Here is a 143967-nt window from a genome sequence, read left to right on the forward strand (position 1 = left end):
GCCAAACGCCCAATAACAATCCGCACAGATAACTGTCGTCGACGACGACAGCGTTGAATCGACGATAAACATAATATAGTACGTCATTATATCGAAAAACGAAGAGTAGAATTCCTTTGGTAATAAAAATCTGTAATTATGATAACTTTGTATGACTAAAAATACAGCGACGAATAACGATAGTGCGAACATATTATATAATATGTACAGATGGGTAAATGCACAGCTCGAATTGGAGGGATGCGCAGGGGGACGGCGAGTTACTCAACTATTTTATTTTTTTCATTTGCGTATACCACGACTATTATTTTTGACGAACGGCGTAATATCCACAATAACTGTTCACCAAAAATGGATTTAAATCGTTCCTAATGATACTGCAATTACAATTTGTTGAAAAATGTAATACATTTTATAGTTTTTAATATTTTCAATTTTTTCTGGGGTGTTTCAATTGCGTTATAAATTTATCGTATCAAGTGACAATTAATTGCATTAGCCGAATATTTAGGTGAAAATAAATTCACGTGTTTATTAACATTAATTAGATCTACGCAAAATAGAAATTTATAGTAGGGGAATTTAAAAAATCTAGTAATTATTTGTGGGGGGAGGAGGCGCGCAAAGTCGCGGGTTCGTGTTAAATTATTTTGCATTTGAAACGGAGTTTTCAAACCGTTATTTGGATTGAGGAGCTCCTTTACTTAATATCTCCAAATTCGAGCACTATGCACAATATACAGACCATACGGTTTATATATTTTTTGCAATTTGCACATATATATATATATATATATATTAGTAGGTACACGCCGTAAATGATTACGTATATAACGTGTTATGTAACCGTGTATGTATATGTGCTTATAATAATAAACATATAGGTAACAGTCGCATTGTAAGTGTAACACGGTAAACGCCATTAGGCCGGGTTAACAGCTCTGTGTCGCGTCGTGTCCTACAACAGTTGGGCTCGGCCAGACCGTGGAAATTTCTCGGCACGTCATATAATATTATATGGTCAATGCGATTGGATACCGAACGGTCGACTATACTCAATACGCACACACGACACGGCCTGACGGCGGAATCGTGCCAACGACCAGCTTTGGTCGGCACGTATATAATTCCCGGTATACCTACATGTCGACAATTATCTCGTCGCATACCTGACCACTGTTATTAACCGTATTTTAATAGTTTCTCTCCGGTTTCGGTATACTATATATGACAGGGGTGGCCAAACCGCGGCTCGCGTCATAGTCCTTTGCGGCTCGCAGATTATCGTAACATTTTCACAAAAAAATAAAATATAAATAATAATATGAATTTATGTATATTTATAGTTGTGTATGACCGTTTTTTTTTTTTTCACATTTTGGCTCTTCCACATTTATCAATGTATTCGGTGGCTCGCGAGTCTCTTCTCGCTGGCCAGCCCTACTATATAATATTATGGCCTCGTGCGTGCAACACTGACCGACGGAGGGGAGTGTTTGTGTCGCCGTCGTCTCCGAATCGGTGCGAGCGGGGCCGCTCAAAATATCGGCCGGTTTTGAGTGTTTGGTCGTATTTTCTTCTATGAAAAGTTAGTTCAGATATCGGTAGAAAATAAAATTGATTTGAATCACTTAAACCGTACGGTAACTGTAATCGAACGTTGGAAATTCTAAAAATCGGCCGATATTTTGCCTAGCCGGCCGCTAATATCATTATAATAACGAACAGCGTTTAAAATGCGTTTTGTTTTTAATGCAGTGTAGTGGACGACAATAAGCTAATGGCTAACAACGCGCGCGGCGGTATGTCACACAGTTGTCGTTGTTGTTGTCGTCGTCACTGACGATATTACTTTATGACACGGAACGCGTGCAATGCCGTCGTCGTTAACGGTGTTCGCGCATCGTGTTTACGCTCGTTTAATGCGACTATAACGACACAGATATTGGTGTTGCTGCGCTAGGCGCGCGCGGCACGCGGATAGGAATGCGCGTTGTGCGATCGCGGCATCGTGTGTGTGTGTGTGGGGGGGAGGGGTAAGCGCGGATCGTTTTTCCGAAACCGGTGAAAACAGTCGACGCAGTAGTATTTCGTAGATGGCGGCGGTGCGCGATCATCTACCGCGTGTTGACGACGGCGACGACACCGTACTAAGCACAGGTACGGCGCGTGTACATCGCCGTCACAACCCGTCCGTCGTGGAGCCGATACGACACGTCGAACGCGGTCCGCGGTGACAGCCGTGTGTAATGCATAACAATACGATCAGTGCGGCTACGAGTGCATCGTCGCGCGACGGTGTTGTAGTTTTTTCGAAAACAAAACGGCAATAACCGACCGGCGGATGGTGACGAGCGGTTGTCGGTAGGGTGGGGAGGGGGAGGGAGTGGAGCCCGATCTGAAAACCCGTTGAAAAATAACATTATTTATAACAAGCGCCAAGGTCGTCGGACGCGGCGTCCTGGTCCGCGGGTTATCATCGCGCGCTCGCGCCCGCCCGTCCGCCCAAAGTTCACCGGCTGCGGCAGATAACGAGAAACGGACGCGCGGCCCGACCGTCCGTCATTCGCGAACGAACCGACGTCCGAGCCGAGTGTGTGACTACCGCGCGCCGCTTGAGCAGCAACAGCGCCGACACTGCCTGTACTCATCGTCATCACCATAACCGTCGTGTTTACGCGACCGGCGACACCGACCACATGGGCGTCTTGTACGACGTGCTTTTCAAGCCGATCGGCCGCGGCGACCTCTCGACGGCGATCGCGGCCGACGGTCCGACGGCCGCAGCGGGCGACCACCCGCACACGCCGCCCGAATGGGTGTTGGACAGGCGCGGCAGCGGTCCGCCGGTCTGGCGCCGGTACGACCCGCCGCCGTCTTGCAGCCCGCGGAGGCGCGTCCGGTTCCTGGACGCCGTCCAGGTACGCGTGTTCGAGCGCGACGACTGCGCGGACGAGCGTGACGCCGACCGCGACGACTGCGCCGGCGACGCCGACGACGAGGACGGTCAACTGTGCTGGGCCGACGACTGGTCTTCTTGGGACGACGACGCTCGCGACGGGTCGAAGACAGCGTTCCGCGGACAGGCGGACCGGGACGATTATCCCGTGCTGGTCGCCGTGTCCGTCACCGTGCTGGGACTGTGCATCGGTCTGACGTACCTGTTCGCGCCCGTCAGATGGCTGTTCCACCAGCTGCTCGTCGACTGACCGCCGGGCCGCGGACGTCGGGACGTGCGATCGACGCCGGCGGAACGTTGTTTGCGTCGTGAAAATGTGCAATTCGACGGCGACCGCTCGTCAGACGTCGCCGCAGTGACACCGTAATCGTTGCGTTCAACTGCCCAGTCCGCCGTTCGTACACCGACCGCGTCGAATTTTATTTACACGATTTCTCGTCACTGTACATTATACATAAGTTATTTATTTTAAAACCGATTCGGTGAATCTCTCTTCGCGTCCCCACCTGTCCGAGTGAGGAGGACACGTTATTTTATGTGTTGTATATTACGCGCATTTTACCGTACGCACGTACTTACGGTTTTCCGGACGACGTTCCATTTTTTAGTTCGCTGAAAAAAGCCACCGAGAGCAAACTTTTCGCTTGCTCAAACACGCACACACGCACACGTGCGCGGCCGGTAAAGACATCTTACGCGAACGTAAGACACGCACGCCGACGGAACCGGAGTATGTAGTACTGTGTGACTGTGTGAGAAGTAGCCATCACACGCATAAATACGAGTACGAATTGACAACGGCGTGGAAGTATACGAATGCGAATATTATAAATTATTACAGTTATGGTAAAAGTTTCTCTAATAATACATTGAAACACCGTAGGAACGTGCGTACAATTTTTATTATCGTTTTTTTTTTTTTTTTGTTATTCTTAACGTCCCAAAAAATAATATTATACCTTTACCAACATGTTATGTATATCATTGTGAACCTATGTCTACGTATAATATTAATACTATTACTTATTATTATTGCTATTATTATTATTATTATTATTATTATTATTATTATTATTATTATCGTTGTTGTAGTGAAATAAATTGTTATTGCACTTATATTATATTAATTGAATACCGCCGAGCTATGTATAAGACTGAAAAATATAATATAAAATATAATCATCATGTATGTATATAAAAGCAAAATGTGTCGTTTACGTTTATTGTTATTATTATTATTATTGTTGTTGTTGTTGTTGGTGTTGTTGTTATTCGACTTATCGCCTCGGCGGCGGACCGGAAATTACGAAAACGCAAAACTTATTACGTATACGTCGAGACCGCCCCTAATGGGTATTTTCGCACACGCTGCGCATCGCTATACTATACACACATATAATATACGAGTATATATATACACAGTCGTATACATTGAAAATGGTATTTTTATGTTCAGTACAGTCATATATGCGTGTGTGTGGGTCCGTGTGGTGTTTGTGACTCAAAGACTGACAAAACGATATGTTTTAACGCTTTAAACGCGCTCTTACGTTAAAATTACTACTGACTTTTGTTGGCTGATTCATATAATAATATGTTATAAAATTAATAGTTTACAATTGGTTTTCTGTTGTTTTTTCAAATAGCTTTAGACATTTGAACAAGATGGTATTTTTATGTTCTCTTTTTTTATAGGAATATTTATAGCTTGTACCTCGCGTATTACTGTACACTGTAAAGACCGTACCAGAGTTATTAAAAAATATAATGTTTACAATTTAAACACATTCCGTACGCTACAAATCTTCCACTTTTGTAGCTCGATTCGTACAAAAAAAAAAAAAAAATCTAGGACATAGAAACCTAAACATATTTTTATGTTTGATATAATAATTAAATTTTGAAATTGGCTATCTGATATTTTTAAATAACACTGCCAATAACAATAAAATTCTCAACGTGACGATTAAATCTAATTATTCTGGCCACCGTGTAAATACAGTAATTTAATCAATAAAGAAGTGGACAAGTAGGTAATCGATCTGCAGTCTAACTCGTCATTGAGTAAGTCGCACTGTAATGCAAACTACGTGATGCATTGGCAAAGGTTGTCGGGGTGAAAATGTTGATCCCAATATAAAATATATATAAAAAAAATTATCACATAAAATCTGCTCGCGTGAATTAATTTTATTATAATATACGCTTGTGAGTTGTCACTGGCCGATTACGAAATAATTCTATCTCCGTTATCCATAGATTTAGTTTTTTTTTTATCTATTCCTAGAAAACTCATTGGAAATTTAAAATCATTTCGTATTATTATACATAATATATTGTAATTTTGTAAATGATGATGTAAAAAGGGTAATACTCCTCTGAATACAATAAATAAATAAATAAGCAATTTGTTAACATGTCTAATATGCATGCATAATGCCTATGCAAATTTATGAATTTTATTTTTATTTTAAAAATTAAAATATATCAGATGTAAATAATATATCTTTGCAAGAATGATAGTTTTAGGAAACATAAGGTAGTATTGATCTACGGCAAGTATTCTTACCAATTATTCAGTGGCGTACTTGGTGTGAGCGTTTCCACCTCTCCGGGGAATTTATTATATTTCTATGTAAGTATAGGTATTCTGGTAAACTTATAGGTACAGGAAAAAAATACTAAAATATTCATGTTAAAAATACTTTTTTCTAAAGAAAAACAATATTTGATATCACAATGTCAAATGTAGATAAAGTGTGCTATAAAAATTTAAAATTGTGATACAGGTTTCATAAGCTTTTATTTTCAATCTCATAATACATATAAGGGTAATTTTACCTAGACATTGATCTTTGCTATATATTCCTTATGATCGCGGCAACCATAAATTTATTTTTTATGTTTATAGGTGAGGGCTTTTAAAATTATTCATTATAATAACAAGCGCCTCTCTCGGAAAAAAAAATCATAGTGCGCTGCTTTTTTTAAAAGGAATACCTATAATTAATATAAAAAAATATTGTAAATGTAAATACACGTATATTAGGAATTAGGTCAAGTATGATAAATACACAGTATAACGAACATGTATTGTATCAAAATATATACAAGAAAAACATTGTATTTTTTAAGTGTAATCTTTATGAGATTACAATGAAAATTGGGACATTTTGGCAATTCTGCTGAAATCGAAACAAAATGATTGTCCGATGTATGAGAACGCTTCGAATAAACACCTTCAGGCAAAATAATACTATAGGAATATATTAAAATTAAAATTTTGATACATTCATAGTATATTAATTTAAGATTGGATTTTTTTTCGCTAAATATTACAAAAAAAGTTTACAGTTTTTCGTGAAATGGATTTGCAAATCATACAATACAAAATGTTTTAGTAAATTTGTTAATTTATTAATTGACATATAACAAATAATTTTACCATAATATTTTCGATACCTTAGATCGCATACTAGATAATTTATGTATGTATATATAGTATATTGTGACCTAAAGTCGATAAATATTACTAACGTTTTAGGAGATGCGTGTTAACGATTCTATTAAAATAAATGGGTTTTACATTTGAACTGCGATTGTTGCGCTCACTAATTTATAATAATTATGTATACGATATGGTAATAAACCTGCTCACTATTTTATATTATAATATTTTCACGTTTGCAATGCGTGTTGTGCCATGTAACTTATACTATATTTTGATAATATAGCATACGGTATAATTGGCAGTTACGATTATGAATCTACAATAGATTAAAGCGACATACCAGCTATTGCTATAATATTTCGTTTGTATGGTCTAACAATAATAATGATAAAAGTTACAAAATTAAGAATGCACGACGTACCGAATACCTATTATATAGATGACAGTTAAGTATCTACCTGATGCACAATATAAAACCAGATTGTTACAACGAATATTATTATGTTAAAATTCAAAATTTAAAATATCATATTGTAATTTTGCAATTATCATGATATATATATATATATGTACATAACATTAAATAGGTTGTCCAATGTGCATACTTACATAATTCAATATAATATTATAATATACTACAAATGTGTATATATTACATATATATATGTATATATTAATAGCTATTATATATAATTAATTTATTAAAATATGTTATTTATAATAGTCTACAGTAATTGTGTATTCTCTTTGTATATTATTGTAATATATAATTTAATATTTATACGACTTTAGGCGCACAGATGTAATTAATGATTAATACATCACAATACCTTTAATAATAGGTCACAACCAGGGTAGGTAATACATATTATGCAGAGTCGGCAGTTCATATTTTTATTATTTCGTAGTGCAATACAGTTATTATTACTTATTTCCGTTGCAGGTGCGCGTGCAACAGTATATACATATGCTTATGCGTACCTACCTATGTATAATATATTACACCTGTTTCGTGAAAGGTACATAATATCGATCGACTTTAATCGGAGAAATTGATTTTTGTATAAATAACTTGATACACAATATAGATTTTGCGAACTAAAAAGTTTTTTTTTTTTTTTGTTTTAATACGAACGGCGGCCTGAAACTACGATAAACTGCGATTAAAATAGCCATATATTTATATGATATAACGCAAAACGGTGATTATTACAATAATTACGAGCTTTATTAGTACTTGTGTGTGTAATATTTTAATTTATTATCTAAATAAAACATTTAGGTAGGTACTGTTATATAACAATAATATTTATTAACATCATAAAATATACATAATCACTCATCATTCATTTCGTGCAGGCCTATAAAGCAATAAACACGTATTTTTTTATTTAATATTTTATTATATGCTTACAAATTACAACAAGGACACACGTACACATACTGATACCATATTATGCACTATCGTGTGAATTGGCTTGTACATCGAATCGGATAACCGTCGTAGATAATAGACGACTGTTGTTATTATTATTACTTTGGTTTGATTTTGACTTTGACAAGTAATTATACATTGTGACAGCTTTGTCACACACCAATAATATTATCGAAACAGTTAATAGTTAGCATAGTACATTTTTTGTGACGGATCTCTTGAATGAAGAAAATCTTTTGAGTAAATGGACTGTCATCAGTTCATCTAATGAACATGACGAATAAAGAACAGTATTATCGAAGAAACCTCTTACATATTATCACAATGTAGTGATATACCTTTAGCTATAGTAACTACATAGATTAACACTTGATATAATGATATGTAAGTCAACATGAAATTAATTCTTAAGTGAAATTAAACAGTATAAGTACAGAATTGGTTATATAGAAATGAAAAAATAAAAACTACGACTTAGTAAATAGTAAATAATTTATTAATAGTTAAGTAGGTACTTAAAGTATTTTTATCGAACCATTAGTTTTTACTTCATATTTAATAATAATGATTATTGTCAACATACTCGTTTTTCCAATATTATAATAATATGATGATTTTTCTATGATGACCATCCAAACGGTTTTACGTTTAAAAAATTATCATAAAATATATATTTTTTGTTTATCTTAGTCGACACTCGACAGAATTAATTTATTATTTACGTATTTTTAATGAAAAAAATATATAAGAATTACAGACTTACCACATATTTTTGGTTTAACCGCTTACCCCGGAAGTGTAAAACTGAGGTCATTGTACTATTCCGATTACTGAATAGACTGGTACCAATAGTGGCTATGAACCGTAGTTGATAATAGATATAAATTGTAAGCAGATACTATATTGCAACTAATATCACCGTTGATTATAATTATAACGCTATTATAATCAAATATGCAGTTACCCCACAAAACTGATAATACCAATATATCATTAACTATATATGTATATTGTATATTGGTATATAATATATATCTAGTGTTTTACATATATATAGTATTATTGGAATTACCATGGGATCCTCCTAACTCAGTACTTACCCCTTATAAGAGCCTTTGATCAAACCACAGTGGCGCAGTGTTAATAATTCGAAATTGTTGATTTAACATACCTATATAATATATAGTATGCGATATATTCACGGGGAATTAATTATCAGATAATGAATTACGAATTCCGATTAATAAACAAAATAATACTATTAGCTTTATATTTACGTATTATTCTTATTTACGTTATGTAAAATTTATATTTTTTTATGATTTTATTCGTGGTTACCTATCCTGTATACAAAGAATTGTTGATTGGAAATCGTAATGCTGTATACGAATAGGTTATTTGAAAAATTATATCGAGATAAACGTGATTTGCGTAATTTATCAAAAAGATTTACAAAAGAAAAATTTAAATATGAATCATAATATAACATAAATAAGCAAATTTTACATATTTAAGTAGAATTGTGTATTCATAAGTCATTATTATGCATATTATATTATTAAATGTCACGTGTCGAACAACTAAATTTATTATAATAGAAAACAGATAAATTTACTCAAATTTAGTATCCAATTATTTTCACATCAATATATCCACGCATTTTCATTAGGACAAGTTAGATCTTTATTAGGAATTTATCAAATAGGGTTTTCAATAGGATTCAAAACGCGTGTCAAAATTGAAATAATTTTTTCTTAGGGTAGATTATGTATATTTTATTCTCTAAACATGAAAACATTAATATAATGATTTATCATATACAGCTGCACCACGGAATCTCTTGTTGGTAAAAACTATAAAGTATTTTTCAGCCATGTTAAACGAGAAACGACGGTTAACTAACAGTAAACAATGTTTTTTTTAGTTAAAAATAAAACATTATATTAAGACAATTAAAAATATATTAATAAACAAAATGCTATAGAATAAGTACAAATATTTTTTGGTTTCTAACTCTCCAAGCTATATTTTTAATTTTATAAAACAAAAAAATAAGTAATAATGCGTTTATCGAGGTAACCATGGTTTTCAGTGATTTTGTAATTATTAACATTTTGATTGCATAAAACAAAGGTATAGGCGCAAGTAAATTATAATATAATAGATACGTATACATTTAACGCATATATTTTAAGTATATACGTGTACTAGTAAATATATATATATATATATGCAAATTGCAAGAAATATATAAGTCATATAGTCTGTATTATGCATCATATAAAATATATATTATTAGTATACGTACAGTGATATTCATATACTTTTAGTATTAATCATTTATATTATTGCGGGATATTTAGATATAATTTAAGTACTTAAGTTTTAATGTAAGAAAATAAGTAAGTACATAATGAAAAAAAAATTATAAAAAAAACTTATAAATATAATATATATTACAACATTATTAGTTGCACTGCAATATATTATGTTATCATATTGACATTCATAACAAAATACAGTTAACCTTTATAATACTTCGTTTACAAATTACAACATTATACAATACCTATACACTTATAATTTATATATTATTGTAATAATACATATAAACATTATGTTGAATAGAAAATAGGGACATGAACACAATATGTGTTTAACATGCCTAATTTATAAGCAGGTGCATCGTATAATATTAATATATCACCTATACTCATAACACCATCAAAAAAAAATATTGCCCCCAAGCAACTTTCTCAGTGTATCTAAAAAATAAAATCATTTAAACTTCAACCAACTACAATAAGAAACAAATTAAATTATTAAAACAAAAATTGAAAAGGCAAGAAGTTACTACAAGTAATTTAAAAGGGTTACTAAAAAATTAAAAATTAAGGTATGTTAAATGATGAGTCTGAAGATATATTGCTTGGTAAATTTGAAGGTATGGCAAGTGAAATTATTAAAAACCGAGTAAAGAATTCTGTGCGTGTAGCTAAAGGCCGTCATTATAGTGTAGAAATTAAACAATTATTTGCCTTGACATTGCACTATTACTCACCCAAAGCATATGCTTATTGTTGATAAATTAAATTTGCTTTTATTGCTTCATAGGTATTTATTGCATTAGTGACCTACAACAATATTTTTCTTTTACTGTGGGATATTTAAATACAACAAACAAAAAAAATCATTTATTATTGGTTTTGCCATTGCAACTAAATCTATAATTTCAAGAGCAAGAGCATTATTTTCCGAAACTCCTCATTTTAAGTATGTTTTAAGCACTTTTAACACATACATTTTTACAGGATCACATTGAAGTACTATTTTCAAGATTTCTATAACGATTTAATTCTAATAACAACCCTAACACATTACAGTTTAAAATAGCGTTAAAACAAATTTTAACAAAAAACGTTATAACTTGTAAAACAAATGGAAATTGCAATACTTTTGATAACGATGTGTTTGGATCTTTGTTAGAATTCAAATGGAATAGGGGGAAGATAAGAATTTAGAATCTGTTGAAGGCAATGCAAATATAGATGAAAATATTTTAAATAAAATGGTATTGCTTAACACCACTAATACAATTATGTTAGATTCTAAACAAAACATTTTGTATTATATTTCTGGTTACGCTGTCCGTAAAATAAGTAAATTAATTAGTTGCGATACATGTATTGACTCACTTGTATTTCATAGTACCTACTGATCGTGATTATTGTTATCCACATTTTCATTCTAAATTGGTTCACATGAAAAATCAGGGTGATTGATTTTACCATCAAATAGTGTATTTAAAATCACTACCTAACCACCTTATCAATCACAAATTAACTTTTAAATATATAGCTATATCAATGTTTCTAGTTTAGGTAAAAAAAATAATTATTTATGTAAATAAAATTAATTTGCTTTAGATAAATTAGTATTTTAGATTTTAAGGATTTAAATTGTGTAAATGTAGGACTGTTGGACCGACCTCATGCGTTGATGTAAATAACATTATTAATTGTTAAAAAGCTTTTGAGTGTTCGTTTAAATTCTAAAAGAAAGCGGTTTTCATCCGACTTATTAAATCCTATCAGTAAACGAGTCGACAACATTCGACCAAGTCTATTCTTTTTTATAACCAATAATGCTAATTTGTTAATCATTATATTTTACGATAGATATATTTATAACAAAGCAGCGCGCCCACTACTTCTTAGTGCCCATCACATATCAACTCGTTAACGTTCGATTACTGACGCGCCAACAGTGGCAATCACACACACACAACGCGCTACGTATGATAATATCATCAAAGCGCCGTCGGTTGAACTTCGCCTCGGTACTTGGTACGCTGAACGCGCGTTTGAGACGTTTCTATGAACGTCTCATCCCTACACATTGAATACTAGAAGTGATATTCCGCGATGAGACCCGTGTCTCCGAAACCATCGTCGTCTATCGTAATGATTAACCGGTGCCGCTCGACCGGTCACTGTCCCGAACAATTGCCAGCGACCAGACGGTTGTTGCCTGTTGGATACAATGCGGGCCGCACGGATTTACACGGACCTATTATTTCGGTTACATATTATAATATATTTGTTAATTTATAAAAAAAATGTATAATTTATTTCAAAATCTAAACAGGTAAATCATTAAATGTTAATTTTAATCACTCGTGTTGTACCTACATAAATTGTCGATAAATTATTTAATTTTAATAATGTTTTGTACTAATAAGCATCGTTTTTTGATAGGATTCCTGTCCCTATATTAGTTTTAGTGTCTTACCATTATCTGGGCACACTAACGTTACAGTATTCCATTCGCCTGATGCATATACCCAAACACTTTTTGTAAAACGTTCTTTAAGTTTTTACGTGTCTTCTACGTCACAAAAACTGGTAAATGTTGAGGGTCAATAAATAATTGAATTTCACAAGTAGCATGGGTGTTTCTGATCATAATATTATGTGGATTAAATATTGTTATATCTAATGAGTGCTTACACCTACACATCATATAATCTTGGTGTGTAAAAGTAACAAATTTTTTAGTCTTGACTTATTGCCCGATATTCATTTGATAGTTCAATAAAAATATAATTATTGTTTTTTATGGATACTGAAAAAGGTGTTATGTGATATTTAATATAATTATTGACCTCACACAAAGGAATATAGATATAGTATAAATTAATTACGTATCCATAAAGTTTAAATATTTAATAATTTTAAAAAATCAAGGATATTATTTATTTTTTCTGGATTTTGCAGGATAGAAGTATTTTTTCGATTTTTTTTAGCTAATATATTATTGATTTTGGATTAATTATTGAATAATTTAGTTGTCCATTTTGGCCCTAAATTATTGACTCAATATCCTGATCAAATTCGGTCAATATTATATTTAATGTTGTATTAATGTCTGCGAAATGTCTATCGTTTGTATATGCTATTATTAACATCACATATTAACTGATCTAACGTTGTTTTTAATTTAATAGTATTTTCATTTATTGCTATAGTTACGTTGTTAAAAAAGACTGAAATATTCGTCTATGCTTGTTTGAATGTTAATTAAACCTAATGTAATTTTATTTTGTGCTGTGTGAGCTTTTATTTTTTCGTTAATTTTGGTTTAATCGTCTTCGTTCAATTACCCAAAGGCCCACTTTTCAAAAGCACCTATTTTATTTATTAAGCCTCTTTTGGCTGTTCTATGTGTTTTAAAAGTATTATAAGTGTTAAATATTTTATTTAGTTGTGCAACTGTATTATTTATCAGACCCTAAACTGTTGACAAGTTTCCGAGAAATTTCCTATAGATTTGGCTTTACGAAATGTCATTGTTTTATTATTTATTTCGATTAAATCGTTATATTTAATTTCATAGTTTGTGAATCATTAGTTGGCTTAAAAGGTTATTAACTTAAAAAAGTATCTGTTGTTAACTTAATTTTTGAAATGTACTCGTAGTAAATTCATGAACTTTTTATTTTGTGGTCCGTGTATTTATTATTCCTTATTTCTGCGATGACAACTATTAAGGAAGTAAAAAACATTCTCATAAAGTTGGAAAGTTTATTCTAGACAGTTCTGATACTGCTGGTACTACTGCTGCTGCTTTGATTTACTGTCCGGACAGTAGTTTTTGATAACGCGATGGATTATACCTATAATAGTAATTATAAATTGTACCGAGTTAAAATTTTAAATACCATGGTATATCTATATTTAAAATAAGTAAAAAATATACAAAATAATAAATTGAACATTATTACATCACCATAACTAACCAAATTTTTAAAAGACTGAGCAACAAAAACGTACCCAATTCAATTCTATTATTGAATAGTATACATCTTGTGAATTTGTCCCTTCCTCACTATACGAGCTATGACTTGGCATATTTTTTATGACTTATGCCTTTGGCATTCTGACTTATGACTTTTCTGATATAACATATATAAGTATTATATAACATTATATTATCACATGTCTTTTGTATAAGAACGAGGATATTGTGTATATCATATTTCATTATTATTGATTTTATTTAATGTTTAAAATAAAAATAAAAAATATGACTTATTGACTAATGTCAAACATATTATATTATGTCTGGCAAAAAAAAGGCTTACATGTAAATCACAATAGTACAATTTTATACTTACAACATTGTATTCAATGTAGCTTGACATTTTTCACAGAATTGATGTACTTATCTATAGATATACCAAAAAACCTAAACTTGACTTATTGAGCTTTTCGTATAAACCGTCCAATATTAGAACACAAGATATTACTAAACGTGTATTGTTATACTAACCAGTCAATATTTTGTGTAACACTATGACGTATAATATGTATTTAGTGCATTGTGCTCGATCGCCAATGTAAAACACGAATTATTTTTTAATACATAACCAATGAAACCGTGGTACTCGTCGTGTGCATTTGTAGCCCGTACATAACAATAGGAAGCCTGAAAGAACAAGTAATTTACCCAGATACTCTTCCGAACATGCTGACTAAAAGCATTACCGAACTTGGAGGCGTGCCTGGCCCAAGTCCACCTGTCGCCTTTGGTTTAGAGGAGGACGCGGTTGGGACGCGACTGCCGATTAGAAAGATGTTCTGTCCGGTGGCGAAAAACAAAGGATAGTCTTTGCCAGAATCTTTTACCACAAGTGAGCATTACAGTGCAAATTTTAAATGCGACTTCGTTGGATTATTCAACCCAACTTAATTGCATTTTCAGGCCATCATTTGCCCTTCTGAATGAGTGCACCAGTGCCGCAAACATAGACGTAGAAAGTGTCATATACCTGCAGTCAGCCAAGGACTCCGGCATCACCACACTGCTCACCATCGCCCACAAGCCGTCTCTAGTTTATCATGCTATTAATTTATGTTTAATATAAGTAATATAACTATTAATTATAGATATTATAACTATTATAATTTTATTATTTATAGCTCGACAAAAACATTAATTTACTCGGTTTTTTGTTTCAGGAAACTCCATTCGCACATATTGCACTTTGGCGGTGAAAGCAGATGGAAACTTTCAACGCTAAGACAAAAGATAATATCTTTCTTACTCTGGATGCCAGTAAACACTGTATTGATTATTCCTTGTTGTTGTTTTTAATTTCCAGGAAAAATATACCAGTATATTAGTGATTGAAAGATAAATTAGTCAATGGAGTTTCTTAATGTGAAAATTTTAAACGTTGAAAAAATATCTTGTCAACCTTTAAATTTTAATGAAAACCATGTGATTATTAATTTAACGATTTATAAGATTAATTATTTTTTAAATGTATGTTTATACCTGCGTAGGTACGTGTATTTTCTTCTACAATTCGTATAATTTTAAACTGAAGAACAGAATTATATGTATTTAAATATTATTATGAATAAAATATAAATAAGGACGACGTTTTTATATAATGTGTATTATTTTTCATAGATTTACTGAGTTTCTGAGTGTATATGTATTATGTAAATTGTATAGATGTGAATCAAATATGTTATGTAGATATTATATTATCATCTATACTCTAAATACATGTATCATAACTATTTTACGTTAAATGTGTTTAAGAATAAGATAAAAAATCTTTGAATTATTGTTACGAAATTTTATCGATATTGCAATTAATATTTCTATACGAGGTACTCGTATGTATTTTTATTTAATTAATTTATAACAAATGAAAATCAAATGAATCGCACCAATAAAATGATAAAATAATAAAAAAAATCATTCTTAATATACACGAGTTCAGTGTTTACTGCGGCTAAACTCAAACAAAAATTAAAAATCCACAAACAATACTAAATAATTTTCTTAAATTAGCTTTAAAAGCGAGGTTAGTATTAAAATAAGTAATCAACTATATAGTTCGTACGTAAATAATAAACTCCACAACTAAAAAAATAAATCCTGAATATTACAGTTCTTAGACTTCAAGATTAAAAATCAATTAAACAAATTCCGCTTAAGTACTCAGAACAATTGAAGGAGTTCTCCATTATAAAATTGGAAAAACCTTAAACAGATAACTGAAATCATACCTTCCTCAAAATGTTCTTCAATGCTTTCGCTATCAGTAACAATTTAATTTTGTACACTTAGGTTGGAGGAGGGCCTTACATGTATAGTCATAATATATTTTATTAAATTTTATAATGATTATTTTTTTTTAATTAATTTAAAAAAGAAATATGCACATGCATTGATAGAATAATAAATAAAAAATAAAATATTCAAATATAACGATCTTCAACAAATTAGTATATTTCTATAACTTCCGAGTTAGGTATTTTTTAAATATAATGTCCATCGAAAAACAATGATATCAAGGCATTTAGTTTATGGTTACTGGTCAGTAGACAGTAGTTAATGAGTTACTGCGTGATGGGTCCATATATTTATACGTGTTTTAAAAAACACAAGTCTGCGACTTATACAGCTACACTTAAATCCAAGTTTCCTTGTCATAATACTCGTGTAGAATGTATATAGTTCAACCTATAAGGTGCATGTTACTAAATACTAATTAACTCTACTTATACTTACCAACATTTAAAAAAATATATATTTATTACCATGGTTGATTAATTACTTATCTCATTATATTCAAAAATCCACTTTTATTGATATTTGTATACTAAATAATACCAAGTTAATTAATTTATAAGAAATCTTGATAATCATGCCCTCGAACGATTTTTATAATGTACTGATTAACTTATAACTTCACAAATTACTTTTTTATACTTTATGAATTAATTTCAAGTTTATTCAGATGTAAATATACATGCCTAAATTAAGTACATACTTTTATTATCTAATATATTTTTAAGAGGTAATCGATATTTTCATTTACCTTTAATACACTGATTCCAAAGTTAATGAATAATATTTAAGTTCAGCTACATCAAAAACAAAACTAAACTTACTTTTTTTTCTTATAACAATTTAAGGCTATTATTAATTAATTTTACTACCTATACTTATTAAAGGTAGGTATATTTACAAATATAAAGCACCTATTATTTATAGTGAACCCATAACTAATGGTGTTATATCACTTAATAGTAGGTTTAATTTTCCAAAAGTTAAGGTATTTGTCATAAATTTATAATAAGTTGAATATAAAAATAAAAATTAAATGTGTAAGTATGGAATCATTCCATTGATGAAATCTTACGTGTAGGGAATTTGAGCATAAGGAAGTCAATATTTAAACCACTAAATAAACAAAATAGGCATAGCATATACAACAATATTACATAGGTACCGATATTTCCATGAAAGCCAAATATATTAAAGTCTATATAATATCATAATTTATAGAATTATTTGAGGCAACTAGCAACTATAGACTTCGGATTCTTATGATTACCATTCACTAGTTCTATGACGAGTGGCGTTTGTAGCTCCGCCGTTTTGTGGTCTTTCATGTAGATGAGATGTATCTGTTCAGTCGTTGGTTATAGTATTTTAATTTCCATGTCATCAGTTTCTAATGGCGATGCAGTTCGTAGTTTTCTCTGGTTTAGTCAGTGGATCCTCTTCACGAAACTTGTGATTTGTAAATGGTACGCTTTAATTCCGTCATCTATCGTATATTTTTATGATCTTAGTGTTCCGTTTACTCGTTACTACAACTTTACTACAATACTACACTAGGTTCACGATGGTAAAATAAATACGGCAGGGGCCACGCCGTCGCGGTCTAAGAAAACAAGTCTAAAAAATAAGTTAATAGACTACTTGGAAACGATCAAACGAACAATATGTTCGGCTGTTTCAAGCTTGCCCAATAAACATATACTTGAATTCGGTTGATCTGAGTTCATATTAAAAATTTAAAAATGAACTAAGTATGAAAATAAAAGTTTATGTAACGTCATATTACAACATAATAAAGTAAAACAAAAAAAAGAAGAAAAAATAATTAAATTAAATATAAAAGAAAATATTATTAATATACTTTTTATACTTTGTGAAATTATCAAAATTGGTTAAATTAGTTATGGACTCCTCTAATTATTGGATTAATTCTTATGATCAGTGTCCAATAACATCTAAAAGAATTAATAGACAAATAATGTTTGTCATATAGTAATAGCCTCCTTCCAAAACATTATTAACTACATGAACACGAAGTAAAAATTTTAAATTCTGTCAGTAAAAGACATAAATTAACTAAACTAATCATTTTTATGCGCCGATATATAGTTTTAATTGTTAAAAATTATTTTGTATTATACACACGTATATATATATTTATATATACAGTGAGTTCCGCTTAATATTGTGATCACTGGTTTATAGAATCAACCGTTTATTGGAATCAAAATTGAAAAACCCAAACCAGATCTTATGTTACTAATGTAAAGTAATGTTAAATTTTAAATTAACCTTATATTAGAATCACCAAGTACTGGATAATTGAATCATTAAGAACATTCTTATAGTTTTAATGGTATTTCGAACTTTCACTAAGAAGAACTAAGAATTACTTTGGAAAAGTTAAAAGCAGCTATTCAAAAATATGTCGAAAACGATACTTTTCAGTTGTTCCAAAAGTTATAGATACAATTTACATACATAATTATTTATTTAATTTTAAATAATTAATATATATATATTATCTTACATTAATTGAACAAGGTCATATGGATTTTAATTTCGGGCTAATATGAAAATGAAATTAAGAAGATCCTCAAGTACAATCAAAAATATATAGTTGCTTTAATTTATTTTAAATGTAATTTATTTTAGTTTAATTTGAAATATACATATAAATATAAACTCATCAATAAAAAAAATGTTTTATAGAATCAAAATTATCTGAACCAATGTAATCACATTAAGCGGAACTCTGTATTACCTACAAATATTAATAAATAAATTACACTTGATTGATTGTTTGAATATTTTTATTTTTTTTTATCTATACTTAAATATTAAAAAAATATTTGCTTCATTAAAACTTACTTTGAAAAATGTAAATAAATTAGGAATATAGTATTTCAAAAATAATAAATATATATAAAATTATTGTCTAATTATACCAATAATAATTGGTTTTTAAACTATTGTTTTTTTAAAAATGTATTAGCCAATAGATTTATTTAAACAAATTTTTATAAATGTAATATTTAGTATTTACATGACAAATTGGTACTTTATAAAGTAGATAAGTACTTATTAATAATTCACATAACTGTTGATAAGTCTAAAGTTAATAGTATGAATTTCAGACTTGGTAAGTTATAAAAATCATGAATTTAGAAAGTCAGAAATTCAGAACTAATAATTCATAATATCACAGAAATAATAATAATAATATTATGATAAATTGATAACAATGATAACACAATCAGTGTTGTGAAAATGTAAACATTCACCTCTTAGATAAGAGAATTCGGCCATTTTGTCGGCTTCAAAATTATTTCCAAATCGACTATCTATAGTATTTTTGATATATCTGTGATATCAGTGTGTCACAAAATAGATTATAATTTATTATGCATATTATATTATTCGTATATGAATACCTACCGATTGAAATGTTGACTTGCCAGTTGCCACTAAGATTAGTCTTTGCCAACTGACCAATTATTATAATTTAGAGTTGCAGGTCGCAGCTGCTCTAAAGTGTTGAGTAGAACAATCTGTCGCGACACTTCCGGTTCGGACCACGACTGTGATAATGACGATATTGTACATAATGCCGCGCGGGTCGTTTGCCTCTGTAGTCGCCCGGTCGCCGTCGCACTAGAGTGTTGTCTTCGTCACACGTCTGTCGTCTTGTCGCGTTGAGCCGGTACCGAAGAGGCGGCGAGTTTTTATCATATTTCTCGAAATGGGCAAAGCCGAGATCGCCACCAAGAAATCGAACAACTCGGGTACGTGTTCGCCACTCAACCCTCCTTGAATTGAACAGCCCAGACTTGCGATACTCTTTTGTATTTTGAAACTCGCAGTACTCAACGGTATTTTCTGTCAGTCTCTACAATTTGAGAGCCCTTGTGACATTTTTAAATGCTAGTTACCTAAAATACTAGAAAATTGGAATTACCCATTCCTTCTCCAGTTTTCCTTGATTATTTATTATTGATCATTCTATATATCTATTCAGTTTAAGATTATACTCCTGCACTCAAATTTGAACGAATTAGATAAATTGTGATAATCGTTATTTTTGTTTCTTGTAATACTTGTTTGTAATCGACTGTTGGATATGCAATTACATATATTATAAAACAATTTTAATTTTTCATTGATTAAAAATGTATGTATGTTATTAACTGAACAAGCTTCCGTATAACTGTATGAAAATAAAATAAAAAGATAATCAAATAAACCCCATGGTTAATATATTTAATTAGTTTCTATTATTACTAAAACTGGATTTAATTAATTTTGTTGTTAGTACTTATGTCTTAAAAATGTATCTCAAGTTATAACATCATATATCTAATTAATAACATATAAATTAAGCACCATGTAATATGAATAATAATATGTTTTTTAACAACAATAAAAATATTTTCTTTTTTGCTTTTTGTGTTGTTATATATATAATGTTTCACTTATAAAAATTAGTCAAATTAATTACCTGTTTTTATCTACTATTTCTTAAAAATGAAGATATTAAATCTTTTATATAAATGTTACACCATCTGTGGTGCAAAGAATGGATACCAATATTTTAATATTTTTTATAATATAATACCACCAAGTAAACACAAGGCCCCTGTAGTCACCAAGTGTACTTATTTTATTTTACTTATTTTGCCTTGAGGTTGACTTTTTACTTTTGAACAATAAAAAATTAAATTTTAAATTATTTGTTTTTTTTAGCCTCCTTATGGGATTTTATCCGTATAGAATTTAAACGTGGCTATTCTTTAGAAAATGACGAAAAAGAATTTTCAGACAGAAGAGAAAAAGTGTATACTTTTATGAAAATACCCTTAGAAGTAGAACGATTCATGTTTTATGGCTTTTGTCAGGTAAGCAAACTTTATTTATTGAATAACATATCATATAGCTTACTATAGGTACTCTATAGATTTTACTTAATTAATGTTGTAATTTCAGTGTGCAGATTCATTCCTATTTGTTTATACATTCCTACCATTAAGAGCATTAGTAGCATTGAAATCATTAATTTGTAGTTCCTTATCAAAATTTAAGTAAGTATTTTTCAAACTATCTTAATTATTTTAAATACATTGTACAGTTTTTTTAGGAAGAAACATAAAAACAAACGGTTATCTGCAGCGGAAACATGCGACTTATTGAAGATGGCTGTACTAATATCATGTTCGATGATGTTATTGCCGTGTGATACATCAATGATGTATCATGTAATTAAAAGCCAATCAGTTATTAAGTTATATATATTTTTTAACATGTTAGAGGTAACTATCAAATTGCTTTTAGTTTACTACATAATGTTTGAATACTTATATTTTATAATTTAAGGTCGGAGACAGGTTATTTTCATCATTTGGCCAAGACATTTTAGATGCATTGTTTTGGACTGCTACTGAACCTAAGACTAGTCGGCGTGAACATTTTGGAGTTCTACCACATTTTATCATTGCTGTTTTCTATGTTTGTATCCTTTTAAAAAATAACTCAAATATCATAATGAATGTCTTAAAACATATTTTAAATTCTTCTTAATATTCAATATCAGTTTTACACAGCATACTAGTATTATGCCAAGCTACAACATTGAATGTCGCCATTAATTCTAGTCACAAGGCATTACTAGCAATCATGATGTCCAATAATGTAATGTATATTTTAATATTTTATTGTGAGTGCAATATTATAATTCAAAATTGTTTTGTAATTATAACTAGTTTGTGGAGTTAAAAGGAAGCGTTTTCAAAAAGTTTGATAAAACAAACTTGTTCCAATTATCATGCAGTGATGTTCGTGAACGATTTCATCTATTCATCTTATTATTAATAGTTGTAGTGCAAACAATGAAAGAATATCAATGGACTAGTGGTTAGTATTTAATAATTATTTCACTTTGACAAGAATTAAGTTAATCTAAGAAGAAAAATTAAGAAAAAAATATTAATGTCTAAAATTATCTTTCCAAAAAAATTAAATTTGTTTTGTATGATATTATTATACTATTATATTATCTTAATTTTAGTTTTAACTTATTTTTATGAATTAAATTTATTTTTTATTGTTTTTTTTTTTTTAAATATTTTACTTTATTATGTTGTTTCAGAATCATTTTGGGAGTTAATGCTTGACTGCATTTATGTCATGATATCAGAAATGTTAATTGATTGGACAAAGCACGCATTCATTACTAGGTTTAATGAGATAAACTTGTCAGTATACAGTGACTATATATTGAGCTTTGCTTATGACACTGCGCAATCTCGCCATAAAAAGGTTATTATTCATATTGTACTGATTTGTTGAATTTATTTTTAATTTAACCACTTTGTCTTGCAGGCATTCACTGATCACTCGGATTTGGTTGCAAGACGAATGGGTTTTATCCCGATTCCACTAGGAGTGGTTATGATTAAGGTTCTAACTAGATGCGTGTCCATTGATGGACGACTAGCTTCCATAATTCTACTATTGTTTACATTTACATGTCTAGTCACATTGAAAATTGTAAATCTTGTCTATATACTTGGAAAAGCTTGCAAATTGATAGATCTTCATAAAACGGTTTGTGAAAATGTTAATTTACATCAAAAATTATTAATCCACTCACATTTTTATTAATATTATTTTATTTTTAGTCTCTAATAAAAAATCAACATATTATAAATGGCATAAGCTGTCAAGACATGGCAACTAGTCCAATGAGACCACCAATCCGTAAAAAACAGTCTTGGAGTGACAATAAAGAAAATAAACCTTCACCACTAATTGATGTGCCGCCATTGGGACCTACACCAATGTTTGCAAATAGCAATGTTAGTTTAAAAATAAACTTTAAAAAGCTTATTTTTATTTATTTTTAATATTTCACTATCTAATAAGTTTTAAAAAGAAAAAGAAATCTCAGTTATTTATTTTATTTTTAAATATTCAATAGGTCGATATAAAGGAGGCATGCCTTAATACGCAAATATTAGAAGACATTATGGAATCAGATTTGACGCATAGTGACTCTGATTTAAACTTATCCATGATCCGCGATGCTGATACACTGAGTACTAAATCTGCTTGAACAATCTTTAGAATACATAAACAATTTTTTATTTTCATATTCTGTGTTGAACAAGACTGCGAAAGGGAATATTCTTATTTTTAAATTATTGTTAACTTATTAAGTGATAACATAACAAACCCTAAAAATTGTATTTATTATACCATTGTTATGACGTAGTATCCATAGCAACTTACTATGTTACCATGTACATTTGTGATGACCAATTCCCCCATAATGTTTTACTATATTATGTAAGGTTCATGTACTTTGAATGTTATGTTTGGATTTTTATTGTTTTACTATTGTATTGTTGATTATTTTCTATAAAAATTTAGTTAAAATGTCAAAAATTGCTGATGGTAACTACACTGCGGTTATTTACACATTGGTAAATCCAATAAATAAAACTATAAAAAAAAAAGTTTATTTTTTTTATTAATATTATACAACATAATCACAATTTTTGATTTTTTTATGGTTTAGATCAAAGAAAAACAATATAATGATGTTATTGAAATCATTAATAACATGTCAGATAACAATAGAAATGTAAATTTCTTACAGTGAATTATAATAAAATAATATGTAACATATATTTATAAAAATTTGAATTTGTTAATTTTAAATGCATTCAGACAAGGCCTGGCTTATCTTTATTAGCCTACTGCTACTATTATACAGATGACTTTCAAAATGCATCAACAATATATGAACAACTGGCCGTACTGTGGCCACAGGAAGTAGATTATCAGTTACAACATGCTCAATCACTTTATTCTGCTGGACGATATGAAGATGCTTTAAGAGCAGCAAATGGAATTACTACGAGTGGTTATGAAAACAAAGTATAGTCAATACGAGCAATGATAATACTTATATTTTCACTGTGTTCTGTGTTAGGTTCGAAAACTAACAGCCGCAATTAGATATGGCATGGAAGACATAGCAGGTGCACGGTCTTTGTTGGAAACCAATTCTGGTCTTAATGATGATCCGGACACAGACATAAACTATGGATGCCTACTCTACAAGGCATGTTGATAATTTCAATAAATTGTTAAAGAACTGACCTTTCCAAAATAATCTTTTCAGGAAAGTCGGTATGAAGAAGCATTACAGAAATTTTTAAACGCACAAACAATGCTTGGTTACAGACCCCATTTGTCATACAGTGTTGCATTATGCTATTATAAACTAAAGGATTTCACCTCGTCACTGAAACACATAGGTTGTTTATTAATATTATTAAAATGCATACCATTATTAACAAAATTATTCAAAATTAATCATTACTCGAAGGTGATATTATTGATAGAGGCATAAGAGAACACCCTGAATTAGGGATTGGCATGACAACTGAAGGAATTGAAGTTCGTAGTGTCGGTAACACTCTGACGCTTCATGAATCAGCCCTGGTTGAAGCATTCAATTTGAAAGCTGCAATCCAGTTTGAAAAGAATGACAGTACAAAAAAAAAATATTTATAAATAATCTTAATCTTAGTGTATGATCATAACGGTTTATTTTTAGTTGATAGTGCTAGGGAAGCTATGACCGATATGCCACCAAGATGGGAAGAAGAACTGGACTCTGTCACATTGCACAACCAGGCATTGTGTTCGGTGGATATGTCACCCACACAAGGATTCCATAAATTACAATTTCTCATGCAGCAGTCAACTTATCCACAAGAAACGTTACAAAATCTTTTAATTTTATACTGTAAACACGGATACCATGATTTGGCTTCTGATGTTATATCAACATACTCGCCAGTCAAGGACAAATATCTATCTAATGTAAAAATAATTAAGTAGTGTGAAACGATATATTTAAATTATTATTTATTAATATTATTTTTAGTATATACGAGAATTTGTGGATGCTGTTATTGCACAACAAACTTCACCTGATGAAGCATATCGTAAACTTGACAATATGGCAAATAAATTAGCTGATTCTTTGCGTAAAGCCACACGATCAGTACAAGAGTCGAGGGAAGCCAGAGACGACAAAAGAGCTAAGAGTGCTTTACTTGATTATGAAAACACTCTTGAAAAGTATACATAAATTTCTAAATTACTCATTTGTTTAGAATTTACATTTAAATATTTTGTAGATTTATACCGGTCACAATGGCCCAAGCAAAAATCTATTGGGATCTAGAAAACTATGCTCAAGCAGAAACCATATTTTATAAGTCTGTTGAATTCTGTAATGAAAATGATACATGGCGATTACACGTAGCACATGTTTTATTTATGCAAGAAAAATTCAAAGAAGCTATTGCATTTTATGAACCAATTGTAAAAAAAAATTACAATAATGTAAATATTATTACTTACTAATAAATATTTATCTAATCTTTAAAAAAAATTAAACTGAATATATTATGATTAATATAAATTTTCAGATTCTTTCAGTGAGTGCCATCGTATTGGCCAACCTTTGTGTGTCTCATATAATGACTGCACAGAATGAAGAAGCTGAAGAGTTAATGAGAAAAATTGAAAAGGAAGAAGAGCGACTATATTATCAAGAGCCCGAAAAAAAAGTTTTTCATCTTTGTATAGTTAATCTAGTTATTGGGTAAAATAAATAACTTTTAATAATTTTACTGAGTGTAAAATATTTTTGATTTTTAGAACATTGTACTGTTCAAAAGGAAATTATGAATTTGGGATTTCAAGAGTTATTAAAAGTTTAGAACCTTATAATAAAAAACTGGGAATGGACACATGGTAGATTAAAACTTATAAGTATTTTGCTTACACAAATTTTGTATCCATATTAAAATACTTTAACAGCTTTAATGTTTTCAACTACATTGTTTCAGGTTTTATGCTAAACGATGTATGTTGTCGTTGATTGAAAATATGACAAAACACATAATCGTTATGAGAGATTCGTTTTACAATGAATGCTTAGTGTTTCTAAACCAATGTGAATGTAAGTTGAACAAAATATACTATACAGTATTTAAATAAAATGTATAAAATCAAACAAATTTAAATATATTTATGGTTATGTACTACATTTTTAGTTCATGGCAAAGAAGTGGCGACAATGCCTGAAGAAGAGGAATCGACTGGCAAAAAAGAGTTGAATAATGTGACCTGTGAAGCAAGGCTTTTGAAATCTCTTATACTTCGTCAGTTAGAGTACTAAGACCTAACGGCATAATAATATAATTAATATTAATTTTATGTAATTATGTCTATCGATACAAAATCATACACTTAGTCATTGGTCATATTAATTTTAAATATAATAATATGTACATTTAGTTATAATAATCTTTAGCTCTTATCTATAATCAGTGATATATAATATAAATAGTTATGTTCAGTTTATGGAGATGATTGATTTTTGTCATTATTATAAATTTATGAATTATTTTAAAAAGTTTTTATAACTAATTACATTTTTTATTTGAAATCAATGTTATGTCGATTACAATAATTTACTTTTCAATTTAGTCTGCCCATCATATTATATTATTTGAAAATAGAATTGTATTAGAAATAAGTAATAACTTAATTTTAATACCTAATTATTGTGGTTGCATTTACTTATAAGTTATAAAGAACATATTAATACATTTTTAAAACAATATTGTGCGTTTTATCAAAGAAGTAATTTGATGAAAATAGTAAGCATGACAAAAATTATTATAAACCTTATGGCCAATTTCAACTTTTAAAAAATATTTTAATATTTAATTAATAATAATAATAAATAATAATTTAACTGATGATTTTTAAGTAGTAGGTAGTAGATACAATGATATATTAGTTATTAAAGTATTTTATTTTGTTGTAATCGATACCTACAATTGTTAATCATTATCTATTAAAAAAACATGAATGTTTCATCATTATTCCTGTGTTACAGAAATACACAACACGAGATTATAGAATAAAACCGCAGTAAATTTGAATAGTCCAATCAGAGAACAATGGTCGTGTAGCAATGTACAATATGTTAAATTGTTAATATGGCAATATGCTTCCATGCTCGCATGTCGTATATACATAAGTGTGCCTCAATCTACCTAAATAATTAAATTTGTTCAATTTTAGATAATTTTTTTAAAGCAAATTTATAAAAAATTGAATAATTCATTATGTTTAATTTAAGATTTAAGCAGGATAAATTTGTCTTGGTTGATGTTATGGCATGCATGTTAAATATGTATATAACTCAAAATACTACAAAAATAACATTTTCTAAAATTTCAGAGGAAGATTTATTTACTGGACTGAAACTTTTAAAAAATTGTCAAAATGTTATGCAACTAAATGGTGCTACTAGTGAATTTGTTTATGAATGGATCATTGGTTGAAAAAAACTGGAAATTCCACAGTATATACTTATGTTTTTAAAACTTTGAAAATGCTTACAATCATACCTGTAACTAGCTGTATGTGTGAACACGTTTTTTCAAAATTAACCATAGTAAAAAACAAATTATGCGGTAAATGGGTTATGAACGTTTGGAGTCATTATTATTGCTTTTTACAGAACAAGAAATGGTATATATAAATGCAGTAATATATGAATTCAATAATATGAATGCCACTACCTGTTTTTAAAGTCTGCCTATGCATATATATTACTAATTTATTATAGTTATTTATACTGGTTGGACTGGTCGAAGCGTAGGACCGCAAAACTGTTTTTAAAACAAAATTATTGACCGTTTGTTATTTATAAATATGTATGTAATCATTGATCAATAAAAGTATGAACATATTATACTCATTAGAACAAAGAAAAAAGGCTGAGATCTAAATAAAAGTTAAAAATTATAATTAAAGTAAGAGTAATATAATTATTAATTATACATCTACTCGGACTTCTCGGCTTGTTAGTTGCTAGATACTTAAGTAATATAGAAATTATACATATAATTGTTAGTATAGTTATTAATTGTAGCACAGTTAGTTATTTTATATTTATATATAAAGCCAAAAAGGGGTAAAAACTCTTTAGAAAATGATACAATAATCAATAAGAAATAATTTAGATTAAACATATTATAATATGCATCATATTTAATCTATGGATAATAATAATAATTACATGAAAAAATATTTCACAAATACAAAAATATCTAATAATATAAAATTCATAATTAATACAAATTAGCAAATGAAAAGAGTTTAAAGTTAAAGGACTCTACTAAATAGTCAAAGCTAATAGAATGGTTTAACTTACTACAAATTATTATTTATTTAATTAATAATTTTAGAGATTTATATTGTACATTTTCAACCTGATTAATATAAAAAACTTAGACAAAAATTAAAAATAAATAAAATTGTTTGAAATAAAAACTCTTTTTTTTTTACAGTTTCTTTTCGTTGAGCGTTAGGGATATTTTTTGAAATGGAATTGATTTTAATCATATTTTCAGTTTGGATTTCTAATAATACTGCAATGACTTGATGTACATAAGGGTGTGGTGTGTAAAATTGTTTGTTAAAGTGAGAATGAAATGATTCTGATCCATTTGTGGTTCTGGGATAGTCAAATATTGGTGATGACGCCCACAAATGAGGGGGGAACTCTGAGTTTTCGTCTATGTAGGTGTCCAAAATATAACCGGCAAATTGTACACATTCATTGTCAGCTGGCATAATTGATAACAACTCAGTAAATGCATCTTCTACTTCGGCTGCTATAAAAATGATATAGACCGAAAAAAAATTTGAGCCACAATCCAACTTAAGAATTATTAATTAACTACGTTTTCGATAAGTTTTTATGTTTTATTATTTGCCTATACCAACTTTGGCCTAAATGAAATGTACATGTTATTAACTGACAGTTAGGAAATGTTTGCGTTGTAGCTAAATGTGCAGCTTTTTCAAAATCCGAATGAAAAAAATATGCTTGAAGAATTATGCAAATTAGTTCATTCCGCACGTTTTTTTTTTTTTTGTTTTTAACACGATCCGCACGTTCTTTTATTTATTGAAATACAATAAGAATTGGGTACGTTGTCAAATTTATTTACCATTATTTATTTATTTACGAGTCGTCATTACAAAAATTAAATTTAGTACAATTTCTTTTTATAGAGTTGTCATTATAAAAATTAAACTTAATAGTTAATAAAATTTCTTCCCTTGGTATATACAGCCAATAGTAATTAAATATTTTAATATATTATTATGTATTTTATAATTATTAAAATGATCGACGCTATCTACGCCGGATGCAGCACGCTCTCAACACAAAGTGCTTGACGCTCCGCCACGCCGTGGCAAAACCGCGCGAAGCGCTTTGCGCGGGTGTACCATCCAGGCGAAGCCAACCCACGATCTCGCAATAACTATTTCTAAATTCCGGACCTTTAACCGGCTCCAAGATCACACAGCAGTCCTCCGCGAGTTTCCCGTCGTCTGACGGTCCGTTTTCGTGGACTTGTCGGTGAATTTGTCAGCGGCTTTGTCAGCTTCTATCAAGATGTTTTCGATTTCTGTGATCCGGTCCAGGATGGTTATTGAAACTCCTGGAACACGTAGTCCAAGAACGCTCTGGTTGCGTTGATATCGGTGAATTGAGAAGCCATTATTTTATGAGGAATTGTGCAGCCGTGCAAGTTGTACACGTCTTGAATTTAGATAGACAAAATGAAAAATAAACATGTTAAGAATATCTTCGCTTACCGCCGTGACAGATGATTTCGAAAATGGTCTGGACGACGAGTACAGCGTTGTTTATTACAAACCAGGAAATACCTGTATGTTGATCAATTCTAATCAGTAATCACGGTCGACATTAGGATTTTGCGGGCCCGTTTATTTTTCCGAACACTATTATTTTTATTGATATATTATATTATATAGTAATATATCATACAGATCTCAAAATAGTCAAGAAAGTACAATATAAATAACGGTATACACATTTTTATTTTTATAATATTATATGCTAATGTGAATTATAAGTTTAAACTTTTACATTACTATGAAATGTTATCAAACTGTGACATTATGTATGCCTATAATCAATTTGACCATGAATATGTATTTAATTATCTACGTTGCACTTGTAATGTATTTTAGTCATTTTTCTATGTATAATATATAATATGTCATGTTACAGCGTGTAATAGACTTTTGAATTTCAAACGACTGTAAAAGACAATTGTGCTAAAGGTAATTTTAATATTTAAAAAAAATGGTATAACCTTTTAGACATTTTTCAAAATGTTTTACTTAAATATAAAAAAGTTAAATGTCTTTAAATAGCGAAATTGAGTTTTGAAGATGATAATACAAATATTTCGCGAAAATTTCCAGTCTCTACCGTTATTAATTTATGAATTAAAACAAAAATAACATTAGGCTTTCTCCGCCGTACGCAAAAACATTGAATCATGTATGTACATTGTATACTATATATCATATAATATGTTATTAAAATTATAATTAAATATAATAGTAATTATATTAATCATCGGTTTCTAGGTGTATTTAACGAATATTCCAATCAAAAAAATAATAACAGTTCATGTTGTCTAAATATATCGAATTTAGATGATGTAACGAAATCGGCCAGTTAAAAAATACTGCGCTCGTTATTGTTAATTGTCTCATTTATTTATTTATATTATTATTGCGTACATATTATTTAGTCGTATAGGTATATAGATATTATAAGTACTATTTATTTATATACATTTTAAGCAACACTAGTCGGTGCGTACTAAATCGTCAGAAATTATTGTAGTTTATTATTGTAACACATCTTTTTAAGTTTTCCTATTTGATCGAATAGCAATTTATTTCAATATTTTTTTTAGGTGCCTATCGCCTACGCCAGCTCATCGGTGCGGCAGATTATCACAGTCGCCCATTCCTTCTTCTGCCGTACATGGCCGTGTGAACAGTGCTTTACAAAAAAAGTAATAGTGCTTACTGCTTAATAGTAATAACAGTTTGTTATGTTCGTAATGTCGTTTATATACTAACGCTACTAACGTAAAATAAACTTTAAATAAACACAAACAAAATATAAATTCAACAGTATATCTTTATTAAAACACATAAATTCGTTCTCTGATCACAGTACTTTATACGTACCGTGACTTTCAGAAGAGTCACTTTTTCTCAAATTCCGATACTCTTTAATAGGTATCTAATACATTTTGTTGTCTCAGCTCATTTGCTGAGTATTGTTTAGCATTTATAAACAATCTAATATCTATTATTCAAATAATCGATTAAATAATCGCAAAGCCCTAAACATAATAAAGAGGTAATATATTGAAGTCATTAATCGGGATAAAAACTATTCTAACTTATGATGGAGACAAAATTACAATATGAATCGTTTTTTATTTAACAATGATTTTATTTTATTATCATATGTTTAAGGTTAGTTTTTTGTTAATTGATTGAAATTTTACTATAATTTGAATACACCACTATGATATTGTGATGACTGATATTGACATGATATGTTTGTGCACAGACTGCACTTCAGTGTATAATATATCTATATGTATATTTATTAAAATTTTCTTTTTTTTTTACTCAAAAATGCGATCACAGGCATGTTACATAATTTTTTATCAAGTGAGTGCTGAGTGTCTTATACCTGTTGTCTAAATTATCAGTATCTGATTATAATGTATGAATAATTTAATCTACGTAATATTTTGCAGATGTCAACATCTTGTTTTGTTTTTTATGTTGATATTATTGTAAAATTTCAATCACTTAATTTTTAACCTTGTTTTTTTTTTATAATTTATGAACACTCTTTCTCTTTATAATTAATTATTTGTGTGTATCTCTCGCCCTTTTTTTTTACATAAATATTGTAATAGTAATATACATATATTTTAGATATATTTATCCCTTAGTTCTTATATAAAAATATTTATAATCCTTACGTCAATTATGCTAAAATTATATTGTAATTTGCCTAAACATCCATAGATATAGATAGGCCTATGGCTAGGAATGTCTTATTTGTACTAAATAAATATATATATATATATATACATCTTATAATACTTTGTCCTAATATCTAATATTTATGTTTCGTCACTTGCGGGAGTCCGTTCCATCGTTTGAATAGACTACCCATATATGTATCAACAGTCCTGCAACCTGTGTTAAAACAAGGAAGCCTGTTGTCGTTGTGTTAGAAACCGTCGTGTTCATCTAAACTTATAAATTTTCTCGTTCTTTTTTTTTTTGCTTTACATTTTTTCAAGTCAGATATTGATATTGAGAATTTTTTGAGCTCTTTTTAAGACGTGTTGTAAAATTACAACAGTGTACAGTTAAGATTCATATAAAGTAGGTAGGTTATTTTTTGCAAATAATTGAAATAATCAATATTATTGTTGTAAATGCACTTATCGTAATTTATAATAAATACATCATTTTAATATTAGACATGGAAAAATTAGATGATACAATTAACAATTTATTGTTTGTTAATTGGGATTGGAGTGATGATGAATTAGATTTCAGTGATGTAAAAAATGATCAAGACGAAAGGAATGCTTTTGACTTTGATGATGAAGAAATAGAAAGTTAACATTTATATAGTTATTAAAAATTTTGTTTTTATATTTACACAATTATTCCATTTTGTAATGAACTACATATTATATAAACACACACCTAGGTATTAGGTATATTATCAAATTGATCATTATACATGAAAACGGTAAATTTTTTTTTTATAAATAATTTGTTTAAGTTTGTTTAAATTGATATTTATGTACGCAGTCGGAAGCCGAGATAAATAGGATGCCCATTGAAGAACTTCTCCGTAACCCAGTATGGGTTTCCGTGTACCGTCGGGACTGGAAAGAACGTACAATGGACATTCAAAATTCATCAAGGCAACCAGACGGCGAACTTCTCCTGCATCAAACGCCTGATGCGCTAATAGAGGTAACCATGGCGTCGGGAGAACCATGCACAACTGTACAGGTTCAAAAAATGAAAACGGAGGCGCAGCAGGCGCGAATTCGTAAAAACTTGCAGAAACTAAAGGACAAGAAAAAGGCCAGGAAACAATTGGAAAAAGAGCAACATATGCTTGCCATGGTTCCTGCGCCGATTGCAAATCCGGAAGCCACCAGTTGACCTCCGTCCGAACACTTTTAGTACCCCTTATCGTCTACGCTACCAGCCTTGCCCCCTCTCCCCGCCATCCCAATTTTACAATTACTATGATCTTAAAAAATTTTTATACTTTTCATTCGGGTATAATATATATATGTATGGCTATATGTATAATAAATGTAATGCCTATTATTATGAGAGATGAAAGATTTGTTCTATACCTATTAGTGTATCGGTAAGTCGGCGGCGGCTTGATGGGTGCCGTATATATATATATACATATGTATTATGTATAATATGTATTGCACACGCACCGACGATTTATAACACACTAATTATTACGAGGGCGCAATGCAACGACGTGTCAGTTAGCAACTCACGAAAACGTACAGTCAATGCAACACACTCGTTGTCACAATAAGAGGCGGACGAATTATGAAATATAATTAACTACAGGTGTTCGTTTGGTTCCGTTGATAGAACCATGTGCTGATGTAGACGATTAAGTCACCTGATTGTGGTGGTGGATGATGTGGTGACGGACCACGCACATGCTCAATGACGGGTGTCGGAGCGATGAATGTGGATGCTGAGTAAAACGACACTCACAACAGTTCGAAAAAGGCCGACGGCAAAAGAAATAACGCTCGGGCCGTTGTGCATTAGTACCAACGAGCAGAAAAACACTGTCGACCGGACACAGCACAAAAGCCCAGCTTGTCGCATTTATCGGCATAAGAAAGAGAGTTCGAATGTTCTTGATTATCCACGTTATCGCAAAACCGATTTGGGAAGTTCGATTGCCGAAGGAAGGCTATACCTTTATAATTATTTATAAGACTTTTTGTTTTATTATTATTTAAAATATTAAATTAATATATTAAATTTACAAATTCAATTAACCTCGACATTTTTAATACTCCCAATATTATTCAGAATATATATTATAATACATACAGTTACTTTTGAAACGTTAGAAAAATTATGTGTAGATAAACAAGATATTGTGTATCGCACAGGGACTGGAACCGTACTGAAAAGAACCAGTTTTGGAACCGGAACCTCATCGAAACCCTAATTTAATTTAATTTAAAAACCGGAACCTTACCGAAACCGTTACTTTTTTGTAAAGGTTTTTTACGAATAGTTTCGGTTTTTAATAGAGTAAATAATATACTATAGATATAGTGTGTGATGATAATAACTAAAAGTTGGTGATTTTTTAAAATTTGAAATACCGAATATTGATACAATAAGTGGTAATTAGTAAATAATCCATATATTACATAACAATTAAAGTATAAACTAGGTATAAAAATTAAAAAAAAACAAAAAGGGTTATTTTAAACAAGGTTATGATTAATGTACATAACATTAATAGTGTTGAGTAATTGTTTTACTTTTTAGTCTTTTTCTTTAACCTAAACAATTAGTAGGATAACTGGTTGAAAATTGGTATTGACCTGTCATAATTGATGCCATTTGACACTACTAATATTTTATAATATTTTTAAAAAATCGACACAACCAATTTTTTTTTTTGACAGATGTATAAAACCAAAATAGGAAACGTATTTTTCATTTTTTAGGAACCTAACCGAAACCGGAACCGGAAAAATCATTAAGGTTCCAGTCCCTGGTATCGCATAATCTATAATATACCGTCATTCTTTTCACAAATTTATAATATTTAGGTACTTATAGACAATATATTTTTATAATTACTTGCTATATCAATAGACAAATGTATAACTATTACAATACGCTTACATTTATGTGGTTATTCTAAATATATATATATATATATCTTAAACATAATCATGCTTATTTATATTGCAATTTGTTGTATACAAGGCTGCAAGGCTTCAACTCTAAGCTTTGCTTAACCAAAGTTAATAAGTATAGTTAAACCAAATTGTTTTCAGTATACTTGTACTTTTGTACAAGTATAGTTGAGTGATGATGAATTAGATTTCAGTGGTGTAAAAATGATCAAGACGAAAGGAATGCTTTTGACTTTGATGATGAAGAAATAAAAAGTTAACATTTATATAGTTATTAAAAATTTTGTTTTTATATTTACACAATTACTTCCATTTTGTAATGAACTACATATTATATAAACACACACCTAGGTATTAGGTATATTATCAAATTTATCATTATACATGAAAACGGTAAGTTTTTTTTTTATAAATAATTTGTTTAAGTTTGTTTAAATTGATATTTATGTAAGTGCTTTATATTTGGTACAGCAAGATTAATTCGGCCCTTTCTTCAAATTCACCATTAAAACTGGCCCATAGAACTTTTTTTACTATTGGGTATAAAAATTAAAATTGTATTGGTTATTGGTTTTTCGGATAAAAAGTTGTACAGTAAGGTACTAAGCCACTAAAGGTGTATTTTTCCACAAGACTATAGTTAATATTTATTATTCATAATATGAAAAAAAATCATTTGTGGAAATATAATTTTACCGAGGCCCATTATTTAATATTTTCCAGGCCTGGTAGCTCTAAAGAAAGTCCATGGGCAGTATATGCTGCCTCTGCCGGGGCGGTGCCCACACCTATGGTAATTGGCCGAGAGCAAGCTTTGGCAATTTACAACCATTGTACATGTATTATTCATAATGTTAAAACGTCACTAAATTCAAAAGGTAATTGATTAATATAAATGATATGTATGAATATACAACTATGTTTTTAAAAGTATTAAAATTGATTTACCTATATTAATCATGTATACGGTTATTAGGTACAAAGTAATTTAAGTTTTATACAGTAAAAACTCTATATCAAAATTATTTTGAATTAACTAATTTTTCTCTTATAAAGGATTTGTTATAAAAAGACTTGACTAAAATACTTAGGATATATAGGTTATATGGGTATTGTGAATAAAATTTCTGTCTTATAGGTGCCATTATAAAGAGGTTGTATTCTACTGCTAAAATAATTTTTGATAATTTTATATACCTAATTAAAATGATAAAATAATAATACAAAATTAAACACGTCGTTGCCGTCCGATTTGAGCGACAAAATTCATCGACAAGCTTCTATAGCCGCCGCGCGGTTGTCATTATATTATTACTCGAATATCAATATTATTAAACCTACAGTTTATACGGGAAACCGCTATTTTTATGTGCGATTCAATATGTCGCACAAGCTGCAGCGTTGCATAGGCGTATTATAATCCATTTACCCGTATAATAACATCACGAGTTCATAACGATATTATTATGCAATAACAGTGGCTTAGACATGATGTTTAATAGGGGGGGGGGAATCAAAATCAAGCTAAATGGAAGGAGAAAATTGAAAAATCCCTCGCCCACCCAAAACTTTTTACTTTGGCAGTAAAATATAGGAACAAATGAGGAACAATGAATATAATTTAAATTGATTCAAAAGCCACAATATGGAAGATTATTCACCCCAATACTCCATAAAGTCAAAACTTCTGTATTATAAAATGCTACATCATTAAATGTATAAATAAAATAAAGTTGTTTTTTAACAAAGTTGATTTTTATGTAAAAATAAAAATCTGAATACATGCATAATTTAAGCATAATAATGGGGAGAGCATGCTTAAAAAATCATCTTGTATATAAACTTGCTTATAATCATTAAAAGTTCAAATGTTTACAAAATATATCAAAATCACGAAAATTTGCAAAAAACTTTGAAGTTGAAAATTCGTAAAAGTTTTGTGATTTATACCTAAGATTAAAAAACCCGATACAAGGTTATTAACCATAGTTTTCCTTCAAGTAACTCTAAAAAAAATATTCCAGTATCAATATAGAAAAAATGTTATGAGCGTATGAAATTTACTTTTTTACAAAATTGTGTAAAATAACGATATATTACAATTTAAATATAGGTAATAATATAATATATATTATATATATTTTACTCTCCATCTCTACTATACAGCTGCAGAGCGATACCCACTTGCCTACCTTTATTTATTATAATTTAATCAAATTAATAATTTAACTGATTTTAAAATAATAATATTTTTTGTAACCATGGATTTGATATATTATTTATTATAAACAAATATTTATGTTTCTATATCATATAATCGATATTTGAGTTGAAAATAGCTGGTAAGTCACAAATATATCAAGTTTATTACAAATATTGTTTTTCGACGAATACCTATTATTATCATAACCGATTATTGTAAACGAATTAAAATCATGTTTTGGAATAAAATATATCGAGCCGCCTTCAATAATTACCTACAAATAAAATTATTTAAAAATAAAAATATTCTTGTCTTTTTATTATTATTCTGTCTCTATGTAATATGCACTGTCGTCTGTCGATCGTCGACGTACGCCGATCGCGCAGCTGCGCACTCTAATAATAATTAATAATAGAATATTAACCATTAAATTATTTTACGCTGTGTATAGTTTTATTTTTTGCTTTTCATTTCAATAAACGTGGTCATCACCAAATCTTAAACAAATTATGTGAAATAAAAATAGTTTTTAACTTCTAATATCAAAAATTAAATAAAGGCCCACAAAAAAATTACGCCTACTAAAATTTTACGCCCCGAATCCACCCCACCCCTTAGTTCCACCTCTGCACATTTGATAAAATAAAAGTGGGTATATCATTATTATTACATTTTCATAATTTACCATAGTTGTTCTATTAATTAAATTATTTAATAACAATTAAATTAAATATTCTTAAAATAACTTAACATTATCAACCAGGAACTTGTAATTATCTATTCAAGTCTAATAATTAACAAACTTTAACATAGTATTTAGATTATAATTTAAAAAAAGGAATATTATAGTTGTAGGAACAAGTAGTATGCTTTTACTACTGATTTAAATATATGTATATAGTTATAAAAACATAATTACAATTTAAAATAATAAATCATAAAAATAAAGTAAAAAATTAGAGTAAAATGTTATAACTAGTCATCAGTCTCCCCGGATTGTAGACTTTCATAAAATTCCCAATGGTTTAAATATAATACATAATTCCTGTTTAAAATAATAATTTATAAAAATAAAGCAAAAAATTAGTGTAAAATGTTGATACAATAGTAATAAAATAAATAGATACTTACGAATTTACATCTCTCAGATTCCGTAATGAGTTTTGCTCTTTTTGATCGTAACATTTTAAAATAATAGTTAAATAAATTTCTTTTAATGTTAACAAATAATTTTTATCGTCAACTCCATATTATTAAAACATATTAAATAGAAAAATTTTAGAAAAATTGTTCTATTTATCAAATAAAATGACGACCTAGCATTATTCTAGTATTACCTAGCTCCGGGTTGCTGCTAGTGACATAATAAATTTGGCAAAGACAATGAATAATTTGATAAATATATTTAAGTCATGATACTGATGTATGTTAGTGCCGACGTCCCACGACACTAGTCCCCGTATCGTTATCAAAAGGTTTGAGTTTTAAATAAATAGTAAACCGTTTTAAAGGGGTTGGAGCATAGCCATGTTTTAAGGAGTAATATAATATAGTATTCTATGGTAATATTTAGACAGTTATTTTTACATGCATTTTTGAACGGTGTCATTGTATGAGTAGTTAATGAACATTAGTGTGTGTAATCTATTATCTATGCCATTTCCGCGTTAAACCACCGGCAGCTACCTATCGGCTGCAATCATATTCAAAATAAATATTAACATAATATGTTATTTACATATTTTATCTCAGTGTATTTAATTTACCCGACCGGTACACCGTATAATTATAGATGGCTATAATGACGATTCATTATAATACTATAAGATAAGACCCAGATCAAAAAATATTAGTGTTATTTATTTAACACAAAATTATACTTCAGTAGATAAAAAAACAATAAGAAACAATTTGACTGTTTTAATTGTTTTTAATCGGTCAAATTATTATATTGAAAAAATATGGTCAGATTTCAATAGCAAAATAATACCATAAAGAAATTTGTAGAACTAATGTGATAAAAAAATAAAATTAAAACATATGGTTTTATAACAATAGACCTCATATTTAGGCCACGGAACAAGGCCAAGGTCAAATTTTGTTTGTGCATACCAGAGCTTGAGCTAAGGAAATGTTGAACTGCGAATAGATATGAATAAAATGACTATTTAATAATACGAGTACAAGCAATGTAATGTGCAGGCAACATAATATGTTAATGATCAAAAAATATAGATACCAGATGCCTCCCCTAATCGCGTCTGCCCGGGGTGGGTCTTGCTACGACGGAGGACAGACAGTGAATGTCAATGTTGGTCGTTTCGCCGGGCCTTTTATACGCGATTCATTTGCGATAACACAGGACCGGTATCGTGTTATTCTGTGACGGATAACAAGAAACCGTAGAAACCCCAATAGTGCAATCGCCGATAAACGCACAATTTAAATAAAAGTTAATAATTGTAGAAATTATGGTATTACTACATGCACGTATGCTGTATACAAGAAGGTTTTAGGATTCAAACATCTTGCGAAATGCATTCAAAAAATATATATTTTTCAACATAACTATGTAAAAATAAAATACAATTTTTAATTTGATTTATTAATCATAATATGTATGATCTGACAAATAAAATTAATTTTCAACATAACAAGTTTACAATCTATATACAGTTATACATATATGTACCTAGTTTATATATCTATCCTTGTTGTATCCGTTGGTGTAATATTTACAATTCACTGCATACGTTTTATGTTTACGATGTATCAACTATTTTTGAAATATTATTTAATACGTATTTATAGTATTTTTATCACATACAGTTCCATACATCGACCACGAACATATTCATGTAACTCTATATGTACTAACGAATCTTCTGTTAAGTATAAATGAATATTAAATATTAACGATTTTATTAGTCATTATTTCGATAATTAGGTAAAAAAATTTAAGTATTATATCCTCGACAATATATAAAAAAAAAAATACATTTTTAATTCAAATGAGACATTTTATTAACAATTTTAATAAATGGAAAAAATGTGGCTTACTGACTAACGCAGATAAACACATTTTAAATTTCAAAATAATTATACAGATAAAAAAAAACTGGTTGGCTCAAAGTGGCACAAAATTTAGTATAAAAAATAAAAAAAAAAAATAAAGGCATCAGAAAAAAATTGCTATTATGTAGCTTTAAGAAAATAAAACAATTAATAAGGTGTAGAAAAATAGAAAGTGTAGTTGAAAAAAGTTGCCAAAAGTGGCATATTACAAAAACTGAAAAAAAAAAATATAAATACACGAATCAGAAACACAACAATAAAACAATAAAAAAAACACATCGGACGACAAAACGACACAAAAAAAATCGATGATATGTGATGGGGGGGGGGGGGGTACGAGATGGCGTATTCGGTGCAAAATATCGCGAAATAAAGGCCACTGGTCACCTTTGCACATTCTCGCGACCGGTCCTGCGGGCAAACGACGAGTGTCGCGGGACCGTTTGTTCGGGCGCGCGATGCGTCGACCATTGCGGAGGACGAGGCTCGGCTGCTCAGGCCACGCGGAAGCGACGGTTGACGGCGATTGTGGTGCTAGTGGCGCGATGTCGTGCGCTACGACGTACAGTGGAGACGAATGACGATTCTGGCGACTGCCGGCGGTGACCGGAACACGGGAAGAGCTTATATAAGTCGGCGCTACGGAACCGGCGGCGGGACCCAGCCGGCGGGATCGCTCCGCAGGACGAAAAAGAGTCGGCGGACTGCGCCACGACGCGCGCCGCAGTCCCAATACTCTCCTTAGATTTCCTCCCACAGGATCTCGTCGGCCGCGTCCGGTGATCGCCACCGTCGGAGTCACACGCGCCGCCGAACCCTGAAACCACGAGTTTCCGCGAGTCCGGCGTCGCTGATGTCCGAGTTCCTAACTCCTCTACATATAAACTCACCCCGCCAATCCTGAGTCGCCGCCGCCGCCGCCGCCGCCGCCGTAACGAGTCGTCATCATCACCGCCGCCGTCGTCGTCGGTACCGTCGGGGCGGAATCGTTGCCCACGTCGGTACCATCACTAGCCACCGCGTCGCCGTCTTCCGTCGTTCCGCGCGTCCCGGACGTCCGGGTGCCCGCACAACCACTAGAGGGTCAACCGCATCACGGCGACCGCGAGCGCGCGACCGCCGCGAACCCTTCGCGCCCGCAGGTGACCGCGGAGAATGTGCTCGGGCGACATACCGCCAGCACCGTCCGTGCACTTTCTCGTACCCCCCCCCCCACACACACCACAATTCGTCGTCGTCATCATCTTGCGACCGATGTTTCCGGCCTAGGGGGCCATTTTTCTGGGACGCTATCTACGCCGAATGCAGCACGCTCCCAACACAAAGCGCTTGACGCTTCGCCAAGCCGTGGCAAAACGGCGCGAACGGTGCGGAGCGCTTTGCGCGGGCGTCTCATCCTGGCGAAGGCAACCCACGATCTCGCCGAGACTATTTCCGACTTCCGGTCCTTTGGCCGGCTCCGAGATCACGCACCGGTCCTCCGCGACTTTCCCGTCGTCTGATTGCCCGTTTCCGTCGACTGCGGCAGGCGTTCCTAGTGTGCAGGAGGTATCGATGACGTCCTGCTGCAGCGCGTCATCGGGCGGCGCGTCCCCGCCAGCCGGCGGTCCACATACCGACGACAACAAATGTTCGACGATATCGCGAATCATTAATTCAGCGGACTCGTCGGAAGATTCATCAGCGGGCTTTTCGGCGGAATCGTCGGCAGATTGTCGGCGGACTCGTCGGCAGATTTGTCGGCAGATTCATCAGCGGACTCGTTAGTGGACTTATCAACTTCAATCATGATGTTTTCGATTTCTGAGATACGGTCTTGGATGATTTGAAGCTCATGGAACGCGTAGTCCAAGAACGCGTTGATATAGGTGAATTGAGAAGCCATTTTTTAATGAATAAATGTGCAGTTGTGTATACACGTCTTGCGATAATGATTGACAAATAAACTTGTTTAGAATATCGTCGGTAGCCGCCGTGGCAAAATCACCCTGACGACGAGCACAGCGTTGTTTATTACAAGCCAGCAAATACATGTATGTTCATCAATTCTAATTGCGGTCGACATTAGGAATTTGCGGACCCGTTTATTTTTCCGAACACTATTATTTTTATTCATATATTATATTATCTAGTAATATATCATACAGATCTCAAAATAGTCAAGAAAATACAATATAAAACTATTTAACTGTTTAGACATTTTTCAAAATGTTTACTTAAATACAAAAAAGTTAAATGTCTTTAAATAGCGCATACATTTCCAAATTTCAAATATAAGTTTTAAATTGAGTTATGTAAGATGATACTACCAAAAATTCTTTTTTTTTTCCGTGGTGCCTTTTTTCGAACCCAATTTAGCCACGATGCCCTGCTGTGAATAACACGAAAAACAGAACAAAAAAAAATACTCATTGATAATCAATTTTACGTAGACCACGGTGCCCTTAGATAGTGCTCGCGGAACCTCTAGGGAACCGCGGTGCACAGTTTAGAATCGCTGGTATATAATAATTGGATGTACTACATGTCGTATGTTGTATGTCAATATTGTCAATTGCATCAAAAAGTATCAAGATGAATTCCCAAAAATACATATTTTGTGTACAATATTAATTTCTATTACCATTGATTTTAGAACTTATAGAGTTACAGATAAGTTGTGTTGATCATTTGGTTAGGTTAGCCTAATCATTTGGACTCCGATATCAAACTAACAACGAATTGTAAATTATAATAACTATATTAACCATACTATTTATATAAATTAAAATTATTAAAATTAAATCAACAGACAGTTTTATAATAATATGGTTAAACTGTTATTTTTTTATAGCGTAATTGATGTACATATAATATTATACAGGTAGTGTCCCAAATTCGGCGCAACTAACGAATGCCTAACGTTAGCCAGTATAGGGCACTATTAAGTATAGACAGTATAGTAGAACACTAGATTATAAGTAAAATAATTATATTATTACAGGATTAAAATAAATAATAGATGATACTTGACTATATTGAATACAAGATTCCTCGTAAGTTATCCTTACAGAAATTGAAACATTTTTTTTTTTTAATGAAAAATAACTTTGAACAGTATATTTATTCATGAAACACTTACGATAATAATTAATAACAAACACATATCAATATTATAATACACTGGCTTAACACTATAAGCAGTTTAAATAGTTAAAATTATATTTGGCTGAATGAACGGTTGTCAAGTTCTAATTATTATAATATCGCCCATGACGACAACAACAAACAACATTATTAACGCAATTTATATTTTTATTTCTCATTGTCATTTCATATTTATTTTCAATTCATATTTATTTTCATTTCATGTTTATTTTCATTTCATCTCTATTTTCATTTCGCTAGTACTGAGATCGCAAACGAGTCTGTGCAAAAAAGAACACATCTTTGTCTTCTATACACACAGATTATTTGTAAAGCGGATCCATACTAACGATGAATCGGAATTATCCGAAAGCGATGAACGACACTCCGAAATGGACGTCCATCAAAAACACTAATTTATTAAAAAAACCAAATTATACTACTCGGTCTGGAAAAATGGTAGAAGTGATATACGGCCGTAACCAATGCAGATTTTTTGATAAAAAAATTACTTTGGCGTGCACGTACTTTGTGGCCAATAAAAAGTAAATATTATTAACAAGAATTAAAAAACAATTTTTTGTATTTTATCCAACACGAATGTCGTTTGTTTCGGCCAACAATGAACTTTCTATTTTCCACCAGTACCTTTTTCTGTCAAATTAGAAAATTTTTTCCAGCTCAGATACAAGTTCTGAAAATAAAATAAATGTTTATATTAGATATATTTGTTTTTCTGTTGATATAAATATTAAATTATTACTAATTATTATTTTTGCTAGATAGAAATTATTTTAATGGGGATTTATTTAAAGTTAATAGGTTTGGACCTAGGAAGAGAGTCCCTCAATTACCCTATTTCCCTAGAAATATAAAATTGATTTTTAAATTTTACATACGTTTTTATAGGCATAATAGACGTCCAATTAGAAACAAATCATTAGTTGAAAATAATACCTCTAGTGATAACTTCTATTCGAATAAACACAAATTATGTACCACAGCTATTCGCGATGATGAACAAATTAATCATATTACGTAAGTAATATTAATTTCTTTTGTTTTAATTTAGGTAAACTAAACTATTTCATTGAACTAATTAAATGATTATATATTGTTAAAAATTCATTATATTCGATTTTTTAATTCATTAATATCAAAATAAAAAATATACTAAAATGATCAAACTATAATAAAATAATTAGATTTTTAAATTATTTAATATTTACTGTACAACAAAAAATATTTATGTTGAAAATTGTCACATTAGTATACATATATATATATATATATATATATAATATGAATATTGTTTACTATATTATTGTTATAAATAAGTATGCTACATGGTACAAATCAAAATTGAATAAATTTTTGTTGAATACCTATACTATTTAATTACTTATATTGCACTATTACAGAATAAAAATAAAAATTACAATTTGAAATTCTGTGCAATACATTTTTTAAATAAACCAATATATTAATTTTTTTTTTCGTTACAGGAGATTGGACGATAACTTAAAAAATATTAATTCAGTTCTTGAGGATCTAGGTTTTTTGTCTACTTTTGATGATGCGTATACTCGTACAGTTTATCCATTAAAAATAAAATGTTTTAATGTTAATAAACAGTTTAATACTGCATATGGTTCAAATTCTTATACTTCGACAACGCTACAAGTAAATATACATATTTGCTCGTTAAATAAAATATTTAAGCGACTAATTTTAGATTAAATCACAAGTCTCGAGTTAATTGTAAATAAAATACTTATAGAAAAATTATGAGTGGTGAGTGTTAAGCACATAACCATAATCATTTAGTCTTTTTACATAGTTATATTGTTAGTCTTAAGATTAGGTGTTACATTTCAATAATTTTTTACATTGTAGCAATCTGTATTCTAATGGAAAATTAATAGTTTAGAACAAATTTAATATTTAAAATTATGCAATTATTGTTTATGTTATACTACATTTATAAGTGCAGTATAAAGCTTGCTCAGGCAGGCCGATTACAAGGGATATTATAATACATATATTTATTTATAATATTATTCGCTGTATTAAATTAAAAATAATTATAATAGTTTATGAGATTGACTTAATGTTCGATATTTATTGATATCTTAAATCACAATACAATAATGTATCTTACCAATATTATTATTTCTATATAATTTGTTTTTAAATTTAAACCGTTTTTTAACAATTATTGTGAACGTTATTTTTTTTATTTTTTTTTGTTTTAAAATGGATATAATCAAAACGGAAAGTATCAAAAGCCGATTATCTATGAGAAATTCCTAGAAAAAAACAATAAATATAATGTATATAAAATAAGTTTTTAATTTAATAATAGTTTTAAACATTTCTTTTTCTCGGTTGCACTCTGGGGTAAAATTTAATAATTCAATTAATTGACAACTATTTTGTGGATAAATTTAAGAATAATTTCAACTTTTTAAATAATATTATGATATCCGAAACTTAATGCATATCATACAATGATTTTTTTAAGATTTATAATACTTAGAACTTTTTAAGTTAAGTAACAAAATTAATAAATCGAATATTATACTTTGTTGTTTATATTTTGAATACAATTCTTTAAAGACTTAAAAAATATAACATAATAACATATTATTAAGATTAGTTATGGAAAAAAAATGTTTGTAAATAAATAGTTGATTATTATTTTTTTTTTTTTTTGATTTTGATTTTTAATAATAATTTTTAACGTTATTTGTTATATTTTAGAATTTAACTGGTAATCCTGATGCATATAATCAAAAAGAAAGATATCAAAATTCAATACTTTATCAAAAATTCCCGGAAAAGCATTATTACAACAAAAATTATGTATAAAATATATTTTAAATTTAAAAATAATAATTTTATAATTTTTTTTTATATTTTTCTCTTAGATTCATTATCAAAAGTCAATAACTCAAAACAACACTAACTTACAACAATCAATCTATACGAAAAAACCGAATTACTATCAACAAAAACCAATCCCTCAAAAATATTGGGAAATGAGATACATGCTGTTTTCAAACTTCGATCAAGGCATTATACTGGATGAAGGTAATTAAATTATATTATATGTAACACGTTGACTGCACATAATATGATATTTTCATGTAATTTTTTTTTTTTTAATAATATATTTGTATTGAAATCTATAGAAACAAGTGGGAAAGACATATGTATTTATACTTTTTTGAAATATTCCTTGACTTTATTCGTCGCTAATATTTTAGCAATCACAAGCCACTAATCAGTGAACAGGAAATGTGTTAAGTTTATTTTTAAATCATATTTTATTTTACAGAGAGCTTTTATTCGGTTTGCCCCGATATCTTAAGCTACCACATTGCAAAGCGTTGTACAAATAACATAGTGGTAGATCCCTTTTGTGGAGCAGGTGGTAATGTCATTCAATTAGCCAAAACATGTAAAAAAGGTATTATTATTATTATGTAACATAATATTCAGTATATGTTTTAATAACTTGTGTTTAGTTATAGCGATTGACATCGACCCGGAGAAGATCAAGTTGGCACGGCATAATGCTAAGATATGCGGTGTTGAGGACAAAATCCAGTTTATGGTCGGCGACTTTTTTTCGATTTATCGGACCATAAAAGCAGATGTATTGTTTATGTCTCCACCGTGGGGAGGTCCCGGATATGCAATCAATAAAATTTATAGTTTGAAGTCGATGTGTCAAAATCATTTTGGAGGAGGTTTCGATATTTTTAAACTTGCCAAAACTGTTGCACCAAATATCGCATTCCACGTGCCGAAAAACACCGATTTATCAGAAGTAAAATTCGCATGATCACGGTCTTAGGTACATACATTAAACTTTATGTTATAATATTTCAGTGTTTACGTTTGGCACAAGATTTCGGAAAAGTTGAAATTCAACAAAATATTATTAATGGTAAATTGAACTCAATCACGGCGTTTTACGGAAACTTTAATTGGAGTTGAAAACATTGTCTATATATTTTTTTAACTATTATGCTTGTTCGTTAAAATTACAATTTCTTCGTTTTTTCTTCGTTATTATTTTAACGTGTATATTATATTGGAACAATTGTTTATTTATTTTATTTATTATTTTGCTTGTTAAAAATTCAGTTTTCATTTTTTCTACGTTATTTTTTTTAACGTGCATATATTATAACAATTTCTTATATATTTTATTTATTATTATGCTTGTTAAAAATCCAGTTTTACATTTTTTTCTTCGTTATTTTTTTAACGTGCATATATTATAACAATTTCTTATATATTTTATTTATTATTATGCTTGTTAAAAATCCAGTTTTACATTTTTTTCTTCGTTATTATTTTAACGTGCATGTATTATAACAATTTCTTATATATTTTATTAACTATTATGTTTGTTAAAAATGCAATTTTTTCGTATTTTCTTTGTTATTATTTTAATGTGTTTATATTGTGACAATTGTTTATATATTTTATTTATTATTATTTTTGTTAAGAATGCAGTTTTTCGTATTTTCTTCATTATTATTTTAATGTGTTTATATTATTGTAACAATAATTGTTTCTATATTTTATTAACTATTATGCTTGTTCGTTAAAATTACAATTTCTTCGTTTTTTCTTCGTTATTATTTTAATGTGTATATTATATTGGAACAATTGTTTATATATTTTATTTATTATTATGCTTGTTTCTTAAAAATTCAATTTTTTTCGTATTTTCTTTGTTATTATTTTAATGTGTTTATATTATGACAATTGTTTATATATTTTATTTATTATTATTTTTGTTAAAAATGCAAGTTTTTCGTATTTTCATCATTATTATTTTAATGTGCTTATATTACTGTAACAATAATTGTGTATATATTTTATTAATTATTATGTTTGTAAAAAATGCAATTTTTTCGTATTTTCATCATTATTATTTTAATGTAGTTATATTGTTGCAACAATAATTGTTTATATATTTTAATAATTATTAAGTTTGTTAAAAATACAGTTATTTTATATTTTCCTCAATTTTTTAACGTCTATTTATTGTAACAAATTAATAGTTTAATTGGTGTATATATATGTAATTGTCATACTTATATCTTCAACCACGGGTTGTGTTGTATACCATAAAAGCGTTTCTCGACGACGTTTGTGTCGCACAATATTATATTCATGTACATCCAGTACATAGGTGTGTATATATGTAATAATAGGATAATTTTTTTGTAGGTGTATTGATGAGTTATTAGTTATAACAATTTCATTCGATTAGTGACACTAATAATTATGTGCACACACCGCATAGTGTTCGTGTAGCAGTCCATTTCAATTTTATTTATTATTTAAAAAAAAAAATTCAAACCCACAACACACACATAGCTGGTACACGCTGAATAACAAAATGTCTAAGTTACCGTCCCGTTCACAGACTCCACAGTATGTACGATAATAATTCGTGGACGCTAAACAAATTTATTACTTTCTTCACTTGGCATAGATGTATTTACCCAAGACCTATATAGTATAAGTATATTACCTACGGATTATAACATGTGTCACATTGTCTAAATTTATATCTAGATAAAAATTGATTCTTAAGTTCAGAAATTTTTATACAAAATTTTTCAGATTAGAATATAACTGAACATAATTGTGAAAATATGGTATTACTACAGGCACGGATGCTGTATACAGGAAGGTTTTAGGATTCAAACATCTTGTGAAATGCTTTCAAAATATATATATATTTTTCGACATAGCTATGTAAAAGTAAAATACAATTTTTAATTTGATTTATTAATCATATTATGTAATATCTGACTAATGAAATTAATTTTCAACATAACACTTTACAATCTATATACAGTTATACATATATGTACCTAGTTTATATATCTATCCTTGTTGTATCCGTTGGTGTAGTATTTACAATTCACTGCATGCGTTTTATGTTTACGATGTATCAACTATTTTTGAAATATTATTTATTACGTATTTATAGTATTTTTATCGCATACAGTTCCATACATCGACCAGGAACATGTTCATGTAACTCTATATGTACTAACGAATCTTCTGTTAAGTATAAATAAATATTAAATATTAACGATTTTATTAGTCATTATTTCGTTAATTAGGTAAAAAAATTTAAGTATTATATCCTCGACAATATAAAAAAAAAAAAAAAAATAATTTTTTATATCAACTGAGAAATTTTATTAACAAATTTAATAAATGGAAAAAATGTGGCTTACTGACTAACGCAGATAAACACATTTTAAATTTCAAAATAATTATACAGATAAAAAAAAACCGGTTGGCTCAAAGTGGCACAAAATTTAGTATAAAAAATAAAAAAAAAATATAAGCATCAGAAAAAAATTGCTATTATGTAGCTTTAAGAAAATAAAACAATTAATAAGGTGTAGAAAAATAGAAAGTGTAGTTGAAAAAAGTTGCCAAAAGTGGCTTATTACAAAAAATGAAAAAAAAAATATAAATACACGAATCAAAAACACAACAATAAAACAATAAAAAAACACATCGGACGACAAAACGACACAAAAAAATCGATGATATGTGGTGGGGGGGGGGGGGTACGAGATGGCGTATTCGGTGCAAAATATCGCGAAATAAAGGCCACTGGTCACCTTTGCACATTCTCGCGACCGGTCCTGCGGGCAAACGACGAGTGTCGCGGGACCGTTTGTTCGGGCGCGCGATGCGTCGACCATTGCGGAGGACGAGGCTCGGCTGCTCAGGCCGCGCGGAAGCGACGGTTAACGGCGATTGTGGTGCTAGTGGCGCGATGTCGTGCGCTACGACGTACAGTGGAGACGAATGACGATTCTGGCGACGGCCGGCGGTGACCGGAACACGGGAAGAGCTTATATAAGTCGGCGCTACGGAACCGGCGGCGGGACCCGGCCGACGGGATCGCTCCGCAGGACGAAAAAGAGAGTCGGCGGACTGCGCCACGACGCGCGCCGCAGTCCCAATACTCTCTTAGATTTCCTCCCACAGGATCTCGTCGGCCGCGTCCGGTGATCGCCACCGTCGGAGTCACACGCGCCGCCGAACCCTGAAACCACGAGTTTCCGCGAGTCCGGCGTCGCTGACTTCCGAGTTCCTAACTCCTCTACATATAAACTCACCCCGCCAATCCTGAGTCGCCGCCGCCGCCGTCGTAACGAGTCGTCATCATCACCGCCGCCGTCGTCGTCGGTACCGTCGGGGCGGAATCGTTGCCCACGTCGGCACCATCACTAGCCATCGCGTCGCCGTCTTCCGTCGTTCCGCGCGTCCCGGACGTCCGGGTGCCCGCACAACCACTAGAGGGTCAACCGCATCACGGCGACCGCGAGCGCGCGACCGCCGCGAACCCTTCGCGCCCGCAGGTGACCGCGGAGAATGTGCTCGGGCGACATACCGCCAGCACCGTCCGTGCACTTTCTCGTACCCCCCCCCCCCCCCCACACACACCACAATTCGTCGTCGTCATCATCTTGCGACCGATGTTTCCGGCCTAGGGGGCCATTTTTCCGGGACGCTATCTACGCCGAATGCAGCACGCTCCCAACACAAAGCGCTTGACGCTTCGCCAAGCCGTGGCAAAACGGCGCGAACGGTGCGGAGCGCTTTGCACGGGCGTCTCATCCAGGCGAAGGCAACCCACGATCTCGCCGAGACTATTTCCGACTTCCGGTCCTTTGGCCGGCTCCGAGATCACGCACCGGTCCTCCGCGACTTTCCCGTCGTCTGATTGCCCGTTTCCGTCGACTGCGGCAGGCGTTCCTAGTGTGCAGGAGGTATCGATGACGTCCTGCTGCAGCGCGTCATCGGGCGGCGCGTCCCCGCCAGCCGGCGGTCCACATACCGACGACAACAAATGTTCGACGATATCGCGAATCATTAATTCAGCGGACTCGTCGGAAGATTCATCAGCGGGCTTTTCGGCGGAATCGTCGGCAGATTTGTCGGCGGACTCGTCGGCAGATTTGTCGGCAGATTCATCAGCGGACTCGTTAGTGGACTTATCAACTTCAATCATGATGTTTTCGATTTCTGAGATACGGTCTTGGATGATTTGAAGCTCATGGAACGCGTAGTCCAAGAACGCGTTGATATAGGTGAATTGAGAAGCCATTTTTTAATGAATAAATGTGCAGTTGTGTATACACGTCTTGCGATAATGATTGACAAATAAACTTGTTTAGAATATCGTCGGTAGCCGCCGTGGCAAAATCACCCTGACGACGAGCACAGCGTTGTTTATTACAAGCCAGCAAATACATGTATGTTCATCAATTCTAATTGCGGTCGACATTAGGAATCTGCGGACCCGTTTATTTTTCCGAACACTATTATTTTTATTCATATATTATATTATCTAGTAATATATCATACAGATCTCAACATAGTCAAGAAAATACAATATAAAACAGTATAACCTTTTAGACATTTTGTGTACAATATTAATGTCTATTACCATTGATTTTAGAACTTATAGAGTTACAGATAAGTTGTGTTGATCATTTGGTAAATAAGTAATTTACAATTATGTTTGGTAACTGCGAATCTATTTATACGTGTTGGCTTACCTAGTCTCATTATCGTTATTAAGAATCGATACTCAAGACATTTTTCAATGACATTTAGCACAACACCATTTGCAATGGCCATATAACTCGATAATTTTTGTACCGTATAGACTCCGATATCAAACTAACAACGAATTGTAAATTATAATAACTATATTAACCATACTATTTATATAAATTAAAATTAAATCAACAGACAGTTTTATAACAATATGGTTAAACTGTTATTTGTTTATAGCGTAATTGATGTACATATTATATTATACAGGTAGTGTCCCAAATTCGGCGCAACTAACGAATGCCACACGTTAGCCAGTATAGGGCACTATTAAGTATAGACAGTATAGTAGAACACTAGATTATAAGTAAAATAATTATATTATTACAGGATTAAAATAAATAATAGATGATACTTGACTATATTGAATACAAGATTCCTCGTAAGTTATCCTTACAGAAATTGAAACATTTTTTTTTTTTTTAATGAAAAATAACTTTGAACAGTAAATTTATTCATGAAACACTTACGATAATAATTAATAACAAACACATATCAATATTATAATACACTGGCTTAACGCTATAAGCAGTTTAAATAGTTAAAATTATATTTGGCTGAATGAACGGTTGTCAAGTTCTAATTATTATAATATCGCCCATGACGACAACAACAAACAACATTATTAACGCAATTTATATTTTTATTTCTCATTGTCATTTCATATTTATTTTCAATTCATATTTATTTTCATTTCATGTTTATTTTCATTTCATCTTTATTTTCATTTCGCTAGTACTGAGATCGCAAACGAGTCTGTGCAAAAAAGAACACATCTTTGTCTTCTATACACACAGATTATTTGTAAAGCGGATCCATACTAACGATGAATCGGAATTATCCGAAAGCGATGAACGACACTCCGAAATGGACGTCCATCAAAAACACTAATTTATTAAAAAAACCAAATTATACTACTCGGTCTGGAAAAATGGTAGAAGTGATATACGGCCGTAACCAATGCAGATTTTTTGATAAAAAAATTACTTTGGCGTGCACGTACTTTGTGGCCAATAAAAAGTAAATATTATTAACAAGAATTAAAAAACAATTTTTTGTATTTTATCCAACACGAATGTCGTTTGTTTCGGCCAACAATGAACTTTCTATTTTCCACCAGTACCTTTTTCTGTCAAATTAGAAAATTTTTTCCAGCTCAGATACAAGTTCTGAAAATAAAATAAATGTTTATATTAGATATATTTGTTTTTCTGTTGATATAAATATTAAATTATTACTAATTATTATTTTTGGCAGATAGAAATTATTTTAATGGGGATTTATTTAAAGTTAATAGGTTTGGACCTAGGAAGAGAGTCCCTCAATTACCCTATTTCCCTAAAAATATAAAATTGATTTTTAAATTTTACATACGTTTTTATAGGCATAATAGACGTCCAATTAGAAACAAATCATTAGTTGAAAACAATACCTCTAGTGATAACTTCTATTCGAATAAACACAAATTATGTACCACAGCTATTGGCGATGATGAACAAATCAATCATATTACGTAAGTAATATTAATTTCTTTTGTTTTAATTTAGGTAAACTAAACTATTTAATTGAACTAATTAAATGATTATATATTGTTAAAAATTCATTATATTCGATTTTTTAATCCATTAATATCAAAATAAAAATATACTAAAATGATCAAACTATAATAAAATAATTAATTTTTTTAAATTATTTAATATTTAGTGTACAACAAAAAATATTTATGTTGAAAATTGTCACATTAGTATACATATATATAATATGAATATTGTTTTCTATATTACTGTTATAAATAAGTGTGCTACATGGTACAAATCAAAATTGAATAAATTTGTTGAATACCTATACTATTTAATTACTTATATTGCACTATTATAGATTAAAAATAAAAATTACAATTTGAAATTTTGTGCAATACATTTTTTAAATAAACCAATATATTATTTTTTTTTTCGTTACAGGGGATTGGACGATAACTTAAAAAATATTAATTCGGTTCTTGAGGATCTAGGTTTTTCGTCTACTTTTGATGATGCGTATACTCGTACAGTTTATCCATTAAAAATAAAATGTTTTAATGTTAATAAACAGTTTAATACTGCATATGGTTCAAATTCATATACTTCGACAACACTACAAGTAAATATACATATTTGCTCGTTAAATAAAATATTTAAGCGACTAATTTTAGATTAAATCACAAGTCTCGAGTTAATTGTGAATAAAATACTTATAGAAAAATTATGAGTGGTGAGTGTTAAGCACATAACCATAATCATTTAGTCTTTTTACATAGTTATATTGTTAGTCTTAAGATTAGGTGTTACATTTCAATAATTTTTTACATTGTAGCAATCTGTATTCTAATGGAAAATTAATAGTTTAGAACAAATTTAATATTTAAAATTATGCAATTATTGTTTATGTTATACTACATTTATAAGTGCAGTATAAAGCTTGCTCAGGCAGGCCGATTACAAGGGATATTATAATACATATATTTATTTATAATATTATTCGCTGTATTAAATTAAAAATAATTATAATAGTTTATGAGATTGACTTAATGTTCGATATTTATTGATATCTTAAATCACAATACAATAATGTATCTTACCAATATTATTATTTCTATATAATTTGTTTTTAAATTTAAACCGTTTTTTAACAATTATTGTGAACGTTATTTTTTTTATTTTTTTTTTGTTTTAAAATGGATATAATCAAAACGGAAAGTATCAAAAGCCGATTATATATGAGAAATTCCTAGAAAAAAACAATAAATATAATGTATATAAAATAAGTTTTTAATTTAATAATAGTTTTAAACATTTCTTTTTCTCGGTTGCACTCTGGGGTAAAATTTAATAATTCAATTAATTGACAACTATTTTGTGGATAAATTTAAGAATAATTTCAACTTTTTAAATAATATTATGATATCCGAAACTTAATGCATATCATACAATGATTTTTTTAAGATTTATAATACTTAGAACTTTTTAAGTTAAGTAACAAAATTAATAAATCGAATATTATACTTTGTTGTTTATATTTTGAATACAATTCTTTAAAGACTTAAAAAATATAACATAATAACATATTATTAAGATTAGTTATGGAAAAAAAATGTTTGTAAATAAATAGTTGATTATTATTTTTTTTTTTTTTTTATTTTGATTTTTAATAATAATTTTTAACGTTATTTGTTATATTTTAGAATTTAACTGGTAATCCTGATGCATATAATCAAAAAGAAAGATATCAAAATTCAATACTTTATCAAAAATTCCCGGAAAAGCATTATTACAACAAAAATTATGTATAAAATATATTTTAAATTTAAAAATAATAATTTTATAATTTTTTTTTTATATTTTTCTCTTAGATTCATTATCAAAAGGCCATAACTCAAAACAACACTTACTTACAACAATCAATCTATACGAAAAAACCGAATTACTATCAACAAAAACCAATCCCTCAAAAATATTGGGAAATGAGATACATGCTGTTTTCAAACTTCGATCAAGGCATTATACTGGATGAAGGTAATTAAATTATATTATATGTAACACGTTGACTGCACATAATATGATATTTTCATGTAATTTTTTTTTTTTTAATAATATATTTGTATTGAAATCTATTGAAACAAGTGGGAAAGACATATGTATTTATACTTTTTTGAAATATTCCTTGACTTTATTCGTCGCTAATATTTTAGCAATCACAAGCCACTAATCAGTGAACAGGAAATGTGTTAAATTTATTTTTAAATCATATTTTATTTTACAGAGAGCTTTTATTCGGTTTGCCCCGAGATCTTAAGCTACCACATTGCAAAGCGTTGTACAAATAACATAGTGGTAGATCCCTTTTGTGGAGCAGGTGGTAATGTCATTCAATTAGCCAAAACATGTAAAAAAGGTATTATTATTATTATTGTGTAACATAATAGTTCAGTAAATGTTTTAATAACTTGTGTTTAGTTATAGCGATTGACATCGACCCGGAGAAGATCAAGTTGGCACGGCATAATGCTAAGATATGCGGTGTTGAGGACAAAATCCAGTTTATGGTCGGCGACTTTTTTTCGATTTATCGGACCATAAAAGCAGATGTATTGTTTATGTCTCCACCGTGGGGAGGTCCCGGATATGCAATCAATAAAATTTATAGTTTGAAGTCGATGTGTCAAAATCATTTTGGAGGAGGTTTCGATATTTTTAAACTTGCCAAAACTGTTGCACCAAATATCGCATTCCACGTGCCGAAAAACACCGATTTATCAGAAGTAAAATTCGCATGATCACGGTCTTAGGTACATACATTAAACTTTATGTTATAATATTTCAGTGTTTACGTTTGGCACAAGATTTCGGAAAAGTTGAAATTCAACAAAATATTATTAATGGTAAATTGAACTCAATCACGGCGTTTTACGGAAACTTTAATTGGAGTTGAAAACATTGTCTATATATTTTTTTAACTATTATGCTTGTTCGTTAAAATTACAATTTCTTCGTTTTTTCTTCGTTATTATTTTAACGTGTATATTATATTGGAACAATTGTTTATTTATTTTATTTATTATTTTGCTTGTTAAAAATTCAGTTTTCATTTTTTCTACGTTATTTTTTTTAACGTGCATATATTATAACAATTTCTTATATATTTTATTTATTATTATGCTTGTTAAAAATCCAGTTTTACATTTTTTTCTTCGTTATTTTTTTAACGTGCATATATTATAACAATTTCTTATATATTTTATTTATTATTATGCTTGTTAAAAATCCAGTTTTACATTTTTTTCTTCGTTATTATTTTAACGTGCATGTATTATAACAATTTCTTATATATTTTATTAACTATCATGTTTGTTAAAAATGCAATTTTTTCGTATTTTCTTTGTTATTATTTTAATGTGTTTATATTGTGACAATTGTTTATATATTTTATTTATTATTATTTTTGTTAAAAATGCAGTTTTTCGTATTTTCTTCATTATTATTTAATGTGTTTATATTATTGTAACAATAATTGTTTCTATATTTTATTAACTATTATGCTTGTTCGTTAAAATTACAATTCTTCGTTTTTTCTTCGTTATTATTTTAATGTGTATATTATATTGGAACAATTGTTTATATATTTTATTTATTATTATGCTTGTTTCTTAAAATTCAATTTTTTTCGTATTTTCTTTGTTATTATTTTAATGTGTTTATATTGTGACAATTGTTTATATATTTTATTTATTATTATTTTTGTTAAAAATGCAAGTTTTTCGTATTTTCATCATTATTATTTTCATGTGCTTTTTTTACTGTAACAATAATTGTGTATATATTTTATTAATTATTATGTTTGTAAAAAATGCAATTTTTCGTATTTTCTTCATTATTATTTTAATGTGTTTATATTGTTGCAACAATAATTGTTTATATATTTTAATAATTATTATGTTTGTTAAAAATACAGTTATTTTATATTTTCCTCAATTTTTTAACGTCTACTTATTGTAACAAATTAATAGTTTAATTGGTGTATATATATGTAATTGTCATACTTATATCTTCAACCACGGGTTGTGTTGTATACCATAAAAGCGTTTCTCGACGACGTTTGTGTCGCACAATATTATATTCATGTACATCCAGTACATAGGTGTGTATATATATAATAATAGGATAATTTTTTGTAGGTGTATTGATGAGTTATTAGTTATAACAATTTCATTCGATTAGTGACACTAATAATTATGTGCACACACCGCATAGTGTTCGTGTAGCAGTCCATTTCAATTTTATTTATTATTTAAAAAAAAAAATTCAAACCCACAACACACACATAGCTGGTACACGCTGAATAACAAAATGTCTAAGTTACCGTCCCGTTCACAGACTCCACAGTATGTACGATAATAATTCGTGGACGCTAAACAAATTTATTACTTTCTTCACTTGGCATAGATGTATTTACCCAAGACCTATATAGTATAAGTATATTACCTACGGATTATAACATGTGTCACATTGTCTAAATTTATAACTAGATAAAAATTGATTCTTAAGTTCAGAAATTTTTATACAAAATTTTTCAGATTAGAATATAACTGAACAAAATTGTGAAAATATGGTATTACTACAGGCACGGATGCTGTATACAGGAAGGTTTTAGGATTCAAACATCTTGTGAAATGCTTTCAAAATATATATATATTTTTCGACATAGCTATGTAAAAGTAAAATACAATTTTTAATTTGATTTATTAATCATATTATGTAATATCTGACTAATGAAATTAATTTTCAACATAACAAGTTTACAATCTATATACAGTTATACATATATGTACCTAGTTTATATATCTATCCTTGTTGTATCCGTTGGTGTAGTATTTACAATTCACTGCATGCGTTTTATGTTTACGATGTATCAACTATTTTTGAAATATTATTTATTACGTATTTATAGTATTTTTATCGCATACAGTTCCATACATCGACCAGGAACATGTTCATGTAACTCTATATGTACTAACGAATCTTCTGTTAAGTATAAATGAATATTAAATATTAACGATTTTATTAGTCATTATTTCGTTAATTAGGTAAAAAAATTTAAGTATTATATCCTCGACAATATAAAAAAAAAAAAAAAAATAATTTTTTATATCAACTGAGAAATTTTATTAACAAATTTAATAAATGGAAAAAATGTGGCTTACTGACTAACGCAGATAAACACATTTTAAATTTCAAAATAATTATACAGATAAAAAAAAACCGGTTGGCTCAAAGTGGCACAAAATTTAGTATAAAAAATAAAAAAAAAATATAAGCATCAGAAAAAAATTGCTATTATGTAGCTTTAAGAAAATAAAACAATTAATAAGGTGTAGAAAAATAGAAAGTGTAGTTGAAAAAAGTTGCCAAAAGTGGCTTATTACAAAAAATGAAAAAAAAAATATAAATACACGAATCAAAAACACAACAATAAAACAATAAAAAAACACATCGGAAGACAAAACGACACAAAAAAATCGATGATATGTGGTGGGGGGGGGGGGGTACGAGATGGCGTATTCGGTGCAAAATATCGCGAAATAAAGGCCACTGGTCACCTTTGCACATTCTCGCGACCGGTCCTGCGGGCAAACGACGAGTGTCGCGGGACCGTTTGTTCGGGCGCGCGATGCGTCGACCATTGCGGAGGACGAGGCTCGGCTGCTCAGGCCGCGCGGAAGCGACGGTTAACGGCGATTGTGGTGCTAGTGGCGCGATGTCGTGCGCTACGACGTACAGTGGAGACGAATGACGATTCTGGCGACGGCCGGCGGTGACCGGAACACGGGAAGAGCTTATATAAGTCGGCGCTACGGAACCGGCGGCGGGACCCGGCCGACGGGATCGCTCCGCAGGACGAAAAAGAGAGTCGGCGGACTGCGCCACGACGCGCGCCGCAGTCCCAATACTCTCCTTAGATTTCCTCCCACAGGATCTCGTCGGCCGCGTCCGGTGATCGCCACCGTCGGAGTCACACGCGCCGCCGAACCCTGAAACCACGAGTTTCCGCGAGTCCGGCGTCGCTGACGTCCGAGTTCCTAACTCCTCTACATATAAACTCACCCCGCCAATCCTGAGTCGCCGCCGCCGTAACGAGTCGTCATCATCACCGCCGCCGTCGTCGTCGGTACCGTCGGGGCGGAATCGTTGCCCACGTCGGCACCATCACTAGCCACCGCGTCGCCGTCTTCCGTCGTTCCGCGCGTCCCGGACGTCCGGGTGCCCGCACAACCGCCAGAGGGTCAACCGCATCACGGCGACCGCGAGCGCGCGACCGCCGCGAACCCTTCGCGCCCGCAGGTGACCGCGGAGAATGTGCTCGGGCGACATACCGCCAGCACCGTCCGTGCACTTTCTCGTACCCCCCCCCCCCCCCACACCACAATTCGTACGTCGTCATCATCTTGCGACCGATGTTTCCGGCCTAGGGGGCCATTTTTCCGGGACGCTATCTACGCCGAATGCAGCACGCTCCCAACACAAAGCGCTTGACGCTTCGCCAAGCCGTGGCAAAACGGCGCGAACGGTGCGGAGCGCTTTGCGCGGGCGTCTCATCCAGGCGAAGGCAACCCACGATCTCGCCGAGACTATTTCCGACTTCCGGTCCTTTGGCCGGCTCCGAGATCACGCACCGGTCCTCCGCGACTTTCCCGTCGTCTGATTGCCCGTTTCCGTCGACTGCGGCAGGCGTTCCTAGTGTGCAGGATGGTATCGATGACGTCCTGCTGCAGCGCGTCATCGGGCGGCGCGTCCCCGCCAGCCGGCGGTCCACATACCGACGACAACAAATGTTCGACGATATCGCGAATCATTAATTCAGCGGACTCGTCGGAAGAATCATCAGCGGGCTTTTCGGTGGACTTGTCGGCGGAATTATCGACAGACTTGTCGGCAGATTCATCAGCGGACTCGTTAGTGGACTTATCAACTTCAATCATGATGTTTTCGATTTCTGAGATACGGTCTTGGATGATTTGAAGCTCATGGAACGCGTAGTCCAAGAACGCGTTGATATAGGTGAATTGAGAAGCCATTTTTTAATGAATAAATGTGCAGTTGTGTATACACGTCTTGCGATAATGATTGACAAATAAACTTGTTTAGAATATCGTCGGTAGCCGCCGTGGCAAAATCACCCTGACGACGAGCACAGCGTTGTTTATTACAAGCCAGCAAATATATGTATGTTCATCAATTCTAATTGCGGTCGACATTAGGAATTTGCGGACCCGTTTATTTTTCCGAACACTATTATTTTTATTCATATATTATATTATCTAGTAATATATCATACAGATCTCAAAATAGTCAAGAAAATACAATATAAAACAGTATAACCTTTTAGACATTTTGTGTACAATATTAATGTCTATTACCATTGATTTTAGAACTTAAAGAGTTACAGATAAGTTGTGTTGATCATTTGGTAAATTAGTAATTTACAAATATGTTTGGTAACTGCGAATCTATTTATACGTGTTGGCTTACCTAGTCTCATTATCGTTATTAAGAATCGATACTCAAGACATTTTTCAATGACATTTAGTACAACACCATTTGCAATGGCCATATAACTCGATAATTTTTGTACCGTATAGACTCCGATATCAAACTAACAACGAATTGTAAATTATAATAACTATATTAACCATACTATTTATATAAATTAAAATTAAATCAACAGACAGTTTTATAATAATATGGTTTAACTGTTATTTTTTTATGGCGTAATTGATGTACATATTATAATATACAGGTAGTGTCCCAAATTCGGCGCAACTAACGAATGCCGCACGTTAGCCAGTATAGGGCACTATTAAGTATAGACAGTATAGTAGAACACTAGATTATAAGTAAAATAATTATATTATTACAGGATTAAAATAAATAATAGATGATACTTGACTATATTGAATACAAGATTCCTCGTAAGTTATCCTTACAGAAATTGAAACATTTTTTTTTTTTTTAATGAAAAATAACTTTGAACAGTAAATTTATTCATGAAACACTTACGATAATAATTAATAACAAACACATATCAATATTATAATACACTGGCTTAACGCTATAAGCAGTTTAAATAGTTAAAATTATATTTGGCTGAATGAACGGTTGTCAGGTTCTAATTATTATAATATCGCCCATGACGACAACAACAAACAACATTATTAACGAAATTTATATTTTTGTTTCTCATTGTCATTTCATATTTATTTTCAATTCATATTTATTTTCATTTCATGTTTATTTTCATTTCATCTTTATTTTCATTTCGCTAGTACTGAGATCGCAAACGAGTCTGTGCAAAAAAGAACACATCTTTGTCTTCTATACACACAGATAATTTGTAAAGCGGATCCATACTAACGATGAATCGGAATTATCCGAAAGCGATGAACGACACTCCGAAATGGACGTCCATCAAAAACACTAATTTATTAAAAAAACCAAATTATACTACTCGGTCTGGAAAAATGGTAGAAGTGAAATACGGCCTTAACCAATGCAGATTTTATGATAAAAAAATTACTTTAGCGTGCACCTACTTTGTGGCCAATAAAAAGTAAATATTATTAACAAGAATTAAAAAACAATTTTTTGTATTTTATCCAACACGAATGTCGTTTGTTTCGGCCAACAATGAACTTTCTATTTTCCACCAGTACCTTTTTCTGTCAAATTAGAAAATTTTTTCCAGCTCAGATCCAAGTTCTGAAAATAAAATAAATGTTTATATTAGATATATTTGTTTTTCTGTTGATATAAATATTAAATTATTACTAATTATTATTTTTGCCAGATAGAAATTATTTTAATGGGGATTTATTTAAAGTTAATAGGTTTGGACCTAGGAAGAGAGTCCCTCAATTACCCTATTTCCCTAGAAATATAAAATTGATTTTTAAATTTTACATACGTTTTTATAGGCATAATAGACGTCCAATTAGAAACAAATCATTAGTTGAAAATAATACCTCTAGTGATAACTTCTATTCGAATAAACACAAATTATGTACCACAGCTATTGGCGATGATGAACAAATTAATCATATTACGTAAGTAATATTAATTTCTTTTGTTTTAATTTAGGTAAACTAAACTATTTCATTGAACTAATTAAATGATTATATATTGTTAAAAATTCATTATATTCGATTTTTTAATTCATTAATATCAAAATAAAAATATACTAAAATGATCAAACTATAATAAAATAATTAGATTTTTTAAATTATTTAATATTTACTGTACAACAAAAAATATTTATGTTGAAAATTGTCACATTAGTATACATATATATATATATATATATATATAATATGAATATTGTTTACTATATTATTGTTATAAATAAGTATGCTACATGCTACAAATCAAAATTGAATAAATTTTTGTTGAATACCTATACTATTTAATTACTTATATTGCACTATTACAGAATAAAAATAAAAATTACAATTTGAAATTCTGTGCAATACATTTTTTAAATAAACCAATATATTAATTTTTTTTTCGTTACAGGGGATTGGACGATAACTTAAAAAATATTAATTCGGTTCTTGAGGATCTAGGTTTTTCGTCTACTTTTGATGATGCGTATACTCGTACAGTTTATCCATTAAAAATAAAATGTTTTAATGTTAATAAACAGTTTAATACTGCATATGGTTCAAATTCTTATACTTCGACAACGCTACAAGTAAATATACATATTTGCTCGTTAAATAAAATATTTAAGCGACTAATTTTAGATTAAATCACAAGTCTCGAGTTAATTGTGAATAAAATACTTATAGAAAAATTATGAGTGGCGAGTGTTAGGCACATAACTATAATCATTTAGTCTTTTTACATAGTTATATTGTTAGTCTTAAGATTAGGTGTTACATTTCAATAATTTTTTACATTTTAGCAATTTGTATTCGAATGGAAAATTAATAGTTTAGAACAAATTTAATATTTAATGTTATGCAGTTATTGTTTATGTTATACTACATTTATATGTGCAGTATAAAGCTTGCTCAGGCAGGCCGATTACAAGGGATATTATAATATATATATTTATTTATAATATTATTCGCTGTATTAAATTAAAAATAATTATAATAGTTTATGAGATTGACTTAATGTTCGATATTTATTGATATCTTAAATCACAATACAATAACGTATCTTACCAATATTATTATTTCTATATAATTTATTTTTAAATTTAAACCGTTTTTTAACAATTATTGTTAACGTTATTTTTTTTATTTTTTTTTGTTTTAAAATGGATATAATCAAAACGAAAAGTATCAAAAGCCGATTATCTATGAAAAATTCCTAGAAAAAAACAATAAATATAATGTATATAAAATAAGTTTTTAATTTAATAATAGTTTTAAACATTTCTTTTTCTCGGTTGCACTCTGGGGTAAAATTTAATAATTCAATTAATAGACAACTATTTTGTGGATAAATTTAAGAATAATTTCAACTTTTTAAATAATATTATGATATCCGAAACTTAATGCATATCATACAATGATTTTTTTAAGATTTATAATACTTAGAACTTTTTAAGTTAAGTAACAAAATTAATAAATCGAATATTATACTTTGTTGTTTATATTTTGAATACAATTTTTTAAAGACTTAAAAAATATAACATAATAACATATTATTAAGATTAGTTATGGAAAAAAAACGTTTGTAAATAAATAGTTGATTATTATTTTTTTTTTTTTTTTGATTTTGATTTTTAATAATAATTTTTAACGTTATTTGTTATATTTTAGAATTTAACTGGTAATCCTGATGCATATAATCAAAAAGAAAGATATCAAAATTCAATACTTTATCAAAAATTCCCGGAAAAGCATTATTACAACAAAAATTATGTATAAAATATATTTTTAATTTAAAAATAATAATTTTATAATTTTTTTTTATATTTTTCTCTTAGATTCATTATCAAAAGTCAATAACTCAAAACAACACTAACTTACAACAATCAATCTATACGAAAAAACCGAATTACTATCAACAAAAACCAATCCCTCAAAAATATTGGGAAATGAGATACATGCTGTTTTCAAACTTCGATCAAGGCATTATACTGGATGAAGGTAATTAAATTATATTATATGTAACACGTTGACTGCACATAATATGATATTTTCATGTAATTTTTTTTTTTTTAATAATATATTTGTATTGAAATCTATTGAAACAAGTGGGAAAGACATATGTATTTATACTTTTTTGAAATATTCCTTGACTTTATTCGTCGCTAATATTTTAGTAATCACAAGCCACTAATTAGTGAACAGGAAATGTGTTAAATTTATTTTTAAATCATATTTTATTTTACAGAGAGCTTTTATTCGGTTTGCCCCGAGATCTTAAGCTACCACATTGCAAAGCGTTGTACAAATAACATAGTGGTAGATCCCTTTTGTGGAGCAGGTGGTAATGTCATTCAATTAGCCAAAACATGTAAAAAAGGTATTATTATTATTATTATTATTGTGTAACGTAATGTTCAATAAATGTTTTAATAACTTGTGTTTAGTTATAGCGATTGACATCGACCCGGAGAAGATCAAGTTGGCACGGCATAATGCTAAGATATGCGGTGTTGAGGATAAAATCCAGTTTATGGTCGGCGACTTTTTTTCGATTTATCGGACCATAAAAGCAGATGTATTGTTTATGTCTCCACCGTGGGGAGGTCCCGGATATGCAATCAATAAAATTTATAGTTTGAAGTCGATGTGTCAAAATCATTTTGGAGGAGGTTTCGATATTTTTAAACTTGCCAAAACTGTTGCACCAAATATCGCATTCCACGTGCCGAAAAACACCGATTTATCAGAAGTAAAATTCGCATGATCACGGTCTTAGGTACATACATTAAACTTTATGTTATAATATTTCAGTGTTTACGTTTGGCACAAGATTTCGGAAAAGTTGAAATTCAACAAAATATTATTAATGGTAAATTGAACTCAATCACGGCGTTTTACGGAAACTTTAATTGGAGTTGAAAACATTGTCTATATATTTTTTTAACTATTATGCTTGTTCGTTAAAATTACAATTTCTTCGTTTTTTCTTCGTTATTATTTTAACGTGTATATTATATTGGAACAATTGTTTATTTATTTTATTTATTATTTTGCTTGTTAAAAATTCAGTTTTCATTTTTTCTACGTTATTTTTTTAACGTGCATATATTATAACAATTTCTTATATATTTTATTTATTATTATGCTTGTTAAAAATCCAGTTTTACATTTTTTTCTTCGTTATTATTTTAACGTGTATATTATATTGGAACAATTGTTTATTTATTTTATTTATTATTTTGCTAGTTAAAAATTCAGTTTTCATTTTTTCTACGTTATTTTTTTAACGTGCATATATTATAACAATTTCTTATATATTTTATTTATTATTATGCTTGTTAAAAATCCAGTTTTACATTTTTTTCTTCGTTATTATTTTAACGTGCATGTATTATAACAATTTCTTATATATTTTATTAACTATTATGTTTGTTAAAAATGCAATTTTTTCGTATTTTCTTTGTTATTATTTTAATGTGTTTATATTGTGACAATTGTTTATATATTTTATTTATTATTATTTTTGTTAAGAATGCAGTTTTTCGTATTTTCTTCATTATTATTTTAATGTGTTTATATTACTGTAACAATAATTGTGTATATATTTTATTAACTATTATGTTTGTTAAAAATGCAATTTTTTCGTATTTTCTTTGTTATTATTTTAATGTGTTTATATTGTGACAATTGTTTATATATTTTATTTATTATTATTTTTGTTAAGAATGCAGTTTTTCGTTTTTTCATCATTATTATTTTAATATGTTTATACTGTGACAATTGTTTATATATTTTATTTATTATTATTTTTGTTAAAAATGCAAGTTTTTCGTATTTTCATCATTATTATTTTTGTTAAAAATTCAGTTATTTTATATTTTCCTCAATTTTTTAACGTCTACTTATTGTAACAAATTAATAGTATGATAATTTTATATTTTTTTATTTAATTTATAAATATTAAATGTGTACACAGCTAATATATTTGAATTTCGTGTCAAATGTTATAGAAAATTAAAAATGATACCAGAAGTATATATGATATAAATCAATTTGAAATGTAATATTTGTAGGTCAATAGTTCCCAAACTTTTTTTTCCGTGGTGCCTTTTTTGGACCCAAATTGGCCATGGTGCTCTGCTGTGAATAACACGAAAGACAGAACAAAAAAAAATACTCATTGATAACCAATTTTATGTAGACCGCGGTGTACAGTTTGGAAACCGCTGCTCTATCATTATGCATATAACTTATACGAAACTTGATAATTGTATTTAAATATAACTTATAATTACTTATAAATTTATTTGGTATTACTTATTTTCATTTCCATTTCAACTTTGTTATTCAAAGAATAAAAATATGAAATTAGGTATATGTTTTCTGTATAGAATTAAGTATCAGATCTATTATTCAGTTCCCGATATCTGTAAAAGACTAGACAACTAGAGAGTAATAAGTATTTGAGCAATGAACTGTGGTGTAGGTACAACTGTGTGCACAGGCCACAGGGACAGGGTACAAGAACTACACGATGTAAGATGTTACCTACTGTTATTCTGTTAGCAAATACCAAATACGACAGATATTATAGATAGTATTTGCTGTTAGTGAACAATTTTGTTAGTAATAAAGGATTGACTATGTAATAATATTTGTTTGTGTAATTATCAAAAAATTTTAATAAAATATACACATACGCACATGTATGAATGCATAATTTTACGAGCTGTAAAATGTATAAAGGGCCAAAATAATGCATATATTTTACAAAAATCCTCAAAAAACATTAATAATCCCTATACTACGCGGGTTAAAGTAGCAACCCTAGCATACGCAGCGCCACCTGAGGCTGTTTAATCGTGCGACTCATTTCGGTACGTTTTTTCATACCGGCGGCTGTACGAGTTTGGTCTCCTTATTCTAGTCTTCATGGTGCCACCATACATATACATGTTCTATATCTGTGTCAGTTTTTGTAAAAATATTTAAAAAATATCTAATTTCTGTATCCACTATAACTATATAATACGCTTGTACATTTAAATAATATGTATAGATTGACTACTGAATATTTAAAAAATGTTATTTAAAAATTAATTACTCTTATATTACAATGATACACATTGATAACAATATTTTATATTTTCCAAAGTTTAAAAATGTAAGAGCACATAAGCTACAAATGAAAGTTCAAGTTGAATTTAAAGATTCAACTGTTGAATCGAAAACACACTATTGAGTCACGCAGAAAATAATTGTTACATTAATGTATGGTTCTAATTAAAATGGTGAGGGTAACACAATTATTACACGTCTAAAATTTGTCAGATAGATATTTATTTAAGTTACTTATCTAGATAATTTTCAACGCTACCTATTGAATAGGATTAAAATTAAAAATGTATGAAATCTTTCATTATTTTCCTTTTATTATGATATATAACCCTAAGTCCCTAAGGATATTAAGACATCAATACAAATTGAACGTTAACATTTTTGACGGGGAATGATTACTGCTTTTTAAGTTTAAAAATTATTGGAATTTTGTAATAAAATAAAAATTTTAGATAGTATATTATTATTTACTGACGAATTATAAACAAATAATAAATAGGGTGAATAGAAAAATATAGTATAACAAAAAAATAATAATATAGTTGTGTATATTTAATAAGGCATCATAAAATACCTCATACCGTATTATGTAATATATAAATATATATATATATATATAAACACAATATGATAAAATATGGAAAATATAAAATAAAAAATATATTTACTTAAAGGTAAAGGCGCGTAAAAGTTGTTAAATAGGTAATATTATTATTTTTTATATTATATAATATTAGTTTAATATTTATAGCTCATATGAAAATAATACATAAAATATGCAAACGTTTATTGTATATACAAAAAAAATATAATATATAATAATAAGATATAGTTAAAATGTTTAATATAGGAAATTAGGTATAATATGTGTTGTTCTGCGTATATAATATTATCATCAAGATTAGTCTTGTTAATCGATTCACTTAATATAATATACAATGATATTTATTTTATGTATATATGTATACAACTATATAATATACACGATGGTCATTTGAACTAAAACAATACTAAATATTATTATAATATAACTTTCGGCATTGTTGCGTTGGCAATACTATTATTTTAACCAACATTAGAACAGACAATCGAATCGGGTGTATAAAAATATACTAACATACCGAATCATTTGAAAGGCCGATGAGAAAATGTTTAAATTAACTCAACGGAAACTGAGGAAAAGCGAATATCAAAACCGCGTCTAACATATGACTATTGTGGTTCACATACAATTTTGAGACGGGGGTAGGCAATTCGTGGTTAAAATTTACAAATAATAATATTAGATTGTATTAGTGTTGTAATGACACTCGAGTACAATATGTATACACTGTACATATAAATATATTATATATTATTGTCTATGATAATAATAACTTAATAATTATATAAACTATGATAAAATATAATATCACCTACAGGCCTCATTCATCATTTTTAACGTTTAACCGGAGCAAACGGAAAAATATTTTATATTTCTGGTGAGAGTAATTATTAGTAGGGAAAGGTCAAGGGTATGAGTAAAAACAATACATAGATAGGTATTAGGTACTAAGTAGTTAGTAATCTAAAAATAGTTAAAATATGTAGGTAGAGCAGAAAATCAAACCCACTTTTAGATCGATAAGTACGATAACAATGTACTTACAGAAAATAAAATAAAAATATAACATGTAACAGTGTAACACATATAAATATTATATAGGTACGAATCGTTCCTATATATCCGTTGATAAATCTAATAGATACGAATCAACAAAATACAAAGAGGTACGAAACGATTTAAGAAAGATTTTTTCAAATAAAATTTGTGTAATAAAAACAATAAAATAGTAATAATTTTTTAGCGAACTGCATTCGAGAATGTAGCTGCACGATAAAACAGGACGCGTTGTCGTCATTCGAAGTACGAAGGTTTGACGGACCGTGGGTCGTTGTGGAACCGTCGGTAGAACGTCTGTACATACGTGAATACGCACTTCCAGTCGGGTTTCCGCATGACGACCATGTCTTCGACGTCCAGCAGTGGCGCGATACCTGCTTCGTCCCTAAAAAGCAAACAATTTCTAAAAAGACTGTCTGACACGTGATATGGATGTATAATAACATGTGCGGGGTTTATATATTTATTATATATTGTCTAAATCGCTCTCATAATTCAATTTGTATTCGATATCTTATGCAACGAAAATGTTTTCGATAGTTTTTTCAAGCGCTGGTGGGAAAACTATATATAGTTGCAGTGAAATTTTATCATTCCAGCCAATATAGGTATCTATTATACCTTTTTATATTAGGTTTAGGTATTTAACTAGAGCTAATCAAAATTGTTGGAAGATTTTAAAAACGTTATTTATTGCAAAAGTAAAATCAATATATCTATACGTTACATATAAACACAATTAAAGCGTGCACATTTTTTAGTTACACACCTAACACTATAACCTGTTTATTATGTTTTTAAATTTGCAAAAAAATAATGCTACTTACTCAGCTACTTTGAATGCAATTTCGAAGTTTTCTCTTCGCTTTTCGGGTGTTAGTTTATCGTAGTCGAATGCTTCCGGATAAAAATGATGGATGAGGGCACAGAACGCAAGACCATCACTCCAACACGTCGAGAAATTAGTTACTTGGAGGTTCTATACGTCATGAAACACAGAATAATATATTAATATATAATCGCGTCAGACCCAACGCATTTAATTGCAATATTGGTTGGAAAACGCGAACTAAATCGTACTAAATATCAAACGTGAAGCTTAAATATAATGATTAAACTGATTATTTACTGTACATTTTGTTAAGTCGTATGACATCCCAAACAGCGCGATTAATAGAATAAGTAAAACATTAATAAATACATATAATTGAATAAAATTAAAAAAAAAAAAGATTAATTTTTACATGCACCGTAGTTATTCATTTATATAATAAAATGTATAATATTTATCATTTATCCAACATATTAATAATTTATAATAAATAAGCCATATGCGTTGTTAAGTTTAGGATATTATGCAATATTATATATAATACGAATATATATATATATATATTATATACTAATTATTACTAATGCTGTACTAATCATTATTTTCTGTTAGGAAACAGATCTTTGATATTATAATTCATAATATATTATGCATAGGTTTGTGTACATATACAAAATATACACCGTCGTAACGTCATATGTTTTATACTATATTGGATGTGTATTATACATATAGTAATATAGTATATATAGTAGGCATATGTGGCCAAACTTTATAAAACGAAAACAACAAAAATGTATACCTTATATTCCTTCGTCTGAGCTTTAACCCAGTTGAGTAGGCGGTCTTTGATTGACGAAGCGCTCCGCGCCAGGGCGGGATCGGTGAATTTATAGCAAGGACGCGTTTGTGAGCTATAAGCAAAACGCCCCGAATATGTTACCATTATATTATATGTTACTATAGAAATTTCATTCAAGCATGACATGCCGAAGTTAACATAAAAAAAATGTATATATTCTATAAACAATTATGTATAAAATAGTCTTTATGACAAAAACCAACTATCTTTTTTTATATAATTTAAGAAAAAATTATTATCGTTTCGTGATTATTATTATTATAACATGTACCTTTAATTAAATACGTTACCTACATAAGAATATGGAATACAAAACCCCGTACAATCAACTATCGAATATTAAAATACTGCATATCGTTTAAGTACGATTTTTAATAAACATTTAATTGTATCTCATACATATTGTATATAGTAATAATTTTATAATTTTATTTTTATATTTAAAAATAATATTATAAGATATTGATTTTTAGATTAGAGGTTTACCAATTTCCCACATGAAATTAAAATTTTTACCCAACAACCAGAACCAAATTAGAGTTAAAGTAATCAAGAACATGTAATATTATTATTATAAAGCTAGAAAGTATATCGATATTTATATCAGTCTTTCTGAATATATAATTTAATCAATCGAGTTACGTCGTTAAGTTTAATGTTAGTATTTGAAATAATAATAATCCGATAGATGGGTTTTGAAGAGTTTTTATATAATTAATCTTAATTTCTTAAATCTGCCGTTTAAACTAAAATTACTTACTTTGGAGCCGAGTTCTGGCGTTCGAGTTGCTGGAACTTGGCAAACGGTGAAGAACTAACGCTATTTGCTGTAAACATAGTAATTTTAAACTATTAGTTACACGTTTCGATGAAATGTATAAAATAACAATAATAAAAAAAAAAAAAAAACAATTTACCTTTAGTCAGACGGTTACTAGAAGTTGTTGTCCTAGTATGCACTAAAAACCAAAAGCACTATAAATACTAACGTTCAAGAAAATAATTAAATTGATTGTTATCCTACCTTCAGTTTTTACATACGATCCATTTTCGGTTTTACTGGACACACTCGTCGTTTTCGACTCGGTAACTTCTAAAACAAAATTAAGCGAAAAATTGTAGTAAAGTAATTAATTAAAATTTAACAATGCACACAAATGCTATAAACAATATAGTACAATGCTGCGAACTATGCATACGTATACACGTGTATATATTATGCATTATCGGATATTATTAAAATATATAAAAATAATAACACAATAACAATGAAAAAAAAATCATCAAACGTTTTGATCGGGCGAGTTTAAAAAATTATAATTAGTATACATGTTTAACAGTTCAATTTCGTTTTAATATAAAACATATTATTATAAAAACAAGAAAAAAAACATGCGGCAGTAGTGCTAGCAAAAAACTGCAGTCGCGTCGTTTAACTGCAATCGCGGCTTAATATACACACTATAGGGGACAATCGAGCGAGCGGATTTAACAACGCATGTACATCATACAACACAGGCTATGACGGTATAACAAAACGGTAAAATAATAGAGCATAATAATAATATTAATATTATTTAAAACGCACAAAACATCAATCACTACGTATATTATACTATTGTATATTGTTAAGAGGTTAACGTGCTAATATATTTTTATTATTTTTCTGTTTGAAAAACACACACACGGAAAACGACTACACAACCACAAGAACGTACTTATTGGTGTTCAACGCAGTGCGCACATAGACACGAAGAATAGCTACAGATGAATAGACACTCTTCGATTTAATGTTATCCACTCGCTCCTCGGAAATCCTCAAAATGAAGTACAAATGTGTGTGTGTGTGTGTGTGTGTATGTGTATAATATATATTAAAGAAATACATGTTAAACGATATACGCGATTAGGAAACATAGTTTAGAATATTAAATACATATAACGTAATAACGTAGTATTATTGTTGTGACTAGAAAAAAAATGCGCAAACATAATTATTATACAGTGCACGCGTCATGCCGTATAAAATAATAATAATTATCGTATACAATATTATATATATATATGTAGAATAAGAGTAAAAACGAAATGCAAAATATATCACGAAAAAAAATAACTAAAATGTCAAAAAAAGACACATCATAATATATAATAATATAAAATATACGGTGGAGAGGGTGTTTGTCGGTGTAAGGGGGTTGGGGTGGGCAGACTGGTGATATTGTGATGACGGAGAGACGATCGCGTGTATTATACGGAGACGCCGGGCCAGGGCTATTTGGACGGTCTGGTGGCCTCTTTGAAGAGGCTTTCGAACGTGTCGTCCACTTTGTCGATGTCGTCGTTGAGCTTTATCAGTTTCGGGGACGCGCGCCGGCTGCAGGCGGACGCCGACTCGGTGCCGGCGTGCAAATATTGCCGGACGATGTCCTGCTTTTGGGCGATCTCCCGTTTGCAGTGCATGTAACCCTCGTACGGGGCGGACGCGTGCCTGAGCGGCGCGGCCGCGGGTATGTGCGGGAGCGGCGACCGGGCGGCCGCCCTGCTCTGGCCCACGATCATCTGGTGCCAGGACTCGGACTTTTGCAGGACGGACGGCATGCGCACCGGCGACGTGGTGGGCGACCGCTGTTGCGTCACCACCCGCGTGTTCCTGGTCGGCGGTTTGGGCGCAGCGCCTGCGCCGGACGACGACGACGGCAGATGATTGTTGTTGTGATGCGCCGAAATCGCTTTAACCGACGACGCCGGCGGTTGACGGACCGGCGCCGGTATCGTTTTCAACGACGGCGACGGATACAACGACGGTGACGGGCCGCCGCCGACACGTTCGGTCCGCTGCTTGCTCTTGACTATAGTGGCCGTCTGAGGGCTGCCCATGACCCGGCTGACCACGGTGGCCGGCTGCGGCGCGCATTCGTAGTGCTGCGGGGTGGGAGGACTGGCCGGGTCGTCGGACGCGTCCGAATACACGAACGGCCTGTGGGCCGTGGTCACCGAACTGTTGTACAGCGGCAGATGTTTCGGATAGGCGACCGTTCGGGGCGGCTCCAATAACGACGTCTCTAACCTCGGCGGGACCTGTTTCACAGGCGCGAACTGCTGTGGTTGTTGTTGCTTGAGTTGTTGCTGCTGAACCGGCTTGAACGCGGACCGGGCGCCGTGCGAAAAACCGCGGTTCTCTCCCGACCACTGGCCGGTGGGAGCGGCGGCGGCGGCGTTGGGTTTGAACGATGGAAACTTCTTCGATCGGTAATAAGCGATGCTGTCGTCCGACGGGCATTTGCAAATGTCGTGCCAAAAAGTTTTCGCCACGTTCCTGTTGGGCGACACGGCGGCCGACGCGGTGGTCGCCGTACCGCCACCGCCGATCCTCCTCTCGAACGTCGTCTTTATCCGACCAAAACGGTTGCCCCAGTTGCCCTGTAGTTTGCCCTGCAACGGGTTATAAGCCGAAGCCGTTGCCGCCTTCTCGTCCGCCTCGGCCTGCTGCCGCAAAAGGGCCAAGTATTTCTTGTCGTTGGCCGTCTTGGGTTCGAACAACGGCACTCCACCGCCAGAAGTAGTGGCCGGCGGTGGTTCCTTGATTAGCGGGACGCGTCGCGACCGGTATTCATCGTCGTCTCCGGACGACCGACCCCTCTCGCCTACCGCACCGCGTTTAAGTTTCACGCGCTTGCCCTGCAGCCGGAACTTGCGGCAATGTTCGTTGGACGCGATTTGTAGCAACCGCTGTGCCGACGAAACGGATCTGCTATCGTCGTCGTCGTCGTCATCGTCACCGGAAGAAGTACGACGGAGACGACGAACCGCCCGCAGACGATTCGGACGAATCGCGAATCGATATCGTCGTCGCGGTAGAAGTCTTACGCCTCTTGGAGTCCAAGTCTTCGACGATCACGTGCTGTGCCGGGGGACACGAGAACGAGTTGCAGTTCTGCAGCGCATGTCTTGACGGTTCCGGTATGACGCAGTCCTCGGCCAAGTGATTGGTGCGTTTCGGAGGTGGCGGAACGAATTTGACAGGTCTAAACGTTTTGGGGGCGGCCACTTCGTAGCCTCGTGGCGTGTTGCGCACAGACTCCGCCGCCGCGAGTGTCGAAGCCGCGGGCGCTGTGGTTTCGCCGTATCCGTTCTCCTCTAGCCATCGCCTGGCGTCCTTCAGCTCCTCGGACGATACGCCGACAGTGTGCCTGTCTTGCCGTCCCACTGCAGTCTTACGGTTCCAGCATTTCCGAGGCGGCGGTGTCGGTTTTCCGGTCTGATCGGAGGACGACAGCTTCAGGCTAGTCTGCAATTTCGTTAGCAATTCGACGACGGACGAACGCCTGAGCGGGTCCAAGGCCGGTAATGCGCTCTCTAGGTTGGCTAAAGCTCCTTGCACTTGTACTAATATCTTTTGGTTCACTTCCTCGCCCGACTCCGTTCCCGAGTCATCAACCGCGGTCGCGATAGGTTTTACATTTAAATTACACATAGGCTTCAATAACTCACCGTTTTTTCCGTTACTCGTGATGTTGTCTGTAAGGCCAGCCTGAGCGACGACATCCGTACACGCTGAAATTACATGAATAATATACATCACATTCTGTTATGAATACAACCAAAACCACGGTATAGCAAGTACACTGGTCACTGATACTTGTGATAAAGTATGTTTTAATCGACAAACCAACGACCGTCGAAATAGTTAATAATACAATATAATATGCGTAAATATAGTATTTCAAATGTCCTGGTTTTATATACTTAAGCGAGCTAATGCCAACATAAAAATATCAACTATATGCCGAATTTAAGTTATCATATGAAATGATGCCAGAATCTAATCTCAGAATTCCAGTGGAATTCGTTTTAAAAAAATATGGTAGACTTTTAAGAATATATTATAATAGAATATAGTAAATACACGCACACGGCATACATATACATTATACATTTATATAACGAAGCTTATATACGACGACATGGTACTACCTAACCTACAATGTATTTAAATTAGATGACATAGTTTGTTTACGTAAAATTTTGGTGATATAAATATAGTAGCTACCTAATAACATTATACGTTTATTTACAGTGATATGTCTACTACAATATTTTGTATTCAAACGATTTTATTTTTATTATTTTTACGTTGATCTTATATTTTAATATTTATCTATAATGCATGGTACACAATAATATAAGTATAAAAGTATTTTGAGCAGTTATTATTTTAATTTTTTTTTTGGCAGGTATAAAAAACTAATTTAATTCTAATAATAACAATAACAACAATTAAGTACCTAAAACCATTATTTTCTTCTTCGTATTGTTCATCTCATTTTTGGATATCTTAAAGTAAAATAATATTTCACTGTAGTGATAAAAAAAATTGAATATATAGTATAGCTACAGAATGGTTTTTATAAGAATTTTCTTTTTTGTAAATACAATATGACACCTATTATTATACTATATTTCATAAAATAAAATAGTTAATTTAAAATTGTGTACATATTATTATTTAAATTATTACTTACAGTTACATTAATATAAGATGGGACAATTTCGTAATTAAATGAATCGTATAATGCAGTTAAACTTAAGTTACCTTTATGTTCTGCCATGATTTGCCTTAACCTGGCTCTGATTTTTCTCCTTTGATCGTAGTCTGGGCAAGATTCCAACTAAATAATTAAACATTTGTTAAATAAACGTACGAGTAAATTATCAATACTGTCATATTGATAATAACGATACTAACCAAAATCTGTAATTGTTTTTCGTCCCAAATATTATCGAGTTCTTGTTCGTTTAGATTCTTCCTAATCACGGGAGATTTCTGAAAAAAAAAAACGAATGGCAAATAGTATTATGTTCATGTGATATTATTATGTACACACAATAGGCTTCGTTCTATTTAACCGGTCAATATTGTGTTAACAGGTGTCAATCTAAATAAGGACCCTCGTGTACAATACACATAAATACAAATTTATGAATTCACTTGTAAAAATAGTTGGCAACATGTTTTATTTGCTGGGACACGGCCAAACGTTGGCCTAATAATATTCATGGAACCAAGATTTTGGGTTTTCCGTTATGTGTTAGATCCACGGCTATCTATTGTCTATTGAAAATGAATACGAACATAACAAAAGCGAAAACCCTTAAATTCAGGTTGGAGATGTGTATTAAAATTCTGAGAACAGACCACACTGTACGCGTTCCCACGATTCGTGTTTCTGGTGAAACTTTAAAATAACTACCTTAGACCTACGTCTACCTGTACAATAACACACAATTGTATATTTTTTTATAATCAGATACTTGCAATAAACTCTAATTAATTATTATTTATTACCTATATTATATACTCGATCAATCAGACTAATCTGCCAAACGCCGTACCCTGTATTGCATGTATCTATATAACAACCTACGCTGATAATTAAAACGTAAAACAATAAAAATCGATTGACTGCGGGCGAACTGCACTCTCTTTGACGTAGGTACCTACTGAACTCAAAAATAATAGTCGAACAAGAGAAATATGATTAGGTGAGAAAAAATAAAAACGATTTTTTGTCGGCGACACGAACACACTCAATATACACAGAAATAGTTGCGCGTGTAGCCAAGTATAAACTGAACTGCGTGGCCAACAGAGCATTCGACGTCGAGCGAACCACCGCGCTGACCAAAATAGGATTTGCCTTCAAATATTATTTTCGTCGTGAAACGCGCAAAGCCAAAATGCGTTGTCCAACGGGTAGGGAAATTAACAGTTAGTAGAGTAGTCATACTATTATTGACTGTTGTATTATGTGCGGTCTGAACAAAGACTCCGATTTTTTTAACATCATATTTCGCTATACGAAACGGACAGGTGGTGTACCTGTCTTATAGGCGCCTTTATTATGTATAACAAAATATTATACACAAATGCCCGAATATATCGCGTCCCGGCTGGGGAAACAAATAATAAGCGCCATGGCGCATTTACGTTGTAAACAATCACACAAAGCAATTGAAATATTCTCTATATTTATAAAATGTATGATACGTATATTGTTGATATATAAATATAATGTACACTCGCATGTGACGTAATTTAGTAGCTAACAGTTCTCAAATAATAGATTACATTATTCTTACTACATTGTTTATATATATATATATATATAGGTATAAAGTAAACCTTTTGTTTTGTTCTACGTTTATTCTAATCATTATTTTGATATTTAAATGTTAAAAACTACGACTACAATAAAATAATAATATAATTACGTAAGACTACTTAACTAACCAAAGCAAAAACATATGCATTGTTTTAAATTTGTGTTATATACAAATAAAAATGGTAAGGAAAATATATTTTTAACAAAAGAAATATACTCTATGTTATAAACAAAAAAATCACCACCTAATAGGTATAGAATATTAAAAGTAACATTGTCTCACAAATATTTTTAAAAATGTACCTAGGTCCTGTTTAAAAATTATGGCAGCATAAAATATAAATAAACACAATGTTCACAGAGTACCTAGGTAAAGAGAATCATGTAAAATATATTTCGATTTTGAATTACTGATAAGTGATAATGATGATGGTAATTTATTTATCATCTATAAGCTATTTAAAAATCAATTTAAATAAAACTTAACTAATTTTTTAAAATATAAATTACACCTATTGGATTAAAAATTATATGGACATTTTTGTAAACTAATTCAATACAAGACCTCAATTTTAAGATACACAAGTACAGTTCTATGAAATAATTATTTTTAAGTAACAAATTATAACAACATTAAAACGAATTATGGAAGATGAAGCTATTTTTAACATTTGTAAAATACTGAGATTGTGTAATGACTATCAACACACCCGTTAAATGTTTTCTGACATATAAATATCATAAAATATATATATATTTTTTTATAGTATTAAATACATAAAAAAAACCACTAACTATTCAGTAAGATTGTAATATTTATTGTATGCAAAGAAATAAGATAAATTTAATAAATGTATTCATAATTATTATGTTGTAGTATACAAATATGCTTAAGTATACTAAAACTGCAATGGCAAATGTACTAAAAACTAATAAAAATAATAAAAATAATTAGTTGTAAACAAAACTTTTCAGAAAATATATTTATTTTTTGTTTATGTCGTTCATGACAATATAAATGTTTATTTACCACTTTCCAATGTATTTGCGTTCTAACTGCTAGTTAAACATATATTTCATACAATATTAAATATTTTTAACTTGCAGCTGATTGTGTTGTCGACTCACCCGCCATTGTGTTATAGTTTTAGCCTGATATCTATTACCAAATACCAAGTTTAGTATTATTATGTACTCTATATAGTTAAATCAGATAATATGTTGAATTTCTTAACTTCTATTTTTAGCCATTTTGTCACTGTTTATACCAATGGTGGCACAAGAATTTTTTAAAACAATAATTATCTCACAACCAAAATAGGGTGATTGGAATCTATTAACTAGAGGTAAGCTAGTACTGAAAAATGTTATACTTCCAAATTTACATTGTGCTTGTAAAACAATAAAGCATTATGTACAATTTCAGACTCAGCTGAAAGAAGCTTTTCAAAGGTTTAAATGGTTTAATAGTAAGATTAATATTTATTTTTTCTTGTTTTTAAGATCAAACTTGGTTCATTTAGGTTAAATTAATCAAAATTAAACTTATAGCAGTAATATCTCAATAAAGATTGGAGAGTTTGATGTTGATCTCTTATGAAAGTGATATTGAAGAAATATTGAAGAAGTTATAAAACATTTAGTCTTTCCTCAAGTGTATTGAAAAATAACTAATATTTGGATAACTTTAATTAAAAGTATTTGTGACAGCTAAGGTTAACTACGGTCTATGTTTATTTAATTTAAATTAAGAACTATTAAAGAGGTATTTAAGTACCTAATTATAAAAAGTTATTTTTATTGTTATACCTGTAGTTTGAATTTTCAGAATGATACATTTTAAATGGAATTATAATAGCGGTTGTGGGTGGAGCAACTAATATTTTTCTTGTCCTGTTTATGAAAAAGTTTGAGCTGCTATTGGTTTGTTTTAATGTATATTAGTAGTTGTATAAATAATGTTATTTGTTTTGCAAATTTGCAATGTGCTAAAATATATCAATCTATGATATCTAATATATGAAACTAAAATATTTGTAGAATATTTGTATTAGGTTTTTATAACTTGCATTGAAATTTATAAATTTAGCAACAAGTACCTGGTAAATAGTATAAAACAATATTGTGTTTTTTTTTCTAAGTTTATGTTAATACATTTTTTTTAAAACTTTGCATTATAATCTATATTTTAAATAATATATATTATTTTTGTACCTGTGCTCTTTGTTTTTCCACTTGGTTAACAAGTGCAGCGCTACTTGTAGTAGTAACTGAAGCAGGAGATTTGGTTCCTTGTTCCATTCCATGAAGAATGACTGATGCACCTAAAAACTTGTTGAGTAATGCACGGGCTTCAGTGTCTTCATTGGTATCACCACTTTCTACAACTATAATAATTGAAAATAAATTATAGATTAGCATAGCAATTTCATTTTCTGAGTACCAAATCAATACTTGTATTAATATTATTATATATTAATCATTATTTACCTAAATCTGCATTTCGCATTCTGGTTAAAACATCTTGTACACCAGTTACTCTTGAATTATTGTCAAGAAAGGATGTAGCGTTTCCACTGTTTTTAGTTGTATTTACTTTAGTAGTTACTGTTTTTTCTTCAACTTGTCGTGAGCCATTAGACTCAGATTTTGCAGTCCTGTTCTGTTTCAAACTAGATGAAACTGGAATATTAAATAGTTAATTAATTAATATATGGCATACACTAATACAGTAATATACCTATACTATAAAATTTACCTAATACTTAAAAATTTTAAGTAATTTTTATTATTTTATCACAAGACAAAAATCGCCAAAACTCATTAAAGGTTAGTAAAATTTTCTTTGTTTTCACTAAAACCATAGATAAAGTTTAATTTTCTATTTTTTTAAGTTTATTCTTTAGTATAATTGTATCAATAATAACTTTTGATTACAAAATGGCCAAATATAGTTTAAAATTTAATTTTTAATTTCCAAAGAGATTATTTTTCTAAATATAAGAAATTATAATTATAATTGTGTTTGAAGATTTAATAATTAATTATTAATTGCCTAATAAAAGATACTAACATTTTTACATTTTACAAGAGATCAAAAATCATAATTTACATAAAATTATAATATTAAACTATGAAAAAATTACATTTAATATTTATCAATTGAAATACTGAATAATCACAGAATAATATTATGAGGGATAAGATTGATAAAATTATTAAAACTATGTAAAATGTTGTAGGGTATGATTAAAAATTTAAAAAATATGTTAAAGAAACAATAATCAAAGAGACATTTACAGTAACTTTGTTACTTTATACCTAATGGCTAAAAGATAATAAATTACCAGTGGCTTGTTGAAATTTATGTTGAAGTGCCTTGATTGAATCTCCACGCACTAAACTTGATCGTGGAGTGGACTGAGGCGATTCTTCAGTTTTTTCATTTCCATTCAATTCTTTTGATGAACGTCTGCTGTCTTGATTAAAACTTTCTTGGCTAAACCTTTTTTGGATATTCTCAAATTTGTCATTGGTTCGGCTTCTTTTTACTACTTTATTTCCATCAACACGATCAGAATCATTAAGTTCTTCAGTAATTTCAGTAATTTGGGGACCAGTATCTTTGCCGATAGCTGTAGTGACTGTAGTGACTTTAGAAATGCCCTTTTTGGCATCTGAATTATCTGGGTTCTGATAAGTATAACGTCCCCGAGTAAGTTTTCCTGATGGTTCTTGGTCATTCACAGAAGACAATTCACCTATAACAAGTCAAATAGATATCAATTGTAGTTTTACATCATAAACCAAAATTATATTATAATTAAATATTTATTTTTAATAATTGTTTAAACCTCATCTAATATCCAAAAATTAAATTAAAATTAGGTCTGACAAAAATTAGGTACCTGATAAAATCAATTTATGTTCCCACTGTATATGTGAAATTTGAAAAATTATAAAAGCTATGATAAAAAGAAAAAATACTATGGGCCATGTGTACGAAAATATTAAAAAACTAAAAACTAGGCCAATATTCAAGACACAGTCCCAAGAAGGTTTCATTTAAAAATATATGATGCACTAAGTTGAACGTAATATAGTAGTCTTAACACTTGCTGTTGCTATACACAAATAACGGCTTTTGAAGTGCTTCGAGTTTTTTTGTGTTTTAATTACGTTTTGGAAGAAGTCCAACTTGAATTATTTTGTTTTATTTTTTCACCTAGCCTAACACTCAATCACGTGTCATTGTTACATAACATAATGTATAATATAAATTCACCATTTCTCATAATAGTTTGATTACAAAATGTATTTAATATAACTACGCAATTAAAAAAAATAAGTTTAACATGTATAATATGGCCATATGGAGATACTAACCTTTCAAGAAATCTTGTGTGACTGAAACATTTCCAGATCCATCGGATCGCATAACACTCTTTGATTGAAATACTGTTGATTGACTTTTACTTTTAACTATAGTTTCTAAAAAATTTTAAATAATGTTAAATTATTTAAAAATTAATGTATCACGCTTAATTTTTTTAAATACCATTGTTTTGATCATCTTCTGTTTTTTTAATAATCGAACGTAACGGAGTTGTTTGGTTGGAGTCTGTAAATCCATTTTCTTCAAAACTTGAATACAAACCCTCATCTTTAGTATCAAGTATAAAACTATCTCTAAACTTTGCTTTTGGTTTTTGTCTAGGTTGTGAGTCCAACTTGGAATTCTCTTCTGAAAAATATTATGTATTAATTATTCATTGAATAAAACGAAAGTATAAGTAACTAACAAGTAATGAAAATACAATTTTTTCAAAGATTATCAATTACAAAGATTGGAAAATGTACAAAAAAATTAAAACAAATAAATAAATACGTGGGGGTTTGAATGGTTGTGGAAGGAACGGTACCGCGAAATAACAAACAATTAAAATAATGTTATTCTATTTGAATACACTAAAAACAGTAAAAACATAATATTTTTGTTTATCGTACAACAACATACCAATACATATTTATTTGTACAAGTTACATATGAAAATGTGTAATGTTGACGTGTATTGCTTAAATTGAATGGCCAGGGCAGACGGAGTCCCTCTTCTTTAAAAAAAAATGTTTATGCGTACCCCCTTCTAATTATTATATCTTAATCGATAAGACATATACACATTTTTTTACACTTTTATATCCCCCCTTCCAATTTTTCCCAGATTTAAGCACTTTTGGCGGGGTTTTTTTATGTACTTCAAAGTTCAAATCAACAGAATATAATAATATCATAACACTATGACAGGATGAGAAGGTTTTAAAATCCTATACTATAAATTTATAAAATGATGTAAAATATATAATGTACATATATAATATGTACATATCATTCAAAATACACCATTCGCTATCGATTGTTTGTATTTGAACTATACGATAAAAAACTTTAAATTCATAATAACTGAGAATACATCGATTTATGACACTATATATAAAAGTTAATAAATTATAATAGTATTATCTATGCCCGTACTCGTACTATATATATATATATACATAGAATAACACGAATAATTGAAAATAACCACTATGAATAACTTACTTGCGTGTTTTTCATGCTTAAGCACCAGATCCTTTAGCTGCGGAGATACCGGTGGTTCCGGCATGTCGTCGTAAATAGGTTCTTCTTCGTTTTTACCGATGCTCTGCAACGCTCTAAGCCCGAACAGCGGTTTGCCCTTATGGTCGGTGATCAACTGGTCAACGCCTCCTTTTTGCTCGGATGTTGTTTGATATACGGTGCTCGAAGACTCTTGTACCGTATACGTGTTCTCGGATTGCAGTGCTTTCAGACCGAACGACTTATGTTTTTGCTCAGAAACACGAGTGTCGCGCGAGTCAGTTTCGCAACGGGCAGACAACAACGAATCGTTATCTGGAAAAGAAACAACAAGTCTCAATAAAAAAAAAAAGAGAAATATAGATAGATAATTTATCTGAGAAACGCGTAGGTATACTGCACCGGGGTTTGTATATTATTGTACTCACCGCTTACAGACGATTGATTGGCGTTGTTTTTCCTGAGAGCTCTCAATCCGAACAACGGTCTACCATTGTCATCAGTAGGCCCCACGCCGTAGCTAGACGTAATCAAATCAGTAACGTTTTGTTCTTGGTAAAGGTTTGTGCCGCCGCTGACTTGATCACTTTTTACTGCAAAAAAATAATTAAATAACATATAATGACAAAAATAAATAATTAAAATAATAAATTATGAGATAAAATTCCCGAATATATAATAAAATATGGTTGACTCACGTAGTATAAACCTCAATCGTAAGACAAAAAGTTTTGATTCATTATTAAAATAAAAGCAAATAAAATAATGATATTATTGTATAATTATGTTGTAATAATAAACAGTTAAAAATAATACATCACACCAGGCATAATAAACAGCATTACTGTTGTTATGTTTGCAGACCACAATAAAATACGGGGCGACCGTTTATTGCACCAGAATCTATAAATATAGTATACCTATTACATTTTATGTTATAATGTTTTTACCTTTAGTTTTTCGTAATGAAAAATATTTTTTTTAATTTAAAAGGAAGAAAAAATTTCGGTTTTTAATTTAACGGTATAAAGAATATTTCTATTTTTATTATAACTATTGTCTACTAGGGTATTAATGACTAATGTCAACAACATTACACGTTATTTTATGTTAAAATAATTATGAAGTTAATACTATTAGGAAAATCATTAGTAGTTCAGTCTAATAGCATAAAAATGATAAGTTATTTTACTGCGATTGTTATTGTTATTTAAATTTCATAATGTAAATGCATTAATGCATTATACCTACACACATATTATAGGCATATATTTTATACAATAACAATATTGGCGTCATTTAATGATTCACCTCTCGTATAAAGAGGGTACAATTAGGTACATTTCAATGTTATCGACTTCAATACATATTTATTTTATCTAAACAAGTACTATAAAAAAGATATCGGCGAGATCAATGCGAAGCGTACACTCGTACCATTATATTCTGATAAAATGTTAGTTAATATTATATATAAGTAAATTATAGTAATTGCACATAAGTACAAATGTCCAATAGATACCGACGATATCGACTACCGAACAAAATGTATACCTTTAGAAACGTGATTTATGCAAAATTAATAAACCTAGGTATACAGAAAGATGAAACACGATTTTCGAAAGTGTTAACTTTTTACGTTTTATATTATGTCTACAGCTTGTTATATGCTAACAATTTCAATAAAATCAATTTCACTTATTTACTTAAATATTATGATTGTGAATTTTAATTACACCAATTGTTTGTTTTTTTTTATGTCTAGCTATTTATTTTCCGGGCAATACCCATTATTTTAAGGTAGAAATATTTTTTGAAAATATCATATTTAATTTAATTTTTAAAATATCGATAACAACACTAACAACTAGCAATATTTGATGAGAACGAATTTCTAAATTCATATAGGATTATGTCAATGATATCCACCGCACGGTTAGTGATGTGCGTATCGAATGCGTTATCGTTTTATATTACTTATTATATCTAGGTACTATGGGAAAACATCAAATCTGTATAGATAGTGTCAAAGAACTGTTACGTGACGGTTTTTTTTCCTAATTTCCATATCAATTATGTTACGCAACTGCAATTTCCTATCTTGGTAACAAACATTTGGGATCGTAAAAAAGTAATTCAACTACAGTAAAAAAGCTCTTACACAAGATCATCATTTTTATTGGCCAATATTAATAAATTAAAATTTTTATGTATAAAAAATAAATAAATTAGGAAACGTCTGTAAAACCGGGTTCACCCTACACCGTGTCGTGTTGGGTTCTATATGCTTATTTATTTATTTAATATATAGGTAACAAAATGTTTGTAGCGCGTTACTTACAAGGTGAATATATTCAAGTATATAGACACGGTGTAGTGAAAGCAGCGGTTTAAGGTACACATAAATAGCATATTTATACTTTTGATGAAATATAATGTTTAGTTGATTGTTGTCTTGATAAATTAAACATTATAACTGAGTGTTTTCTAAGTTTTTTTTTTCATTTAAACATTGAATGGATATATTTTATTTTGGAAAATTTATAGACGTATAATATTGAGATATTGAGATAGACAGTTATAAATGCTGATATATTTAGGTTAAGGTTAAGAAAGGTTTTATTTTTTTGGTTGGAAACGAATCAATTTGGAGCTAGCCATTTTAAGTTTAATTTAGTGTTTACACAGACTATCCTAGGAACAATTACGTCAACTATTCATAATCTCATTTGTCTAAATTAAATCTCCAAGTATTAGCCAACAAGTGAGTATACCGAAACAGAAAGTATTTTAAATGTACAAAAAAAAAACCCAATTATAGGATTAATATTATATAAAACATTTTAATTCATTAAATTCTAAAATATAATACTTATATACTTATAATATTTCTAAATAAAAGTTATAAACAAGTAATATTTCGATAAGTACAAGTACAATAAATACATAGTGTATAGATTGATTTTGTGAGTAATTTGTTATAAATATACGATCGATTTCTACAGTTATAAACTCTATAAATTGTTTAAATTAGGAATATTTGAAAATATGTTATATACTTCTATGACCTATTGTTTGCAAAAACACATAATAATTTCAGAGCAATAAACCATATAGGTATACACTTTGATTTAGAAAAAAGTATTTTAAACACACGTGGGTACTTTCATAGATGCCAAAGTGACTGACAAATGTACATAACAAACGATGTTATAGTTATGGCCTATATAGGTATCGTAACTTTTAGGTCACTGTAATATGTGTACGAGATGATATTTTGTAATAGATTTTATTATAATGGTGAATTTTTTATTATTCGCAGGAAATGACCAACGGAAATACGGTTACGGACTACAAAATAATTGACCGGTGCGCGTGTGATTTAGGTGTGTCACCCATATAATGTAACTACTACCACCTACCTATAGGCTATAAGTTATATGTATCTATAATTTATTTACAAAAAATTCTCCCAGATGTTTGCATATGCGCATTATTCAATTTAAGACTATAACATGATATTATAATATTCAAGGCATGAGAGTTGTAGATAATTTGCCACTAACAACCTATTGTTATTTGAAACGGGAGTGGAGTGTCTAATTCGATATCTATAACAGTATATATGGATGCATCAAAATCAAAAATAACACATGCGAATAGAAAATAATATGATATAAGGCCGTGTAACCTAGTAACTGCAGACTAAATTTTCATTTTCAGTTAAGTTATTATTAATAACAAATATTAGAATAAATTATTAACAACTACCTATAATAGTTGTATAATATACTGACTACCAAAATTGTGAAGTAATTAACTCAAGTAAATACAATTTATATTTATATGGTAATTTAGTACACATCGCTTGAATTCGCATGAATTTATTGTACCATAGAACTACAGATTATGTAATTTCTCGAAAGTTAAAAAAAATAAAAATAAAGTGTATTAAAATGAGAAAATTGAAAACACCTTAGTCTGGAAGATTGGTTATGGTTCGGAAGCGCTATAGTCAAAGCGGTTAGACTAATTGATCCTACACAGACAATTTTAAATGTCTATTATTTTTACATATTTAAATGCAATATTTTTAAATATAATATAATATGCTATGCCTATATGTATATAATATTTCTAAGTTATAAGTGAAAAAATATTAAAAATTAAAAAAATATATTTAGTTAGTTAATTTTAATTAGAAATTTGTTTTAAGACACTACGAAAAAAATTGGCACGACTTTCGGCAATACTTAGGAGTCCGGGTCTGATAGCCTTCAAGGGTTATTTTAATCACAATTCCTAGATTTATGGACATGAGTATAAATTTGTAGCTTACACCCACATCTAAGTTCCAATATATTAAAATACACTACTTAAAAACGCTAACTTCTATCGTTATTATTTAGTAAATTAAGTTCATACAACAATATACAGTTTGTTTATGGTAGAAAAAAGTGATGTAATTTATTATTACCGATACGAAAAAGTGTCTGGCAATGGGCCCGTCACGAATTATCACCACTGACACGATTTTTAGTTAAAATTAAAACGCACATATTACGCATATCCACTTAATCAGTAAACTAGGATATTGTGTTATAAATGTTATACTTAAATATTGGTTGCCGAAGTTCAAGATATAAATACTTAAAACATTTTGTTGGTGTAAAGAAAAACAAATATGTTTAAATAATGTCTAAGTACTAGATTATTATTTATTATTCATATACCTATAATCTATATACTTATAATAAACTTATAAGTAGGAGGTACCTTATATGGTTGTGTTCTGTTGTCATTACAACCATACCATGGTCAATATAATAAACTCATCTAAGGACATAATAAATATATATATATATATATACCTAAATTGTTTTCCTATATACAATATAATAAATCTATAAGCAATAAATAAGTACCTACGTAATCATTATTTTTTTATTTATTTCATTTTTGGAATCTATACAAAAGATTTAATCACAAAAATAATTAAAATTGTAATTTAAGTCTTAAATTAATTTAATTAATTTTTTTAAATTATAAGTATAAATCCTGAATGCAGAAGTTATATAATGTATGTAGGCATATAGCATACATTTTAAATTATTAAAAAAAGAAACTCAATTACTCAAAGATTTTCTTCAAAGGAAATTAATAATTATATTTTATAGTTCCATAGTATTACAGTAAATTTTAAATTTCTAAGAATTAATTTTTTCCTTATATTCATATTTAGTTTAGTGTTTATAACGTATAGGAGTAACTTATTGTAGCTAAATAGCTTGGGAACAGCTAATACAATAATTACATGCGATATCATTGTTTATTAACTATTTGTTAATTTGTATTGATATTAGTAATAACTAATAACTAATAAGTGAATAAGTGCTAATAAATAGGAACCGGAAGTTCATGTATTTTCATATTTTAACAGAATATACCAAAAATTTGGTAGATCAAATACAAATTTGAATTACCTTTATAAAATGTTGTTTTACATGCGCATGTAATTCTATATAATCTCGATTATTTTATTTATTCTCATATTTTTAAAAAAATTGTATTAACTGCATAATATATTTAAAGTTAAATACTATGTCATTGGCAAAATAAGTAAGATACTTCTAAAAAGGTCTATTGGTAAAAAAAATATGAAATTTATAAAATTAATTTATAGTTGTATTTGACAGCGAGGTATCGGCAGTCTTTAATTGGGGATTGTAATATTATTTAAAAAAAAAAAATTATTATTTATAAAAGGTAAATACTTAATAATTTTCAACTAAAATTTTTATTTTTATTATTAAATTTATATAATAAAATAATATTTTTAATTACCTATCAACGAAATTGAAATAAAAATTGAAGCGTTAAAAGGTTTTTTTATATTTATTAAATTAAAAACAAATGTAAAGGCAAATTTCAGTGTTTTTAAGAGCATTATAAGTGCACACAGATTTCGGTAGTTTTTAGTGCATAACCGTCCGGTCCCTACTAATAATTAACAATTAGCATATTATCATTAAACAATGTGAAGATTATTTAGGTAACATAAGTATTTAACTAAATAAATACAAATTATTTGTGTATATATAGGTACAGTGTTTTTTGAACACTTATTAGTTATTATACCTATAATCTAGACTATGCCATTCATATATATATTTTTCATCAAATAATATTTAATTAGTAATTATCACAAAGGTACTTATATTTATTAATTTTACAAGTGCTTAACATTTATTTTAATGATTGTAAAACGGTTTATGTCTTTCTACTTCAGGTGCCAAGTACAACAACTTATAATATAATAGTCGTTGACACACTGTTAATCACTTACTCGCATCTACCTTCCGGGTTTATTTTATATTAAATACAGATATTTGAATTTGATCTCGTAGTTTGAATTTTAATTAGACGCGCACAAATAACTATGTAATTTTTAACCGGATAATGCAATAATTAAAGTGTGTACCTTACAACGTGTATGACAATTGTTTAATTAATGATTACCTCTGATTATTTAATAACATAGTGATGTGTGTATGTCTGTGTAATAACTAATAACTTATGAGTAATAACTTCTTCAAAATTAGAATAAAATGCTGCTAAGTACAGGTTGACGGAATTTTGGTTTTACATTTTGAATAATAAGTTAGGACTGGAGTTTAAGACGTCGGGTAATCATTTATATAAATGGACGTTTAAGTATAATAATTATGCGAATGAAAAATCTGTAAAAAATATAAATAAATATTGAAGTCGAAGGGCACATTCAATTTCAAATATACAATAGAATTTAAAAAATCGTAGAAAGTAAAATCTCGCCGGAACGAATTAACTATTAAGTTTACCGTTCCGGAACAATATGACGTGTTAATTTGTACGCAATATGTTTTTATTTAATAAAAAAAATAATACATCTGAATCTAAAACTAGTGGCTATATAAATTACTAGTTACCTAAACAGTAAGAAAAACTTAGTAACAATTTAACAAGTGACCTTTATAGCATTTCAATTATAAAAATGACATAATTAATTTAATTAACTTTCTAATAAGATATTTTCAAAATCTTGTAGTTACGTTAATAATCTGTTCAGATAAAATTATTAGTGCGAAATAATAAAGTAAGAAACTTACATTTATCGAAATATTCTTAATAAACTACAAAATTAAGACATATAATATATTATTCTATTTTAAAGTTATAGGGATTTATCATTTACCGAGAACCACTCAATGTTTTTTGATAGTATGCATATGTATATAGTATGTTATATATTATGATGCTCAGATTATTAGAGATACTTTATACTTATAACTTACATGTATTTAGTCCATTTAGATTTAAAAAACATAAAAACGATATTGTAATATTATTAGGTATTCAAAATTCAAATTGTTAAAAAGCTGCATTTAAGTTATTCATTCTTTAATTAAAAAAAGAAAATTACGTTTAGTAATTTATTAAAATGTTGGTATGCTTAATGTATGAAACTATGAACGATTTAGAGGTTTTAAATATCCATTGTACTTTTTATCTATTAATTAAATATTTATACAAGCAAAATAATAAATGATAGGTAATAGGTACACTATATAATATTTAATAATAAATTAGTTAGTAGTTTATTTTAAGATTTAGGTAATAGTTAATATCTATTATGTGTATAATAATACTATAAAATAAATATTATTTTATAAATAAAATCAGTTTTAAAATACGTATATCACAAAAAAAAATGTCTGTCTGTATTAAACATTGTCAACATTGATATTTATTGATTTGATAAAATATCTATTATTCACCATAATTTTTCTTACTTAAATTATGTTTTACGAAGAGATCATTTATTATCTTTCAATATGAAACGAAAGTTTAAATTTTGCAGTCAATACCGGAGCATAGTACATTTTATGCTCTACGATTCGGGCAAATAGTAAATATGGTTTGTTATAAATTATAATATTAGAATTTAGGAGTATAGTTGAATTTTTAATATATATAAATAGAAATAATAATAAATTAAAGAATTATGCATAAAATGTAGTCGTTTTAGATACCTTATTGTAAAATTATTTAAAAATGTTATATATTCATAAAAAACCAACAAATCATTTCAAATAATATTCTTATTCTAATCCTAAATTAAATATTCGGTCAATTGAATTCCATTAGACTACTAGAGCACCAATAAAAGTATATTTTTCTTTACAATAATATAACAATAGTTATACACATATATTGTACAAAATATATATTAAGCATTTTGTTCTATTAATTTGGTCATTAAAACTGTTTTCGATTTAAAACGCAATAACTAACAGGAATACGAGAAAAAAAAGAAAAATTTTCGAAATCACATTAATAGCATCGGACATCGTTTAACAACAATAATATTATATAGGTATTATACATTAAGCACGATAAAACCGTGGATATTAGATACGTGAGAAATTACAAATAACAATTTTATGTTATTACAATAAAAATATAGGTGATTAACATAAACAATGCTGATAAATAAAAACCGAAATATTGACATTTTTTGTTTGAAGATCAATAATTTTAGAATAGTCACTTTTAAAAGTCATAAGTAGCAAGTAGTATCATAAGTAGGATTTGTTTCTATTTAGGTATATCCACGCTAAACGCATACCTGCAATCATCTAAACATACCTATTATAATATGTTATATCTACTTATACATACGTCACGGCGTCATGATATAATGTTAAGACCGGTAGGTTGACATTAAAGAGTGTTTTCGACCGTTAAAAATACTCTTAGCCCAATGCCCCAACGACAGCCGATCGAAATGATGACCGGCATTATATAGCGTCCGATTATAATTTATAAATAGAACCACGCGCGGCACACGTATCAATCGAACCGCCGCCGCACCACCGATATCGGCTACCCTCCTCACTATCCGCCGGCCTAGTGATTATTGCCGTTGTCCATCCGGATGAACGGATATATTTCAATCGTCATATAGATCAAAGATCGTAACGAGAAATCGATACCACCACACTTGCCCGGTGAAAAACGACATAATATTTATGGTTTTTCGTACGATTTTCCTTTTCCAAAAACCCGAGATCGAAGTAGTTATACGTACTTTCACGATATCACGCGGCGGCGGTTTAGCGCGTTTATCAATAACATATTTAGTACTTGAATTGACGGGGGACAGCGTTTCTCTTCTTAAAAAAAAATATTTACTCGTACCCCGTATATTAACATTCTAATCAATAAGACATTTAAATATTCAGGAGCACGTAATAAATTTACACTTTTTTCATCGCTCTTCTATAATTTCTTTCAAACCCTGATAATAATACACCACATTATTTGATTGTACCAACCAACGTAATTTTTTGTGCATAGTATACGCGTTGTCGATTTAATAATATTCTGTACGTACCTATTACAACACCTGTAGGGCGCGATTTTTGGCGATGGGCCCTATTCGCATATAGTCGACTTCTATAATTTGACTGCAATACGTCCGAATGATGCACTTCAATCACTCGTCGTCGGGAGACGTGCGCGAAAATCCACGCGGAATTAATTTTTCGCGGTCACCGAAGGGAATCGAAAACGGGAAAACGAGCTAGGTGCCGACAACGACGACAAGGGCGTAACGATATATGAAATTATTATCTATACGAAAATCGGACGGACGAGACAACGGCGGCGACGACGTGCGCGTACGTGCGGTCCGGTGCCGTGTGACGGATTGCCTGCCGCATGTGGCATGTCGGACGTCCAAACCGAGAAGACCTCCTAACCGCATCACGCACGCTCCCGTCCCTCCTACCCCCTCCGGCTACGTCCAAACCGACGGTATGGCCGTGCGGGGCGCAGGGGGGTTGGCCGCCGCCGTTTAGGTATATATTATTATATTATTATTATATTATCGTATCTCATCGTACATAATAATACAACGAATAACGATGCCGATAAAATAATATTATTATTTTCATTATTATTATATTATTATATCGTACACTGTGCACGTCCTCTCCGTTGTCGACGTCGTCGACGGCCGATAACCCGACAACACGAAAACCTCATACTTCGGGACGAACAAGCGTGTGCGCACGCGTGTATGTGTGTGTGTACCCAATAAAACTAATAAGCAATAACGATTATAGGTATACACATAAGATTGTGCTATATAAACAACTGGCCGCAATGTTTCGTCGGTGTCTCTACAATAATAATAATAATAATAATAATATACCTATTGCACTCGCGTGTGTGTATACGTTTTTACTCAAACAGGTTGTTCGCACGCCAGACCATAATATAATATCACGTCATATTATATAGGTATACCTTTACGGCAATACCGTCGTCGGTCGGACGTCGGTATACGTTTTTCATTTGTACCTACACAAATACGTATCATAATATTATAAGTTCACACGTCTGCCGGCCGTCGCGATTACAATATTAGATTATTATGTTTACGATACGTATATATTTACACACCCGGGTGTGAGGTAATAAATCCAACGGTGTGTCTGGATACCTACCCCTTCCGATACACGCGTGACGGGTCGTCTGAAGGGCGAGGGCGCAACAGACGCGTCTTATAAGACCGTATCGTTATCATGGCGTGTGCGGCGGCTATATACGCCGAATGAAGGAATCGCCCGGCGATCGTCGTCGAACAACCGCGACTAGCGCGTCGGTTATTGGCAAACCGACAGATTTCAATGTATAAATATAAAGCCTTTAAATATGATAATACGCTGTATTAGTCGATACTACCACGCAATATAATATATATTATATTATAATATTTGAAGTACACGCGTCTATAAACGGTCTGTTCGAGTTTTTCGCCAAACCGAAGCGCGATAGCCCCGCGACGAGCATAAACTATTTCTGTATATAGTGCGTATTGTGGTACGGACACGTGTACAGATTTTTATGAACTGCGTTTACGGTTTTGATTTATGTGAAAAAAATGCAGTCGGGTGGCAATTATATTGCGCGTGTGTGTTTATTGTAGTTGTCGATTACGCGGCCCCAGACGAACAGTGTTGGTGTGAAACGATATTATAATGACCGGTGATCGAATTGCAAGTAGTACCTCTACGTAGTACCTACCTATTATACTATTATAGTATATGTATTATACGGCCACGTATCTAGTCAGAAATTCGAAAAATCGTTTGGCGCGCGCCGCTGCGGTTGGTGGCGCATATTGGAATTTGGAATAGCCGTGCGATATTCAATACGACGCGCGTACCTATATATTATTACTACCGACGAAAGCTGACCAAACTGTTGGAACGTGTGCGAAATAAAAAGTGCTGGAAACGGATATAATTAATCGTTTAATTATATTCAAGCCACTTGTTACCTATATGTATAATTTATTGAATTGATAATACAAACTTAATCTATAAATAATCAATACATAATTAATATTGTAGTTTAATGCAAAACAGTATAATATTATGTGAACACAAAAATCAATGGTGTGTACTGACGTACAATGTACAAGCTACCAAATGTATATTCTTATAAATTACGTTTTAGAATTAAAAAATATTGAATAAAACTTTTTTTTTTAATTAATTCCCTGCAGTGGCCTATATATTAATTAAATAACAATTATAAATTAATAATTATTCACCTATATTTTTTTTTTGAACTTCCAAAACTATAAAAATACAATACTATGGATTTTTTCCAGTATTAGTTGCTTTTGTGTTTGATTGAAAACAGAGGCACTAAAATATGTCAGTGTCGCCATATTGTAAGTGTTCACTTACGCCAATTCCAGTAAGTCGTTTTCAATGGAATAAATATATGATTTCACTACTCACCGTCTATTATAAGCACACTGCTTAAATTATTACGGTAAAAACTAAGAAGATTTCTAAGCTTCCGGCTGTCCGTAACAATTTCTCATTTTCCGTAAATTAGTGGTTTGGTATATGTACAATAATGAAATTCCACAAGGAAACCGGAAATCAGTGTAATTAACAAAAATAAAATAAAATGAACCAGTGTAAAATTTGTCAAATATTAATTTTTTAAAATATAAAATTATATACACTCGGCACTAACTTATGTATTTTATTTTTATTTTTGAATATATGATGATTCCTACCTCCCAACACCAAATATCTCCACCCATATGTCAATGCTAGGAAAATTACGCGACAAACTCAAAAGTATATGATACTTGATTTATAATATATTATATATATTTATAACTTCCATTTTTAAATAGGTAAGGTAATCACTAATCACTATTATAATAAAATGCACTGAACTTAGCTAGTAGTTTAAACAAATACTTATTTAAAAGTTGAAATATTGTTATTTGCCGGTGAATTTTTTTTTTGGCATGGTCGTTATTATTTTAAATATACATTTAATCACGTCATGTTTGCTCAATTTTTTTAGCATCTTAACATTTATTACTTGTCCTTGTAATTTTCTTATTTAGTGCATATAATTATATTTGAGTAAAAATACTATGTATAGATTTAATTAATTTAATATTTTTAAGTTTCTTTATAACATGATAATTGGGATGTAAAAAATGTTGTCTTTAATTATGATGAAGATAAAATAACCATTTGCATTAAGTTTGTTTGAAGTTTTTAAAACTATGAGCAAAGATGTAAAATAAACTTCAATCGCCATAATAATACTAGGTAATAAAAAGTCGATTATAAGTTTTGCCTCGATCATTTTTGTTGATCAATTTATTTAAATTATATGTACACATCATAAGCTATATCTGAATGTGACAGATGTCAAATAATATATATCAACTTATAATTTAAATAGTAGAAAATTCTATAGAAAACTATCAAAATGTCGATTAATAAATATTTTTATACTTATTTTTAAAATAAATAATTGTATTACAATAATTTTCAACAATAAGAATCAAATACTTTATATCAACCTGATTTAAAACACTCATGAATAATGTGTGATATATATTATTTAATAAAATTAAAAATTAAAATAAAATATTTTTGGAAGATAATGAAAATTTGCTTTTCTAGATAATGTTTCTCAAATTTTAACTTTATTTTACAGTTAGTGTTACCTATAGGTAACATCTAGGTTTTGACTATAAATTATTAAATATAATTTATTTTTTAATTGAGATTGAATACTTATAATGAATCAAATTTTAAAGTGTTTTATTATGAAATTTTTATATATACATTTTCATAAACTAAAAAAAAAACTTCACAATAATATTTTTAAGTCACATTTACAGCTATTATTGTAATTGAAACAAAATTTAAATGACCACTCATTATTTTTAATTGTTCATTATATAGTTTTTGAGTTAATTTAAATAGCTGTGTTTCTTAATGAGTTGATTAAAATTATATATTTTAGAATATAAGAAATATTAAAACTCAATTTTATACATGAATGAACTTCAGATGGCTTTCAGCAACATAAATAATAAATCATTATTTTATGTTAAAATATATTTTCCTTTTTTGTTCTTAATAACGGTATAATACTAAGAAAGTAACATTTAAACCACAGTTTTACCCACAAAATATTGATTTTCTTTACTTTCACGAATAAAATTGTTGTTTTTTTCCTTAACGTAAAAAGTATACAATATATAGTTTGGTCTGTACGATTACCTTGCTGAATTAAATAAATAAAATAGAATTGTTATTAACGTTTTTTTTTTGTTTTGAAAAAAAAACCCTAAATTATAGTAATAATTAATAATTAATAGTGATTGTAACCTAACCATTATATTATACATCTGCCAGTAATGATTGTCAACATTGAGTGATGAGTAACGGAAATCTTATGTATTTCTAATCTTCCTAGCTACTTAAGCATTTATACTTTTCTCTATAATAATTATTAATTTATTCCCATAGCGTTAAGAGCTAAAACATTTATGATACTAATATAATAAATTATTATAAATTTACCTTTGGTAGTTTTAGTGACTGTTGTTGAGGATGTTGAAGTAGAGGAAGTAGAAGTGATAGTTGAGTTTCGAGAAGACTTTTCATTTTTGTTGAATCGTGACTCTTGTTGTTGCTGCACTACAGTCATTTTTTTTGGTGAAGGAGATCGGTTTTTTTCGGTTGGAGTACTCTTTTGAGGTGAAGGAGATCGGACTTTTTCAATGAGAGTTATTTTTTGAGATGAAAGGGGTAGAATTTTATCAACTGGTGTCACAGTTTTTTGAGGTGAAAGAGATCGTTCTTTTTCAATTGCTCGAACAGCTTTTTGTGTAGGTAGCGGTGTTCGAGTTTCCACAACTGACTTTTGAGCCTTTTGAGGTGAAGGAGATCGTGAATTACCAATTGGATTTGCATACGATTTTTGTGGTGAAACACTTCTTTCCTTTTTGACTTCAGCTTTTTTAACATATTCGGTCTTTTGTACAGTTATGTTACTTTGGTTTTGTTTCTTGGCTGGTGAAACATCTTGAAAGTTCTACAATCAAATTTTAACAAAAAATATTTTTTTATATAATACAATAATAAAGTTATGAAATAAAATAATTTACTTTTGGTACACGTGCTGTAGTATTTATTGATAATCCGTTGTTTGTTTCTAATTGACGTTTCACTACTCGAATTTGTGCTCTTATTCTTCTCCTACGATCGTAACCAACTGCCTTTTCAAGCTAAACAAATAAAAGTATGATATAATAATGAAAATAAAATAAAAACCTACTACAAGAATACTTATTATTATAAATATTTCTTACATTAAAAAAAAATCATTTCTTTTCTAAAAATAAATGTATACATTTATGTATAGTTATAATGTATAGGTAAATTTAATTCAACATTTATATTTTTAAAATTTAAATTAAAAGTAATAAAGCTAACTTCAACAGATAACAAGTAAGTATAACTCAGGTATTTGAAGATTTAAAAACATCCTATTTTATTTTTGTCAAAATTATCTAACAACACAGTTTGACAACAACTTGATTGCAAGTATTGCAACATTTCTAAATATTAATAACTTATACATTTTAAAATAAAATATTATACAGTGATCAATTAAAAAAAAAAATTATATTTTCATATCGTTGCAAGTAAAATCTAGTTAACTAATTCAAACATTTTTTTCATATCTAAAATCAAATAAGAAAAAGTATATACACATTATTCATTTTTATTTTTTTTACATTTTTTTATTACCTACCTAATTCATGTTACTTTTTTATAAAAGTTTTTTATTACTTCTTACACATAAATTGGTACCTACTATTTCACTTATAATAACAATTTCCTCGTCTAAATATGTAGGCAATAGGAATGTTAGTAGTTGCCCGGTTAGATCACACATACTACTGAACATTCACTTATAATAATATTAATATATATTATCATATACATTGCCTAAATACAACCCCTTAAAATGATTGTTTTCAAAATATTATATTATGTATAATATTCATATGTTTATATTCAATTGTATAAGGTTTAGAATTATATGTAATAAAAACGTACAAAATATCCATACATTTAATATGAATTAAAAAATATGTAAAAAAAATAAAAAAGAATGTATTCATGTTCGCTAAATTTAAATAAGTTTTAAAATATATTAAATAGACAATTTAAATATAATAACTAAAAACAACTACAAACTAATTTTTTTAAATTAATATCGGTTTAACGGCATTTTGGATAGGCATTAAAACCACGGGAAAGTATATTTTTTTTTCATTAAATCATGATCATTAAATTTCATGGAACTGCCACTAAATAAGCATTATTTTATATCTCATTATCAATATGCAATACGCTTTGTGTTTTAAATATAAATTGTATACAATTTATTTTTATTTTTAATAAGAAATACAACAAAACTTTTACCAACTAACCTTAAAGGAACGGTTATTTTTGTTTCTATTGATTAACGATGATAAGAAATTGTTTGTAATCGTTAGATTTTAATATTTTACATTGTCTTTATTGACTCAAAACTGACATCGATGAATTTATTAATATGAATAATATATTTACCATAATCTCCAAAACGTGTAAATCAAATATTTCTTCAATTTCCACTTCTTCGTCAGTGTTATTGACAGAAATCGATTTAGTTGTTGTTGTCGATGTAGGTTTTGGCACTGATGTATTTTTCACTGTTGTTCCAAAATCAGTTTTAGCAGTAGTGACGGTGGCTCGCTGTCTGGATGACGAAGAAATTGTATCTCGTGCACATTGATTCCCACTAGTAGTATTATCTTTTGTATCGATTAATACACTTCGCTCAGGACTTTTAGCCGTACTATTTCTTTTTGGAGTTTCGACAATTTTTCTATCGGGACTTTTTGATGATATTTTTCTATTTGTAACTTCGTTAGTTTTAATAATCGAAGCAGTGGCTGTGGTTTTTTCTGGACTTGATACTCTTTTAGTTGAGACACGATCTGCGGTTTTCGTATCAGTCACTGTGGTTGACTTAATACGGGTTTCCGATACCTTACTTGTATTTAAAGGTGTGCTTGGCATTTGGTGTCTAAAAGTGGTTTTATTTTCTTTGTACGATTTCTGAATGGGTTCATTCTTTTCAAAAGTAGCTGTTCTATCTTTAACCGTTTTTGAACCTGATAGCCTTCTGGATCTATTTATTTCTTCAACTTTAACATCGAATGTTTCAGTTTTGTTTATTTTTATGGGAGTTTTGGTTGTTCGTTCAGGTGAACTATTTTTAGACTCTGGTGATTTTGTTCTCGGTACATTGGTTTTGTCTTTTAATGGTGTTTTTTTATCAATCTTTGTTTCGAACGATGCACGTCTTTCCTTAATTGATGACGATCTAGTTATTTTAGCAGGGGTTAAATGTGTTACTTTTTCAGATATATCATTTGATTTTTTGTTTTCAAAGAAGTCTTTTCGAGATTTATAATCAGAAGCTCCAGAAATTTTTCTTGTCAAAAGAGAAGTTGGAGTTTTATTAATTTTTGTCAAATCTCGATTATCTTCAGTTCCAATATTAAGTGTTTCTGATTCGATTACATCATTTATAATATCTGTCTCTTCATGTTTTCCTTTTGCAATGGATTCAAATATTTGTTTGGTTTTTCTTACTGCTTGAGGACTTTGAGGTATTTCCGTAGTTTTTTGTATTTCTTCTTGCTTGTTGACATTATTCAAAAACTTTGAAACTCTGTCAGCAACTGTAACGCTACTTTCTTCATCTAAGTCTGTTACAACGTCATACCTATTTCTCTGTAAGCTGCCGTAATCATTAACATCTTCTGGTTCACTTACAACATCAGCATACCTTGGTAAACTTGCATCATCAGATACTGAACAATATGGTTGACCAAATCTCGCAGAATACTCAGGTGATGATTCCCTAGATGATGGAGGTAATTGAACAATAACATTTAATAATGCATCTTTGTTGGTCATTTTTTTACCGTATTCTTCTTCAGCTTCATTTCTTATATTATCAATATCTTTAATTTTTTGTATATCTTCTTCATCTTTGTCGTCTTCTTCCGAAGAGGAAGAAGATGTTGACGAATTAGATGATATATTTTTAATGTATTTTGGTTTATTGGTAGAATCGTCCAGGTCAGTATCACTTTCAAAATTATCTGGAGGCAGTTCATCCTCTAAATCTTTTGATTTTTGTTCTACATTTTTAGTAATTTCAATTTTTATAGTTTTATTGAAATTTGAATTTGTGGTTTTTTTTATTTGAGGCTTAGTTATAGACGTGGTTGATATAGTCTTGGTAACAGGTTTAATTGATTTGGATGGTGTTTCATTTATATTAGATTTTAGTGAATTAGGTGTTCTAGGTTTGGTCCCATTCGAAGAAGGAATCTTCTTTGTGTTTATGTTTCCTATAGTTCTTTTTGAATCTATAACTGTTTTTGTTTCAGTAATTGATTTTACAGCACCTAATTTTTTTTGTGAAGATTGCGGACTGATTGGAGATTTAAATTTATTTTTCGAGTCTTTCTTTTCAAGAACTTTTATTGTTTCTTGAGTCTTGGATTTAGTTTCTGGACTAGTGATTTTTTGTCTAGATGATATTGTAGTTTTTTTATCTACTAATAACTCCTGACTTGGTTTTTTAATAACCGTTTTTGGTGTAATACGATCTTTTGAATTCTTATGTATCAAAGTTTTACTATCACTTCTTGTAATTTTAATATCCATTTTTTCTCTTGAAAGGTCTTTTTTAACAGTTTTATTTGATGAACCATCTTTAACATCCTTATGTATAAGACTTTTTTTCGATGGGGTTTTCTCCAAAGTCGAAGGTACAGCTTTTTTTATTGAAGAAGGTATTGACGAAGGTATTGCAGAAATTGTTTTTTTAGAAGATGTAACAGATTTAATATCAGAAGCGTGTGATACATTTTCGGTAGATTTAACGATTGAGTATATTTTATCATCTTTCGTAACCGGTTTAATTTCTTTTACTGGAGATTTTTCTTTCGGTTTTATTGTTATGTCATCATTAATGATTGTGCTCTGTTTAACTACATTTGATTTTTCTTTTTCAATTATTTCTTCCTGTTTTGTTTTATTTTCTTTTTTAACATTTTTCGAAGGTGATTTTTCCCTAGGTGTTTTATTTTTTTCAGTGATATATATTGGTTGTGTTATTATTTTTTCATTATTTACTTGCTCTGAAGATGTACACACTTGTTCTTCTATGATGAATTTTTCTTGAATGGACTTATTTTTTGAATCTAAGATATTATTTTCAGTAGTTTTTGTAACTGTTTCTATACTTTCATTTTCATTCAAATCATTATCAATTTCAGGTTTTATTATTTTAATTAAATTATTGTCATCATTAATTTTGTTTTTCGAATCATAAGTATTTGTATATAAATTCCTTTCGTGTGTTATGCGATTAATTTTATTATCCTTACTGACTTGTTGAGTTTGAAGTGTTTTATAATTATTTACTGGTTTAAACGCACTTCTTTCAGGGCTACTCTCGTGTGAACTATTTTTTACCTTAGATGAAGATTTTCTTACTTCTTTTCCAACTGATCCTTCACTGCTATATCCAGGAGATTTTTCTCTTCGTACTGGACTAGTAGATGATGATTTTTGGCCATACTTCGAAACTGAAGTAATATTAGTTTCTTCTTTAAACAAGGTTCTTTTAGCATCAGAACTTTTATACTTATCATAAGTGCCATGAGTTGCGCCAGAACAATCAGAATCGTCCGAAGAATCGTATTGTTTACCTCGTGTGGGTGTAATAGATCGTTTTTTTGATAACCCTTTTGTATGCGTGGATGACAACTTTCTTCTTGTAGAATAATTGAGTGATCTAGAAGGACTACCTGATTTTTCTGGTGATGCTCTATATTTTTCAGGGCTGGCAGATTTAAATCTGCGCTCTGGGCTTGTACGTTCTCTACAAGGTGAAGGACTAGACCTTTCTGGAGTTGATCGTAAACTCCTAGCAAAAGCTTCATGCGATGGACTCAAATCCACACTAATCCTAGGTGGCTGGTATGAATGTTGGTGGGTGGTAATATATTGATCTTCGATATTTTCTTTTAATGTATCAATAACTTGATCATCAACTTTTTTAATTGTCTTATCATCATTAGAAACAATTGAATTTGACTTTGTAGAATCTGTAGTTGACTGTTGAGTAGATAGATAAGAGTCCAGTTTATGAAGTTCGTTGATAATTTTACTATCCGTTGCTATCTCAACATTTTCAGAGTTGTTTCTTGAAATATTTGAAGTGTATGTTTTTTCTACAAAATTACTGTCTTTACTTGATATATTTTCCGATACAGGCTCAACTAGTTCATTGTTAGATGTATAAGTCTCTATAACTTTTTGATGACTATTTGAATATTGATTATTATCTCGTTTAATATTGTCTAAGTTTGTAGTAGTTATTGATTCAGTTACTTTACTATCAATATTTGAGCTATCCGACTTATCATATGATGTATCAAATGTCAACTGACGATCTTCGTTAGTCTGTTCGTTTACAATAAATTTGGAATTCAAATTTACATCAGCCTTTTGAACTTCTTCTGAAACCGAAATAGTTGTCTGTGATGATTTCCACGTAGATGACGTAGAGCTTGACATAGACGTTTGCAATGAATTTTGAGTATACTCTTCAGTTGGCTTTAAAGAACTAGTGTGTTCAACTTCAACTATTCCTCTATTACCATCCGATTCATCAATTTTCGACGAAACATAATAATTTTTATTAGTATTTGATTGTCGTTGATAGTCTTCAGTTGGAGATTCGGAATCTCGGATCTCTTTAGTTTTCATAGTCATGAATCCTTGGTCCGTTATAGATTCAGTATGTGTTCTGGTTGATGAGCGTTTAGTTGTTGTTTCTGTTTGAATCATTTCTCCTGTCGTATAAAATTCTTTAAGCCGTTGTTCTCGTAGTTTATACATTCTCATACGAATCTCTTTTTTCTTTCCGAAATCCTCGGTTTGTTGCCACTAAAAATAAAACAACAATATATCTTAGATTTTAAAAACTCTTATTTTAATTTAGTTTAATATATTACCATTTTACGTAACATATCCTCATCTTGTATAAGTGCGATATCCGATCCTACTTCGGTCGCCATGATGTTTTAATTATTTGATCCTGTAGCCTATAATCAAAAATACATACCTAATATTATATATAGAAAAAAAAGATTTATTATAATAAGTTTAAATAGGTACAAATATTAAATTAATGTGTTTTCGTTACGCATAAATAAACTATTGAATAACAAAGTAGGTATAACAAGATACGTGACTCTATTTATGGTTACTAAAAAACTTCTGTGGCAAAGCAGACCTACAAATTGCATGCATGCATTTCACTATATAAACAAGTTTGTATAATGTATAAATTATCATTAGCGCCATTACCCATAAACGATATAGTTGACTCAATATTTTAGGCTGTAGTGACAAACAGACAACAAAAATTAAATTAAGAATAATTTGGCCTCGCATTTAAACTAACTCCAAAAATAGACTCAATATTGAAAATATTATTTTTAGGTAATATTTAAAATAAATTTTTATTTTACAAACGTGAATATTTGTATTTTGTTTTATAAAATTCTTATCGACCAATGACTTTTATATACACAGCTGTTTAGAGATTTATCTTTCTCAATTCCAATGCGATACTCAATGTGCCTATAATACTATGTATACCTACGACGATAAAGATTTTGGGAAATGTTCAACCTACACAGTATACACAGATGAATGTGGGAGAATGGTTGTTTGCAAAAAGAGAAATTCAGGGCCATTAACATTTTTTTTTTTTTGACACCATAAAGTTGAGTGGGTTGTTTGGCATAAAAATAATAATTAAATTCAAGTACCGCATTTCCTATCGGTTCGAATATTGTTACACATATTTTATAATAAATAATTTAATTATCGCCTTATAAACTGTATAGCCGTATAGGCATTACCTACGTCATCCGAAGATTTGGCGATTGTCAACCTATATGGTAAACCATCTAGGTCATTTCAATGCACTTTAGTCGTGTAGAAAATAGTCTGTCCTTGATGGTTTAAACAGTTTTAATAAAGTAACGAAAGGACTGATATAGTACCAAACACTATCGATGTATGTTGAGACCCCAATGATTTCCTTACAAGGAAGTAGTTTTAAACTAAGAATATAAGTGCTGCAGTGGCCTAGACCTCAATTAGTTTATATTACAACATTATAGTTAGCTAATGTTTCCTAACAAATTCAAAGGGATACATTATCCATGTACGTCAATATGTTCTACATAATTAATAAGATTATTCATTTCTTAAAAATCATTAGACATTTTTACCGAACTAAATGTTGTCAGACTGTCAAACTGATCATTTCCAACGCATAAGTTTTTTATTTTTTGTTTATTTTATAAACTGTCAAATTTTATATTAAATTTGAAAGCTACGACCAAAGCAGAATTAAAAATATTTATGATATTTTAAAATGTTAATTTTTGAAAAATAAAAAATATATAATTAGTTTATTTTATTTACAGGAAAAAAAAATATTATTGGCGGTAAGCACAATGTATTATTATTTATAATTATAAATTTTCAAGTTATTTATTATTATTTTATTAATGACCGACTTATTTAGGTTAAGCTTATGAATATCTATTTAACGACAAACATTTTATCATTTATTAAGGAAAAGGCATATGTTTAGAAGTAAATAAAGTTACCTCTAAAAAATAAACTGTACCTTTTTATTATAGTTACAATTAATAAAATATAACGTTATAACGACAAATTCAATTAATTTGTTTATGCAAAAATAATATTGTTACTAAGTACCTATGATAGCATTTATCTATTTATACTACAATATTCTTTTTTATTTATTTGTAGGTAAATATAAAAATATATAGACAATATAGTTTACACAAAACAAATGTTTTTACTTAGGTATATATCTTAGGTATAGATCCAATAAATGCTCTAAAATATTTTAATATAACCTTTGATTATAGAATAGTCTATTCTATAATCATTGATATAACTATTAATTAAGAACATAATACTATATTTATTTAATTACCAATCGACTATAAAGTTGCTCATCAATCGGATATTATTCTAATTGGTTTTGATAATTAAAAATAATGCAATAAAAATACTTATTAAACTATTATTATATGATCCACTTGGTTAATAAAAAATATGAAGCATAATCTTTTTTTAAATACGAGTTTTAAAATTATAAATGTTTATTTGTTTTGTATAGAAACCAAACAGAGGATGTGTGGGGGCAGTGCAAAAGGATGTTGAGTAAATGCGATCGCTACACGTGAAACGTCAAACGTGAACCTACGTTCATTAATAGAATAATTATATATTTATATATTATATGAATTATATGATGAAGCAATGCATTTTATTTTTGTAAACCGAGTCCAGTGATTACGAATATTTATAATTTATTATAAAGTATTTTACAACATGACAAATTCCGTATTACCAAATACCAATATATAATTTATATTTTAACTGTTAAAATATTAGAATAATAAAATTAGTGTATTTAAAATCTTAAACATATCAGAGTTATATTAAAAAACATTTTTGAACCTTGCAGCGAACGACACGTTTAATATTTTTTTAAATCCTTTTTCGTATTTTATGAAAATTTTTATGAATTTTACGGCATTGAATTTTAGGATAACCGGAAAACGTGACCGATTTGTTTGTAGTCATATTTATTTATAATATTAAGTTATAGAATAATTTTCAATACCTATTCATTTTATCATAGTACTAATTATTTATTGTAAAATTTATAAAAATGTCATTTTTTGTCACTGTAATATAAAAAGCGCATATAGACACGGCTAAATCATACAGAGTTAAAGATTTTTCGTTAACAATAATAATAATAATAAATATTAAATAGGAAAAAAGAAATTTGACCTACACGGTGCAGCAGACCACCATGCGTGTAGTCAGTAATTTGTACACACACGCAAGTAAATATTATATAGCTAAGCGGAAATTAACGATTGTTTATTTTTGGGGAGAGTACCTTTACGAAAAATATAATAGTTTCGGCTAATAAATAATAGCTAGCGTCTCTTGTAGGCTGTAGCTAACACTGTAGCCTGTAGGTACGAGATGCATATATATGCATATTACGTACGCGACATTTCAATAACAGCTCTGTAAGCAAATTTCTAATTTGTGCAACGCGAATAACATTAATATAATATATAATTTAATTTTTTAATACACTTATGACTCAACTAAACCTTGTTAAAAAAAATTTATTTTGTTATTATTTTTTAAACGTTATTAGTTTTTAAATGAAAATATTATAATGCATTTTTTAAATATGAGTATTAAATATAGCTTATTATTTATAGCCATTTAAAGTTTAAATGACCGAAGTAGTGACTGGTGGAGCAACAGAGTAGTGGCTCTTGTCAATCGTGGTGCAACACTTATCTAAAAGTAATATTATATATAACGTATTTCTCATGACCTCATCACTGGGAAAAACATCATGTGTCAGTATCATGTCTGCAAAGAATTTATAGTAGAATTTTGTTTGTAATCCATTGTAAAAAAAGACGTCACTATAATGATAAGTGATAACAAATATGATAAAAAAAAAGCTTATTACTAATTTCAGATAGATTTCTAGCCAATTGTTATATTAATTTTATTTTATTTTAGTTATATTAAAATGTTTAAACTTGACCAAGCCGATTAATTTTTTTCTATTGAGCCATTCTATTGAAACATACAACTCTAACCCCCCTTCCCCTTCCCGAAACGCGAGTGGTAACAAGTAACAAGTACTTATGATATAACATTACAAAAAAAATCCCTAATTAAGGTTTGGTACCTACAGTTTTTTCGTGGTAGTTGTGGATAATCCACTTATTAAATGTAAATTATTTTCGTGAAATAGTGAAATTAAACACTAGCTTGACTTTACATATTTTTACAAGTTTTGTTTTATTTTTTCTTACAAAAAATGGGATAAATTGAACAAATTTAAATATTTTTGAAATTTTTTATAATATGATATCAATTCATATTTTCATACAGATTATAGATTTCCCTATAATTTTAACCCCATTTTTAGAGCATTTTTTTTTTTTTTTTGTTAATTGAATATTGCAGTCTAGTATGCTACGAACATATTTTTATAGTGCAACAAGACGTCCTGAACCTCTATCGATATAATATTATAATGGGTAGTACGCCCAGGACCCGTATAGAACTGTGTACACCCGTTCGTCGGGTAGGTACTTGGTACGTTATAAGACCACGAGTCTACGACTATATTTGCATATCTGTCGTCAACAGTAACAGTGCGTCAGAGATCGAGTCGTACTCGTAGAATTCTTATCGCGCTTCAGAAAAACGAAGTAGATATTATATAGGTACGAAATATTATCACACGTATAACCGTTAAACTCGCATAAAATCGCACGAATGAAATTCAATGTAAAATAATAATATAATTTTGATACAAACGTCGGTTAATAATTCATTATCATGTTTAGTCAGTGAGATATAACACCTTTTTTAGCCAGAACGAGTTTTCTAGACTTATATATATTCTTGTAGGCCCCGACGTACATATTTTGTTTTTAACTCTAAATGACTAAATATGATTATGCATACTAAACATTAGTGTAGTATCTATAACATAAAACATTGTATGAGTATACAACATACATTATACAATATACAATATATATAAATTATAAGTATATATTCTGCGGTTGAGAAGTCATTGTTTTTATATCTTAACTCATTACGTGAGATAAATTCCAACTACAATGAATTATAGATTAGAAGTTATTTAGAGTGCGAATAATAAAAAAAAATCTTTTATTTCAACGAAAATGGTCAATTTATTTTATCTTAAATTCAATGAGAGATAATATATATATTATATATATTATTATATAATGTAAATGTATTTAAAACAAACATTTTTACGTTCAAAATAAATATTTATGATGTAAGAATAATTAAAAAAAAAACCTAGTTGGATTGATTTATTAAAAAATCCATCACCGAAGTAGTATTAACTCTATATCTAATTAGAAAGTTTGAAACTAATCATTTGAATATTGATGAATATAATTCGATAGTTATTACAATTGAATGACATTCAAATATTCAATGAGTGAGTAGTACCTACCTAATATGGTATCAACCGTCGTAACTATAGAAAAAAAAAATTTATATGAAAAATTGTGTAACAGATGTATAATTTTTTTATTTACAAAAATTTAAAATTACGACAGAATATAAACATATCTTTCATATTATGTATAAATTATTTAATATATCAATACCTACACCGTATTGCCATGTATATTGTTGACAGAGTTGACACATTAAAATTGCTTAAAAATAATAAATTCTACATTGCAAATTACAATATTAAATTTATAAATTTGATTTCATGCCTAACAGCTTACATTTCGAAATTATTTGTATCTATTTACATACAATAGTACACAACTAAAATTTCAAGAAATAATAACAACCATTATTCATTGATGATTTTTGTTTTCATTTAGCACTCTCTGCTGCAATATTTTATAAATAAAGTCGATAAACATGTCAAAATAAATATATAATGTATATTATTCCTTAAGAAGCCGATATAGTAGAATACATTATCTCCGTTTATCAAGTATAGAAAAATATAATTTATTTTTTTTTCAAAAAGAATGGGTAACAAATAAATATTATTACTCCGTGTCTGAAATTAACTACAGCATTACAGCAAGATATTTTAAAATATTTTTACTTTTTATTAAACTATATTTATATTCAAGAAAAAACAATATAATTAATAATACAAAAAATAATACAATTATTAAAATATTAAATTGTACTAATCATAGCACTAAACTACAATAAAATTCTCTCTTTATAAATCGTATTAATATAAAAGTTGAACCAATGTGATTTTCTTTTTTTGCTGTACTAGCTTTAACCAAAAAATTGAAAACATGATAGCTCAATAAATTTATCTATATTAACTTAAAATTCGTTTTTTTAACTACAAACATTAACTATTTTGTAAATCCCGCGTAAAATGAACAGAAATAATTTTATTGAAATATTATATTATTATTATGTTATTACTTTAATAGCTACTTAATCAATGCATAAACGATATTATTTTCTTTACACATAATCCTGAATAACTTTCTAATAATTTACTTTGATCTAACAGAAGAATAAGTATTCGTTGTGTCATTCATTGTTAACAATATCAAAGTACGAGAATTTGTTATAATTTTAAATGATTAAGTTGTTTTTATATTTACTTTTTATTTCAATAAACAATACACAATTGATTTATGCTATCTATTATCGGCGCCAATATATTACATATACATTATACTATATTTGTAAATAATTATTCATTATTGTTATTATTATTTATACTTGAAGCTAAATGCCGGTGGCTAATATCAGTTTCTATTATTTTATTGCTATTAATTAATTCTGGACTGATAAAAAACCATGACTGTACAGTTTAATAGGAAAATATGTTTTTTCCTATTCGAATATGTATAACGTATTTCAATGGTATTTTACTACCTAATTGTATTATATTATGTAATATCATAATTTTATAAACACTGACCAGAAATTAAGATGTTGATCATTAATCAGGTATAGGTAGTGATATAGAATTTTCGCATATTATATATATGATATAATAGCATATAATATTATACTGTAATATTATAAAGATGCAACTAACATCATTGTGCCTAGTGGCGTATCCAGAGGAGGAGCCACAGGGGCCATGTCCCCCCCTCATTGGCCGTATTTATTATTTTTTGTTTTAAAGATTTACATATTTTATTTGTATACATGAACGCATACTACAATATGTCTTATAAAATGTTAGACAGTGTGTGCCCTCCCCCTAAAAAAGATTCTGGATATATGCCACTGATTGTATCTACTCAAAATTTGATCACTGATCAGTAGTATCTACTGCCTGGCCGTAACGTAAACAGCTTACAGTCTTATAAAAGATTATCCTTGGTAGAGGGTTTAGAAAAAAAGTAGACTTATTAATTATATTTATCTTAAAATATTGTATTTAAGACGTTTGAATGTAGAAAATAATAAAAATAAAATTTAAAAACAGTTTTTACACATGTTTTATCAAGGCGACAATACCACAAAAATTACTGATAAAAATTAATGTCATTTTTGAAAGAATTAATTTTGATTGATGATTTTTTACGTTTCAAATGGTTCAGATAAAAGTATACCGGAAGTCTAGACATTTTCAAACTAAATAAAGAGCATAAATAAATAATAACACAAAATAAAAACTTTAACGAAACGTATGTGTTATAAATAAAACTGAAATTATTATTGTACCCATATCTCCCCATCAATGTCATCGTTACACATAAATATAAAAACAAAAATGTACCTTATTGATAATATACTAAGTTAACAGCTATACAGAAACAATTAAAATAAAAACGGAATCAATTTAAATATTATAATTTATTATAATATTTCATAAAAATAAGGTAAATAAGGTAATACGGTATTTTATTTACTTATACTCGTATCTGTTAATACGTAATTAATTATCATTATAATTAATAAGTAATAAGTCTGGATATGGAGAGAAAGTGATTCTTGGGACAGAAAATGATCAATATATTTATCAATATATTATGTTAATGAACGTTTAGATACATTCACGCGAAATTTGCATGGTTTTTGTGGATTTTTAGATTGAATAAATTACGATTTTTGGAAATATTTTATGAACGTACATTTAAATGCATTTAGATAATTAGATGACCGTAAATCGTAATAATTATGAGGAACTAGTGTAGATACGTCATATGTGTTATACAAGAAAATATATTTTATTTAACTAAACTAAATAAATTAAGGGTACATTTTCATAGACTTCAACTTAATATTATAGCACAATTTAATGAAATTTGTTGTAAATATGTAATAATACAATTTATTCTAGCGCTTACTTTTTAAAGATTAGTCGGATTTGATAGATTTTGTAAAAGTAATGATAAAAATATTAGTTTAACTAAGTTTGATATTATATATTAGAAAAAGAAAAATTAAAATTAACTAAATTTGTTATTAGACTGATTGTTTATAAGTTGTTTATCTACACATTTATTTACCATAATATTTTAGTTTTTTCAAGGACTATGTAATGATAATAATAATATCAATGAACTCATAAAATAAAAAAACATATACAATCACCCTGGCAAATTTAATTTAAAGAATAATATCAATAAAATCTCAAAATTGTTAATTCACTCAAACGATCAATTTGTATAATATAACATATTATAATTATACGATAAAATAGTTATTTCACATTTACCATGATAAATAATATATTATACTAATAAAAATACGCAACGACTGGAAGAAAGAAAATCTTGAATATTAAATGTAGCAATAGTAATAGAAGAGTAATTATACACATATATAAGATATAACGCTTCGTTAAAAGACGCATGGGTGCTACAACAACGTCAAAATGTTTGTAAATTGTAAATTATTGTTCACCTTAATAGACTAACATAACTCGACAAATAACACGTTCTCTTAAAAGTCACATACTACGATAAAATACATCCGAATTCACAGAAGATTTTACTTCGTTACTATTATTATTGTTTAGTTTAAAACCATATAAAATTAAACGACGGAGTCAGGTAAGCAATAACATAAAATTTTATTATTTTGTATTTGAATGTGATGAATTAAAATAAATACGATTTTTAATGTCGTATTGAGACTACAGAATTAGATTTATTCAAAAGACAAGTAACAACACGTCTGGGTCCTTGTGTATATCTTTTCCGTAGCCAGATCGGCTTATTATCGTATACGTAGACCTTAGTGCGACGAAAAACCAAAACTGGTTGCATTATTCACCCGTTGCATTCCATGAAACGAAATCTCATTTTTTATTCAAATTTATGAACACTGCCGCTGCGATACACTGACTATAAACTCCGAAAATATACCTATACAATATATTACTGATACACGCATCATCAAACGGACTACAAAACACAGATCTCTATATACCTATGAGTGACTCATTATGTTGACATATAGACTGTAGAAGTTATTACACCCGTATAAATGTATAATATTATTAATCAGCTAATAAAATATTTTTACTACGACAGAACATTACTACATCATTTTTAACCTCTAGTAATATCGTTATTTTTTATACTTATATATCTGCACGTATTCAAACTTTTTATATGATAAGATTTTAAATACAGTTTTAAAAGTTAATTGCCAATATTAAAATGCGTGATTGGCGTTACAATTATTTATACTGTGATAATTAATGTATAAATTAAAATTATTTCTTCATAAAATAATTATTGAAAGTTTATAACACTGTAGTATTATCAATTATAACACAATAAAATCATACTATATTCAATGCTCTTTTGGGAGTGATTATACAGATTATTATTTTTATATTTTATTGTTTTTTTTTTTTTTTTGATAATTTATTAAAACATGTGGATGGTTTTAAGATGCGATTTATCGATATAAAGAGGACTGGACGAACCTAAATATTATTATAAATCCTTATAGACTGCGTCGAGTCCATATATAGACATTGTCCATTGATCATAAACATTTGACCCTAAATCAGAAATATCCATGACACTTTAACTAAAACCATAACTAGTTACACGACGATGTTAACAATTGTATACAAAAGAAATGACTCATCCAGGTATCTGTTGTTTGTACCTTAAGATTTTATCATTTTTTATACTGTATAATAATACGTTAAATTTATTATTTTCAATAAAAAACAAAAATACTATTATTCGGATTAACTGAGAATAAAGAATTATATTGTTTATTCATATAATATTATAAATAATATTTATATATAACTTAAACGTTCTTAACGCATGAATCGACAATAAAATAGTAATAATAATAATAATAATAATAATTTAATAATACCTTTTTTAATATAAGCTCCAATATGTTAATAGGTTTTATCTATTAATTTGTATGAAGGAGCACGTTTAACAACAATTAAATATAAGTCCATGTCATTAATTGAAAATCGAATGGTTATTAATCACAGTTTAATCATTATGTTATAACATGTTAATAATAATAAAAAAAACACAAACTAATATATTATAGTAATATGGTTAAGTTAAAGCGGCATATAAATATAATATTATATCGTGCAATAATTCCAACTACCTGTCTCGCAGGGATCAGATATTCGTGTTTCGTTCAGTAAATTTTAAAATAAATAAATAAATAATAATTTAAAAAAAAAGAAGATTTAATAGCGTTTGAATAGTGAATTATTATGATAAAATATTAGTAAATATTTGCGTGGTGTATGACCGCCGTCTGGTGAAGCACTATGGATACTAACCGGTGTGTCTGGAAACGTCGGCCGAGCGGATTACGCGATCGCCGTCCTTCGCCAGCCTACTCCTACGGGGCTCGCTGCGTCGTCAGTCCGGAGGTGGTTTATACGAGCCTATATGCATATATAATAATATAATATATTATTTTTTTATGTACCTATAATTTCAATACACATTATTTATTAAATAAAAAACACCTGATGTAATATAATAATAGCACTGAGTGATACATATATAATATGTTGTTATTATATTATATACTATATTTCTCTTATCAGGCAACGAATCCCACTGCATTCCAAGTGGCTGACTCGAGACAATATTGCTGCCAGAGCGGTCTCACCAAAAAGTCACCCTCTATATATAATCTATACATCGTGTAGGAGGTATACGTACATCGTAGCGCGGTACACAAATACGCGATCACAAAAATCACTCCCGGACGCGTAGACCGGTCGCCACATCACTAAACAAAACGAATATTGTATTAAAATGTTATCGAGCACATCATTATGTAGCAGGTATACAACATTAATGTTAAATATAGTGTTCACATGCCACCACGCTGTTTATTATGTACGTTTTGCATGCGTGTCGTTATATTATACGATGCTGAAACGTAAAAACTTAACAGAAAATCGGCGAAGATCTTCTACGATTTTTAAAAATCTCCCCAGCAGTAGTGTATTATAACACGGTAGTGGTTTTGGTGTTCACCGTCCCCTCACCCCACCCGATATTTGTATTTTTTAACATGTTTTATTATCATAAATAATACATATACTTTTTAATATAATTCCCACCAAATGAATAATCGAAAAGCACACACCACTGAGCCTCGCCTACATCCACTCTGTGTATGTGTACACGTTTTTCGTGATTTAAGGTAGGTATATAAAAGAAAATTATATTAATATTTTATATATTATAAAATGTAGATTTAAGTTACCAGAAAACATATTGTTAAGAGTTTAAGACATTTTTATATCCATTATAATTGTATAAAATATTTTCTTCTGACTATATAGGTATGTGTGTAAATCTGCGTGCAAAAAGCCGGGCAGAGTATACTGCAGAGATCGAGCGTACGTTCAAGGGCGTCCACAGACATTTGTCAGTGGTAGGGCAACGAGAATGTTAGATTATACGTATTAGTGCTGTACAACAATGTACCATATAATATTTTGATAGTAAATTAAGATTAATGTTTCATACATTTCTTTTTCAGTCATTCAGAAAATGTCAGCATATCTATTTTGTTTACTTTGTAAAAATCTTTTATTCAAAACTCACTAAAAAAAACTAAACCAAAAATATCAGAAACATAGGTGCAAATATCCTCCATAGTCTGGACTACTCGCCACCTCCTGAGTTATCTTACAGGTGTTGAATGTGTGTCTTACACATTGCATTTGATATGAATAACCGTTCACCTCGACGTACATAAACGGTAGTGGTATATTACGTGATAGTGCGTGATGTGCTATTATATTTTAAAGCAATGATAAATTATATGTCATATGATTCAAAAGTACGATTTTGAACGAAACTAAATTTAATTAAATAAATTATATCATTTTTAACTTTAAAAAACCCACAAAAGTAATTAATGATAATATATTTTGATCATATTTTAATGAATGAAATGAATTAAAGTAATACTCAAAAGTCAAAACTATAAATTAGGCATGCTTATTAGAATTAAATAATATATAGAATTGTATTTGTTTTTATATCACAGACATTTAAATTAAAACCCTACGAGTAAAAAAATCATGACTTATAATATTTTTAAATTTTTAAATTAAGTTACAATAATATAATATTTAGCTTTTAGGTATTCGTTATTAAAAAAACCAATTTTCATCATTTCCAAACTAAAAACATGTTGCGTTTCGTAAAATCGTTTATTATGAACATAGTACCTACTTTTTTTGAAAAATATTTATATACTTAGTATTTTTAAAAATGTACTTAGTTTTAAATTATTAGTTGTTTTACCTATTAAATTTCCAGGTCTAAAATATAAAAATTCACAATTTTTTAAAAGATTCTTGTGAATATTGATTACTTAATATTTAAATTAGGTATAATTATAGGTATATACAAAAATTGTAAATAATAAATTTTCACCTCCAAATTGATTTAGTTTATGATTAAAAATGTTTTACAGTATTTGTAAATACTTAAATACACATCATTTTACATAAAATCTGGAAAAATGATTTACATCTAGTCTTATCAGCGTTTATGTGTGCGTATGAGTAATTGATATAAGAACAGTAAGAACACTAAGAACTAATAAATATCACGAGATTGGGAAATTAACAAAGAACTAGATAATTATTATTTCAAATTATGTATAGATTAATAATTATTTACCTGGACTAGGAAAAACGTGTTTCCATAAATGGCCAGATATCATTTATTTATTGATTAATGGTAATGCCATATTCATACAGTGCGTATTGTATAACTCTATAATAATCGTATATGTACCATACTACCATGAAACAATTTGTACGATGTATCCCAGTTACATATTATCATCGAAGTCCAATGGTGTGTAGACGTAAAGTGTGTACGCGTAAATGAGTGAAGGGCGAATATTATGTTACTTAGACGTAAATGGTTTGACGTTTGTAGAAAAGGCACTATATATAGTTTGATCATAATTATCATTACATTATTCCATAAAATACAATTATCATTGAATAAACAAATAAAATCATTTTTTATGTAGGTATTAGTGTATTACCCCAATTCTTGAAACTAATTAATGATTACTTAGTTACTCATTAGGGTTTAGTGTTAAAAGCATTTATCATTTGTACGTATGTGTTTTTATGTATTCATGTGTGAAAGTAATATAATTAAAATGAGTAACCAGCAATTATATAGTACAAAAACGTAATAAATAGTAAGTTTTATTTTGTAGGTACCTACTATTTTATTTGTGTATAATATCTATGAACTGATTATTATCAAATGATTTCTATAGCTTATATAAATACATAATTTTAATAGTTTTTTACATTATTATTAAAAAAATTATATATCCTGAACATATTATTATATTAAAGCAGCGAAGTAAATAATTTTTCAAAATATTTATTAGCGTTCATGTGCATATTATATTAAAAATAGGTGTGTTTCGCTTATGATTTTTATTACACTTGTCATGATGATCGATACAATATAATAGATAAACATATCAGTATAATTATTGGATAATAATAGACATAAATGAGTGGGAAGTGTGAACACCGTGGTGGTGTATATTATAATACATATTATAATAATGTTGTGCACCTTTCTATCGTGATAGCAATAGTAATTATATTTTAAAACACTTTTTTGAGTTAGATATGAAGATCATTGTACCTGACTAAGCTATTTTATATTGATATATATTTTAACTTTTGATTCGTAATTTTGCTCGAGTTAATTGAACAAATAACAATATTGTGTTTGTATCACTATAAAATAATAAACGCACAAATGCCGGTATATATGTAAAAAAAAAACAATATGTAATACCATTTTATTACATATAATACTGTAAAAAATAATCCATAAAAATATGAGACAATTTTCATAAATATAACTCGTTTATTAACTGCAATCTATTTATTGCGACTATTTCAAGAATAATTGAATAATTTTATATCGCATATACGAAGCTCAAATTACTTTGATTAATTTATAAATAATAACTAAGTATATTAAATTACCTAATTTTTAACTAAAGATTATAAATATAATATAAGTTTAAAAAATAGTAATACTAATTTTTTTTTAAAACATAAATTATATTTTTTATGAAAATCCAAAAATAAGCTTAAATATAGAAATAATAATATGAGATAATAAAAATGGCATTCGTATTTAAAAATTCTTAACTATTACATAATGTATTCATCATATTCAATAAACTATAAACATTTTGAAATTTTCTCTAGATCTGCGTGAAAGTTTGGAAGAAAAAAAAATGAAAAAGCAATGTTCAGCATCGAGGACAATTGAGATTAATGTTGTTTAGAATAATTCGAAGGCCAAGGACTCCTCTTCGATACTATTTTTCATTTTATATTAGTATTGCCTGTTAAGGCTATATCCATTTTAAATGACTCATATGCTACTTTACTTGTCTTTTAATTTCCAAATTATATTAAATTCTATGTTCATTATTACTTATTATTCATCGAACATAAAAATTAATTTATTCACTATTATATACAATTTATCATAATAAAACAAAACATTTAAATCTGAATAAAATATAGGTAAGCAATAAGCATATATTATTATATTCAATAATAATAGTAGATATTTTGTATAAACATGTATAATATACCTCTATATTTAAAAAAAATTTAAAAAACAGATGTCGAGTTCAATCACTATTTGATGACAACTGCAGATATTATTGGTAAAGGTTGCGTAGGATTTTTTTGTGAAGTGAGCAAAATGATTAGGACAATTCTTCTTCAACTTGTTTTAGTTTACAATTTATATACAAAATATGTTTAAAATATTACATTGATTTAATTTTACAATGATGTATTTAAATTTTTTTTTTGTCTAAAGACATTTTTTAGTATAATAAATGCTTAAATTGTTGTGATATGTTTCTGGCAGCTCATTGGACCGTAGTTTGTACTGTAGTGGATCAAATATAGATATTTTTAAAATAATCGGGAAATTTAAAATATTTATACGAACATTTGTTATGAATTTATGATTAAATCCAAAAAAATAGGGCGTCACCACTCATAATAGTTTTTGATTATTGGAACAACTATTAGAATATTAATCACATGAATAATATATTTTAAAATTTCCTATAAATAAAAATAAATTTTCATTATAACAATAATTTATGAGAATGTATCATAAAATAATTTCGAATTTTTTTTATAAGCAACAACGGGGATAGATATTAATTTGTTTTCTTATGAGGAATTTATTGTTATTGGGTCTGGTTTCAAACTAAATCAATTACAGAATAAAGACAAAGAAAGGTTATAAGTTATTTAAATACATAATAATTAGTGTAATGGATAACATTTTGAATTTGAACACCTTTGTTGTGACTAGCCAACACGACGCAATAATAATAGTCTTCGTTTAAGTCTAAATCATAACTTCTACGGCTGCTAATCTTGTTGGAAGGTCACGAGCGTTTTTCAAGTGGAGTACCTGCCTATGACATGTAGAAAAGCAAAAACAATTGACAATTTAAATCTTATACTATTTATCTACGAATTAATACAAAGCTATAGATTTTTAATGTATGAATATTGAATATATAATATTATATACTTAACTATTGCGGGATATTTTCGAAAACAAAATTAAAAAATTTTATTGTCTTGTATTAGTTATCCAAAACGTATACATAATATTTATAATTTAACAACAATAAATTTATACATATATTGATTGCAAAAAAAAATAAATAAATAATTGCTGGTTCTCAAAAACATTGCCATATTTTTACCAAGTACTATAGATAGTACCTATCTTTTGTTTTATTTTCAAATATATAATTTCAGAAAAAACTTCGAACATTGTTATTTGTCATTTAACTATATAGCAATAATATTCTTGAGTGAAATTTGAGTCATTATAATATTATGATGTAATCTAATTATATTTTTGACTTATGCCCTAAAAAATGGCAATTTCATTAAATAAAAACATTTTCTAGCAATTAACAAATATGTTTAACGTAATAATTGATAAAAATAATCAATATATTTTAAAAACATTAAGTAGACTCTACTCAATATTTTTATATTAATATAGTACTAATATAGACTTTATTTATATGTAAAAATTGTATATATCTACAATTATTTTATTGTTCAATAAAAAATACAATTAGAGTATTTGTTCAGTTACTAAAAGGTAGACTAAAAATACAGGTTTTATATCAATCCAAGTACAAATGGAAATATTTAGTTTTTTTTTTTAGATTCTGTGTTTCAAGTATGGTTATCACAAACAAATTCATGCGTATAAGTTATACGGTATAACGCACATAGGTACCTACATTTATCTTTTTATAATGACATTAGACAAGAATCAATAAAATAAAAATAAATTTATACAAAAACAACATTGAATTATTGTAAATATAGAATATTGTTGACCGATTACATTATCATTTAACCAGACCAAAAAAAAAAAACACTTGACACTAACTGAATAGTAGAGCGGTTACCTACTTTTCCCCTTTTTTGATTTGTTTCTAATTAATATTTAATATCCATGGCACTTATATAATAAATAATAATATAATACATTATTAGTTTATTAATTTTGTTTTTAAGATAATCTTTGAACTTTTATACATATACTGTCGTTGTTGTACGTAGACAATTTTCATAAAATAAATATTGCTACTCATACAACACGTATTTATATAATTTATTTAAAAAAAAAAATATTAATATTTTTTCGTTGACTTTTCAATACACATTACTGAATGGCAGTAGCAAGCTGCAAGGAGGTAGGTACATTAAGAACTATAATAAGACACGTAACAGCGTATAAGCCATTTGTTAGTCAGCAGTGTTTTTAAACTCGACGTGTAGAAAAACAAAACAATGTTATTTGAATTATGTAGGTACTTACATTCTTTACATTGGAAATAATGTATCACTTTATAATAAAAATAACACGATTTATTAATTATATATTGTGTATACGGCTATACATAAACATATTAAACATTTTAAGTAAGAAAAGAATATCTACAAAAAAATAAAAATAATTCCCAAGAATCTAAATAATTTAATATACACACAATAAAAGTATTAACATTGTTTTAATAATAATGTATTACTTATAAAGTTATAAGTAATTACGTAATTAAATAATTATATAATTTTAAAAGTGGTTAATTTATCTTGATTATAAAAAGTCAAATAAATACATTGTTTTAATAGCTATTATTTATATTGTCCATACGTCAAAATGTCCTTCGTAAAATTCAAACAACCTAAAATCTGAATAAAATTATAAACGTAGTAAATACTGAACCGCGTATATGTGTGCCTATAAAACATATTCAAGTATAAATAAGTATGTATACAATAAACATTAAAAACAATTTTAATTTTAAGCGAAAACTAGGTATTGAATAATAAAAGTGGACAACTATTAAAAAAAGTGCAAACAGAATAATCATAAAAATAATATTTTATTATACTACGCCAAATAAATAGTATTATTATGCTTTTGTTCGAAATCATCATTAATTATTATGGTATATCAATATATGCATTTAAAATAACTTAATCGACGTGTAATAAACTATTGAATTAAAAAAAAACTAATACAAGCGACATTGTTTTATTTGTCACTGCATGTCCCGCTGTCCTATAGGTGTTTATTTAGGCGTTACATGCATAATAGCATGAACTGTGCATACATTTATCGTGGAATGATTATTTTTAAATTTAAATATCAAATAAATATAATATAACTTCAGTTTATTGCATCCAAAAGACGTAGCCTGTCTTCTGGGTAATTATGATATAATTTCACATCGATTCAACTAATACATAATATTAGTATAATATCGTGTCGTCACATATTACCTAAATCCAAATTTATTATCTTGTCACACGACTTTGAGCGACGGTGTATAGAAAAGATAAAACAGTGAAACCCATAATAACATGGGTAAGTGAAGATTTCTGGAGAAATTTAAACATAAATTATATTATTTAAATTTGTTGACGATCGGCACATTGCAATCGACGTAATTGTAAATAAGTGAAAATACATTTAAAAAATATGTATAAACGTATTTTAGTTGTTTTACTTATTTTTCCTTACATAGGTAGTATAAAATATCGCATACGTTGTATTATAATATTATATATGTTCATGTTAAATTTTATGACGCTTGTAATTCGAAACATGGCATAAAAGCAACAAGTTATTATTATTATTGTTGTTACTATTCTTAGTAAAATCGTCAGCTAGCTGATACGAATCTCATAGTTTTAGGTTTGGAATGTGAAATTAATGGTGTAATATCGTTCAACCCTCTCTCTCCGTCATTCTATTTAAAAGGATGTAATTTTAAAGCCAAAAATTTGGTTTAATAAGACGTAATGATAACATAGGGAATAACCATAACTAAAGGCAATATTGCAAATTTTAAAATTATCTGTTGTAAACTATTTATAGTATGCGTAAATTAAATAATAGGACATTGTAGTGCATTATAAATTATTTTTAATAAATAAAAAAAATGTGCGATTTCTGTTTGGGTAAAACGAGTTTTATAGATTTTCACATATATGAATTCCGTGTAAGTGCACAAGTCACAATTATACACGTAAATTATTATGTTCTTAATTAAATCTTTCTCTAATAATACATTTCTAACTATATGAAGCGGTTGGTGAATAAATTTGTTTTTTTAACAAAATATTGACCATTTTTATAGTCTGAGCTCACGGCAGAAAAGATTTTTGATCTTCATCATTAGTTATTACATAGTTTTGGTTAAAAACAGATTGAATCCCACTCATTTGTTACTACTTACTGCAGGTTAATAGGTTTATAATTTATATATAATCTGTCACAGGTTGTAACAGTTTGATAAACGGAATGGTCGGGATTAATATCTCTATTACAATAAATTGTGGTTTTATGGTAGAGAATGGGTGGGTCATCCCTTCCATTGCCTGTGTACATTTTTAAATACGTAGTAATTTTAAATTCGTATAGTCATCATAGTCATCAAAACATAAAACATTTATTATAAGTAAAAATTACTTCATATATAGGTATAGTTGGTATAAATTGTTCAGCACAGAAAATAACGCCTCGTGTAAGAATTAGTTAAAAAATAAAGTGAGGTGCGAATATGAAAAATATCATTACCACCTAAATATAAGAGTGTTCATCTTATTAAATATATTTGTATGACTGTTGTAGTCTTAAACCGTAATCCGCGGAATAAGGGCAATATTTCATTTTCCGAAAATACAATAACAATAACATCGTTAGTTTAGCACGAATTGAAAATGAATAATGCAGAAAAATATCATTTTTTCTGTATTTATATTGTATAGTATTTTCTATATCTCAGAGTAAAAATAAAACATTTTGTCAGCGTGTCGACGCGAGCCAATATGGACGAGTAATATACCTATTTACTGGATACTAATAGGTCTTCCTTGTACATTCATCTACTGGCAGATACGGCGCCGCGTTTGACTGCTACAAAACAATATAATAGTACCAGCGAGAACGTATTTTTTTATCGGCATACCTACGTCTGTTACAGAATCGCCGACGGCAGCGATTACCTTTCATTTTATCGCAATAACGAAACTCATAAACAACTGGGGAAACGAACCAAAACACTATAGGAACATAATACATCTCTTGATATTTTGGCGAATCACCCTGTATATTCATATGTTATATCTATTTTAATGTATTACACAATGTGTAACTTATTTGTATGATGTTTCACGGATAAAAAATGGTGTCTTACATATAACGTCACAGAATCATTTTTCTAACCAACAGATTTCAGAGATTAGTATCGTTCCAATATTTAAATTTCAAATCAAAATGTACAGTCAAGACATTTAATTATTATCTATTATGTATATGTATTTATTATAGGATCCAATCTAAAAAATAATAATAATACAGTAGAACAATTTATAATTATTTTAAAGAGATGAAATTCGATAATTATTATAGCAGTGTTGTATATAGAATTCTAGACAGCCACAAGTATCTCATATAATGAACAATGCACATATTATTTTATAAATGGAAATATGCGACTAAAGAACGAATGTATAACTGTTATTTACTTACTATATTAATTATAATGCAGTCTTTTTAAGTTTTGGGTATAACATCTAATAATAATAATACAAAAGTGATGAGCACAATGATTTTTTTGTTTTTTTTTTTTTTTTGACAACGAGTAGTGGTGGAAAAAATGAAATTCAAGACAACTGTCAAGAACCACGCAACACGTATATTTATCGTAAGGTTCTTTTCTTTGTATCGTAGTAATAAGATTACATTTACAATTCGGTGAAATAAAATATGTATTATTTACTATGTCGTGGAAATACGTCGGAAGTGTAATTATTACAATATGCGTGGACACAGAAATAATATATACACATTTTAAAATCGCAATATATTTTCACACTACTCGACTTTTTTTTTTTGACAATGTCGATTCTCCCCGAAGATTGCGCCATTTCCTTTTTAAGAGGAGCATAATTATTATATTATCGGCAACACGCGCAGTAAAAAATTACATACTGCGTCTCACCGCGGAATACTGCTGCGACATAAAAGTGGGCGACACCCGTTATTCCTGATCTACGCTTGCATTCAAACTAACTTTGTGTATACTTATATGTATTAAACACTGCAGCTGGAGTTTCACGAATTATCGATTTATTTATATTTATTTAACGATTTGACACGCAACAACAGGGATCACTGCATTCCACAATACGATGGTAATAAATTCACTTATATACAAAATCTTAAGACATGATATTTCAATTTAATCGTATATATATATATATATATACACACACACACACACTATATACTATACAGTGATTATAAAAATAAAATTCAAACAATTGATTATAAAACCTTTGTAATTAAAATATCGAACTATGTAGAAAATAATTTTTTGATTTAATATAATGATCGAAAAACAAGAACTATTTCTGAATTGAAAGTTATGTTTATTATAATTATATATATATACACTAGTATAATACATCAAATTATTCGTTTTTTTACACACTATAACTAACGTATATCGTACGATTAAAAAATACATTGAAATAAAACGTAAAAGTGTATATCATATTACATGGTATATAAAAAAAATAGATCTAGCTTAATAGTAGAAGAAGAAAAGTTTTACTAGAGTTCTGCTATAGTCATGATTATTATGCATTTATGCAAATATCAATACGTTAAAATCACTATAATGTTATCTACCACGCATCACTGTCTCAGAATTCACATCATCACGATGAAAATATTATTAAAACATAATACGAAAAATCAAATTATCTCCAAAATGTTGGATAATACTATTTTAAATTAATAATTAATTTAAAATAAACGTATCATTATGGCTGTTTTTTAATAAACGCGAGCAATATGAAATTATCACAATATAATTATTATAATTCATGGTTGGAACTACGTCAAAGCTATTATCGTTATTACTTATAAGTTTTAACTAAAGAAACAATTCCGTTTTTTCTATCGATGATCATATGACATAAGTATTTGGCATTTGCACTCGTGAACATTTTTCAATTTGATACCATTTAAACATTTTTCAGCGTTAATATTTTATTTTAAGCCCATTACATATTTTAAGTTTGCAGCAGCAATTAAAATTAAACAAAAGTTAGGTTTATATGTATAAAAATGACAATGTTAGTAACTTATATTAGGATAAATCAAATCTACATACTTAGATTGGATTTCATGAATATTACCTATAGAAATCAACGCATTTGATGAGTTATAATATAGGTATATGATTGATGATTATAATGTATATTTTATACATTTATATAGTATAATATTAAAAAGTAAGAATTAGGTATCTTATCGAAAATCTGATTAAATATTGATATTAATAGTAGATAATCACAAAAATACGTATACAAGTACATATTTATTTATTTACTGGAGAGATATTTGCCATTTTTGCCACAATTCGTTTTATGAATTATTAATTACCTAAAAAATATTAGTGTCTTGAAAGTTTAAATAGTAAAAAATAATAAACATTAATAATATAAATATTATTAAGCATTTCATCTAAAATATAAAATTTGATTATTATTAATTATTGGTATTATACAGCGTATTCGTATACGAACCATACGGAATAGAACTTCCTTAAGAATATGTTTACATGCATTGAGTGGAAGAGAAGCTAAGTCATTAAAATTCATGGCTACGAATTTACTAGTTATAATTTGAGTGGGTCATATTGTCATTTCCACTCAATATTACTTTGACAAATTTTACAAATAGCTTTATTTAAAGAGTTTCCCGTCAGTAATTTGTGAGATATGACAATGATGAATGATAGATAAATTATAGTCCGGAGGAAACCCAACCTACCTTTAACTTGCACGTATATAATAATACGTCAGTTGACAGTTGCTTTGGTGGTATTTTTAATGAAACAAAATCAAAAAACTACAGTTTGGCACTTGTAAACAATATGTTTATTTTTTAAAATTATTATTGCAAGCGAACATCTGAAATAGTAGTTATATAGCTTATATAGGGTACGATTTAAGAAAAAAAGAATTAATTTATACATAATTTAGAGGTGTTTAGTCTACATTGTGATTAGGTACATTTAATACATTAAGAAAACGCTACACCCGCATGTGTTGTCTGTCTTAAGACACATTCTAATTACACACACACACAATCTGAATGGCAAATTTACGTAGGACTTATTACAGTTTATATTTATAGACTTATAGTTAATGTTAAAGAAAATTTAAATATCATTGATTTTTTAGAAAATAAATATAAGCTGTGTCCGAGCACGAAGAACTTTTATTCATGTTTTAATTTAAAATCAGTTGACAGTTGTTATAACAAGTAGGTATCTACTCAGATAATTTTTAATCATTTCAAATTCATATAAGTCTTTTTAGAATAAATATATAAAAAAAAAACTCTTAACGCGGGCACAGCTTATATTCTATTTTATAAATTCGATAATATGTAAATTTTCTCTAATATTAACAATAAATAAATACTGTATAGTAAGAATCCGGTACATAGATTTTCTATATTACGCCCGTTGTAAGACACAAACGCAACACATGTGGGTGTAGCGTGTAGCGTCTTTTTAAGGTAATATTACCACAAAAACTAAGATTATCATTATCAAAAAATCATTTAAACATTTAACGATATACATTATTTTCAATTTTAATTTGCGATACTTTTGCATGAATTATTGCACGATATTCTACGAAACTAGCCATACTATATACTAATATTATATAATAGATACATGCTACCTATTATTTAATTTGCACATCTATAATAGATTTTTCCGTTAACTCAATATTAATAATTATGCATTTATTTTAAAGACGTTCTTCGATCTCTAACTGCGGGAAATAGGACATAAGTATAAAACACAATTATCACTTTATTATTGATATATGATTCACGATTACACATGGACATGACATAAGCCAGCGACGAGCAGTAATAACAGAATAAACAATCATATTATTATATTATGACGTATAAGTAGTTCAAATATTGTCATATTTTGCTATTAAATTATTTTGTGCAATTGTACACTTCAACTGACGGACAATATAATGACCATATTTTAGCCTTATATAGTTATGTATAATAATATTATGTCAATAGATAATAATTTTTAAATCCTAAGCAGAAAAATCAAGTATGTAAACAAAATTAAAATAAACATTAATTAGCATAATTGTTCATTTGTTCATAACCATCTTATTTTTTTGTTTTTCGAGCTCGCGGAAATAAAAATATGTTGGCGATTTTTTCACTTTTACCTATAGGTACATACCTATCATTATTCAGTATTATTACCAGATCAATTGATCGATGACTGTTGAAATAAAATATTACACATTTACAACGATATCCGTGGAAGGTAAGCCGATAAGCATATATAATATTATAATAGCCAATAAGTCGGTGTTCGGTTAAAACGTACTGGTTTTCGTATAATATTACTCGGTTTCCGGGACATTTACGGGGGATACAGATAAAATAAAATCAGCGTGGTTCCTCCACGCACTACGGCACCACATGATGCGATTAATCGAAATACGTGTAGGATCGATTCACACATTCGGAGGTTGGACGAGAACAATCGGAGTAGGAGGACGAGTTATGTGCTGGCTCATTAATGTGTGCTGTTGCATATGTGTTTATATATATATAATATAAGACTTTTCGGGTCCGGTTGTCCGTCCGACATTGTCTTTGCCTCTCGGTGGCGTCGCCCACTCGGATCGATTTCGTCGGGTCTGTGATGATCTAAAAAGTTGAGCGGAAAGTAGAATTTGTCGAAAGGTTATCAAACTGTTGTAGTGGTGAGACAGCGAGTTTTTAAACTTTGTTTAAAGAGAGCATCGTTTGTGCGACAGTCTTATCGTTAGGGTATTCGATATTTATATATACCAAATATTATATACATATAGCTTTTGATAGGCTCCATTTTATTACCAAAAAAAAATGTTGTGTACAAATCTGAATTTTACATTGTAATGGTATCCTACACCTGAAACGATGCATTAGCCATTATAAGACAAAACGCTTGTTTAGGCTGTTTATTATTATAGGTACCTACCTGATGTTTATTACCTATGAAATATGATGTAGCGGTAACCCCTTCCCGTCAAACACTTAAACCCATCATAAGGTAAAACGGTGAACAAAACAGAGCTAGTAAAACCAGCGACAATAATTCATTTTACGGACATCGTCATTATAATATTTGTCATTATTTACACAGGTAAACAATAATATAATGATGATGATGCAACCTATTGGAATAATAGTCCACGGCTACTAATATTTTTCATTATTTTTAAGTCACCATAAATGTCAAGACTGAAAATTGTGTTTCATAAATGAACTCAAGAGACATATCTAATTTATCTAAAGTCAATCTTAAACTGCGTAGTTATACATTATATTTATAAATAATATTGGTACATTGAATTCCAGAAAAATTATGATAAAATATTGATTAAAACTTTACTTGTTTTCATAAGATCACATAATTGTAATTACGTTCTATGAAGTTTTTTTAACTTACTTATTATGTTGTATAAATAATATTATAATAATTTATTAATATTATAAACTTGTTTATATTTGAAAATTTGTATATTCAATACATTTTAAAAAAAAAGTTATTATATCTAATGACATTTACTTTTTAACAATTTTTCAAACGTTGATGTCAATGTTTTTTATCTATACAGTTTTGTGACATGTATACATAACTATAAAAAAATATTAATCTATCTTAAATTTTAAACGAAGCAAAAGACTTATAACTGTATTATTATATTATTATGTTGTATAATTTTTAACACTAAGAAGTAGTAATAATTTTAATGTTTCGTGCAGCATTTGAATCTGTTCAACTGTATAGTATATAATATCTATGAATTTATTCTGATGTACATATTAAAAATCAAACTCGAAATATTTTTTAGGATTTCATTATTTTAATTTCTTGTAAAGAATTTGAGGAAATTGCGAAAAACATAAAAGACTTCCGCGCAATAGAAACCATATTATTTACAAAATGTTGACCTTGTGTAAAACAATAAGTTATTATCTTGATGCATCAATTAATTTATTATTAGTTTTAAAATTTAAAATTTAGATATGTACCCCATATTGATCATATTATTATAGGTTCAAAATCTCAAATACTTAAAGTTTGTCTATAAGGTATTTAGATTTAAATCAAGCATTTTATTTCTTGGTAATGTACCCTTGAACGCAGTTAATTTTCAAAAAATGTATGTTTATTTAAGTAATTCCGGAAATGAAAATACACGATTAATTATATGTATTTATATATGACGAATGACGTTTAAATTAATGAAAAATTTGTACAAAATAATTTGTCTCGAGAATTAACCTACTATATACTATTGCTGTTTAGTATTTACTATTTACACTATAAATTGTATGTAAGTAATATATTATAGTTAATGTAAAATGAAATTTGTCTTTTCTTATGATAAATATGATTATAATCTTTATTGTTTAAAGTTTGTCTTATAACTCAATATTTTAGGATTAAAATGTATGTTGTTTAAATTTTGATAATTGATATGTTTTATACCTAATTTTTCATATTTCCTACGCATACATTTCGATTGTATAAAATACGTCAATACATGAAGTCAATAATCTCGGAATCATTTATAATGTCAGATGTCTTTATTTTGCTACACCCAAACGTCCCGAACACCTACAAGTTACAACAATACAATTTTGAATTTTTTAATGTTAATAAAAATACTATCATGTTTATTACAATAATTATGTATTTATATTATCATTGGACTCTATTTTTCGATTTTATTAACAACTACATAAAAATGTATTTTACAAAATAATGTATTTATGTAAAATGCGATTGAGTACGAGTAGTTGAGTAGGTATACTACTATATATTCTATTTTAAAATAAACATCGTTTACGAAGAATATGTGTATCTATATATTGATATATTATGACATATTATCTTTAGTGCGCACAATTATTTATAGGATTACCTATAATACTGCATAAATTAAAAAACAATTTTTTTTCTAAATAAATCATAGTATAGGTACTTATGTTTATTATAATGCATTATAATACATATCTATATTAATTTACAATAATATTTTTTTTCTATTAGGTGCAATGTTGTTAGGTCATAACATTATTTAAGGAAATAATATGTGTACTCTATGTCTTTATGTTTAACTTTATTTTTTTAAATTAATAGTATTTGTTATTAATTGATAGTAAACGTACAATTGAATGTAATTCACCCTCATTCTGTCATGTACTATACATGATATGATTTAAAAAAATTCTAATTGTGTCTAATCTAAGTGTCTCGAGAGTTGATTATATATTTTAATATATTATTTTTATAATAATAATAAGTAAGTACATATAATCATAAATAATTAGAATTGACGATTTATTAAAATATTAAAAACTAATAAGGCCATTCATTTATTTTTTCAAACAATTTTTATAGATTCTTGTTTTTTTTTTTAAATGTACATATCAAATGTGAAGTAATTAAGAAACACGTTTTCCAATATTTTATGACATTTTTTTTTTTAATTAGAAATTCTCTATTTATTTTCATCTAAAAACCACCAAAATCGAATATTTGTTTGAAATATTGATGTAAATTAGTTTATCGTATCATAGGTACAATATGGTTTTTATGACAGAATTACTATTTAATATGGTTAATTTTTAATTTTTCTGTACGTAGGGTTTGTTTATGTTTAGTCAACTGTATGCATAATTGTATTATTATTAATTGTAATTGTAATTAATAATCATCCGAGTATATTATTTATGTATAAGTATTAGTATTGGTAATATATTCTGTGGCGATTAGCAGTTTCTATTGCAATGTATTGCGTTGGTGAAAATTAATTAAATTGCATTTATTAATATTTATAAGAAATACAGTTAAGTATTTAATTAGAAATTACTTGTAGAATATGCTTAAAAAATAACATGATTTTCAATTTTTTTACATTTGTTTTATATTACTGTATACAAAAATTTCATCATAGTTAATAATTATAAAACTATTTTTGATTTTTTTTTAACAAAAAAAATGAATCAAATTTGTTTGTTACCATTTTAAAACTTACATATTACACTGAGATTTGAGATGTATATGTAAATAAAATAAAAATTAGATTATTTATTGATAATAAAATTGTTAACATATCAAAAATCATAAAGGTATAGAATCAACTTAAGGTATACGTAATCACAATACGCACCGGGACCTGGTTAATTAATAATTTCAAAGAAACCACGGTACACTGCAGTGTGAAAATAAATAATTATATCAAAGACAATGATAATTTACGTGATAATTATTTTTGAAATAAATTATATTTCATAAGCAAAACCTAGTTGCAACCTACAATAAAAAAAATAGTTAAGTCGATACCAAGAGGGAAGACAAATGGTAAAATCGCCAACAAAATGACTACCTACTAGATTCACGTTTATTTATATACCTACCTATCTTAATACGTTATATATTACCCTTTTTTTACGCAATAATAATAGTAATGCAAAAAATGTAATAATAATAATACGATACAGTACTCGTATATTATAGTAATAATAGTACAGAATAAGATCTGAGTAGGTATCACTAGGCGTTACACATTATGTTGCTATATTTTGATATTACAACAGGTTATCCATATTAATTTTCTTTGTGGATTTTAGAAGATTTTTGTTTGTTGTCTCATACCTACCTTTATTATTCTGTATATAGTGACTACTGGAGAAACGTGGAACTCGTGAACATTTTTTGCTCTTAGCAATACCTGTTTGTCGGCATTCGACGAGAGGTGTTGGTGTTTACTGGTTGATGGTTATAGTTGCAATTGACAGGATACGCATTAGGTTGTGTCTTCTTTGCCCGTGTCCCACATACGATAGCTGTTCGCATATACCCTATATTTACGCGTGATAATTATTATTTATGAACCTTTAATAATCTACATGAAAATAATATAATATGTATAGTGAATTTTTCGAATTATACGGACTAAACATTACTACTCATTATTCGTGTAATAATTCATGTTATTCCATTGATAATTTCCCATACATATTGTAACATATGTACTCTCATTTTATTAAGTTAACCTCCACCCACATCCCAACCCCGCAGAAAAAAATTGGACCAGTGACGCCCCTGGTTATTACTCATATACTCTTTAAATTACATATTATATACAATATATATAGACGCAGAACTGTAGAATATAATATAATATACAATAGAATGTATTGAGCCCCGGGTTAGGTTAGTTATTACTATTTTAGTTATTACATTACCTATTGATATAAACGAATATATCAATGAAATTGATATCTGCAAGTATAACTAGTATAAAGAATACAGCACAAAGACAACTTCTACAACTAGAAATGCAAAATAAAAAACAATATAATATTTTAATTAATTTATATTACAGATCCTTGACTTTTCAAAAATAACTTAATCCATATACACGCTGAAAAATATACTACTTCCAAGTTAGAAAATTAAAAGTAAAATCAAAAAGAACGATAATACACTATTTCCACATTTTTTTTTTTTATAAAATATTGAACATAATAATATGTACCTATATATTGGCTATTATACGTGTATTCACTATAATATTAAGTATTGGTATACACAGATTTGTCAATACAATAATCGTTTTCAAATGATCAATATGATAAATCAATAAAAAGATAGGTGAACGGATATCACTCTACTATACATTAGATGTTGAGAGGGTCACTATTATGATAGTGTTAAAATTTAATTTAATGTCATATTATTGTAAACGAAAAACAATTCTGAGCGGAGACGGTCTGTCAGCTTATGTCAGCATATAACACTAATAAATAATAAGTGTATTTCGTGATATGATTTTTTGTATAACTATTCATTTATTTTTATTTTAGTGTTACAGAAAGTTGATAAAAAAATTTTCTAGAAAAATTGCATTTATTATTATAATAATATATTTTAATACATTATACCATATTATTTCAATTTAATATACAACTCAAAATTTAATAACATCTTTCTTTAAATACCGTAAAACAAAAAAAATAGATTTATAGCATAAGTATTTAAAAATAATATCTTAGAAGAAACAAAAAGTGTTATTTCGTATAGTAAAATTCATAATAATATAATAAACATAAACATTTTAAGTTCCTAAGAATATTGTTTTTAAATTATAACAAAATAATTAACATCTATATTTATCTTTTGTGTTATACACTTATACTTAGATACTCATGAATTAGATCAATAATCTAGTACTTTAAAAAAAGATGAAATTATAAAATCATTAGTGTTTGATATATAGTTTTGATATTTGTGTTTACCATTTTATTATTAACTAGGAAATTTTCTGTGACAAAATTTACTATAGAATTTTTAACATCAATTAATAATTTTGAGGTTAAGTTAAAAGTATGTAATTATTCATAGAATTAATACACATATTCATTTATACTTTTATTAATTTTTTTAATTTTGACCATTGATAGACTATCCATACAAGTTTATGGTGATCTCCACATTCCACAATATGATTATATTTAATTATTGTGTGCCATTATTATTATTAAGTTGTTTGTGCGCATGTGTGCATTTGATTAAATTTTATCAAACAAGCACAGAAACTATTTTAAAAATATTACGTTTGGCAGAAATAGAAGAACGTAACAATGTGTAAAAATGGTAAAAACGTTCGTAAGTCGATGTTTAGTCGCCTTCATATATAGCTGACAACTAACAGAATATATTTTTTGTACACTCGAGTAAAGATTAAAGCAAATTTCATTAGATGGCTAATTTGTTAGATTGAGCAAAGCAAGGTAACCACCTCTTTTAGGCCAGGTCGATGTATATTAGCAAGATAAAAATCCACGCATCGTGACATGTATTATTTATAACAAAGTTTACTGGCTCAGCACTTTTATCAATATTTTTTTTTTTTAACTGCTGCGCCGACGGCTACGTAATGTTCTGTGTTTCTCAAGAAGGAGTTATACTATCCTGTTTGGCGTCTATTTTGACCTATGTCAACGTAACACAATAATAATTCAACGAAATTGTCTCGGCGTTTCGTGTCCTCGAATGACTCGAATGAAACAGACAGATTCCAAGTATTGTTCGACTTTTAAACGTTCAAGGTGTCTTAATTTGACTGCATTTTTTTTTTAATTTTTTTGTCAAACACATATTACGATCCACTCTTGATTAACAATCACATAGCCAATTAGGTAACTGCATGCGACTAGTTGTGTTACAGATTTCAATTAGGTACACTTGCAACTTATACTATAAAATATAAACATATATATTGACATATACGATTTTGCAATTGTATCGACCAATGGTAATATTATATTTTTTTTAATGTTAATTGTTACAGGTCGTTATTATAATTTTATTCGATACGTCAAGACGGAGAAAGTAATATAATATACTTCCTACATTTTCCTACGGCATAAATCAACGTCGCAGACCGCACCGTTTACAAATATGTATACAATATATAATAGTATAATGCGTATTATAATATGTATAGCATTTTGAATTTCCTATCGGTCTTCTACAGCAGCTAGCTGCACATTGAACAAAATTGCAGTATTTGAAATTCAACTTTCAAATAACATACTATTATGATAGGTTAAACGACGCAGAAAATAAGCTAATGCATTTCAATGAAAACACGATGTTATAAGAAAATAAAATACTATATAGGTACACTTAATTTTACCTTCCTACGTGCACAAGTGTATACAATACCCATAATCATATTTTTTTATTGTTGTAACAAACAAACGGTAATTATTTTCGTATGCGCGAATGCATCACGAAAGATAACTCTCAATATATTGACTATTTTAAGTTGTTTGATGATTTAATTAATATTTTAGTCGAGTTATTTTAAAGTTCCGATTTGTCGCGCATTTAAATGACCCGTCTTAACGCTTACCTATATGTACACAAAGTCATTGTACCGAAAAAAATTAGACTATATAATTGGTGCCCATTTCACTACGAAATACAAAACTCATGACAGCTTATAATAGTTCTGTAACCAAAAACCGCTCATCAGTTTCGGCTGTACATAGATCGTTCAATTTTTATTTTTTATTCGTCGTACCTATACATTCTACCGCTAAAATATAATATATATATTATACCCGCGCAATAAATTACCCAATTGTATAGAAAAACGATTCCTGGAACCTTATTGCATCGTTCAAAAATGGTCGAAATATGATAAAATCAGTGATTTTTTCATATCGCTCTTCGTTATTTTGTATGCATAAATTTTTTTCATAACGGCGAACAAAAACTGATTAGAAATTTTAAAAAATGATCTCACACAAAAGTACTATCTACGATCTATGGCATAATATTATTTTCCTATTTAAACATGCACACAACTTTTTGAGTTAAACAAATTACAAATCACAAATCATCTTAATTGTTTATAAGATATTTTAAGTCCTAGTGGCGTGTTTACGATTTTAAAAGGAAAGGACGGATTTGTATTAACTAAAACAATTTCAACCTTATAATAAGTATAAAAACTTATTGTTACATGACTACAACTATTAATAAGATAATACATTTATGTATGAATTGGACTCAAGGGAAAGCATCGATTTTTAAGCATGTAAGCGTGTTTATCGTTCACCCACGTCGTAGATAAACACTTTTAAGGACGTAAACCCTAAAGGAGTTCCCCCTTCATAATTTGAAAATATGTTAATGAACGTTCTTTATACCGTAAAAGTATAGCAAATATAATATAAAAATTTAAATTAACTATTTTAAAACGTTCAAAACTAGTTTTAAAAATTAAAAACTACACAAGGCTCCAATGATAATATTATTCTTATTACAACTAAATTTGGTAATAGGTCAGTTCACTTTGATAATAAAAAAATAATAATAATATTCGTTAAATATACATCGCCACACTACAAGGTGAGAATTTTCTATTTATTATCGTTTCACGCATGAAATCAATGAAAAAGTATATTTTGTCAATAATTGGGGTGTTTTTTTTTTTTTTTTTTACTTTGCATTCGATCAAAACACTATGCATAATGTATGATTATTTCGTATTTCTATTTAGAGTGAAAAAAACACAATATAACAACGCGCTGCACGTTTGTCATCTTAGAGCCCTGTGGTCACGCAAGTTGTCTCGATATGGAGGTAGTTTTGAAAGTAAAAACGAATATAATATATAGGTTCCTACGTTACTATTGCTAATGCGTACAAGGGGTTTTGATACTAAATATGGAGACAACCGAAGGTTATCTACTATTCACGTTATAGTCATCTGCTGGCGTACACGCGCTTACGACAAGCTCCGTTATGATAACATTAAGTCTTGTATGCATAGTTGTGTGTAACTACGCGGGACAATGTGCAATATTATGACGTACGTTGGACAACATTTGCCCGTCCACGAGTACCTATTTTTCTACCTGTAAAAGCGTCGCAAATCGCAATGTCCAAATATACTATATATACATACCTATACGTACTGCGCCGATTGAAATCGATTTTTATTTCAATAAATATCAACGTTATTAATTATATGGTTATAATTATAAGTATATATGTTAATTATTTGGTCAAAATTTACCGGCGATCGATCATACTGGTAATCAAACAAATTGATTAATAAATTACCTATTGGTAAAAATAAAACTATTGGTGCGAAAAAAAATAAAAAATATAATCTTATTTGTTTTCATACAAGCGCCTTTTTTTTCTTTGACTGAAGGACTTTTTTTTTTATACGAAATACTGAATTCAAGAAAGAAAACGTAAATACCTTTAATTACTGATTAAAAATTCAGTATTTTCTTTAACTGTCAGACACTCGTCTAAAAAAAAAAAAAACAAAACAAAATTAGACCTTGAAGTACCTATGGCGTTCTGCTAAGCAGTTGGTTTTATTTTTTTTTATTTCAGTTTGTACTAGGTCAAGTTTGAATCTCTTAAGTTTTAAGCTTAAGTATTAATATATATATTAGCATACAAACATAGTGTTGTTTTTAACATATTGTTTTTGTACAACGTCGCGCGCCATCTTATAGCATATTACTGTATGGATGTGAACATAATTATAAATCATATTAACACTTATTTACATAAGAGCGTCTGAACATGTTTTATATTTTGTATTGAAAATACAAAATTAAAATAGATAATATTATTATTTTAATCTTTCGTCGTATTGAAATAGAGTCTTATTCGTTTCCGGCAAAATATCTGTTTAATATTGTCAACATCCATCGTTTGTGTGTAGGGCTGCCATTGATCACATACAAATATACAATAAAACAGTTATGATAATAATATTGTATACAATTTCAAACTCAAGTCAATACCGTCCAAATGATTGAATCAAAAAGACATTTATTTTACATTCAACAAGTTTAAGAGATGATAAATTCATTGGCTTTATTTAATTTATCACGAGCAATGCCTGTAGAGGATCCAATGTGAAGGATCATCTACAAATATATCCACTAAATGTTTATAAAATGAAATGTCTAAGACGATTGACCGTCATGATAGTTATGAAAATCCATTTTTCGACCGATTTTCATAAAATTTTCTTCATTCGATTTAGCAAGATCTGTACGTGTCTTGTATATTTACCTATATATGAATATACGTTTTTATTACTTATTTTTTACTTTTCAACACGTGAATACTTTATATAGCCCACTCAAAGAAAATAACTATAATTTTTTGATGTATATTATGTCGATCGTTAAAGAAAAGGTAATAGTTTTTGATTGAATATAATTTATGACAAATTGTGTTGGTGCGTCTCAAAAATATGACTGACGTAAATACTTGCAATTTTCACTAAATGTTTAGATACCAAATATTAGTATTGTATATGGATATAAATATTGTATATATATTTTAAATGTTTTAATTCTTTTCAAAAAAGTGTTAATTTATATTTTTAGGCTTTGTGAAAAAGTTTGAAAATTTAATACTAGATATCCATGTATAAATAGGTAAATCGTTTAACAAATTTTAAATATTTATAGTACATTGAAATTCAAATTAATAATATATTATAATTCGAATATTCATTTATATGTACCTATCTAAAACCTTAAGATTTAAGATTGCTGTTATATTATTATAAATATAGCCTATATTTAGATTAGGTATACATAGATTAGCTAATAAGTACAATTTTTTCTCAAATTTATGTTTATTATTAGTTAAATTTTAATCGATAAATTATTATACGTAAATATCTACTAGAATATTTAAATATTGCACATTACATAAAATGACAGAATAGTAAATGGTATATTATGGTTATGTTATGTGTACTCGGTACCTACTACCTACACATCTAAATATAGTATAGAGACCAGAAAGTGATATTCTTAAAATATCTAATTTTCTAATTTATTTTTAATATAAATTTGGACGAAAAATATATTTATCATAAAATCAGTATAATGCAATATAATAATAATGTTTATTTTATTGCATACATTTTAAATGTATAGATGAATACTAAATATAGGTATACGCGTATTGCGTACCTATCTACCTACATGCAAATATATTGTAAGGTAATGGTATTCAAGACTATGCCATGCTATAAAAATATAAGAATAAAATAATTGTTTAATAATGTATTGTTTTTATTGGCGTAATTTATTATACCCAAAAGAATTATCTTTTGAAATAGAAAAATAAATACCATCTATACGAGTAGTTGGTTATCATAGTAGGTACTAGGTATCTATATATCTTGTATCTTTGTAAGTCAATTTTAAATCGTTTCAAAAGTTTTGGAAAAATTATGAAAAATTAGAACTTTAAATAATAATGAAGTATAAAAAAAAACCCGTAGTTTTCCAATAAAATAATAATGGTTTGAGCGGAGCTAGAGAAAATAAGAACTACGAGACGTGTGTTTAAAGACGATCAATGTTGCATACCCTTAAAACGGCTCTACAGCTGTATAGAAATTACGATTCAGCCGAATAAGACGATAAAAGTCATAATGAATAGCATCTTTTCATTGCATTATAGCAGTGTACGTCTGCTACGTCTGCGATAAAATGAGTATACAAACAACAATGAATGTATATTATTTTTGGTGTATAATATTATGTTAATACTTAATAATCATTTTCAGATTAGGTTTCACGAGAACGCCTTATACGAATGTGGTTGAGCACACATATAATAATAATAATAATAATACGCGGACAATAATAATACCATCGGTATACAGTCTCAGTTGACACGTAAAAGTAGGTAACTAATATTATAACGCAATTTTGATTGGTTATATTATAATAAAGGCATGAAGCTCGACAATCTTTTTCCTGTACAGTACTTGGCTTACTAAATATATTTAATACTATTACAAATGATCGTATACGAGTATAAGAATAATGACGTCACTATTGTGTGGGTAGATCAAATATGGCATTGCTGTCAAACTAGTGAACAGGTATAAAACAACACATAAACGTAGTCCGTTCGTTTTATGGTCACGCAATTCAATCTCGAATCAGTTCTTTCCATTAATCAAAATAAATCAAAATAATCAATAACCACGGGAAGTTGTTAAAAAAATGTGTTAATAAGACGCCTTACATTTTCAGCTACCGGTTATACATAGCTACATTTACATAGGTACAATGTACCTATGTATAAGTACATAATAGAGCGTATTTTTGCAATCGTAATTTAATGATCAACTTTATTATTGATTTATTTTGGACAAAATTGTTTTTTATATCACTTTAACAATCTTTTTAAAATGGGTCCATTAAAATATAATGCGCGCAGAAGTTAAGTTTATAAAAGCGGTGCTCACTTTCGTCTTAAATAAAGGTAACACGAATGGTGCGTCCCAAATTGAGTTATTAAATATATAATATATTTTTCAAATTTATTTTAAACTTTATAAATATATTTAAATTTTTAAGATAAAATAGTTATCTATTCAGTGTCGTTATTATAGCCAATGGATATATTTATTATTTATAATAACGAAAACCTCGGGAATGAATAATTTGAATCGAGAAACGTTCGTCAGTAGGTACCTATAGTTTAAAACAGACGTTAGATATTAGATTTAATTAGTAGTCACTAGTCACAGTTAATATAATATTATAATATTATTATAATAAAGCAGCATTATTATTTATTACCTTTTGTGTGTATGATTTTTAAAATAATTATTTCATTATAATTTTTAATTTTTTGTACATTAAATTGTAAATAAATTAGGTGTAAGTTTTATTTGGTAATGTTACTATTTAGGTACTACTTATAAATAATGAATATTCATTGTAGGTGTGAAAGTAACGCATTCAAAAACATACATAATATTTACCTTACTTGGTATACAATTCGTGAGCTTCATATCATAAAAGATAGACTAGTGACTACTTATCCTTCACACCTTAAAACCATTTTTTTTAACTTCGTGTTCCAATAATTTATTTGAAAAATAAAAATAAGTTTTTACATTATCCTACGGACTTAACTACAATACGTATAAGTACGAATGATTCTCAATTAATTTGGGATTTAATAATTTTATAAAATAAATTATGAAAATTTAAAACTGTCTGTTAGTTGGGTTTAAAATTCTATAGATAGCCAGGTAAATACACAATTTTTTTTTATTTTATAGAAATACTATAGGTTTATAGCTATATATACGATTTATATTTTTTTAAATGGTAAACTGTGTTTATTCTACGTGTAGGCAATATTAATTTATACAAATTATACTTTACTATTTTTAATTCTCAAACACGTTTCTCAGCAACTTTTGAATTTTTACGGTTTAAATCTAGTTGTGTTCATTTTTATTACACTATAATATACTATATTACCTACGTCATTTTATCGGAAAAAAATATCATAACTGATCGACCTTTTTGTTACCAAATATTATGACCTAAATTTATAACAATAAAACGATACAAGTATAATAATATAGTACTTACTGCTCATAAAATATTACCAAAATGTCAAATCCAGTGGGGAGCGAACTTTTTATCAGCGAGACAAGGAAATGTCAGTTTTATATCACCCACATTATTTTATTCACCTAGTACCATGAAGGTACTCCCACCCAATATTCCATGGTTAATGACAAATTTATTTTACTATATACAAATTCTTAAAATATTCCAAAAATAATTTTTCATATTTTTATAAAATATAATTACTGATATTATTAAATAATTAATCATTATTAAAATTAAATTCAAATAATGGATTCTAATAAAAACTTTTAACAACTAATACCCAATTAACATTGTTCATACGTAAAATATATAATATTTTATGTTAAAGGGTTATTCTCGACAAATTTTTTTTCAATACATGTGATTCTGCATTTTGAAAATGTTAGCAAAAAATAAGAAATTACAGTTATTTAGTCATAATTCAAAAAGTACTATTATTAGGGATTTTTCACTACATTTTATACCATGAACCTATTTACGCTGTCATACTAACCTATGATATCCAAAATGGTATGTACTTAAAAATTAATAACAGCTAGTAAAATTATAATAATTATTATATAATATATGTAATTTAGTTTTGGAAAAAAATACTTTTACTTCAGTATTCAGAGTACTTTAAGACTCACAGGAAAATAAATTAACTATAGAAGTATAACTTTATTTTAAGATTTGTCATAAAGCTATAGTTAAGTGTCATTAATAATATCTAATAGCTAGTTCATATTTGGGTTGGATTTAGATATAATATAATATATTAATGTAATATAATTAAATGTAACCATTGGTTAAACAATACTTATTTAATCAAATACTCATAAGTCATAAGTATAATAAGTTTACATTTTTATTATCATGCAAGATTATAATATATTTACTTAGTGCTTAATGGACATTTTTAATATATATTATTATACTAAGGTGTAACTAATAAAAACTATACAAAAGTTGACAAAATGTTTTTTTTTTTATTTAATAATGTATTACATCACACTTACTAATTTTTTTTGGAAAAATATTATACAAA

The 143967-nt window shown here is 28.9% G+C and overlaps 7 protein-coding genes and 1 long non-coding RNA gene across 11 annotated transcripts; 7 read left to right on the forward strand and 1 right to left on the reverse strand.

Moving 5' to 3' along the window:
• The first annotated feature begins 13170 nt into the window (after positions 1-13170).
• LOC113553799 lies at positions 13171-15687 on the forward strand. The gene is made up of 3 exons (XR_003405213.1): positions 13171-15037; positions 15109-15271; positions 15366-15687. It is a non-coding gene; the product is annotated as an uncharacterized LOC113553799 (long non-coding RNA).
• Positions 15688-19836: 4149 nt separating this feature from the next.
• On the forward strand, positions 19837-21576 carry LOC113553262 (protein TAPT1 homolog). The gene is made up of 3 exons (XM_026956492.1): positions 19837-20279; positions 21238-21389; positions 21478-21576. The coding sequence occupies exons 1-3, from the start codon at positions 20237-20239 to the stop codon at positions 21574-21576; spliced, it is 294 nt and encodes a 97-aa protein (XP_026812293.1). The 5' UTR covers positions 19837-20236.
• Positions 21577-21683: 107 nt separating this feature from the next.
• On the forward strand, positions 21684-23602 carry LOC113555152 (protein TAPT1 homolog). Its single transcript, XM_026959493.1, has 8 exons — positions 21684-21800; positions 21865-22000; positions 22082-22179; positions 22251-22401; positions 22637-22806; positions 22870-23003; positions 23207-23345; positions 23468-23602. Exons 1-8 carry the CDS (start codon positions 21684-21686, stop codon positions 23600-23602), a joined length of 1080 nt encoding a protein of 359 aa, XP_026815294.1.
• A 7-nt stretch (positions 23603-23609) lies between these two features.
• LOC113555298 (tetratricopeptide repeat protein 30A) lies at positions 23610-26919 on the forward strand. The gene is made up of 13 exons (XM_026959720.1): positions 23610-23972; positions 24068-24133; positions 24220-24429; positions 24485-24616; positions 24677-24812; positions 24884-25048; positions 25115-25383; positions 25448-25644; positions 25704-25911; positions 25998-26173; positions 26230-26325; positions 26421-26533; positions 26628-26919. Exons 1-13 carry the CDS (start codon positions 23856-23858, stop codon positions 26750-26752), a joined length of 2010 nt encoding a protein of 669 aa, XP_026815521.1. The 5' UTR covers positions 23610-23855; the 3' UTR covers positions 26753-26919.
• Positions 26920-44226: 17307 nt separating this feature from the next.
• On the forward strand, positions 44227-47880 carry LOC113555157. Its single transcript, XM_026959508.1, has 8 exons — positions 44227-44420; positions 44785-44913; positions 45381-45558; positions 46639-46740; positions 46806-46968; positions 47216-47347; positions 47406-47710; positions 47773-47880. The coding sequence occupies exons 1-8, from the start codon at positions 44227-44229 to the stop codon at positions 47878-47880; spliced, it is 1311 nt and encodes a 436-aa protein (XP_026815309.1).
• Positions 47881-53383: 5503 nt separating this feature from the next.
• On the forward strand, positions 53384-57024 carry LOC113555163. Its single transcript, XM_026959516.1, has 8 exons — positions 53384-53577; positions 53942-54070; positions 54519-54696; positions 55778-55879; positions 55946-56108; positions 56356-56487; positions 56550-56854; positions 56917-57024. The coding sequence occupies exons 1-8, from the start codon at positions 53384-53386 to the stop codon at positions 57022-57024; spliced, it is 1311 nt and encodes a 436-aa protein (XP_026815317.1).
• A 5479-nt stretch (positions 57025-62503) lies between these two features.
• On the forward strand, positions 62504-66166 carry LOC113555164. Its single transcript, XM_026959517.1, has 8 exons — positions 62504-62697; positions 63062-63190; positions 63657-63834; positions 64916-65017; positions 65083-65245; positions 65493-65624; positions 65692-65996; positions 66059-66166. The coding sequence occupies exons 1-8, from the start codon at positions 62504-62506 to the stop codon at positions 66164-66166; spliced, it is 1311 nt and encodes a 436-aa protein (XP_026815318.1).
• Positions 66167-69181: 3015 nt separating this feature from the next.
• On the reverse strand, positions 69182-115464 carry LOC113554306 (serine-rich adhesin for platelets-like). Of its 4 annotated transcripts, none has more exons than XM_026958087.1 (21): positions 115306-115464; positions 105057-105146; positions 100540-104988; positions 99063-99182; positions 98476-98989; positions 84937-85101; positions 84491-84823; positions 83447-83632; positions 83275-83379; positions 82236-82649; positions 81379-81570; positions 81103-81275; positions 77472-77549; positions 77319-77394; positions 76217-76279; positions 72747-72815; positions 72640-72681; positions 72483-72549; positions 71663-71774; positions 70856-71007; positions 69183-70413 (listed from the first exon to the last, which is right to left on the reverse strand). In XM_026958087.1, exons 2-21 carry the CDS (start codon positions 105117-105119, stop codon positions 70263-70265), a joined length of 7524 nt encoding a protein of 2507 aa, XP_026813888.1. In that variant the 5' UTR covers positions 105120-105146; positions 115306-115464; the 3' UTR covers positions 69183-70262. The 4 variants fall into 4 exon arrangements, with proteins under 4 accessions (XP_026813890.1, XP_026813888.1, XP_026813889.1 ...); XM_026958088.1 differs by lacking the exon at positions 115306-115464 and adding an exon at positions 115054-115184; XM_026958089.1 differs by lacking the exon at positions 76217-76279 and having other exon boundaries at positions 69182-70413.
• Between the last annotated feature and the right edge of the window lie 28503 nt (positions 115465-143967).

The sequence above is a fragment of the Rhopalosiphum maidis genome, chromosome 2, assembly GCF_003676215.2.
Source record: "Rhopalosiphum maidis isolate BTI-1 chromosome 2, ASM367621v3, whole genome shotgun sequence".
In the NCBI taxonomy this organism is placed as follows: Eukaryota; Metazoa; Arthropoda; class Insecta; order Hemiptera; family Aphididae; genus Rhopalosiphum; species Rhopalosiphum maidis.

Excerpts from the sequence above, each read along its gene's own strand:
- LOC113553262 (XM_026956492.1), top strand. The coding sequence starts at position 20,237 with ATGGGCAAAGCCGAGATCGCCACCAAGAAATCGAACAACTCGG. Across the intron at positions 20,280-21,237 it reads CAAGAAATCGAACAACTCGG|CCTCCTTATGGGATTTTATC; the intron begins GTACGTGTTCGC and ends TGTTTTTTTTAG. Across the intron at positions 21,390-21,477 it reads TGTTTTATGGCTTTTGTCAG|TGTGCAGATTCATTCCTATT; the intron begins GTAAGCAAACTT and ends TTGTAATTTCAG.
- LOC113555152 (XM_026959493.1), top strand. The coding sequence starts at position 21,684 with ATGGCTGTACTAATATCATGTTCGATGATGTTATTGCCGTGTGATACA. Across the intron at positions 22,402-22,636 it reads AGAATATCAATGGACTAGTG|AATCATTTTGGGAGTTAATG; the intron begins GTTAGTATTTAA and ends ATGTTGTTTCAG. Across the intron at positions 23,004-23,206 it reads GCTTCCATAATTCTACTATT|CTGTCAAGACATGGCAACTA; the intron begins GTTTACATTTAC and ends AAATGGCATAAG.
- LOC113555298 (XM_026959720.1), top strand. The coding sequence starts at position 23,856 with ATGTTATGTTTGGATTTTTATTGTTTTACTATTGTATTGTTGATTATT. Across the intron at positions 26,326-26,420 it reads AAACTGGGAATGGACACATG|GTTTTATGCTAAACGATGTA; the intron begins GTAGATTAAAAC and ends ACATTGTTTCAG. Across the intron at positions 26,534-26,627 it reads GTTTCTAAACCAATGTGAAT|TTCATGGCAAAGAAGTGGCG; the intron begins GTAAGTTGAACA and ends CTACATTTTTAG.
- LOC113555157 (XM_026959508.1), top strand. The coding sequence starts at position 44,227 with ATGAATCGGAATTATCCGAAAGCGATGAACGACACTCCGAAATGGACG. Across the intron at positions 46,969-47,215 it reads AGGCATTATACTGGATGAAG|AGAGCTTTTATTCGGTTTGC; the intron begins GTAATTAAATTA and ends TTTATTTTACAG. Across the intron at positions 47,348-47,405 it reads AGCCAAAACATGTAAAAAAG|TTATAGCGATTGACATCGAC; the intron begins GTATTATTATTA and ends ACTTGTGTTTAG.
- LOC113555163 (XM_026959516.1), top strand. The coding sequence starts at position 53,384 with ATGAATCGGAATTATCCGAAAGCGATGAACGACACTCCGAAATGGACG. Across the intron at positions 53,578-53,941 it reads TACTTTGTGGCCAATAAAAA|GCATAATAGACGTCCAATTA; the intron begins GTAAATATTATT and ends ACGTTTTTATAG. Across the intron at positions 56,488-56,549 it reads AGCCAAAACATGTAAAAAAG|TTATAGCGATTGACATCGAC; the intron begins GTATTATTATTA and ends ACTTGTGTTTAG.
- LOC113555164 (XM_026959517.1), top strand. The coding sequence starts at position 62,504 with ATGAATCGGAATTATCCGAAAGCGATGAACGACACTCCGAAATGGACG. Across the intron at positions 63,191-63,656 it reads GAACAAATTAATCATATTAC|GGGATTGGACGATAACTTAA; the intron begins GTAAGTAATATT and ends TTTTCGTTACAG. Across the intron at positions 63,835-64,915 it reads ATACTTCGACAACGCTACAA|AATTTAACTGGTAATCCTGA; the intron begins GTAAATATACAT and ends GTTATATTTTAG.
- LOC113554306 (XM_026958087.1), bottom strand. The coding sequence starts at position 105,119 with ATGGCGACCGAAGTAGGATCGGATATCGCACTTATACAAGATGAGGAT. Across the intron at positions 81,276-81,378 it reads AATGCGAAATGCAGATTTAG|TTGTAGAAAGTGGTGATACC; the intron begins GTAAATAATGAT and ends CAATTATTATAG. Across the intron at positions 77,550-81,102 it reads TGGAAAAACAAAGAGCACAG|AAATCTCCCGTGATTAGGAA; the intron begins GTACAAAAATAA and ends TTTTTTTTTCAG.